The sequence below is a fragment of the Homo sapiens genome, chromosome 5 (assembly GCF_000001405.40).
Source record: "Homo sapiens chromosome 5, GRCh38.p14 Primary Assembly".
Classification (NCBI taxonomy): Eukaryota; Metazoa; Chordata; class Mammalia; order Primates; family Hominidae; genus Homo; species Homo sapiens.
Window position 1 is genome coordinate 150,844,764 of NC_000005.10, and position 144,179 is coordinate 150,988,942.

The window sequence follows — 144,179 nt, forward strand, 5'->3', positions numbered from 1 at the left end:
TCTGTGTGTGCATGAGTGTACGAACATGTGTCATGTGAGAGAGTGTGTGGGCACTGGGCACACGAAGCATGAGGGTAGGTGAGTGAACATGTGTCAGCCTACATGAGTGTATATATATGTGCACAGAGTGTGTGAGCATGTGTGCATCAAACATAAGTTTGTGTGAACGTGGCACCACGAGTGAATTTGTGTGTTTGTGTGTGGGGTAAGTGAACATGTTGCAGCCTGAGTGAGCAAGTGTAGTGTGTGCAACAGGGATGTATGTATTCATGTTTACACATGTCAGCTTAAGTATGTTAGGGTGTGTGAACGTGTGTCAGTGTGAGTATGTGTGGGCCTGTGCACAGAATGCAAGTAAGTGTATGTGTGCATGCCGAGGGTGAGTGAGAGTGTGTGTGTGGGGGGGTAAGTAAACATGGCTGGGCATGGGTGAGTGTGCACACCAGGTATGAGTGGCTGTGTGCAGTGTTGTGTGTGTTCACAATGAGTGTGTGAAACAGACCTGCCAGGCCATGCTAGTGAGAGGTGACAGCATGCTGGCAGCCCTCGCAGCCCTCGCTGGCTCTCGGAGCCTCCTCAGCCTTGGCGCCCACTCTAGTGGCACTTGAGGAGCCCTTCAGCCCGCCGCTGCACTGTGGGAGCCCCTTTCTGGGCTGGCCAAGGCCGGAGCTGGCTCCCTCAGCTTGTGGGGAGGTGTGGAGGGAGAGGCACGGGCAGCAACTGGGGCTGCGGGCGTCGCTTGCGGGCCAGCACGAGTTCCGGGTGGGCGTGGGCTCAGCGGGCCCGCGCTCAGAGCAGCCATCCGGCCCCGATGGCCCCTGGCAGTGAGGGGCTTAGCACCTGGGCCAGCAGCTGCTGTGCTGGATTTCTCCCCGGCCTTAGCTGCCTCCCCGCAGGGCAGGGCTTGGGACCTGCAGCCCGCCATGCCTGAGCCTCTCTCCCCTGCCCCACTCCGTGGGCTCCTGCACAGCCCGAGCCTCCCCTATGAGCGCCGCTCCCTGCTCCACGGCGCCCAGTCCCATCCACTGCCCAAGGGCTGAAGAGTGCAGGCGCATGGCCGGGGACTGCCAGGCAGCTTCACCTGCGGCCTGGTGCAGGATCCACTGGGTGAAGCCAGCTGGGCTCCTGAGTCTGGTGGGGACTTGGACAACATTTATGTCTAGCTAAGGGATTGTAAATACACCAATCAGCACTCTGTATCTAGCTCAAGGTTTGTAAACACACCAATCAGCACCCTGTGTCTAGCTCAGGGTTTGCGAACACACCAATCGACCCTCTGTATCTAGCTAATCTAGTGGGGACATGGAGAACTTTTGTGTCTAGCTCAGGAATTGTAAATGCACCAATCAGCACCCTGTGTCTAGCTCAGGGTTTGTGGATGCACCAATCAGCACTCTGAGCCTAGCTAATCTGGTGGGGACTTGGAGAATCTTTATGTCTAGCTAAGGGATTGTGAATGCACCAATTGGCACTCTATATCTAGCTCAAGGTTTGTAAACACACCAATCAGCACCCTGTGTCTAGCTCAAGGTTTGCAAATGCACCAATCTATACTCTGTATCTAGCTAATCTAGTGGGGAGGTGGAGAACTTTTGTGTCTAGCTCAGGGATTGTAAACACACCAATCAGCACCCTGTCAAAATGGACCAATCAGCTCTCTGTAAAACAGACCAATCGGCTCTCTGTAAAATGGACCAATCAGCAGGATGTGGGTGGGCCAGATAAGAGAATAAAAGCAGGCTGCCCGAACCAGCAGTGGTAACCTGCTCAGGTCCCCTTCCATGCTGTGGAAGCTTTGTTTTTTTGCACTTTGCAGTAAATCTTGCTGCTGCTCATTCTTTGGGTCCACACTGCCTTTATGAGCTGTAACACTCACCGTGAAGGTCTGCAGCATCACTCCTGAAACCTGTGAAACAACGAACCCCCCGGGGAGAAACGAACAACTCCAGACTCGCCGCCTGAAGAGCTGTAACTCTCACTTCGAAGGTCTGCAGCTTCGCTCCTGAGTCAGTGAAACCACGAACCCACCGGAAGGAAGAAACTCTGAACACATCCAAACATCAGAAGGAACAAACTCCGGACACGCAGCCTTTAAGAATTGTAACACTCACCGCGAGGGTCCGTGGCTTCATTCTTGAAGTCAGTGAGACGAAGAACCCACCAATTCCGGTAGGAGTAGGAAATCACATCACCTTCTTTTAATCAGTCTCAAATACCTGGCCCCTTGTGGAACCTGCAAGAGCCAGGTTTGGCGAATGCAATGATAAGCAATTGTCTAATCACTGCCTTGAAAAAGAGCAGAGCATTTGAGTATGCTGTCTCCTCCTCTCCCTCACTTCAGTTGGGCCCAACATGACAGTCTTAATGGAAGCTCGGGGGTCAAAGGCTGGTGGCTTACTTCACGTATATTGCAGCATTTCAGTACTGCTCTGCACGTGTGCTCCCCCGCCTGATGAGGTAAGTGTTAAACAGGGATGATCACAGCTTCAAGTAAGCAATGGGAATTGGATGTTTTATGTCCTCTGGCGCCATCTTCAGCAGAGAAATATATAGGTCACTTTTACTTGTCTGGTTTTGGTCTTGAAATATGTACTGAAACTTGTGAAGGAGCAGACCTATATTAGGATAGAGTAAAAGAGGGAAAGACAAAAACCTCTTGGGCTTTTCAGGAGACTTGGTTCATTCTCTGCTTTTCAAGCCATCTCATGGCCACATGCCTGCTTTGGAGGCTGACTCGGAGGCACAACCGGCCTCAGGGCGTTCCTCAGGGACCCTACCTTTCTTGCTCCCTGAAGAAATGTGCACATTGCTTGAATAAAAACAATCAAAGAACACTCAGTCAAGATCGTCTGCTGCAGTCTTCGTTGAGGGCTGGGGATGCTAAAAGTCAGATGATTCATGTGTACCCTGTCCATCCTAACTCACCTGCTCTTCTACTTCCGCAGCTTACTCCAGTGCCCACAGATACGACAGAGTGTCCCAAGTGCCCCTCACACTCTATTAGCTGCATCCTTAACCTCTTTTTGCCACACCATAAGCATTGGGTTTTGTTTGTTTTGAGATGGAGTCTTGCTCTGTTGCCAGGCTGGAGTGCAATGGCGTGATCTCAGCTCACTGCAATATCTGCGTCCAGGGTTCAAGCGATTCCCCTGCCTCAGCCTCCTGTATTAGCTGGGACTACAGGCGCACACCACCACGCGCAGCTAATTTTTTTGTATTTTAGTAGAGAAGGTTTCACGATGTTGGCCAGGATGGTCTCAATCTCCTGACCTCGTGATCTGCTCGCCTCGGCCTTCCAAAGTGCTGGGATTACAGGCATGAGCCACGGCGCCTGGCCAGCATTGGGGTATTTTATTGAAGATGGAAGCCATGAATGTTGAGAAAGCCTCAGCAGATGGGAACTTGCCAGAGGTGATCTCTAACATCAAGGAGACTCTGAAGATAGTGTCCAGGACACCAGTTAACATCACTATGGCAGGGGACTCTGGCAATGGGATGTCCACCTTCATCAGTGCCCTTCGAAACACAGGACATGAGGGTAAGGCCTCACCTCCTACTGAGCTGGTAAAAGCTACCCAAAGATGTGCCTCCTATTTCTCTTCCCACTTTTCAAATGTGGTGTTGTGGGACCTGCCTGGCACAGGGTCTGCCACCACAACCCTGGAGAACTACCTGATGGAAATGCAGTTCAACCGGTATGACTTCATCATGGTTGCATCTGCACAATTCAGCATGAATCATGTGATGCTTGCCAAAACCGCTGAGGACATGGGAAAGAAGTTCTACATTGTCTGGACCAAGCTAGACATGGACCTCAGCACAGGTGCCCTCCCAGAAGTGCAGCTACTGCAGATCAGAGAAAATGTCCTGGAAAATCTCCAGAAGGAGCGGGTATGTGAATACTAATTCCTGTCTTCATTAAACATTTTCCATCTCCTCCTATTGATTCCTTTTCTCCTTTATTTCACTGGACTCATTGAAACACACCTGGTGCAGAAGGGTATCTTACAATTTTCGGGGGCATGTAGAGAGTGTGGTTGTGTTGTTCTTTGAGATCTTTTGAGTGTTGGGGCCAAGATTCCCAGGCAAGGCTGCTTGCTTCGAAGGTCCTTTCCCTTCACGGAACTCTCCACCAGGTGCTAAAAATGATCAGTGTCTTAAAATGGATGCAAGATTATATCATCAGGGTCCTAGCACTCTCAAACTGAGTCATAATGAGGGTATTTTCAAAGGTGTGGACAGGGTGCAGGGAGACCACCAAGACAAAATGTTAACCCCACGGTATAACCTCAAGGCAAGTAATGGTCGGGAGGAGCCCTCTCCAGGTTCGAACAGGCAAGTAGAGAGGCAGGTTGCTTGAATCTCAAGATGGAGTTTATCAGTAATAATAAAGACTTCTGGGCTTAAAAACACACAACTGAGATCTACAACAAAACCTCTAAAACAGAAAAAATAGTAACCATGTTAAAGGGTTCTAAGTTCTTGTTTTATCCAGAGCATGAGTAAAAATGTTGATTAAGTTTAAACTATGGTTTGTAAGTAATGCCTAATATCTTATGGTTTATAAGGAATGCCTAATATCTTTAACTAACGAAGGAATATAAACTGTGCATATAACTTGCAAGTGACAAGAAAAACAATAGTGTAACAAAAATACACTCAATCCAAAGGAAGGCATCAGAAAAAATATAGCACAAAATAAAATGTTACATATAAACTGAAAATATCAATAATTATATTTAGTGTTATTGGACTAAATGTTTTAGTTAAAAGTAAAATGATCATCAGGCTGGATTTTAAAATTCTAACCATATATATGGGTGTAATTTTTCTTTTTCTCTCTTTTTTTTTTTTTTTTTTTTGAGATGGGTTCTTGCTCTGTCGCCAGGCTGGAGTACAGTGGTGCAACCTCAGCTCACTGCAACTTCCGCCTCCTGGGTTCAAGCGATTCTCTTGCCTCAGCCTCCCAAGTAGCTGAGACAACAGGTGCACACCACCACGCCCAGCTAATTTTTGTATTTTTAGTAGAGACCGGGTTTCACCATGTTGGCCAGGATGGTCTGAATTTCTTGACCTTGTGATCCGCCTGCCTTGGCCTTCCAAAGTGCTGGGATTACAGGCATGAGCCACCACACCTGGCCACCACATATATTTTATAAGTGACATGCTAGATAAGGATACAGAAACTATGCAAGAAAACCTACCCCTCAAGTCCCAAGTCAAATAAAGCAATTGTAAGCCAAATATATAGTAAATAATGTTTCAGAGAGATGCCTGTATAGATGGTAAAAGCATTCATTAAAAAACCAAAAATACACCCAGTAGCCAGGCTGGTTTTAAACTCTAGCTTTTGGAGGGGAACAAGAGAGTTTTCTGTGCTGCTGAAGGGTCCTATTTCTTTTCCTTTCTTTCATTCATTTTTTAAAAAATGTCTGCTTTATTGAGATGCTAGTCACATACGTAATTTAAAAAAATATGTATGGCAGTAAAAGATGTGTGCTTATAATTTAAACAGTACATAATTATGCACTATTATGTAAGTTCTATTTCCTAATAATAAGAAATTGTTAAAAATTTCTTCAAAGGAGGTCTTCATATACTGATATAGAACAATTACCAACATGTTAAAGAAAAAATAGGTTGTTAGACATTATTTAAGAAATGCTTCCATGTCTGTAACATAGAGAAATAGCTTGTGCATACTTGCTCATGTATATATACAATAGTTCTGCAAGGATATTATGGTCATTTCTAAGGGGTAAGGGGTGAATAAATATGGAGTGGGAAGACATATTATTATGTACCCCCCTTTTTTGAGACAGGGTCTTGCTATCTTGCCTAGGCTGGAGTGCAGTGGTGCCATTATTAGCTTACTTGAGCCTCGAACTCATGGTATCTTCCTGCCTCAGCCTCCTGAGTAGCTAGGACCACAAGCACATACTTATTATGCCTGGCTGATTTTTAAATTTTTTTGTAGAGACAAGGTCTCACTATGTTGCCAGACTGGTCTTGATTATTCTGGTTTCCACCCCCTGTAGTGAGAGCGAGCCATGAGTTTTCCCTGCCTGGCTGTGCCTGATGTCAGCTCCCAGGCCCAGGAGGACTGCGAGGCAAAGACGGATGAAGGATTCTTGTACAGAGATATCTGAGTATTACTCAGCTGGCACACATTAGCTTTCTATTTTAATGAGCATTTTCAAATTTGAAAAACAAAATTCATCTCTACTTTTAACTGAAATGTGTTTGGAAATGTTAGTTTTGGTTTCAGTGAAGCCATGCAGGTAAGAAAAACCATCTTACTTGGACTGGAAAAGAAGGATAGATCAAATTTCAGGGCAAGAATTGACATGATAGTTGGGCAGGAACAAAGAGATAAAGGGAAGCCTGTGCTTTTGGTTGTACTCCCTACATATGGCCCTGGAACAGCAACCTGGTGATCTGATTACCATAAGCAGCACCCTCCTACCGTTGGTCTTGAAGGGAAGATGGAGCAGGTGAAGAGTCAGATAATGGCAGAGAATGCTGTAGGGTGTTGCATGCACTCCATCTTCCTCCCCCTTATCTGTCGTAGACATGATTGGTATGGCTGGTAAAGAATCATAGACCCAAGTGCATCAAATGTTCGCAATTTAGCATAAATAAGAGCATCAGGGGGACCTCATCAGGACAGGGATTCTTTTGATCATCCATGGTCCCCTAATGCACGACGGCAGGCCAGGTGTGGGGCAAACATTCAACTTTATAATAGACAAAATTTTTGTATATGATTGAATTTTTTGTTTTGTTCCTTTGAGAAGATGATATATAAAACTCAAATTTGGAGATTTGAATATAAAGGGCCATTGAATCATTTGTATATTTCTGAATCTTGCTTGATTCAATCCCTTGCCACTCCCAGCACTGCACTTCATCCGTGTCTTCACAAAAGGGAAAGAACTAGCAACAGCTTCATTACTCTTCCCTCCTTGTAACCACTGATGGTATTTACAAGCAGGAAGATTACCCAAGAAGTTCTCATCTAACAATGTTTTTAGTAGGCTTTTTGCATTGCTTATTGTAGATGAATCTGGAATTTGTGAAGTACAGGGCACAACTTGGAGAGCTAAAGTTAGTCATGTAGGTTTCCTACCTGTGCAACTAATGGAATGTAAAAAGCTCTAAACTTAAATGGCCTCCTAGGGCTAACATGTATGGCATGTACATGATACATACAGTAACATTAATCTCCTACTCAGGCACAAAGTACATTCCAGTGCAAAAATATATGTTTTTGGAAGTACATCTGATCTTTTGGGCCTTTTCAAAGATGGATATTGCTGTTTCTCTGCTTGCTTTTTGCTCATGTTCTTCATCAATTAGTAAAATTTGGTATTAAGTAAGCTGTATAATTTTCATAAATCTGCTTTGACAGTTTGACCTCCGTGGTAGCGTAATGACTAAATCAGAACTGTGCCATTCAATCAGCTTTTGGTGTACTTCTGACATTACTATAAATTCTTAGACTCAGCTTCTCATTATTATCTTATATTCTTATGTTTTAAAAACCTTAGTTCTTAAAGATTTCTTATTCTTATCTTTTCCTGCTACATTTGATTCCTTAGAGCAATCATTTGTTCTGATTAAACTATTAACGGAATTATTTTTTCTACCTAAGTTGCACAGGGGATGGACATTATTTCCATCTGGCTCACCTTATTCAAAATACTAAAACTATAATCAAAGCCCATTTTAGATAATCATCTCTTAATTGAGCTGTTTGTCCACTTCTTATTTCATGAAATTAGGAAATTGTTCACACATTCTCATTAAGAGCAGTGATGCCAGTGATGCAGTGTGGTATAAGGATGAAAGCTGGTACCCAGAGCATGGGATAAGCTAGAGAGAACTCTAAGGACATAATTTAAAGCCATATTCTGCAGAGAATGGAAAAGGCCAATTCTCCATTGAGGCTTCAGTTCTGGAAACTAATCTCAACAAGAATGTACCCTTTTTCATTCTCAACTCTAGGAACAAGCAGAAGAATCAAACAACTATTTCTATTTCGGGTTAGTTTGTCTATAATAATATCTCATTTCCTGGAGAAGTGTTTTAAGAGTGCATATTGTTGAATTTCTAATAGAAGAGAAAATAATATTGAGTTTCTTTACTGTATTTTTAGGCAACATTCTCAAATGAATTATGGTAATCTTTGCTCATATCTTTTGTTATTTTATTTTTTCTGCTATCTTTGGGTTTAGATCATTATTCTTCTAGTGCCTTAAAACATAAAGTTGTATTGTTGAACTGAAATCTTTTATCCTTTTAAAATGTAAGTATTTAAAGCTATAATTTTCCCTCTTCATACTGCTTTTACAGCGTCCCATTAGTTTTTGCAAATTGTGTTTTCATTTGTCCTAAGGTTTTTTCTAATTTTTCTTATTTAACCCATTGGTTGTTTAAAAGTGTGTTGTTTAATGTCCACATATTTGTGAATTTTCCAGTTTTTCTTCTGATATTTTCAGTTTTATTGCATAGTAATTGGGAAAGACACTGCATAATTTCAATCTTTTAAAATTTATTAACACTTGTTTTGTGGCCTAATGTATGGTCTCTCCTGAAGAATGTTACATATTCACTTAAGAAAAAAACCATATATTCTAATGGAATCTTGTTGGGTGAAGTGTTCTGCATGTGTCCAATTGGTCTGCAGAATTGTTCAAGACTGGTGGTTCTATCCAGCATTGAGAGAGGGGTATTGATATTTCCTACTATTACTGTAGACCTGTCTATTTGTTCTCTCCAATTTTATCAATGCTTGGTTAATATATTTTGGAGATACGATGTTTGGTACATATGTTTATAATTATTATATCTTAGAACTGATTCTTTTACTTACATGTAGTATCTTGCTTTGTCTCTTGTAACAGTTTTTAATTTAAATTTAACCTAGAGTCTATTTTGTCTGATATTAGTATAGCCACCCCTGCTCTCTTTCAGTTCCTGTTTGCATGGAATATCTCTTTCCACCCTTCCACTTTCACTTTCAAACTATGGTATCCTGAGATCTATAGTGAATCCGTAAAGTATCTATAAAAACAACATATAATTGTATCACATCTCCCCAACCCCATTCTACCAATATCTGCTTTTTGATTGGACAGAAACATCCATTTACATTTAAAGCAATTACTGATAAAGTGGAACTTCTGCCATTTTGATGTTTTCTCTTTGTCTTATAGCTTTTTTTCTCTCATTTCCTCAATTACTACTTTCCTTTGTTTTTAGTTCATTTTTTATAGTGACACATTTTGATTACCTTTTTATTTCCTTTTGTGTACATTTTGTGGATATTTTCTTTGTGGTTACCATGGAGGTTACATGTGACAGTACAAAGTTATAACAATCTATTTTGAATTAATACCAACTTGACTTCAATTGCACCCAACACTTTGCTTTTTTACAACTTTCCCTTCCTGCTTTGTTATGTTATTTCTGTCAAAAATCAATCTTTATATATGTTGTGTACCTATTAACATGGATTTATAATTATTTTTGTGAATTTGCCTTTTAAATTCTTTAAAAAATAAAGTGTAGTTACAAGCCAAAATTATATAAAACTATTAGTTTTTATAATGTCCATGTATTTGCCTTTACCGGAGATCTTTATATTTTCCTATGTGTTCAAGTTACTGTCTATTGTCATTTTATTTCAACTTTGAAGGGCTGTCTTAACACTGATTATAGTGGAGGACTAGTAGTAATGTAGCCTCTTAGCTTGTTTACCTGGGGGTGCATTTATTTTTGCCTAATTTTAACAGGACAGTTTTGCTAAATACAGAATTCTCAGTTGACAAGTATTTTTCTTTTTCTTTTAGCACCTTAAATATATCATCTCTGTGCCTTCTGGCCTGCAACCTTTCTGCTGAGAAACTTACTGAAAATCTTATTGAGAATAGCTTGTATATGATGAGTCTGTTTTCGCTTGCTGCTTTTAAGATTCTATTAGTCTTTTAACAGTTTGATTACAATTTGTCCACTATGGGTCTTTTTGGCTTTATCTTGTGGTTCATACAGCTTCTTTGTATGTCTTTCCTCAAACTTGGGAAGCTTTTGGCTATTACTTTTTCAAAAAAATTATCTGCCCCTTTCTTCTCTTTCTCAAAGTCCCATAATGTTTTAAATGAGTAAAAACACAATAATTTTGAATATGACTTTTTCTTAATGGGAATTTACTTGGTTGCTCTTTTTTTCTGACTGTTTTTCAGAGTTTCTATAAAGTTATTTAAACCATCCATAGTATTTTTTTCTATGAATGAACAAAGGTTTGGAGGTTCTTAGCTTACCATTTTGCTGATATCCCTCAGTACTATGAACACAAGTAGGACCAAGACTCATAGCCTGGCTGCTAGCCAGCATTGCTTTGAGTTACACTTTTCAAAATTCTCCTACTTGGTGTAGCTCCTAGTATATCTTTGTTGATGAGGTAAATGAAATTCAACATGCAGAGTAATTTTTCTCAAACTTAGATTTATTTTCTAATTAAAAATAAATGTAATAATTGGCAGCTTAAAAATAAATGGAAGCACAGTGAAATTTTCTCATTTTTTTCTTTATCCTTAAGGAAGAGTTTGTTTTATTCATTATAATTTTGTGATGACTTAGTAAGTAGTTGAATTTTATTAAAATCAATGAAATGATTAATTTTTCTGTTGGCCACCAGAGAAGTGACTGAAACGGTTTCTCTTGCTGACTTAGATATTTAGTAGGCATATGGGAAGTGATCAGATTAGGAAGAATGTAAACTTATCAAAAAAGTGACAAGGAGGAATGGTAAGGTAGCCTTGAGGTCAGCGTACTAGGTCTGATTTTCCAACATGGTAGATTCTTTAAGGCACCTTCATCTTTTCACCACCTGTAGTTTGAGTTCACTTAGGAATGACATAGGGGCTCTTTCTTCAGGTTTTATTGACCTGAGTAACCTGGTTACCAGAGTGGAGCAGATAAAATGAGAAACAGTGAAATATAAACCACTAGTATGTTCACTGCAGCAAAAGAAAAATAAACTAGCCAAATGTGAAATAAGACTATTAGGAAGAAGGCAAAAACACAGAAACAATATGTTTTGTAAAAGGGGAAAATTTGATATCAATTAATTTAGACTTTCTGAAGCATTCTCTTAAAGAACAGTTTCTCCAGATGTTAATTAGGAGACACTCAATTTTTAAAAGTTAAAACATGTTTTAACTTCAAAACTCAAGAGATTTTAAAATTATAACAATAAATTATAAATCTCTAACAGCATTGACTATCATGGGGGAATATTTCAGAAAATAGTATTTTAAAAGTATGTATATATATGTCCAAATTTTATAAGTTAAATATGTGATTTAAAAAATAAAATGTATCAAGGCTGGGGGTGGCGGCTCATACCTGTAATCCCAGCACTTTGAGAGGCCAAGGCAGGTGGATCATGAGGTCAGAAGATCAAGACAATCCTAGCCAACATGGTGAAACTCTGTCTCTACTAAAAGTACAAAAATTAGCCAGGCATGGTGGTGTGCACCTGTGGTCCCAGCTATTCAGGAGGCTGAGGCAGGAGGATTGCTTGAACCTGGGAGGCAGAGGCTGCAGTGAGCTGAGATCGCACCACTGCACTCCAGCCTGGGCAACAGAGCGAGACGTTGTCTCAAAAATAAATAAATAAATAAAAATTATAAAATAAAATAAAATGTATCAAAATTCTACTCTCTCTAAGGGTGATTTTTAAACATTCTATTTATATTTGTGTATCCTCTATGTTAACTGTGATGTTGGTAATATTTTTTTCAATATCTACCAATTGGGGTAGTGTTCCTTCCATGACTTCCATGCACCAACCTTTAAAATACTGCTGCAGTTTTTTTATTTTTCAGAGACAGGGTATTGCTATGTTTCCCAGACTGGTCTCAAACTCTTGGGCTCAAGCAATCCACCTGCCTCGGCCTCCCAAAGTGCTAGGATTACAGGTGTGAGCCACTGCATGGGGCCTGCTGCATTTTCTTAATCCCTCTTCCTCATCCATATACATACACCTGCTGTGGATCCATCCATTTTCTTTTTTTATTTTATTTTATTGTTATTTATTAATTATTAATTAATATTATTAATTAAATATTATTAAATAAATAAATATTTATTATTTATTATTTATTATTTTATTTTATTATACTTTAAGGTTTAGCGTACATGTGCACAATGTGCAGGTTTGTTACATATGTATACATGTGCCATGTTGGTGTGCTGCACCCATTAACTCGTCATTTAGCATTAGGTATATCTCCTAATGCTATCCCTCCCTCCTCCCCCAACCCCACAACAGTCCCCAGTGTGTGATGTTCCCCTTCCTGTGTCCATGTGTTCTCATTGTTCATTTCCCACCTATGAGTGAGAACATGTGGTGTTTGGTTTTTTGTCCTTGCGATAGTTTGCTGAGAATGATGGTTTCCAGTTTCATCCATGTCCCTACAAAGGACATGAACTCATCATTTTTTATGGCTGCATAGTATTCCATGTTGTATATGTGCCACATTTTCTTAATCCAGTCTATCATTGTTGGACATTTGGGTTGGTTCCAAGTCTTTGCTATTGTGAATAGTGCCGCAATAAACATACGTGTGCATGTGTCTTTATAGCATGATTTATATTCCTTTGGGTATATACCCAGTAATGGGATGGCTGGGTCAAATGGTATTTCTAGTTCTAGATCCTTGAGGAATCGCCACACTGACTTCCACAATGGTTGAACTAGTTTACAGTCCCACCAACAGTGTAAAAGTGTTCCTATTTCTCCACATCCTCTCCAGCACCTGTTGTTTCCTGACTTTTTAATGATCGCCATTCTAACTGGTGTGAGATGGTATCTCATTGTGGTTTTGATTTGCATTTCTCTGATGGCCAGTGATGGTGAGCATTTTTTCATGTGTGTTTTGGCTGCATAAATGTCTTCTTTTGAGAAGTGCCTGTTCATGTCCTTCACCCACTTTTTGATGGGGTTGTTTGTTTTTTTCTTGTAAATTTGTTTGAGTTGTAGATTCTGGATCTTAGCCCTTTGTCAGATGAGTAGGTTGCGAAAATTTTCTCCCATTTTGTAGGTTGCCTGTTCACTCTGATGGTAGTTTCTTTTGCTGTGCAGAAGCTCTTTAGTTTAATTAGATCCCATTTGTCAATTTTGGCTTTTGTTGCCATTGCTTTTGGTGTTTTAAACATGAAGTCCTTGCCCATGCCTATGTCCTGAATGGTATTGCCTAGGTTTTCTTCTAGGGTTTTTATGGTTTTAGGTCTAATGTTTAAGTCTTTAGTCCATCTTGAATTAATTTTTGTATAAGGTGTAAGGAAGGGATCCAGTTTCAGCTTTCTACATATGGCTAGCCAGTTTTCCCAGCACCATTTATTAAATAGGGAATCCTTTCCCCATTGCTTGTTTTTGTCAGGTTTGTCAAAGATCAGATAGTTGTAGATATGCGGCATTATTTCTGAGGGCTCTGTTCTGTTCCATTGGTCTATATCTCTGTTTTGGTACCAGTACCATGCTGTTTTGGTTACTGTAGCCTTGTAGTATAGTTTGAAGTCAGGTAGTGCGATGCCTCCAGCTTTGTTCTTTTGGCTTAGGATTGACTTGGTGATGTGGGCTCTTTTTTGGTTCCATATGAACTTTAAAGTAGTTTTTTCCAATTCTGCGAAGAAAGTCATTGGTAGCTTGATGGGGATGGCATTGAATCTATCAATTACCTTGGGCAGTATGGCCATTTTCACGATATTGATTCTTCCTACCCATAAGCATGGAATGTTCTTCCATTTGTTTGTATCCTCTTTTATTTCCTTGAGCAGTGGTTTGTAGTTCTCCTTGAAGAGGTCCTTCACATCCCTTGTAAGTTGGATTCCTAGGTATTTTATTCTCTTTGAAGCAATTGTGAATGGGAGTTCACTCATGATTTGGCTCTCTGTTTGTCTGTTATTGGTGTATAAGAATGCTTGTAATTTTTGTACATTGATTTTGTATCCTGAGACTTTGCTGAAGTTGCTTATCAGCTTGAGGAGATTTTGGGCTGAGATGATGGGGTTTTCTAGATATACAATCATGCCATCTGCAAACAGGGATAATTTGACTTCCTCTTTTCCTAATTGGATACCCTTTATTTCCTTCTCCTGCCTGACTGCCCTGGCCAGAACTTCCAACACTATGTTGAATAGGAGTGGTGAGAGAGGGCATCCCTGTCTTGTGCCCATTTTCAATGGGAATGCTTCCAGTTTTTGCCCATTCAGTATGATATTGGTTGTGGATTTGTCATAGGTAGCTGTTATTATTTTGAGATACGTCCCATCAATACCTAATTTATTGAGAGTTTTTAGCATGAAGCGTTGTTGAATTTTGTCAAGGGCCTTTTCTGCATCTATTGAGATAATGATGTGGTTTTTGTCTTTGGTTCTGTTTATATGCTGGGTTACATTTATTGATTTGTGTATGTTGAACCAGCCTTGCATCCCAGGGATGAAGCCCACTTGATCATGGTGGATAAGCTTTTTGATGTGCTGCTGGATTCGGTGTGCCAGTATTTTATTGAGGATTTTTGCATCGATGTTCATCAAGGATATTGGTCTAAAATTCTCTTTTTTGGCTGTGTCTCTGCCAGGCTTTGGTATCAGGATGATGCTGGCCTCATAAAATGAGTTAGGGAGGATTCCCTCTTTTTCTATTGGTTGGAATAGTTTCAGAAGGAATGGTACCAGCTCCTCTTTGTACCTCTGGTAGAATTTGGCTGTGAATCCATCTGGTCCTGGACTTTTTTTGGTTGGTAAGCTATTGATTATTGCCTCAATTTCAGAGCCTGTTATTGGTCTATTCAGAGATTCAACTTCTTCCTGGTTTAGTCTTGGGAGGATGTATGTGTCCAGGAATTTATCCATTTCTTCTAGATTTTCTAGTTTATTTGCATAGAGGTGTTTATAGTATTCTCTGATGGTAGTTTGTATTTCTGTGGGATCGGTGGTGATATCCCCTTTATCATTTTTTATTGCATCTATTTGATTCTTCTCTCTTTTCTTCTTTATTAGTCTTGCTAGCGGTCTATCAATTTTGTTGATCTTTTCAAAAAAATGGATCCATCCATTTTCAACTACTGACTTGATTGTACAGGATGACAACTAAGAAATGGGTGAGGTCATCTTAACAGTCACCTAGGGGAGGATAGCTTGACCCTGGCACCTCTCACTGGGAGAAGCTTTATAGATTTCATTGCCCAATATGGCTAAATAATGCACTACTCCCTAAAATAGATTTCATTGCTCAATATAGCTAAATAATGCATGACTACCAAATATTTTGGAATACTAACAGGAGAAAATTGTGATGCAATGTCACAATTTAAACGTAAATTTATACAATGGCAATTTAACGTCTCCTATAACATTTTTGTACCTTATAAAGTTCATACAAGAAACACAAAGTGCCTTTATGATACAGTGTAAAACACCTGTTTATGCATTTCATTACTGGATCCTCCATTACAAGGAAAATTAATGCTCAAATTGTTTTATGAATAAGTGGTTTATCAAAAGCCTCATATAAAAATAGTCTGTTAAATTGGATAATCTTTGAGTTTCAGTTCTCTTTCTAAACCTGTGGGTGTTTTCTTGGCACTGATGCAACAGTGTTCAAAACTGGACATTCTGAACTTTTGGGGGAATCCTAAATCCTAATAACTCCAATATACTTGATTGCAATGCCCATGTGTACGCTGTTATTTTGTAATAGTTTACTAAGAAACTTTACTTCCTGAGCAACCACAGTCCCTGTCCTGGAGCTCATGCCAAAGAGTTAATAATTATGCAGGCACCACAGGAACAAGGTCCAAGATGGACAGACTGGCCAGCCTTCCACCCAGATCCCTGTGCTGCTCCCCAGGCTGTGGCCACTGTTTGCCACCACTATTGCTTCTGCTGCTGCCTTGGGACCTCCCAACTTAGTGCCTCTGCATCACACAGACACAGCTACTAGGCTGATTGCTCGGGGTCTGTGCTACCTGCCTTGCTCACTGGACTTTTTATGTTAACTTAGTTCTCCCTCTCTGTATCTCCTGTGAACTAATTGTGAGATCTAGGAAACTGATTTTTTTTTCAGAGTATATTACATGATGGTATTGTATAGTTTAAATTTTGTCTTATCATGTGCACTCTAATGTCTGTCAAGATTTTAAGATTGCTCAGTGGATGGTATCAGACACCCATAACTGAATGGCTTCAATCAGTAACAAGTATTTATTGCTGTTCATGAGTCTGTGATTTAGTTGGCCTCACCTAGGTAGTTCTCTATGTGGTGGGAGCTATAACCTCAGTCACCTGAAGGCTCCAGTGGTTTGAAATATCCAAGATGGCTCACTGGAGGTTCAACTGATTTGGAATGTGTACGATGGTGGCAGTTGGTCCTTGCTATAGGCTGGGATTTTACATGGGGCTGTCATTTAGAGCCCTTTTGTACTCCCTCATGTAGCCTCTCCAAGTGGCTCTCTCAGAGTTCCTTCAAAGTATCGTAGTTTCAGGACAATCATACCTCTTCTTTGGGGGCTGGATCCTAGGAGTGCAAAATTAGAAGCTATCAGGTCTTTTTAAGGCTTAGGACAGGAAGTAGCACAAAATTACTTCACAGCATTCTACATTCAAACAAGTCACAGGGCAGGGTCAGATTCAAGAGGAGGGGACTAAATGAGGGGAACACCAGAGGGAGTTGTTCATTAGTATCATCAATGTAAGAGATTACCACCAGCTTTCACTTTTTTTCTCTTTCCAAATGGGCATGTTTGTTCTTGTTATCCTGTCTCTGTTCATTGGATGTTGGGAGTGGAGGGAGATAACTTGCGATTTTTAGTCGCAGGTCTCTAGATTAAGTAATAGTCCATCTGAAACTTATGTACAAATAATGATGACATTCAGGACTTTGAGTCTTAGGCCAAGATGATGGAAATTTTGGATGCATCCTTTAAGGAGGGGGTGAGGATGTTTTGCATGCTAAAGGAAAGAAATGAATATTTGCAAATATCCAGAAAAGTGGACTGTGCAGATTGAATTATTTGAAAAAAATATTTCATATTATTTCCTACCAGAACCCTCAAATATGGATTATTAACTATTGCTGCATAAAACTACCACAAACTAGAGACTTAATAAAATACATGTTTATTATCTTACAGATTATGTGGATGAGAAGCCCAGGTACAATTGGGCTGAGTCTTTTGATTCAATGTCTCTCATGGGCTATGATGAAGTTCCCAGCCAGGGGTGTGGTCTCATCTGAATGTTCAAGTGGAAAAGGATCTGCTTCCAAGCTCACTCACATTATTGGCAGAATTCATTTTTTCAAGAGTTTTTTCCTTGTTGGTTGTGAGTTGAAGCCACCCTCAGTTCCTTGCCATGTGGCACTTATTTTCCATAGTGTAGCTCTCAACATAACAGAATATGTCATCAAAATTAGCAAGGAAGAGGAAGTCCTAGTAAGACACAGGATATAATCTTACGTAATGTAGTCACAGAGTGACACCCCATCACCTTTGCTATAGTCTGTTGGTTAGAAGCAGGCCACAGTTCCTGTCCACATTCAAGGAGATTGTACAAGGGGTGAATATCAAAGGAGGGAATAATTGGGAACTGTTTTAGAGTCTGTCTGCCACACCAGCCTCCTCATTGAGAGACAATTAAACTGTTTACATCATACATTTCAGACCTGACCATATGACTTATTTCAGCCAATGGATTGTGGGGGAAGTGATATGTGCTGCTTTTAAGAAGATTTAAGAATTGCCATCTGATCTGCCACCTTCTCTTTTATTCTCTCCCCAAGCAAGTTCTTAGATATTCATCAGCCTAAATTTTTGAGCTGACCTACTCTAGGTATGTAAAAGAGGTAATAAATTAAGTCTATTGACTGTCACTGAGATTATAGGAAGGTTTTTAACTGCAGTATAATTTATCTAAAGTTGACTGGCCCTGCTAAACTAAGAGATACAAGAAGCATCCTGGGGCTAGCAACATTGGAGAGCAATGACAGCCCTAGACCAGGAGGGACCTGGGAAGTTAGATCTTGCAAAGAGGGATGTAAGGAATGAACACACCAGCCTCACTTTCCGTCTGGCACTACTGCTGCCCATTGGCAGGGAGGAGAAGAAGGCTAAAAAAAAGACCTTAGAAAATGCTAACCTTTCAGGGGCAGAAGAAGAAAGAAAGAAGAATTTATGGGGGAGTTGAGAAGAAATAACAGGAAAAGAAAAACAAAACAGTAGAGACATGGAATGGAATGATAATAAAATGAAGAAGTGGCCACACTGAGAGATTCTTCTTAGGGTTGCACTAATTTAGGGTTTGTGTCTGTCAAATTTAGAAAACAGAATTTCATATGTGCTTTAGAAAGAGAGACATCTGTGAAACTGGCGCAGAACAGAGCACAGGAATATAATGGTATGACTAGTGAATATGAAGTAAAGCTGCAGAAAAAAGTTTTAGACCACTGTTTAAAGAAGCTTGCTTCTGAAGAAGAGTAAAAAGGAAATATCTAAAAGAAGGGAGCTCAAAAAGGTGCTTGTTTTAATGAATAACAGTGTTGAAATTTTTGCAAGTTCAGTGGAAATGTTCTATTCGAGGCTGATGATATTGGAGAAAAAATAGATTTGTATATAAAATAAGTCCATAACAATATGGGATAAAATATAATGATTACCTCTGGATAATTTTGGGACAGTAAATCCCAATTTCAAGGCTCCTGATAGATGTAAATATATGAGGTTATAATTTTTTAACATCTGTATAACTAAGAATTTTAAATGAACAATTATAATTCTTCATAATACATAAATGCATCAGTTTGGAATTTACAAAGACATTCTCATTCATATTTAATATTCCCAACAGGGTATGGGGTTAGTGTTCTGGTCCCCATTTTGCAATGCAAGAAATAAGATCCAGAAACTTCATAACTGCAGAAGCTACACCTGAACCGATAATTTCATTCCCAAGTATAGTGCTATATAGCCTAACCTTTTATCATTTTCTAAATGTTCTTGACATGTAATCAGTAAGCAGGCACTGCTTTGGGGAAGCTAGTTTTGAAAGGGTCTTCCTGTTTAAGAGAAATAGGATTTGAGGGAGAGATCTGGAGGCACTTACCAAGCAGCCTGTCAAAGGCCTCATGATCCTCAGGTTGTAACTTCACCATTATCTTGAGCCATAGGTAAAGCCATAGGTAACAGCCAGGACCTGGTTTTTCTTAGCCCCTGGCTGTACTTCCTGCACAAATACTACTATGCAATTTCTCTTGGAGCCCTAAATTTCAGGCACAGAGCTGGAATCTATCCAGGGTCCCAAGAAAACAAAAGGGCTACAGGACAAAATCTTACCTGGGAGGAACTAGTTGTTGATCACTCTAGCCCTGCCAAACCAGTCCCTTCTGCTCTGGCCAGCCAGACGCTTGACCTTCTTTTCCATCTTTTACCTTTGTTTATGCATTTTTTCACTATTTGCTTTGCTATTACTATATTTCTCATGATTCATTTCCTTATTAAAATTAATTTTTCCCATCGTAGAAAAAGGAATCCTTACTTCCCAAGTTTTTCTTCTATGTAGATTTCCTTCTCCCCAGCTCTTGTTCCTCTTGTTCCCAAAGCCCTGGATTTCACATTGCTCCTCTCTTCCACATTAAACATTACTTCCTAACAGCTGTATGTCTTCGTCATTACTAGTCAACCCTTTCAAATCTCTTTACAATTCAATCCTCTCACCTGCAGGTCCTGTGCTTTCTTCCTTCACTATCATGTCTGAGGCACACCCTGGAATGGTAGGCTGTGGGCTCTGCTTTACAGAATGGCAAATGGCAGACAATGAGCCATGATGTCCTGTCAGCCTATTTTTCTCCTATCACAAGGTTGGGTCTGCCCACAGATTTTCCCCCGTCTGTCCAAACTCCTATTCTGTACATTGGCTTTGACCAATCCTGGCAAGAATGTAAGCCACTATTGTAAATGCAATTTCAATGGGTGTTTGTTGGAGGCAGCACGTTAGTGCTGTGCAATGGCCATAAAGACCATGGGACAGGGAAACAGAGTCAGGGAGATAAAAATGTAGCTGGATGACTGATTATTGCTCTTGACGATGGGCGTGTCCTGATGCTTCATGAAAACCCCAGGACCAGAGTTATAAGGAGAAGGTGAAATAAAACTTCACAGACCATTTCCCATCTCTCCCATCTCTCTGTTTGTCTCTTTCTCTTCTTGCTGGTGAGAGGATGTGTGATGCATACCATCTACCACATACCCATGTAGAGTAACATTAGAACATAAATTAGAAAGGGAATAAATGGAGTTAAATTTTTCTAAATATTTACTTCTGACCAGTAAGCGTTAACATTATTGACATATATTAGAATACAAACACATATACAAGCACAAAAGGATTAGTGGAGGAGGAATGCATAACTCACAAGCTAAGAGAAAGGAAAAGGAAAAATAGAATATTAAAGAATATTCAGCCAATTCAAAAGTATATTAGAAAAAGAACTAAAACAGGCAGGAGAAATGGACAATAATTTGGAAGATGTTACATATAAACTCAAATATATCAAAATTTCATTAAATGTTAATAGACTAAATATTATGTAAAAGGCAAAGATTAGTAGAGTGAGTTTTTAAAAACTATATGCTTATAGCAGATATAGATTTTAAATATTAGGTTACAGAAATCTTGAAACAGAAAGGATGAAAATACATATACATTATTCAAACACTATTCAAAAGAAAGATGTTATTGCCCTACTTACACTGGCTAAAATAGACTTCATTGGGGAAAACTTACTAGCAATGAAGAGGAAAAATTCACCAGGACTGTATAATATCAGCAACCAACAAATATTAACAGGCTTGTTCTTTATGGGAAAACACGCCTCTCCACATTTCTAAACTAAGGGTGTATAAGAAGGAAAATATTCTTCATTATCAGAAAAGATGACTTTTTTTTTTGAGACGGAGTCTTACTCTGTTGCCCAGGCTGGAGTGCAGTGGCACAATCTTGGCTCACTGCAGACTCTGCCTCCTGGGTTCCAGCGATTCTCTTGCCTCAGCCTCCTGGGTAGCTGGGACCACAGGCACGCACCACCATGCCCGGCTAATTTTTGTATTTTTGGTAGAGATGGGGTTTCAGCATGTTGGCCAGGCTGGTCTTAAACTCCTGACCTCAAGTGATCCACCCGCCTTGGCCTCCCAAAGTGCTAGGATTAGAGGCGTTTGCCACTGCGCTCAGCCAAGGATGTCTTTTTAACTTCAAGAAATTACATTGTTAACTCCCTGTACAGTCTGCTCCCAGGTTCTATTGTTCCGTGATTCTGAGTTTCCACGGTTTTGTGAGCCATTGATTCCAATCTAAGGCAGCCCAGATTCTGATAAGTCATTTCCAGTATCCTGGCTAGGAATTCCTGTGGCAGGTATTTTGGCTGTACTGACATGAGCCATGGCAAAGGAAAGAATGATGCCTGCCAACGGCAAGTAGCTCACCTGAGGGTGTGGGAGTGACCACATTTAGGGAGAAGAGAAAGAAGAAAAACTGCTTCCTCCATGGCACTGGCATACTCTAATTCCAGATGGAATTAAAACAGCCTTTGGGACATTTTTTTGAGAAGGCTGGAAAGTTCACCCACTGCTTGACTTGGAAACCAATGCAGTGACAGATGCCATTATGGACAGATGAGATGATCTGAAATTTTGAAGATGGTACAACCCATTGTCTTTTTGGTAATGTTACATAAAGAAACTTCTGACAAAAATCAATAAAAAGGAGAGTATAAGTTTGAAGATGTGAAAATTCTGCAGGAGGAAAAAAAGTGAAAATATCCCATGTACAGATATTAAAACAAGATATTGTAACCCCACCAGCTCTTATTCCCAAATAATTCCATTGCTTTATAACTGTAACTGATAATATGAATAACCTTTAGCACATTCATTTACCGTTTTCCAAGAGATGAGTATCTTAGGGGGAACACTGAAATAGTCTTCAAAAATGTGAAGTAGATTGAACCTTTCATATTCTGATTACCCACTAAAATAATTTTCATTTCTGATGACAACATTTTTACTTTTTGATCTATTTGCAAGTGATTTTTTTTGCTTATTTGTTTTATTGACATAACACATAGTGAAGTGCAGAAACTTCAGTGTACTCATTTCAGTCACTAATATTTCACTTTGAAATAACACATCTTTTTCTCTCTTTTTTAAATTTCAGTAGGTTTTTGGGGAACAGGTGGTGTTTGGTTACATGGATAAATTCCTTAGTGGTGATTTCTGAAATTTTGTGCACTCATCACCCGCACAGTGTACACTGTACCCAATGTGTAGTCATCTTCCCCCTGAGTCACCAAGTCCATTTTATCATCTTTATGCCTTTGTGTCCTCATAGCTTCACTGCCACTTATAAGTGAGAACATACGATATTTGGTTTTCCATTCCTGAGTTACTTCACTTAGAATAATGGTCTCCAACTCCATCCAGGTTGTGGCAAATACTGTTATTTCATTCCTTTTTATGGCTGAGTAGTATTCCATGGTATATATATACACCACCCATTGATTGATGGGCATTTGGGCTGGTTCTATATTTTTGAGATTGTGAATTTTGCTGCTATAAACATGCATCTGCAAGTGTCTTTTTTGTATAATGACTCCTTTTCCACTGGGGACATATTCAGTAGTAGGTTTATTGGATCAAATGGTAGATCTACTTTTAGTTCTTTAAGAAATATCCATACTGTTTTCCATAGTGGTTGTACTAGTTTACATTCTTACCAGCAGTGTGAAAGTGTTCTGTTTTCACAACATCCATGCCAACATCTATTTTTTTTTTAATTTTTAAATTATAGTCATCCTTGCAGGAGTAAGATAGTATTGCATTGTGGTTTTGATTTGCATTTCCCGATAATTAGTGATGTTGAGCATTTTTTAATGTTTCTTGGCCATTTGTATATCTTCTTTTGAGAATTGTCTGTTCACGTCCTTAGCCCACGTATTGATGGGATTATTTGTTTTTTTTTTTTCTTGCTGATTTCTTTTAGTTCCTTGTAGATTCTGGACATTAGTCCTCTGTTGAATGCATAGTTTGCAAAAGATTTTCTTCCACTCTGTGGGTTGTCTGTATACTCTGCTGATTATTTCTTTTGCTGTGCAGAAAGTTTTTAGTTTAATTATTTATCTTGGCTTTTGTTGCATTTGCTTTTGGGTTCTTGGTCATGAAGTCTTTGCCTAAGCCAATGTTTAGAAAGGTTTTTCTAATATCTTCTAGAATTTTTATGTTTTCAGGTCTTAGACTTAAGTCTTTGATCCATCTTGAGTTGATTTTTATATAAGATGAGAGATAAGTATCCAGTTTCATTCTTCTACATGTGACTTGCCAATTATCCCAGCATCATTTGTTGAATACAGTGTCATTTCCCTATTTTATGTTTTTGTTTGCTTTGTTGAAGATCAGTTTGCTGTAAGTATTTGGGTTTATTTCTGGGTTCTCTATTCTATTTCATTGGTCTATGTGCCTATTTTTATACCAGTGCCATGCTGTTTTAATGACTGTAGCCTTATAGTATAATTAGAAGTCAGGTAATGTGATGCCTCCAAATTTGTTCTTTTTGCTTAGTATTGCTTTGGCTGTGCAGGCTCTTGTTTTGTTCCATGTAAATTTTAGGATTGTTTTTTCTAGTTCTGTGAAGAATGATGATGGTATTTTGATGGGAATTGCATTTAATTTGCAGATTGCTTTTGGCAGTAAGGTCATTTTCACAATATTGATTCCAGCCATTCATGAGTATGCAAAGTGTTTCCATTTGTTTGTGTCACCTATGATTTCTTTCACCAGTGTTTTGAAGTTTTTCTTGTAGAGGTATTTCACCTCCTTGGTTAGGTATATTCCTAAGTGGGTTTTGTTGTTGTTTTTGTTTTGCAGCTATTATAAAAGCAGTTACATTCTTGATTTGATTATCAGCTTGGTCACTGTTGGTGTGTAGCTGTGCTACTGATTTGTGTACATTAATTTTACATTAAATTCTGAAACTTCACTGAATTCATTTATCAGATCTAGGAGCTTTTTGGATAAGTCTTTATGGTTCTCTGGGTATACAATTCACCAGTAAACAGTGACAGTTTGACTTTCTCTTTACCGATTTGGATGCCCTTTGTTCCCTTCTCTTTTCTGATTGCTCTGGCCAGGACTTCCAGTACTATGTTTAATAGAAGTGGTGATAGTGGGCATTCTTGTCTTGTTCCAGTTCTCAGGGGGAATTCTTTCAACTTTTCCCCATTCAATATAATGTTGGCTGTGGGTTTCTCATAGATGGCTTTTATTACCTTAAGGTATGTCCTTTCTATGCTGATTTTGTTAAGGGTTTTATTCATAAAGGGATGCTGGATTTTGTCAAATGTTTTTTCTCTGTTGAGATGATCGTGTGAATTTGTTTTTAATTCTGTTTATGTGGTGTATCACATTTATTGACTTGCATATATTAAACTATCCCTGTGTCCCTGGTATGAAACCCATTTGATCATGGTGGATTATCTTTTTGATATGCTGTTGGATTCAGTTAGCTAGTATTTTGTTGAGGATTTTTGTATCTATGTTCATCGGGGATATTGATCTGTAGTTTTCCTTTTTGATATTGTCCTTTCCTGGCTTTGGTATTAGGGTGATACTAACTTCATAGAATGATTTAGAGAGGATTCTCTCTTTCCCTATCTTTTGGAATAGTTTCAATAGGACTGGCACCAATTCTTCTTTGAATATCTGAAAGAATTTAACTGTGAATCCATCTGGTCCTGGACTTTTTTGTTGGCAATTTTAAAATTACCATTTCAATCTTGCTGCTTGTTATGGGTTTGTTCAGGGTTTCTATTTCTTCCTGGTTTAATCTGTGAGGGTTGTATGTTAATAACTTCTCTTTTTATTTTTTACTCAGCTCATGAGGCACCCACTTATCAAGCTTTTTCACCTTTCCAATTTGCTTCAAATGCCAAACGACCACAGAAGGGTCAACATTGAGTTCTTTGGCAACTTTTCGTATAGTTGTAAGAGGATCAGCTTTGATTATTGCTCTCAATTTGTCTCATGTTGCTCTCAATATGGTGAAGATATTTGCAAATTCCCCCTGTGTATTATACTTCTTTAAGAGGGATTTAAAAAATAACAGGAATTACTAAAGATTCCAAAAGACCTCCAAAGCCTGTGGACATGGAGGATCCAAGCCTATATCTCCAAGGAGGAAAGAAAAATAATGCTAATATCTGGGGTACAGATGAGAATAAAGGGAAATTTGCAGTAAGATGTATACTTACATTGGTGCAAAAGTAATTGCAGTTTCAGACCGTGAATTTTAAATTATTATAACTAGGCTCAAACACATCTTTATTAATCAAAATAGGAACCATTACAGACAACACATAGGTGCACATCCCTAACCTCGGCAAAATAAACTTTCTAAATTAACTGAGACCTGTCTCAGATTTTGGGGGTTTACATTTTGGTAACTACAAAGGGATTCTGGGTGGAGATGCCCTTGATTTTTGACAAAGCTCATATCAGTGCTTGGTACCAGCTTGAGCTATCTTTATGGGTCAAACCAGTAAGACAATTTGCTGAGGCCTGGAAGCACACCCTCCAGAGAATCCTTAATCTCCCCAAATTTAATCAAGATCTAAATTTTATTTTGCTATACAACTCCTTTTTTTTTTTTTTTTTTGGAGTTTTACTTGCTTTCAGCACAAGGAAGGCAAGCTCTTCCTGCTTTCAAGATGATGGACAGCAGTTGACTCCTTTATGGAATTTCAGCTTGCTTCCAATAGGGAATATGAGATTTTTTTCCTGGTCCTAGGATGGTAGAGAGAAGTCTTCAGCCTGAGACCCATTCCTAGGTAGGTAACTAAGTTGGGGTTTGTCTTGGCTAAAGTTAAAATTAACAGCCATCTGGTCTTAATTTCTCCTTACCATTAGAGCACTCAGTAATCATATAAGTTACGCGATCATTTGTTTTGCTTAACTGTTTTTTTGTTGTTGTTATTGTTGTTTGTTTCTGTTTTTGTTGTTTTGATTTGTTTCCCATTGGGTTTGACCAACTCTATCCGTCTTGATCGAATCTGAAGGAAAGCTCCAAATTATGAGGAATGAGGTCTCTGAAATGGCTAAATTCCCACCAAAAAAAAAAAGTGGTATGGTGGGAGGAGAAAAACGGCCAGAAAAAGGAAAACAAAAAAGGAAAGATTTCTGATTTTGACTACTTAAGGGGCTTTATTTACATACAAGGCAACCCTTTTGCTAGCCAGGTGAAACTGAAAGCAATGGCTGTCACCCCATGCTACAGTTTGATAGCTAAGGTTCTGCCTTTTTTCCACCATGACAGCCTGGATTTTGGTTCCTAAATCAAGTTCTTTCTGGTTTGATACTTGGTACTTCTGAAATAGTGGCAATCTGCCCTAGCTGAAATATGGTAATGAGATTTAAAAAGATTTTGTTTTAAGAGCTCAATGGTTAAAGTCAGCTTAATTAAAAGCTAACCTCCAAGATGTGTCTGTGTCTATGTGTGTTTGTATTTAAAAGGCCTTTATATTTGTTTTTTGTTTCCTTTCCTAGGACGTTGTCCTTTTTATTGAGCAAAAGTTTTTGTCTTCTCAGCTGATCAAACTCTGTTTTGTTCATTTACTTCTGCTGTCTCTCCTTTCTCTTGCACCCTCTGCTGCATGAGGGACCTAAAATAGTTTATAACAGCCTGGGTGGGGTTCCTTAAAGAAAACAGAGAAGGCCCCAGACTCCCTTTGGGGGATAAACCTGTTTTTCCTTATGGAAGCCCAAGAGTGTGAACAGATAAGTTCATCTCAGCTTTAAACTGCTTGCTTTTGTATTATGTTACCTGATTTACTGACTAAAATAGTTATTGAAACAGGTTACTCTTGGGTTTTTAAAGAAGAGTGTAGTGTAGACACTTAGAAATGTCTGTTTCAAACAAATTGTTTAAAGTGTACTGTAAAAACATCACATTGTCTAACCTCATAATAATTCTCCCGGTTTGGAAACCCAGGATTAAGTGTGGGCTCTGCCCGGAGCTCATTGATCCAGTTAAAAGATAGGTAGTCCCTACCTAAATACGATTGGTTTTCTCATACAATCCCATGATAGATTTTTGTAATTTTATGTTTGATTTGACATTCATTTTTAATCTCCCTCTAGCACACCAGACTTTTCTCTGTACCTTATGATGTAAAATTTGCTATTTGATTTTCACCTGAGTTATTTCCTTTAATATGCATATTTAATGCTATTTAGCTTACAACTACCTAGGGTTGTGAAACAGCTTATCAAGAATTTGAAAGTCTGACAGGAATAAAAAGGTTTTTGTGAATCTATAATATAGTTATTTCTATCAGCATTCCTGATGAAGCTGGGGACACTGAATTTGTAAATTCCGATGAGCCTTTTTTTGCCAGAAGAAACAACTTCCCCATCCCCAGTGGGGGCAACATCCCTCCCTGACCCACGCTGCCATCAGCTTTTCCACCTTTGTCTGAGAAGATAAAGCCTGTGCTGCCTGAGGCAACAGTGATGGCCTCCCCTGAGGCAGTTGTGAGGCAAGACAATGTTTATTCTCCTCAGGAACCACTCCCAACCTATAACTAGAAGCAGGCCCCTAGAGGTGAGGTTCATAGTGTGACCCACAAGGAGGTGTGCTACATTCCAAAAGAACTACTTGAGTTTTCTAATTTATATAAGCAGAAATCTGGAGAACAGGCAGGGGAATGGCTATTAAAGGTGTGGGATAATGTTGGAAGAAACATAGAGGTTGATCAGGCTGAATTTATTGATTAGGGCCCACTACACAGGGATTATGCATTTAATGTTGCAGCTCAGGAAGTTAAAAAGGTTCTAATTGTTGGTTTGCTTGGTTAGCTGAAATATGGGTTAAAAGATCGCCCACTGTGGGTGAGCTGGAAATGCCTAATCTCCCTTGGTGTAATGTACAGGGAGGGATCAAAAGGCTTAGGAAGATTGGGATGCTGGAGTGGATTAGTCACTTTAGACCTACTCATCCAAGCTGGGAGGGTCCAGAAGACATACCCTTCACTAATACTTTGCAAAACAGATTCGTGAGGGCAGCATCTGCATCCTTGAAGAGCTCTGTGATTGCTCTTCTCTGTATGCCAGATCTAACAGTGGGAACCGCAGTCACTCAACTACAAAATTTAAATGCAATGGGAATAATTGGATCCCGAGGTGGCACGAGCCAAGTGGCGGCACTCAACCATCAAAGGCAAGGTGGGCATAGCTACCATAATGGACAGCAGAGGCAAAGCAGCCATCAGAATAGTCTGACTCATGTAGAGCTCTGGCATTGGCTAATTAATCACAGTGTTCCTAAAAGTGAAATTGATAGGAAGCCCACTGCATTCTTACTTAATTTATATAAGCAGAAAACTTCCAGGCTGAGTGGACAAAAGACTAATTTGAATTATATAAACAGAATCACAGCCCCTCAATCAATTTCCAGACTTGAACCAGTTTACAGACCTAGAACCCCTTCAATGAAGAGGAGGCCAGGTCCCCTTGAGGAATGACCCCACTACACTACCAACAATTTATGCTGTTAATCTTTCTCCCATCCTTCCCCAAGGAGACCTCTGGCCTTTTACCAGGATAACTATGCACTGGGGAAAGGGAAATGATCAGACATTTTGAGGACTACTGGACACTGGCTCTGAGCTGACACTGATTTCAGGGACCTAAAACATCATTGTGGCCTTCCAGTAAAAGTAGAGGCTTATGGAGATCAGGTAATTAATGGAGTTTTAGCTTTTGTCTGACTTACAGTGGGTCCAGTGGGTCCCTGGACTCATCCTGTGGTCATTTCCCCAGTGCTGGAATGCATAATTGGCATAGACATACTTTGCATCTGGCAGAACCCCCACAGTGGCTCCCTGACTGGTAGGGTGAGGGCTATTATGGTGGGAAAGACCAAATGGAAGCCATTAGAGCTGCCTCTACCTAGAAAAATAGTAAATCAAAAACAATATCACATCCCTGGAGGGATTGTAGAGATTAGTGCCACCATCAAAAACTTGAAAGATGCAGGGTTGGTGATTCCCACTACATCCCAGTTCAACTCTCTTATTTGGCCTGTGAAGAGGACAGATGGATCTTGGAGAATGACAGTGGATTATCATAAGCTTAACCAAGTGGTGACTCTGATTGCAGCTACTGTACCAGAAATGGTTTCATTGCTTGAGCAAATTAACACATCTCTTGGTACCTGGTATGCAGCCATTGATTTGGCAAATGCCTTTTTCTCCATTCCTGTCCATAAGGCCCACCAGAAGCAATTTGCCTTCAGCTAGCAAGGCCAGCAATATCCTATCTTTGGGGTATATCAACTCTCCAGCTTTGTGTCATAATCTTGTTTGGAGAGATCTTGATCACTTTTCCCTTCCCCAAGATATCAAACTGGTCTGTTACATTGATGACATTATGCTGATTGGACCCAGTGAGCAAGAAATAGCAAACACGCTGGATTTGTTGGTGGGACATTTGTATGCCAGAGGATGGGAAATGAATCTGACTAAAATTCAGGGACCTTCTACCTCAGTAAAAGTTCTAGGAGTTCAGTGGTTGGGGCCTGTCGAGATATTCCTTCTAAGGTGAAGGATAAGTTCTGCATTTGGCCCCTTCTACAACAAGGAAAGAGGCATAACACCTAATGGGCCTATTTAGATTTTGAAGACAACATATTCCTCATTTGGGTGTGTTATTCTGGCTCATTTATTGAATGACCCAAAAGGCTGCCACTTTTGAGTGAGGTCCAGAACAGGAGAAGGCTCTGCAACAGGTCCAGGCTGCTGTGCAAGCTTTTCTGCCATTTGGGCCATATGACCCAGCAGATCCAATGGTGCTTGAGGCACAGTGGCAGACAGGAATGTTGTTGGGAGCCTTTGGCAGGCCCTCATAAGTGAATCACAATGGAGGCCTCTAGGATTGTGGAGCAAGGCTCTGCTATCTTTTTCAGATAACTACTCTCCTTTTGAGAGACAGCTCTTGGCCTGTCACTGGGTTTTGGTGGAAACTGAACATTTGACTATGGGTCATCAAGTTACCATGCAACCTGAACTGTCTATCATGAACTGGGTGCTTTCTGACCCATGTAGCCATAAAGTGGGGCACGCACAGCAGCATTCCATCATCAAATGGAAGTGGTGTATACGTAATTGGGCTTGAGCAGGTCTTGAAAGCACACGTAAGTTACATGAGGAAGTGGCTCAAATGCTTATGTACTCCACTCCTGCAACCCTGCCTTCTCTCCCTCAGCCTGCACTGTTGGTCTCATGGGGAGTTCTTTATGATCAGTTGACAGAGAAAGAGAAGACTAGTGCCTGGTTCACAGATGGTTCTGCATGACATGCAGGCACCACCCAAAAGTGGACAGCTGCAGCAATACAACCTCTTTCTAGGACATCCCTGAATGACAGTGGTGAAGGAAAATCTTCCCAGTGGGCAGAACTTTGAGCAGTGCACCTGGCTGTGCACTTTGCGTGGAAGGAAAAATGGCCAGACGTGAAATTATATACTGTAGCCAATGGTTTGGCTGGATGGTTAGTGACTTGCAAGAAATATGACTGGAAAATTAGTGACAAAGAAATTTGGGAAATAGGTATGTGGATGGACCTCTCTGAGTGGTCAAAAACTGTGACATTTGTATCCCATGTGATTGTTCACCAACGGGCCACCTCAGCAGAGGAGGATTTTAATAATCAAGTGGATAGGATGACTCATTCTGTGGACACCACTCAGCCTCTATCCCCAGCCACCCCTGTAATTGCCCAATGGGCCCATGAACAAAGTGGCCATGGTGGCAGGGATGGAAGTTACACATGAGCTCAGCAACATAGACTTCCACTCACCGAGGCTGACCTGGCTACGGCCACTGCTGAGTGCCCAATTTGCCAGCAGCAGAGACCAACACGGAGCCCTTGATATGGCACCATTCCTTGGGGTGATCAGCCAGCTAGTTGGTGGCAGGTTCATTATATTGGGCCTCTTCCATCATGGAAAGGACAGCAATTTGTCCTCACTGGAATAGACACTTACTCTGGATATGGGTTTGCCTATCCTGTGTACAATGCTTCTGCCAAGACTTCCACTCATGGACTCACAGAATGCCTTATCCACCATCCACCATCATGGTGTTCCACACAGCATTGCCTCTGACCACGGCACTCACTTTACGGCTAAAGAAGTGTGGCACTGTGCTCATACTCATGGAATTCACTGGTCTTACCATGTTCCCCATCATCCTGAAGCAGGTGGAATGCCCTTTTGAAGTCACACTTACAACACCAACTATGTGACAATACTTTGCAGGGCTGGGGCAAAGTTATCCAGAGGGCTGTGTATGCTCTGAATCAGCATCCAATATATGGTACTGTTTCTCCCATAGCCAGGATTCACAGGTCCAGAAATCAAGGGGTGGAAGTGGAAGTGGCACCACTCTCCATCACCTCTAATGACACACTAGCAAAATTTTTGTTTCCTGTTCCCATGACATTATATTCTGCTGGCCTAGAGGTCTCAGTTCCAGAGGGAGGAATGCTGCCAACAGGGGAAACAATAACGATTCAATTTAACTGGAAGTTAAGATTGCCACCTGGACACTTTTCCTACCTAAGTCAACAGGCTAAGAAGGGAGTTACAGTGTTGGTTGGGGTGATTTTCCCAGACTATCAAGATGAAATCAGTCTACTACACCACAGTGAAGCTAAGGAAGAGTATGTGTGGAATACAGGAGTTAGGGCATCTCTTAGTTTTACCATGCCCTGTGATGAGGGTCATTGGGAAACTGCAACAGCCCTATTCAGGCAGAACTGCAAATGGGTTCCAGACCCCTCAGGAATGAAGGTTTGGGTCACTCCACCAGGTAAAAAACCACGACCTGCTGAGGTGCTTGCTGAAGTCAAAGGGAATACAGAATGGGTAGTAGAATAAGGCAGTCATCGATGCCAGCTACGACCATGTGACCAGTTGCAGAAATGAGGACGATAATTGTCATGAGTATTTCCTCCTTATTTTGTTAAGAACATGTTTGTGCATTTATACACTTGTACTAAGAAAATATTTTATTTCCTTTTTTCTTCATCATATAAGATTTATTGACTTTATATTAGCATTTAAGCGTTGTTAATTTTATGTAATAGCATTTGGGTTGGGGATTGGTGCATTTCCAGTTGTACGAAGAATAGTTGCATTATGTTAGGTGTAATTATGACCTTATTATTGTCTTTGTTTGAAGATTATGTATGGTTTCAGGAGATGTATATGGGTTCAAGTTGACAAGGGGAGGACTTGTGATGGTTAATATTGCCAACTTGATTGGAGTGAAGGATGCAGAGTATTGTTCCTGGGTGTGTCTGTGACGGTGTTGTCAAAGGAGATTAACATTTGAGTCAGTGGACTGGGAAAGGCAGACCCACACTCAATCTGGGTGAGCACATTCTAATCAGCTGCCAGTGAGGCCAGTATTAAAGCAGGCAGAAGAACGTGGGAAGACTAGACTGGTTTAGTCTTCCGGCCTACATCTTTCCCTCATGCTGAATGCTTCCTGCCATCGAATATCAGACTTCAAGTTCTTCAGCTTTGGTATTCAGACTGGCTTCCTTGCTCCTTAGCTTGCACACGGCCTACTGTGGCACCTCACCTTGTGATTATGTGAGTCAATACTCCTTAATGAACTCCCCTTTATATATACATCTATTAGTTCTGTCCCTCTAGAGAACCCTAATGTAGTAGGTGTTATTATTATTCCCCTTTTAAAGATGAAGAAATCAAAACACAGAGAGGGTAAGTAGCCTGCCCAGGATCACATAGGTTTTAAGACAGTGACACCTGAGGATAGGTTGGGTACCATGCTTGCTAACCCTATAGGGCAGTGACTTCACTCTGCAACCTTATGAAGCCCTCTGAATAATTACCTCATTTTTATTTTTTATTATTCAGAATTTCACGGGTGACCTAAATAACCACTAGGTGTTTTAGTTTCCTAGTTTGCATTTTTGCATAACTTAAAGATTTCAGGTCATTGAATTTCATTTGCTTATACTTTTTTGTTTGCATGTTTAAATCAATTTTGCTTCTTGTACAAAGCAAGCCTTGTTTTCCTCAGAGCTCTAGAAACCAACAAGTGTACCCAAACCACAGCCACGTACCTCTTGCTTGCTGAAAGGATCCTGAGAGAAAAGCAAGACAAAGAAATACAGATCAGCTCCGCAAGCCCTAGAAATAGCAAGGCCCAGCTCAGGTGAGAAAAAAAAATCTTCACTGATTTTAGTAAGTTTAAAGTTTGGAAATAGTAAACTTTTTTTTTTGTTGTTGTTGTTGTTAATGCTTCCTAACTTTGTGAGGCTAGAGAGTACAAATAGTGATCCCAACTTCCTGACTCAGCTTCCTGATCTGTAAAATGGGAGTAATAATACTCTCTACCTCATGAGATTGTGGTGAAAGATATGCAAATCAATAGATGTGACATACTTAGGACAGGGCTCCATGTGTTTGTTGCCATTGCTATGAATTTTTACCACCATTATTGTCTTCAGGAATAAATGACTACCCTTCTTCTCTCTTCCTTCCTCTACCTCTTCCTTCCTCTCTTCCTCTCTTCCAGCTCCTCCTCCTCTCTCCTCATCTTCCCACCTTTTTTTGCCATATTACTTTCCACTTAAAATAAAAACATAGAAAGGGTTTACTTTTTGAGCTCATCACTATGAAATTTATTTAGAATTTATCTTTATCCATTTAGATATAGGTAATTTGTAGAATTGTAGTAAAACTGAAGGGTATTCCCAATTCTGAATACATCTGATTTGTGCATCCAAATATGTATATTTATTACTGTTATAAGGTCTATATAATTATTATTATTGTGTAATTATTATTATTGGAAAAGATAAATGTATAATTATTGTTGTTATATTATTATTATTTAAAATTTGTTATGAGAATAATTATTATTGTCTCTTAGGATTCTTTCAGTAAGAAAGAAATAAGTGGCTGCAATGTGGGTATACCTGTTGGTTTCCAGGGCTCTAAGGAAAACAAAGTTTACTTTTTACAAGAGGTATAATTGATTTAATGAAGCAAATGAAAAAATACTAGCAAAATTCAATGACTTGGAATCTTTAAATTATGCAAAAATACACACTAGGGGTTAAAACACCTAGTAATTACTTAGGTCACTCTTGACTCTTGAAATTCTAAAAACAACTGCATAAAAATGTTCATATCAGTAAGAAAAATCCAAAATGCTGATGGTAGCTGAGATGGATGTCAGTGTTAGATGCATAAGAAAAGGTAATGAGTAAAAAGGGAAAGGTAAATGAAGCTTCCAAGGATGTGCAGGTTATCCAAAAATTTAATTGCATGCCAGTGTTTATTTTTGTTAAACTGGCTTACTTGCTTCCATCAGAAGTAAGAAATGTAGATGAGGTCTGTATTACATAAATGTGCATTGAAACACCAGTGTCAATCAGAAAAATTAGAAAAATCTTTGTTTTCAGATTCTCTTTGCATTTATTGGTAATTTAAGCACTAAAGAATTATTCATGTGTTAAGAATATGTCATCATTAACCTCTTTGAATGAAAGCAATGTATTCATTCATCCATTTAAAAAGTAATGCTTGCCAAGTACTTAGTCTGGCCAGGCACTGTGCTGGCTAGGCACTGGGGGTATAACTTCCACAAGGCTCACATTCCCTACCCACTCTCTTGCAGCTGGCCTGCCATGAGAAATACCTCAAGAGTACTCCAGAGAATTCCACAAGGCCCAGAAATATGTAAGTATTTAGAAACTTTCTACAGTGAAAATACACAATGAACACTAAGGATAGAAGCAACAGCTAAGATCACTTTTTATAAAACATAGTGTGGGTCACAGCTCATTGTGATGGGGTAGGCCAAGGCATGAGATTCCAGAGAAAGAGCCCAAGGTAAAATTCAAGGGTACACTTACTTCTTAGGGTGGCTTCTTCAGCTGAGTACCAGATAAAAAGATAGCTTGTGTTGAAGCAGTATATTGTAAGACTAAGGTGTGTCTTAAACTCAAGAATTACCCTCAGAATGAAAAGCTGCTCATAAACGTGAGCAGCAGGCAAGACCTAAGACTAGTTGAGGGATCAGCAGGCTCTAGTCTCCCACTTTCTTCCCTATATAAGATGTGTGCTTGCTAGTGGATGGGCAAACTGGAGTCATCTGAACCATTAAAATTCCTGTCTTTGGATTTATAATTGAATATACATTAATTAAATAGTTTTGTATGACTTCACTGTCATTATTTGTATAATTGTTTATTTAAGCTTAGAACATTCAGTCAATTGTGGGAGATATGAACAGCTTTTTATCCATTTGAAAATGCCACATTGTTTTCTACATATTCCTAAAGTGAGGGTCCTCGGCATGTGTAGCAAGTGTCCTGTTTGTTGTTCCTTGTTTCGTTCATTTAAGTGTCTGTGGGTATATCTGCAAAAACTCATAAGGCACCTGAAAAATTGTAGAAATTTATGCTTAAACCGAAATTAAGAACCTGGGTTTATTTTAGTAAATCTTTCTCTCCAGTTTTCTAGAAACATCCTAAAGATATATATCCTTTATACAGACACTAACCTTCTCAGGAACCACACACTCCCACTGAGTGTTGCCTGTGATAGTTTGCCCTATGCAGAGGTCCATCTGTAAGTCCAACTTGCAGCCTCCTGTCCTCCTAGGTCATGTATCTAGGTCACATCACTCACCCAGGCCAGGAAAGCCCTCCCAATGGGAACCCGCTTTTAAGTTGTCCAGAGTATACCTTCTTGCTATCATATTCAACTGTATCACTCAACATGTTAAATAACTTTCACTTTTCATGTGGGAAAATGTTTCATATTTTCATAAAGAGTACCTCATGGAAGTTAATCATCACTGAAACAAAACAACTGTGCCTTTGCTTTGTGTTGTCCTTGATTTCAAACGTCTTCAGTTATTAAAAAATGGTTGGGCTGGGCACAGTGGCTCATGCCTGTAATCCCAGCACTTCGGGAGGCTGAGGTGGGCAGAACACCTGAGGTCAGGAGTTTGAGACCAGCCTGTCCAATGTGGTAAAACCCCGTCTCTACTAAAAATACAAAAATTAGCCTGGCGTGGTGGCACATGCCTGTAATCCCAGCTACTCAGGAGGCTGACGCAGGAGAATCGCTTGAACCTGGGAGGTGGAGGTTGCAGTGAGCCAAGATCATGCCATTGCACTCCAGCCTGGGTGACAAAAGCGAAACTCCATATCAAAAAAAAAAAAAATAGCTTCGATTTTTAAATATCCAAGTATGGGAAGGCCAAAGGTCTCCCCAGATTCAATTCAAACAAGATGACACCAAGATATAATCAAACTGTCAAAAGTTAAAGAGAATTTTGAAAGCAAGAGAAAAGAAGCATATAACAGATAAGGAGTTCCAATTACAGGCCAGGAAAGAGTGGGATGATATATTTAAAGTGCTGAACGTGAAAATTTGCCAAACAAGAATACTGTACCTGGCAAACTGTGCTTCAGAAACAAAGAAGAGATAATGGCTTTCCCAGACAAACAAAAGCTGAGGGAGTTTATCATCACCAGACCTGTGTTACAAAAAAATGCTAAAGAGAGTTATTCAAGCTAAAGGAAAAGGACACTAGTAACATAAAAACATATGAAAGTATAAAAAAACTGGTGAAAGTGAGAACACAATAGAATTCAAAATGCCCTAATACTATCATGGTGGTGTGTGAATCACCTATATCTTTAGTATAAAAGTTAAAAGATAAAATTATTAAAAATAATAATAGCAATATCATCACTGCAATAATTTAAGGACTACACAATACAAAAAGATGTAAACAGCAATATCAACAACAACATGTGGGAGAGGGGCAGTAAAAGATTAGAGTTTTTTAATGTGATCAAAGATAAGTTGCTATCCAGTTAAAATAGCATAATCGGTGTAAGATATTTTATATAAGCCTTAGGAAAACCACAAAGCAAAAACCTATATTACTAACACAAAAGATAAAAAGTAAGGAATCAGCGAGGCACAGTGGCTCACCCTGTAATCCCAACACTTTGGGAGGCCGTGGTGGCCTGGATCCCTTGAGCCCAGGAGTTATTGACTGCCTGAGAAACATAATGAAGCACTGTCTCTGCAAAAAATACAAAAATTACACAGGTGTGGTGGCACCCACCTGTAGTCCCAGCTACTCAGGAGGCTGAGGTGGGAGACTCACCTGAGTCTGGGAAGTTGAGGCTGCTGTGAGCCATGATCTCAGTCTGGGAAGTCGAGGCTGCAGTGAGCCATGATCATGACACTGAACTCCAGCTTGGGGGACAGAATGAGGCCCTGTCTCAAAAAAAAGAAAAAAAAAAGAAAAAGAATCAATGTATGCTGTAAAGAAAATCACCTAACCACTAAAAAAGATAGCAAGAGAGGAAGAAAGGAACAAAGAATCTACAGAACAACCAGAAAATAATAATAAAATGATAGTACTAACTTCTTACTTATCAATAATTATCTTGAATGTAAATAGATTAAATTCTTCAATCAAAAGAGAGAGTGAATAAATGATTTTTTTAAGTGACCCAACTGTATGCTGCTAAGAGAGACTCACTTCAACTTTATAACTGAAAGTCATATGGAAAGAAAGTGAAAGGATGAAAAAAGATAAACCATGTAAATAAAAACCAAGAGAGCAGGAGTGCCTATACTTATATCAGATAAAATAAACTTTAAGTCAAAACTTCAAAAAGAGACAAAATTGCTATGTAACCATCAGGGAATCAATTCATCAAGAAGATATAACAATTGTGAATACATACGCAACCAACATCTGAGCACTTAGATGAATGGAGCAAATATGAATAGATCTGAAGGAAGATATAGATTGCAATACAAAAATAGTAAAGGACTTCTCTACCGCAGCTTCAACAATGGACAGATTATCCAGACAGAAAATCAATAAGGAAACATCAGACTTAAACTACACTTTAGACCAAAGGGACCTAACAGACATATACAGAAAATTTCATCCAAAAGCAGCATAATATACATTCTTTTCAAGTGCACATAGAATATTCTCCAATATAGATCGTGTGTTCACAAAACAAGAAATAACAAATACAAAAGGATTAAAATTATTTCAATTATCTTTTCCAGCCAAAATGGTATGAAACTAGAAATCAATAACAGAAGGAATTTTGGGAATTTCTACATATTTCATGGAAATTAAACAGCATGCTAACAACCAATGGATCAATGAATAAATTTAAAGGAAAACTAAAAAATATCTTCAGACAAATTAAAGTGGAAACAAAATATATCAAAATATAAGAAATGCAGGAAAAGCAGTTCTTTTTCTAAATAATACTCTATTGCGCACTAATGAAAAAGCAGTTCTAAAAGAAAAGTTTATAGCAATAAATGCCTACACCACAGATAAAGATCTCAAAAAAACAACGTAGTGTTATACCTCAAGGAACTAAAAAGATAAGAAAAACTAAGCCTAGAGTAGTAGAAAGAAGGAAATAATAAAGATCAGAGCTGAAATAAATAAAATAGAAACAAGACAAACAATAGAAAGATCAAATAAACTACATTTGTTTCTTGAAAAGATAAACAAATTGACAAACCCTTAGCTAGACTAAGAAAAAAAGCAAGAAGACAAAATCAGAAATGAGTTGGAATACCTGAAATACATTACATTACAATTGAAATACAAAGGATTATGAGACTACTATGAACAATTATAGGCCATCAAATTTAATAACCCACCAGAAGTGAATAAATTCCTAGACACATACAACCTACCAAGACTGAAACATGCAGAAATATAAAATCTGAAAAGACCAATAATAAGTAAGGTGATGAAAGTAGTAAGAAAAAGTCTCCCACCAAAGAAAAGCCCAGGACCTGATGGCTTCATTACTAAATTCTACAAAGTATGTAAAGAAATAGTACCAATTCTTCTCAAACTCTTCAAAAAAAATTAAAGAAGAAGGAACACTTCCAAACTGATTTTATAGGGTCAGCGTTACTCTGAAACCAAATCCAGATAAAGACACTACAAGAAAAGAAAACTGTAAGCTAATATCCCTGATGAACATAGATGCAAAAATCCTCAACAAAATACCATGAAATCAAATGTAACAGTATATTAAATGGATCGCTCACCACAATCAAGTGGAGTTTATTCCAGGAATACAAAGATGGTTCAATATTCACAAATCTATAAATCTATAATGTGATATATCACATTAACGGAATGAAGGACAAAAGCCATATTATCATATCAATAGATTCAGAAAAAGCATTTGATAAAATTAAATATTTTTCATAAGGAAAAATATACTTTATACTTTATATTTATACTTTATACTTATATTTATACTTTTCTATGGCGGCATAGTATTCCATGGTGTATATGTACCACATTTTCTTTATCCAATCTGTCATTGCTGAGCATTTAGGTTGATTCCATGTCTTTGCTATTGTGAGTAGAGTTGCAGTGAATATTTGAATGCATATGTCTTCACAGTAGAATGATTTATATTCCTCTGGGTATATACCCAGTAATGGGATTGCTGATTTGAATGGTAGTTTTGCTTTTAGCTCTTTGAAGAATCACCATACTGCTTTCCACAATAGTTGAACTAATTTACACTTTCACCAACCGTGTATAAATGTTCTTTCTTCTCCACAACCTTGCCAGCATTTGTAATTTTTTGGCTTTTTAGTAATAGCCATTTTAACTGGTATGAGATGTTATCTCATTGTGGTTTTGATTTACACTTCTCTAATGATCAGTGATATTTAGCTTTTTAAAATATGATTGTTGGCCACATGTATGTCTTATTTTGAAGTGTCCATTCATGTCATTTGTCCACTTTTTAAATGGGGTTGTTTTTCTCTTGTAAATTTGTTTAAGTTCCTTATAGATGTTGGATATTAGACCTTTGTCAGACTCATAGTTTGCAAATATTTTCTCCACCCTGTAGGTTATCTATTTACTCTGTTGATGGTTTCTTTTGCTGTGCAGAAACTCTGTAGTTTAATTAGATCCCATTTGTCAACTGTCACGTTTGTCATGATTGCTTTTGGTGTTTTTGTCATTAAATCTTTGCCCATTCCTATATCCAGGATGGTATTGCCTAGGTTGTCTTCCAGAATGTTTATAGTTTTGGGTTTAACATTTCAGTCTTTAATCCATCTTGGTTAATTTTTGTATATGGTGTAAGAAAGGGGTTCAGCTTCAATCTTCTTTATATGGATAGCCAGTTTATTAACCCAGCACCATTTATTGAATAGGGAGTCTTTTTCCCATTGCTTTTGTCAGCTTTGTTGAAGATCAGATGGTCCCAGGTGTGCAGCCTTATTTTGGAGCTCTCTATCCTGTTCCATTGGTCTATGTGCCTGTTTTTGTACTAGTACCAAGCCATTTTGGTTACTGCAGCACTGTAGTATAGTTTGAAGTTGGGTAACATAATGCCTCCAGCTTTGTTCTTTTTGTGTAGGATTGCCTTGGCTACTTGAGATCTTTTTGTCTTCCATATGAATTTTAAAATTGATTTTTAAAAATAGTTCTCTGAAGAATATCCTTGGTAATTAGGTAGGAATAGCATTGAATCGGTTATTTGGTTTGGGAAGTACGCCCATTTTAATGATATTATTTTTATCCATGAGCATGGGATGTTTTTCCATTTGCTTGCATCTTCTCTGATTTCTTTGAGCATTGTTTTGTAATTCTTATTGTAGAGATCATTCACCTCTCCGGTTAGCTGTATTCTTAGGTATTTTATTATTTTTATGGCAATTGTGAAAGGGATTGCCTTCCTGATTTGGCTCTTGGCTTGGCTGTTGTTGGTGTATAGGAATGCTGCTGATTTTTGTAAACTGATTTTGCATCCTGAAACTTGCTAAAGTTGTTCATTAGCTAAAGAAGCTTTTGAGCTGAGACTATGGGGTTTTTTAGATATAGAACCGTGCTATCTGCAAACAGAGATCGTTTTACTTCTTCCCTTCCTCTTTGGATGCTCTTTATTTCTTTTACCTGATTGCTCTGGCTAGGGCTTCCAATATTATGTTGAAGAGTGGTGAGAGAGGGTATCCTGTCTTGTGCCAGTTTTCAAGGAAGATGTCTCCAGCTTTTGCCCATGCAGTATGATGTTGGCTGTTTGTCACAGATGGCTCTTAGTATTTTGAGGTATGTTTCTTCAATATCTATTTTATGGAGAGCTTTTAAGATGAAAGCATGTTGAATTTTATTGAAAGCATTTTCTTCATCTATTGAGATAATCATGTGGCTTTTGTCTTTAGTTCCGTTTATGTGATGAATCACATTTATTTATTTTCTTATGTTGAAGCAAACTCACATCCCAGGAATGAAGCCTACTTGATCGTGGTGTATTGCTTTTTGATGTGCTGCTGGATTTGGTTTGCAAATATTTTGTTGAGGATTTTTGCATCAATGTGTATCAATATTGGCCTAAAGTTTTCTTTTTTTGTTGTGTCCTTGCCAAGTTTTGGTATCAGAATTATGCTGTTTTTATAGAATGAATTGGGGAGGAGTCCCTCATCCTCAATTTTTTGGAATAGTTTCAGTAGGAATGGTACCAGCTTTTCATTGTACATACAGTAGAATTCACCTGTGAATCCATGAAGTCCTAGGCTTTTTTTGGTTGGTAGGCTACTTGTTACTGATTCAATTTCAGAGCTCATTATTGGTCTGTTCAGGAAATCAATTTTTTCCTGGTTCAATCTTGGGAGCATGTATACGTCTAGGAATTTACCCATCTCTTCTAGGATATTTTAGTTTGTGTGCATAGAGATGTTCAAAGTAGTTTCTGATGGTTATTCTTATTCCTATGGGGTTAGGGGTAACATTCTCCTCATCATTTCTAATTGTGTTTATTTTGATGTTTCCTCTTTTTTTCTTTATTAGTCTAGCTAGTGACCTATCTTTCTTTTCAATTTTTTCAAGAAAACCAACTACTGGATTTATTGACCTTTTGAATGATTTTTTTTGTGTCTTGATTTCCTTCAGTTCAGCTCTGATTTTGGTTATTTCTTGTCTTTTGATAGCTTTGGAGTGGATTTGTTCTTGCTTCTCTAATTTTTTCCATTGTGATGTTAGGTTGTTAATTTGAGATCTTTCTAATGTTTTGATGTGGGCATTTAGTGCTATGAATTCCCCTCTTAACACTGCACAAGAGTTCTGAATTAGGTTGAGCTGGCTGAAATGACAGAAATGCAATTCAGAATATGGACAGAAACAAAGATCATGAAGATTCAGGAGAACAACAAAACCCAATCCAAGACAACTAAGAATCAAAATAAAACAATACAGGAGTGGAAGGATGAAATAGCTGGTATAAAACAACTTAATGGATCTGACAGAGCTGAATAACACAATACAAGAATTTCACAATGCAATCACAAGTAATAACAACAGAATAGACCAAGTAGAGGAAAAAATCTCAGAACTTGAAGACTGGCTCTCTGAAATGAGACAATCAGACAACAATAAATAGGAAAGAATTAAAAGGAATGAACAAAACCTCCAAGAAGTATGGAGTTATGTAAAGTGTCTAAATCTATGAATCATTGGCATTCTTCAAAGGGAGGAAGCAAACAACTTGGAAAATGTATTTCAGGCTATCATCCATGAAAACTTCCCCAACCTTGCTAGTGAGGCCAACAATTAAATTCAGGAACTACAGAGAACTCCTGCAAGATTCTACAGAAGAAGATCATCACCAAGACCCATAATTGTCAGGTTTTTCAAGGTCAAAATGAAAAAAAAAAAAAAAAGACTGTTAAAGGCAGCTAGAGAGAAATGACAGGTCACCTGCAAAGAAAACTTCATCAGGCTAACAGTGGACCTCTCAGCTGAAACCTTACAAGCCAGGAAAGATTTAAACCTGCCTCACATGAGGTCTTGAAAGGAGTGCTAACTATAGAAAGGAAAGACTCCTACCAGCTAATACCAAAGCACTCTTAAATACAGAGACCAGTAACACTATAAACCAACCACACCAACAAGCCAGCATAATAACCAGCTAAGAGCACAATGACACACATCAACAATAACCTTGAATGTAAATGGGCTAAGTGCCTCCACTTAAAAGGCACTGAGTGGCCCGCTGGATAAAAAAGCAAGACCCAATGGTATGGTGTCTTCAAGAGCATATCACACATAATGACACCCATAGTCTCAAAAAAAAGGGATGGAGGGAAATTTACCAAGCAAATGAAAACCAGAAAAAAGCAGGGATTGCAATTCTGATTTCAGACAAGAAAAAACAAACAAACAAACGAAAAACAGACTTTAAACCAGCAAAGATTTAGAAAGACAAAGAAGGGCATTACATAATGGTAAAGGGTTCAATTCAACAAGAAGGTCTAACTATCCTAAATATAAATGCAGCCAACACAAAAAAAGCAAGTTCTTAGAGACCTACAAAGAGACACAGACTCCCACATAATAAAAGTGGGAGACTCTAACACTCCACTGATATTGTTAGATAGATCATTGAGGCAGAAAATTAACAAAGATATTTAGGACCCAAACTCAACATTGGACCAAATGGATCTGATAGAATGGATCTATAGAACTCTCCACCCAAAAATAACAGAATATACATTCTTCTCATTGCCACATGGTGCACACTCTAAAATTGGCCACATAATTTGACATAAAACAATCCTTGGCAAATGCAAAAGAACGAAAATTATACCAAACACACTCTCAGACCACAGAATAATAAAAATAGGAGTCAAGACTGAGAAAATCACTCAAAACCATGAAAATTAACATGGTTCTGAATGACTATGGGGTAAATAATGAAATTATGGCAGAAACCAAGAAGTTCTTTGAAACTAATGAAAACGAAGATACAACATACCAGAATCTCTGAGACACAGCTAAGGCAGTTCATTGAATTTTACACAAAAAATATTGGCTGATATTTTGATAGAGATTGTGTTAAATCTATGGACGAATTTGGGGAGAATTAATATCTTAACAACATTGAGCCTTCCAACCAATAAACTAGATCTATTTCTCTATTTTGGTCCTTCTAAATTTCTTTCAGCAATGTTCTATAATTGTCACATATTTTATTATGTCTATTCATGTTTCATATTTAAATGCTATTGCAAGTAGTATTGTTTTCAAATTTCAATTTCTGATTGTTTATTGTGGAGTTTTGTCTATTGACCTTGTATCCTAAGATCTTACTAATCTCAAATATTAGTTGTTAGTATTTTTTTTCAAGATTTAAAATTTTTTACATACATGACCGTATTAGTTCGTTTTCATGCTGCTGACAAAGACATACCCAAGACTCTGCTGTTTACAAAAGGAAGAGATTTAATGGACTCACAGTTCCACATGGCTGGGGAGGCCTCACAATCATGGCAGAAGGTGAAAAGCACATCTCACATGGTGCCAGACAAGAGAAGAGAACTTGTGCAGGGAAACTCCCCCTTTATAAAACCATCAAAGCTCATGAGACTTATTTACTATCACAAGAATAGCACAGGAATGACCTGCTCCCATAATTCAATTACCTCTCACCAGGTCCCTCCCACAACATGTGGGAATTGTGGGAGCTACAATTCACGATGAGATTTGGGTGGGGACACAGCCAAACCATATCAACTAGCATATCATCTGCAAATAGAGTTTTACTTCTTTTTTTCCAAACTGAATGCCATTTTTTGGCTATTGTACTGCCTTGGACCTCCAGTATATTGATCACTAGAAATGACAGAGAAGACATCCTTGCTTTGTTCTTTATTTTAAAAAAACACTCAGTCTTTCACTATATGATATTAACTGTAGGGTTTTCACTTCCTTTTTATCTATGAAGAAGTTCCTTTTTAGATGATTTTTGTCAAATACTTTTTTTCATCTTTTGAGATAATATGGTTTCCCTTTTTGTTTGCTAATGTGGTGACTTACATTGATTGATTTTCAAATGTTAATCTAACCTTGCATTTCTGAGAGAAAACCTACTTGGGTCTTGATGTATTATCCTTTTTATATAATGTGATATTATTGTTTAGACTTTTGCATCAATAGTTATGAGGGATATTGGTCTGTAGTTTTATTTTCTTATAATATCTTCTGGTTTTGTATCATGGTGATGCTGACCTAATATAATGAATTGGGAACTATCCCTTCCTCTTCAATTTTGTGGAAAAGCTTGTATAGAATTTGAATTGTTGCCTCTTTAAATATTGTTTGGTTTGAGACAGTTCACCAGTGAAGGTCTATGATCCTGAATTTGATAAGGTTTTACACTACAAGTTGAATTTTAAAAATTGATATAGGACTATTTATGTTAATATCTATTTCTTCTCGAGTAAGGTGTGGTAGTTTGTATCTTTCAAAGGATTTGTCCACTTCATCTGTTATCAAGTTTATTGGTATTAAGATGTTCATAATCTTCCCTTATTATTTTTTTGTATGTCTGTAAAGTCTGTAGTAATGTCACTTCTCTCATTTCTGATTTGAATAATTGTGTCCTCTCTTTTTTCCTGAGTCTGACATATCTATCTTCTCAAACAGTCAGCTTTTGATGTATTTTCTTTTTTTCTATTTAATTTATGCTTTGAACCAATCATTCTGCTGTTTATAATGCATTTCATTTTTTCCTACTCCTATCTTCTTAAGGTAGAAACTGATTCATTGAGACTTTTCTTCTTTTCTAATGCATTCCTTTAGCACTTTAAATTTCTCTTTAAGAACTACTTTACGGACATTTCACAAATGTTGATATAGTTGTGTTTTTATTTTCATTAAGTTCAAAATGCTTCATTTCCTTTTTGATTCATTCTTTGACTAATGGGTTATTTAGAAATGTGTTATTACTTTCCATATATTTGGTATTTTCCACATATTTTCATGTTATTTATTTCTAATGTAATTGATTTCTAATGAATTAAATTAGAATCACATGAGAATGAGTCACCTTACCTTTTAAATTTATTGCTCTGTCTTGGTAAATGCTTCACATGGACTTAAAAATGTGTATTGTACCATTTTGGGGTGGGATGTTCTACAAATGTCAACTAGGTCAAATTGGTTGATTTTGCTGTTCAAGTCTACCTACTATAACCTTACTAATTATCTTCTCATTCTCTCAATTAGTGAGAATGTATTGAAATTTCTAACTGTAATTGTGGATTTGTCTATTTTTCCTTTGAAGTTTTATCAGTTATTGCTTCATGTATGGTGAAGCTCTGCTATTAAGTGCATAAGTGTTTAGGATTATGTTCTCATGATAAACTGATTCCTTTATCACTATGAACTGGTCTTTTAAAAATCTCTTAGTTAGTATTTATCCTGAAATATATTTTATCTGATATTAACATAGGCCTTCCAGATTTCTTTTGTGTTATCATAGTATATCTTTTTTCCATTCTTTTACTTTGAATCCATTTATGTCTTTACATTTAAAGTGTGTTTCTTGTAGGCAGCATATAGTCTCTGCGTTTTTATCTAATATGACAATCTCTTCCCCTAATTGGTGTCTTTAGATCATTTATGTTTAATCTGAGTATATCATTAGATTAAGACTATCATTTTGTTTTCTATTTGTTCTGTTTTTTGTTCTTTTTCTACCTTGTTTTGGATTATTTGTTATGATTACTTCTCTTCTTTTTGGATTTAAGCTATAACTCTGTTTTGTTATTTTAGTGGTTTAGCATTTGTACTACACATTTTTAGCTTTTCCCAATCTACTGCCAAGTTATATTGTGCCACTTCATGTATAGTAAAAGAGACAATATGAACATGACCATGTTTTGCCAGCAGATGACCATGTAGCCATTCCAATGACAGGCACTGATTTTGGCCTATCTCTGGCAGCTGTAATTGTGTATGATATGGCACTTTTCAGGCAGCCACATCCATGAACACGCTGAGATTTTCCGTAGATGTGGAATTTCAAAGCAGTGTTAGACATTAAATCAAGCTTCCTGTTGGTCTTCTCAACAACAAAATCCAGGGCCAGGATCTTTTAATTTTTTGGCAAACTAGCAAAAAAAGAGTATCATCAACCAGAACACAACTCCCAAGGGACTAAATTTCTATACTTTCCAATCCTACAGGGTCAAAGCTCAGGGCATTCACTGAATATTTAGCATCAATCACATCCCCAATGTTCTGCAGATAAGAATCATCTTAACTCATTTAAAGATCCAACATGATTATCATAGGTCTGTATTCCCAATAAACTATCTCACTGTCAGGATGTATAAGTCATTTTTGAACACTAAAACATAAGGATTAAGATTAAATTTTTTATTAAATGGTGACATTAAGTGTTTTTATGGAGTTTTTTTTTTTCAATATTGAAGTTTGGCTAAATAATAGGAGCATCTGCATGCAAGCATCATGTATCATGAACCAATTCAGAAAACGGTGTGGAAGATTAACTGTGTTAATTACAGAAGGGAAAGGGAGGCAGGAGAGGCAGCATAACATAATTGTTAAGTGTGTAGACTCTAGAATCAGAATATCTGAGTTTTAATTAATCTCTCCAAATTATTTAGATATTTTGCAAAACCTGTTTATTAGGTCTAGTAAATATTTTGTGCAGTTTTGAGATCTTCTACATAGAAGGATATGTTGTCTACAAATAACAACACTTTTATCTCTTCCTTTCCAGGTTGCAAGCCCACTCCCTACTTTGCTTTTCTTATTGCACTGGCTAAATTCACCAGTGTAATGTTAACTAGAAAGAGTCAAGTAAATATTCTTGCCTTTTTCCAGCCATTAAATATGATGTTTACTGTAGGTTTTTTATCTATGCCCTTTAACTATTTGAGGAGGCTGCCCTTTATTCCCAGTTTACTTAAAGGTTTATTATTTTTTCAATCTACAATACATTTTTTTGAGACAGGGTCTCATTCTGTCACCCAGGCTGGAGTGCAGTGGTGCAATCACTGCAGCCTTGAGCTCCTGGGGTCAAGGTGTCCTCCCACCTTGTCCTCTTAAAGTATGGGGATTACGGACATGAGCCACAATTTTCTTGTTTTGTTGTTCCTATTTTGTGTGTTTTCCTATTTCTTCATCTTCTTTTATTTTTATCATGTCCTTTTTATTTTTTTGGAGTTAGATCACAGCGTTTTTTTATTCTAACCTATTGAGACTGTTGCTTAGGTATTTTCAGGCTTTCTTTTTGCCTGATCTATACTTACTGCTATACATTGTCCTCTATTATAGGTTTAGGCAGAGTAAATTTTGTGAATGGTATGCAGTAAATTTGTTTTTTCTTTGTTTTACCCATTTGGATAACTGAGCCAGAGGCATTACTGAAAAGGTGAGTTTCCTCCCATTGTTCTAGAATGCCAACTTTGTCATAATTCAAGTGTCTACAGGTAATTATCAGTTTTCAGATTCTCTTTTACCATTGATCTACATGATTACTCGTGTAACACCACATTGCCTTAATTACCACTGTTTTATAAGAAGTCTAATAAGTTATCCAAATTTGTTCTTCAAAAGTGTCTTAGCTACTCTTGCCTTGGGGCATTTCTGTATATCATTTTAGAACCAAATTATAAGATTTTTATAAAAAAGGTTGTTGAGGTGTTGATATAAGGTTCATTGACTACTGTGAAAAACTGATGTAATTTTGTTGAGGAGTGAAGAATATGACTAATCACACGTATTAGATACACTGTCAGGGCAACCATAGGATGCACAGATTAAAAAATATATAAAGAACAGACCATCAGAGTAAGCCTGATAAAAGAATTATGCAAAACAAGACATCAGAGTAAGCTCAATGTAACTATTGATGAAAACTAGGTATCTGCCATTTACCAACAGAGGGGAAGCTTAGTTCCACACAACTGTAGCTTCAGTTCCATATAAATAGAGCTAAAAATCCACTAGTTTTATAGCCATGTGCTAGCTACCCAAATGCTACATAGTATTTTTATTTCTGTTATTCAACAATAAAATTAGCAGATCCATTTTATGAATGGGTTTGCTCTTTTGGATTTCTCTTTTCCCACCCCAACAATATATAAATCACCTGGGATGTGGGGGGAGTGATATCTTTAACATTGAGTTCCCACATCCCTGTCCAGTGAATGGCATCTTTAATTCTCAGTTCCCACATCCCTGTCCAGTGTGCCCTCTACTCTACAGTTGTTCTCAACTAGAGGAGCCCCATGTTTTCACAACAGACAGTTTAGCCAAGCAGGAAGGGGATCAAGTGGATAGGAAATCAAGCAGGAAATATGTGCAGATGCTGTGTTTATCACACAGGTATTCTCATCCTTGCCAAGTATGCTCTCCTGCAGGTCACTTCCAGCAAGGGTGCTCATCTAAAAATGCTTATGGGGGAATGGATGGAATGACAGATAGTAGGTGTTATCTTAGAGGCCTCCAGTTCTCAAGGCTATACAGGCATTACTTCTCACACCAAGAGTTTTCCCCTGTAAGTTTTCAGGGCAAACAGTTGGGGCTTCAGGGAAAGGATCACAAAGAAGTGAAGAGACATTAGGCAGGGTCTTTATGTGCAATCACCACGGTTTATGTAAGTATATGAAAATAAATCCAAGTATTAAAAAACACAACCTTAACATAGCAAAAATAAGGCCACCAGGATCAGAAGACAGTAAAATGAGCCACTTATAGGGATAGGCAATCAAAAGCAGAGTGTCCAGAGGGAAAAGCAAGCTCAGACGTGGTTTTTACACATTAGTCTTAACATCTAATGCTTCAAGATAGAGAGTAAAGATTTAAAAAGTACTAATATTAACTGAAAATGAGCTCTGCATTGTATTTGTACTTACTGATAAAAAATACTCAGCTAGGAGAAGTATGTTTGCCTAAAGTCACACAATCTGTGAGGCACTGAGCCAGGATTAAACCCAAGGCCATCTGGCCTCAGTGCCAATGTTTTTCAGCTCCAAGTTCCCAGTTGGGAAGAGTAAAAGGGAGACCTGCTCAAAATGCATCAATCTCAAGGTCCTTCCAGAGATGCAGGTCAACTTATATGCTTGAGATGGGAAAATGCATACAGATCAACTTTACTGAATCTGATCAACCTATCATTCCATTTTTTGTACAAGAACTTTACATGTAGCTTTAGGGGTCATGCTCAAGCCCCTTCTTAAAATAGTGTATAGGTTTTATTTTATTGTTTACTTAAGCTTTCTTCCACGTCTTTTATAGAAAAATTAGTTTATGGCCATAATTATGACAAGCTAATATTAGCAGTTTCACAATGGCTGATTATCATTTTGTAGTATAAGGAATATGCAACTTGACAATATTCTGTATGCTTAACTTGCTGTGCTGATCACTGAGTTCATAACTTTAAAAGCTTTACATGCCATATTAAAAATGTTCTTCATTTATATAACTATTTTCCATCATCTTTGCTGGAAAAGTTAGGCATCACCAAACTAGAAACAAATTCCCTTAAAAATTTTTATCTATTGGGATGTTGTCCCCAAGCTTATCAAATTAATTGGGTTTCTAGTAATTATTAAGGCTTGAGCTAATACTAAGGCTTTTCTGTGGCCAGTTCATTATGATTTTACCACTGTGTGAATTCTCTGGTGTACAGTTAGTTGTGACTTCTGGATGAAGGCCTTCCCACATATAGCACATTGATAGGGTCTTTCCCCAGTATGAATCCTCTGATGTAAAACAAGGTCTGACTTCTGAGAAAAGGCCTTTCCACATTCAGCACATATGTAAGGTTTCTCTCCTGTATGAATTCGCTGGTGTCCCGGAAGGTGGGACTTCTGAGAGAAGGCTTTCCCACATTCAGTACATATATAAGGTTTTTCTCCTGTGTGAATTCTCTGATGTCCAATGAGATGTGACTTCTGGCAGAAGGCTTTGCCACATTCACTACATTTATAGGGTTTTTCTCCAGTATGTGTTCTCTGATGTATGATGAGCTGTGACTTGCGGGAGAATGTCTTTCCACATTCAGTACATTCATAAGGTTTTTCCCCAGTATGAACTAACTGATGTGTAATGAGTTCTGTCTTCCTGCTGAAGGCTTCCTCACATTGAGCACATTTGTAGGGTTTCTCACCAGTGTGAATTCTTTTATGTATAATGAGGTGGGACTTCTCACAGAAGGCTTTCCCACATTCGGTACACTCATACGGCTTCTCTCCAGTATGAGCTCTGTGGTGTATAATCAGCTGTGACTTCTGGGAAAAGGCCTTCCCACACTCTCTACATTCATAGGGTTTTTCCCCAGTATGTATTCTCTGATGTATAATGAGGGGTGATTTCTGGGAGAAGGCTTTCCCGCATTCACTACATTCATAGGGTTTTTCCCCAGTGTGAACTCTCTGATGTATAATAAGGGACGATTTCTGAGAGAAGGCTTTTCCACATTCAGAACAATCATAAGGTTTCTCCCCAGTATGAGTTCTCTGATGTACAACAAGATGAAACTTCTCACTGAAGGCTTTTCCGCATGCACCACAATCATATGGTTTCTTTCCAGTATGAATTCTTTGATGTACAATGAGTTGTGACTTCTTAGCAAAGGCTTTTCCACATGTAACACATACACAGCTTTTCTCTTTAGTTTCCACATTCTGATATTGAATAAGGGATTGTGTATTTCTAAAAACGTTTCCACACTGATTATCATCAAAAGGTATTACTCCATTGTGAATCTTCTCAAGATTAGAATTGGGCTCACTCTGGCTAGATGATTTTCCACCTCCAAAACTCTGATCAGGTTTTTTTCTTGAATTGCTCTTATAACAACTCGGTAGGTCAATATTTGGTTTTAAGTTCTTTTTAAAAGCATCATATTTATGGAATCTCTGTATTGATATATCTGTTTCTATGCACTCTTGAAATATTTTCCCCAGTGGATTATATTTATGCCCTGATGCCTCAGTCACTGTTTTGCTGTTAACAAATGTGACCTGCCTGAAGAGTTTGTCTTGATTCTCTAGAAATCTCTGCAGCTGACCATCACCTTGACAGACTTTTAAAATGGAGCACAATGAACCATCCCTTGTGACTCCTTTCAGTATCTTATGATGGAAGGAAACTGTCCCCAAAATACATGACTGGGAGTTGTGAAGGTTACTCTTCCTGTCTAAAAGAAGAAAAGATACAATTTAAGAGTCATCACAAGAGTCAATTAAGAGGGTAAAGAAGTAGAACAAATGGATGATCCAACATAGTAGATGAACTCACAAAAAAAGGATGGAAACAGGTCATCTCAGAAGACAGTACAGCATATAGTGTTATCAGGTGAATAGACAGACAAGAATGTTAAACAGAAATATTCATGTAAAAACTAAACTTAAAAGAGATGAAAAAGTGGGGTCTCATCACTAATTTTTGATTATTCTTCTAGAATATTTCACTTCTGCTTTCTGAATAGAAACCCCTTTTCACCTTTTAATTTCATTTATATTATAAATCATGTGCTACACATTCTTATTATCCTACCATCACTCTAAAAAACAAGGTATCTTCTGTATGCAAAATACTTTAACTCTCCTCCATCTATTTTCCTAACAACTAACAAATAATAGAAAAATCCAATATCCTGCTACAGATTCAGTATCAGAGTCAAACTGAGAATACAGACGTAAATTCCACTACTCCCAATAAACTACTTTCTATACATGTCAAGTAAAACTAGTAAAGTTCTCCCAGAAAAGCTGTATCTTCCTGACCCTAAGGTTTTGTTCATATACTCTCTCTCCAACACTGCTTGCCTTCACCCTCCTCCTTCAGCCTCATCAGCATTTATGTCATTCAGAGCAGTTACAGTTGCATGCTCTGAAAAATGTTTCTCAAATACGCTCACATCTCTTTAGACTCTTAATTTTCTCTGAACTTCTAAAACAGTAACTGTATTTGACATTTAATTTAATACAGTCATTTATCTGGGAATATTGCCTTTTAAAGCACAGCTTGTGTTCTTGAAAGGAATTTGCCTTCTATTGCCTTTAAAACCCTTTCAGGAAAGACAACAAATATAAACATATATATATACACACAAGAGACAGGATCAACAACAAATAGAACTCCTCTGAAAGGCTTCACAATTACTTGTTGAGTGACTACTAAATTCTCAGCATAGAAGCAAAGAATAGGAGATTTTGATAAGGATAGAAACATAAACCTCAGGCACCAATCAATTAAAAAAACATAAATTGATATTTCACTTCCCTTGTCTCCCATCTGCCTGATATTCATCTGGATAGATCCAATTTGATATGTCTCCCTTTATGATCCATGGCTCTTCTCCTTGTTCCAACTTGGAGATGACATCTGGTTTGGAAACTGGATACCCTATTAAACAGAAATCACAGAGAATTGAGATTGACTGCACTGAAGGAAAAAGAGAAGGTGCAGTTTCAGATGGTCTACAATAAAGCTGTCCAGTTAGCCCTCAACAAAGGCATAACCTCCATTTGCAAAGGTATGAAGGTCATAAAAGTCATGACATATGTCAGGAACAATCTAATCACAGCAACTAGTAAGGAAAGGCACTTGATTGGACAACTCTGAGTTATTCAGGGAAGCCATCCTTACCCATTGAGACCAGGTGGCTGTAGTTCTCCAGCATCACATCCCTGTACAGGGTCCTCTGAGAAGGGTCAAGTTGCTGCCACTCCTCCTGGGTGAAATCCACAGCCACATCCTTGAATGATACTAACCCCTGTAATAGTAAATTCCTGTTCAATCTGAAATGATCATTCTCATAATTTCTGCTATAATGTGCACAACTACATCCACACCTAGTTTTGTATAATAGTTTTTGGGAAAAACAAAATAAAATCCTGTTTTTAGCAAGCAGAGCCAGGCATATGAGGAGAAAAAAAGAGGTAAACCATAAAATGCCTACCTAATACATATAGTAATTTCATACATTTTAAAGGCAGCATCCAAATAACTGGGAGGAAGATGGATTATTGGATGAATCGTTTTGAAACAATGAATAGTAAAGAGGAAAAGAATAATGCTGAAGAAATATTATGGGTTGAGTTGTATCTCCTGAATATTTATATGTTGAAGTCCTAACCCCCAGTACCTCAAAATGTGATATGACTTGGAAACAGGGTCATTGCAGATATACCTAGCCATATGAGGTATTTAGGGTGAAACTGAATCCAATATGATCTGTGTCCTCATCCAAAGGGGGAAATTTGAACACAAAGACATGCATAGAGGGAAGATAATGCAAAGAGAAAAAAGAAGATAGTTATAAAGAAGCCAAGGAGAGAGGCATGAAACAAATACATCCCTCACAGTCCTGAAGAACAACCTTGATTTTGGACTTCTAGCCTCCAGAACTATGAGACTAAATTTCTATTGTTTAAGCCACCCAGTTTGTGGTACTTTGTCACAGCAATCCTAGCAAACCAATACACTATATAATACCTGGGAAAAAGAATAGATTCTGATGGAATAAAAATTTAAACTCTAAAAAGTACTAAAGGCCATAAAAGTAACAAAATAAGACACAGGAGAATTTTAATTAATGATTATAGAGCAGAAATGCCCTTTGTAAGTACATTTTTTTTTAAAAAAAGAAAAGCTACATTTAGAGAATCATAGAATGTCAGAGCTCTAGAAGATCATTAATCTAATCTCTTTATTTCATAGGAAAATGATCTTAGCTTCCCCCAAATGTAATAGCTTTCTTATATACATACAATAGTTAGTAATAGAATGAATATACCAATTACAGTAGCAACAAAAAATAAGGAATCCCAAATGATAAACTCAACAAAAATGTACAGAAAACATTAATGAAGAAACCACAACAAATTAGTGACATAACATCAAAAATGAATTTGGGTAAGAGTAGAGTTATAAAATGTTTCTGGAGGGAACATTGACTATTTTAATTATGTCACCATTATCCTCACAATAGTTGTTAACTAATAGCAGAAACTAATCTAATAGTGATCTGTATTATTTTAAATAAATTGTTCAGACTTTTTCCCCAAATATTCCATAATTACCAAACACCACTTTCAGAATGAAAATGATTATTTCAAATGTCAACATTGCCTGCTTAAAAGCCTCCTTTGTTTTCTTCTTTGCTAACACAGTCTCATCTCAGTCATCTCAAATCTCAAGCTTTCTCTCATCCCACACCAATTCCATATTCACTCTGTCAAGCTGCCAAACAGTTAGTTGTCCATAACAATCCTGTTAATTTTCCTATTGTACATATAAGAAAACTGAGGATTACAGTGGTTAAGTAAATACTTGCCAAAGATGATTACATACTAAATATATGATTGATGAACTCTCTTATCTGCAAGATTTATTCTCAATAGTCTAGGTTCTTGACTACTGCAGTCCAAACTGCCTCCCTGATACTGTAAACATCATGATCTTTTATATTTTATCACTTCAATACCAACCTTAGTCGACCTTTCCATGAAGCACTCTCCATTTTAGTTTCAAAATTCTCAGCCTTCCTAAAATCACTCTGCCCTTTCTACTTTTACAAATGCTGCTTCCTGTCCTCAGCCTACTTCCCTCATGAGCCAAAGTTCAATAATCATTTAAGCCTATTACCTACTTCCTTAGAAATCTGGTTGTTCCCCCCTCTCTGCTATAACAGTACCTGCTCCCATGTCTGCTACAGAACTTTTATGTGTTAATGTTAGTTTCTACATCTCTTTACATCTCTGCCGATGTGTTAATGTTGGTTTCTACATCTCTTTTTTCTCTGCAGTCCTTCCAGAAGAAAACTATACGTAAATCTGCTCAGGATATTCAACAGCTAGCCAGTGCATATGACATATACTGGGTACTTAAGAAACGTTTGTTAAATGAATCATGATTATAAAGAAAAAATAAATTAAAACTTATGTTTAGTTAAACACTGTTTTGTGTATTAGTCTAATTTGTTTTATCTGAAGAAAAGTAACATAAGAAAGATAATAAATGTGGAATACAGAGGAAATCCATTCTGAGAGGTAAATTCATAGATGTTATCATTCTAACATTCTGATTTTGCTTTATTAATGATACCCAAATGCTTCAAAATAATAAGTAGGTATAAATTTCTTAATTTTGAGGAAAATATAGTACATAATCAGTGAAAAATTATACTTTTGTCAACTACAAACAATTTTTACAGCTCAGGTCCCTGGGGAAATGGAAGTGCTATTAAGTGATGGAAGAAATGAAAGGGAAGTAGGTGTTAAAGGCTGAAAAGGAGGATATGTGTAAAAACGACTTCACTTCTGGATGGTAGGGAACTAATATACAGCCCTCTTCCTGAAGGAAGAAGCATTTAATCAACTAATTAGCCACAGCAGTTGGATTTACTGGGCTAAGTAAAAAATCCATTCTCCCTCAAAGCAGTGCTGTGTAACAGAAATATAAAGCTAACCAGATAGGTAAGTTTACATTTTCTAGGAACCACATTCAAAAAATTATTTTCAATAATATACATTTATTCCCATATATTACTCAAGATATCGTTTCAACATGGAATCCTTAAAAACTACTAGTGAGTTTTTTGGAAATATAACTTTGAAATCTGGTATGTACTTAACATATCTCAATTCAGACTAGCCAATTTCAAGTGTTCAGTAACCACATTTGGCTGATGGCTACTATATTAGACAGCACGGCTCTAAAACAAAGCTACTGAAATCCAAAAACAAAAACAACAATGAAAAAATCTTTTTGCAATAGAACTCTAAACTCTACTGTAAAATATACACAAGGACTCCTAATGTAAAAGCTGATTTCAAGATTTCACAACGATAATCATAATGATGATGTAATAACAGCTGACACTTAAATATATCAGTACAAACCATGCCCCAGTTATGGTTTTAAGCATGGTTTTTACTCAATTCTCACAACAACCCTATGGGGATTATAATCTCTATCTGTAAGATGAAGAAACAATCCCAGGCAACCAGGCCACAAGGAAATATTATGCATCTGATAAAATAGTAAAGGAGAATTCTATGTACTGATATGGAAAAAGATATTCTAAGTGTATACAAAAGACCTTTATATTGGACAGTAAGTTAAAAATCAGGTTGCAGAACAAAATATTTACTATAACCTTCTTTTTCCAAAAGAAAAGCGCAAGAAAATAAGAGACATTCTCACACATTTGTACTTCTACATATAAACTGTTAATCAATCACAGTTATATTCATATCAAAAAAGGTTTGGAAGGTTAGAAGCAATGGTTAACACTGATTATCCTGGGAGAAGGTGAGTTTAAGTTAAAAGGTCTCTCTGTTTTAAATTTTTATCTTTTATATAATTTTAAATGTTTATATGCCAATGCTGGCAGAAAGAAAAAATAATACAAACTTTTAAAAATGGGAGAGCAAAGAAGGAACAGCCTTGAACTTGACACTAATCCTACAAATTCTGAAAGCACAGCAAAAGATATGGAGCATCAGGGACCTTTGCCCTCCAAAGATTTGCCAGATAAATATAATTTAAGAATGGCTTTTTTGAGAGAAATACATAGTTTAGAAAAACATTCAAAATGTGCCTATCTTACGTTAATGAATTTACCTGTGGATAAAGCTGGACAATAGGAAGCATCTGTAATCAATTTGTTCCTTGAAAGCAGGGGTCAACAAACTTTTTCAGTAAAGTTTACATTTTTGGCATTGCAGGCCATACGGTTTCTGTTGTAACTACTCAACTCTGCCATTGTAGCTAGAAAAAAGCTATAGACAACATGTAAACAAACAGCATGGCTGTGCTCCATAAAACTTTCTTTATAAAAACAGTTGGAGAATGGGATTTGGCCCATGGCAATAATTTGCCAACCCTCACTCAAGAATAAGGTTCAAGGAGTTTGGCTAGACATTATGATACATCCCCTCTAAAAAAGATCGTTTTAAGACACCACTACAAGAAACCTACTGTGGCATTTAGCAAAGGAGTGTTGGTGAGAACACTGTGCACTCCACCTCCTAGAGTAAAAGCCAAAAAGGAATTTATTTTTAGTCTTATATGGCTAGAAACATTTTCTTAACATGGGAAATTTATCTTTCTCTTTAGGGAAATGCAAATCGTGTAACTCATGATGTCTGCAAGTAAGATCAGAACAATTAGTACATTAATTTATAAAAATGGTTGCCAGCCAGGTTTTTTACATATTACCTAGAAACTCTTTCGAGGTCTTGATCTTTGTTGTTACCACCTTTTCCTTCATCCAGATTTTAGCTAACTTTACTTTCCATTTGATTGTATGAAAAACCAAAGAAGAATTTTTTTTTTTTTTAAAAAGCAACTCACCTGGGACTTCATCATTTTTTGCTCTTCCAAAAGGCCAGATGACTGAAAAAGCAAAACTGGTGATCAGAATGTTTTTCATAGTCCAAACCCAGACTGCAGCTTTCACATTCACCAATCTTGCAACAACTAACATCAGAAGTCAAGTAACTAATGGGCTACCCTGTGGGATAAGGTTGTTTGAGCCTTACAGAAGTCTCAGCAGGCACCATGTGGAGGAGGGATCATTCTTTACTCCTCTTGTACCTATAATATGATCACATAGAAGTTGACCAAGGTTTTATAATTGGATAGATGTGAAGATATGTTTCCAGTTGATTTACTAACAACTTACTGTTCCCCTTGGGAATCAGCAATTCTATTTATAGAAGATTTTCATGAGGCAATAATCATGGATAGCTATATAAGGATATAAGTGAAGATGGAGCTCCTTGGCAGTAAGAATGGGAATGACCAAATGGAAAACTGAGGCATGTGTTCCCTATTCCTAAAAAGAACCAGCAGCTGAATTCCAACAATTTTCCAAGAACTCTCTTATATTTTCCCCCAACTTAGAAAACTCTTGCTAAATCAATGTGCATGAACTCAAAGGTTAATTTTAAGATGTTTTCTGTTTAAATTTTTATTGCTCTTTTTCAACAGCTCTATTGTCTGTATACAAAAATGGTGATAGGTTGGAACCACTGGAAAAAAAAAGAGTATACCACAATGCAGGAAGGTAAATACCTGGTAAATTTTCCTCAGTCCCAGGACAAGTCATGCAGACAGAGCTGAACTATTTCAGAGGACGTGGGGGCTCCCATGACAGACAGATTATTTTATATGGGGGTATCAAAACATCTGGAAGGAAACAAAAGAAACAATCATACTCATCTCTGGATATCCCGCAGATGCTCAATAAATGTCTCTTGAATAAAATATAAAATGATTTAAATAAACTTAGAAAGTGGAGAACTGAAATCAAACTTTTAATTATGATTTTATCAGTTTTGATTTGTTTGGTCTTGTTTTAAAATGACCATTTGATGGGGGTACCATCAGAAATGCTTAGTGGGCAATGGTAGACTAAGAAAAGATGTGAAAAGGGGTTGACCTTTAAGAACTCAAACAGTTGCCTATGACCTGTGGAAATTTAACGTTAAGTAAAGGCCTTCCCCAGTAAAATGTGGCTGACCACCATGACACCGTGGCCCCATTACTGTCCCCATCTAAATCTCGGAATTCTCAGGCCTAGTAATCATATACCCTACTGAACTCCCCCATGTCCATCACATCACTGAACACATGGACGCCCCCATCATTTAGTCCATAGCCTCCCATCACTGATTCCTCAGAGTCCCCTAAATCACTGAACCCAGTTAAACCCACCAGTCAGTCCACCTGCAAGCCATTCCTGACCTAATAGACACCCCCTCACCTCTCACTTCCCTGTTACTAATCACATCTCGGACTCCCACATAAATCCAACATTAATCCCACCTACTTCCCCCACCAGTGATTTCATAAACCTCCTACCACTGACCCTCACGGGCTCCTCTCCTCCCATTACCAATCCCACAGACTCACCCTTCACCGCACACATCCCGCCTCTGACTCCCAGCTCGATTATCAGGTCCCAAAACCACCATCACCGCTTAATGGGAACCGCTGTCACATCCCTATTGGCAAACTCTCCTGCTTCCTGTCCGCGAGCACCACACCGGGCTCCCGAGGCTGCGCCGTTCCGTACTGGGCGGTTTTGCCCGTTCCGCATCTTCAGAGGCTTTGTTCAGGAAGCAACATGGCTGCTCCCTGGAGCTGTTTCCGCATGGGGCCGCCATCTTGAGAGCCCGGTCGTCTTCGTACTAGCGGAGGATTCGCCCAGTGCTGAGCCCGAGAATGGGCTGTACCACAGCGGCAGCGAAGGGAGGGGAAGGCGACGGAAAGGAGGCCTGCGAAAGGAGCATTAAGGAGCACACTTTTGCAGAAAGATTTTACAAGGGGGATTGAAGAGGAAGTTGGAGTGAACCTTCCTCTATTGGAAGCATGCTTCTGACGAAAGGGGAGGAATTTTAGATGGTACCATGGACGTGTTTGTGAATGGTACAGCCCCATGCCGGGAGATTCGACTGCTCAGAGGGGAAGCGTGGAATGGTGCGGTCCTCTCCAGGGAGATTTCACTGTGGGAGAGAGGGACAAAATCTGGGGGCTGAACAATCATTGTGTACTGTAATTATGCCAATAACAACGGTAAGGAATCCTTATAAGGGAATTTGATATTGCAGTAATAAGTAATAAGAGGTCGACTGAAGGAAAAAGGGAAATTAAGAGCAGGGAAGAGGAGACTGAGGCACAAAGAGAGGGAAGTGAGAAGCAGAGAATCAGAGAGAAAATGGGGGAAATGGGGACAAAGGAGCCAGCCTAGAAAGGAGGAGAGACGGGAGACTGAAGAGAAAAAAATAGACATAGGAATAGAAGTGGGGATCTAAGGGGTAGAGCGTGGTAGACAGACAGATTGAGACAGAAAAGAGACTTGAAAATTGGAACAGACATAAGGGAGAGACTGAGAAGGTTAGATTTCAGAAACAACAACAACAACATGATTTTTTAAAAATGAACCAGCCAAAGAGAATACTAAAATTGTTATCTTAACCCTTAGACCTTACATCAAGCTTTAAAAAAGCAAAATGCATGTTCACAGACCAATGTTTCATTTGTATAAATGAATACAATTTTGAATCATAATTTTCACACGAGTCATGCTTTTTGATATGTTATGAAATAGGCAGCAATTTTACATTTAGCAATTTATTTCTCATGTCAAAACAAATGCACTTAGATAAGAAGACAATGTATTCAGAAAGAACACTGTTGCATTAGGAAGAATGCTCCAATCTCAAATCTGCAAGAATCACAATATCAACAAAATGACTTTTTTTTTTTTTATAGGGAAGAGTAAGAAGGGTTAGCAGGAACTTTGTAGGGAGAAGGATATGAGATAGGGGTGTGCAGGTGGCAAAACCAGGGCATTTCTACAGAAATTGTTTCTGTTGTCATGGAATTCTGAGAATAAGCGGTTAAGGGGAGATGTTTTGAATCATAGTGCATTAGTGCAGTGTTTCAACTCAGGGGAAGCCAAAATGAAGGGGCCTGCGGGAAGGAGAGAAGTCTGACTAAAGGTTGGTCAAGACAAAGAGGATAAGAAATAGTTGGTTGTGAACACTTAACCTCTTCATCTCTATTTAGACTTCCACAGTTATATCAATATTTATTTCTTGACTTGAGCTTAAGACAGTGTAGACACTGAGTTTAGTGGTAAAGGTATATAGTAATGATTAATTCAGATACCTCACCCTCAAGGAGTGATGCCAGTGGAAGTTGTAGAGTCAGGAAAAGGCCAGACTCTACTACTATTCCTATGCGGAGAGCCTTGTAGGAATTGTAAAAACTTTAGTTCTTCATCTTAAGAATTACGGAAAGCTGTCCTTATGTAGTACCTAATTTAAAAAGAAGATGTTGAAGGAACAGGAAGCCTCCCTCATAATGAAAGGAAGAAAATTAAAGCCATAGTACAATACCATTTCCCATCTATTTGCTTATAAAATATTTTCTAAGTTTGGCAACACTGTTAGGCCATGGGAAATATCATGTGTTACTGGTGGGACAGCAAACTTACAGCCCTCTTTAGAGGGTTTGGCAATATCTAGCAAAACTACATGTATTAGTTATCTATTGCTGTGTAACAAATTACCCAAAACTTAGCAACTTGAAATTATAAATATTTATTGTCGCATAGTTTCTGTGAGTCAAGAATGGGAACAGCTGGGCTGGGTGGTTCAGGTTTAGTCTCTCGTGATGTTGCAATCAAGCCATAGGCCAGGGCTGCAATTATTTCAAGGCTCAATTGTAGGAGGATATGCTTCCAAACTCAATCAAATAGCTGTGGGCAAGCCTCAGAATATCAGTTTCCAAGCTTGCTCACATGGCTGCTTACGGGCCTCAGTTCCTCACTATGTGGGCCCTTCCTTAGGCTACCTTATTGTTTTCATGATATGGCAGGTGTCTTCCCTCTCTCTAAGGCTGCCTCATGATATGATAGCTGACTTCTGTACAGTCCAAGTGAGTCAAGGGGGAGAGAACACACACAAAACAGAAGCCACAGGCTTCTTATAACCTAAATTGGAAGTGGCATCTGATTATTTTTTCTGTATTCTGTTGGCTAGAAGTGAGGCACTCAGGCCAGCCGATAATCAAATGAATGGGAATTGAGCTCCACCTCTTAAGGAGGATTATCAAAGAATGTATGGACATATCTCTAAAACCACGGCACTACATAATTTTTACCCTATGATTCAGAAACCCCACTTGAAGAATATATCCCAAAGATACATTCTTCACAATAAAAAATAGCCAAAAGATTATTGCAAAACTGTTTTTAATACCAAAAGACAGCAGATAACACAAACATTTAAAACAGTACTATTTAGCCGTGAGAGGGGTTGGAGGAGAGAGAGGGAGGGAGAAATATCTTTCTGTACTAACATGAAGTGAATTTCAGGATATAATATTATGTATCCTGAAATTATATTAAGGATATAATATGTTAAAAACATAAAGTGGAAAAATGAAAATATTTGCTATTACCATTTTTAACGTAAAAGTGAATGAATATGTATGTATTTATTATATATGTGCATAACATATATATAAAAAGTTGCAGTGAGAAACGAATGAAGTAACCCCTTTCCCCAGTCCTTTTTATTTACAAAAGTTATGTTCTATAAAGTCATCATAAACCCTGGATTAGCAAGTACTGAACCATTGCTTCCAGGGGAAAAATAAAATTATATATATATATAAAATATTATTTTGTAAAATGAAATCCCAGCTATTATATATATATACATATACACACACACATATGTATAAACACACACATATATAGATACATATCTATCTATCTATATATATAAATCCTAAAAACAACTTATCCTGGGTATATTTTATTTTACAAAAGAGAAAATGAGGTTTAGAAGTGTTATGAACCATTGCTTCCAGGGGAAAAATAAAATTATATATATATAAAATATTATTTTGTAAAATGAAATCTCAGCTATTTTATATATATATACACACACACATATATATAAACACATATATATATAGATACATATATATATATAAAATAATCCTAAAAACAGCTTATCCTGGGTAGATTTTATTTTATTTTACAAAAGAGAAAATGAGCTTTAGAAGTGTTAATTAAGCCTAATGTCACTCCATTAACAGCTGCAGCTTCTTGTACATTACTGTGCTGCCCCTTCTGTCTCCATCCTCTGGTCTTCTCTGTATGAGAGGTGAAACAAGAAGCCAGAGTATTGCCTTGTTCTAACTCAACTGAGAATGTGCACATGAGGTGACACATTTTTGCTACTCTGTGTGTGTCTGCAAATAATTGCAAAAGTGCTGTCAGTATTGATTTTGGGGTTATAAATGGATTTTAGCAAGTAGGTGAATTTGCAGATGCAGAATTTGTGAATAATGAAGATCAACTAAATATATACTTACCTTAAAAATTAAAAATGAATAATGGAAAAATAAATCATCAAATAAAACATTATCTATAAAGGGTGTTATTATCAATGAAAATGTAGCAAATAACCCCAAAATGTAGTGGCATAAAAATGCACATTTGTTGTCTCACAGTTTCTGTGGGTCAGGAAGATGACATAAATTATCTAGGTTCTCTGTTTAAGGTCTCTCACAAATCTATAATCAAGTTATCATCCAAGGATAGGGTTTCATCTGAAGGCTCAGTTGGAGAAAGATCCACTTCCAAGCTCAATTGTATGATTTTGGGAGGATTCAGTGCCTCAAGAATTATTGAACTGAGAGTATTCACTTCTTTGATAGCTGCTGGCTAGAAGCCACTCACAGTGCCTTGCCATGCAGAACTCTCTAACATGGAAACTTGCTGATTTAAGGAGGCAAGAGAAAGAGTCTATAAGGGAGATGGTAGTCACAATCTTTTATAATCTAATCATGAGATGATATCCCCTCAATGTTGCCATATTCTATTGGTTAGAAGCTACTTACTTATATGGAAGTGATTACACAAGGTCATGAATACCAGGAGGTGGGGATCATTGGTGGTCATCTTAGACACTTCCTGAGAAGGAAATAAGACAGAGGGGATATAAATATTACCCACTGTCCTTTGAATGTACCATGTCCTGTTTATTTTACTTGAGAACCACAAAAAATTTACATAATTGTAAAACAAAATAAATTTTAGAAAATAATTCCAAACTTCTGCTTCTGGCAAAGATAAAATAACAGGGAATGAATGCAGACGTGTATTGGTCCATTTTCACACTGCTGATAAAGACATACCCGAGACTTGGTAATTTATAAAGAAATTACCAAAAGTAAAGTTTAATAAAGAAAAAGAGGTTTAATTGACTCACAGTTCCACGTGGCTGAGGAGGCCTCACAATCATGGTGGTAGGTGAAAGGCACATCTTACATGGTGGCAGACAAGAGAGAAGTGAGAGCCAAGCGAAAGGGGTTTCCCCTTATAAAACCATCAGATCTCATGAGACTTATTCACTACCACAAGAACAGTATGGGGGAAACCGCCCCCATGATTCAATTTTCTCCCACTGGGTCCTTCCCACAACACATGGGAATTATGGGAGCTACAATTCAAGATGAGATTTGGGTGGAGACACAGCCGAACCATATCAACACTTATAACTGAAATGACTTTAAAAACAGACAACTATATGAAACAATAGTTTTAAGATATTAGACATCAGGCAGTAAAGGATGGCAATCCTTGAGAGATGAGAAACAAATGAAGTGACCCAGTTTACTTCCTTGAGAAAATTTCCAGGACAAACACAAGAAAAGGAGCCCAGGCAGACAACAGCAGACTCTCAGAGTTAAGCAGAAATAACTAAGAATCTGTGGAGACCAGGGCAAAGGACAAAAAAAATTGAAAGATGCTCAGAGAGAGAACTCCAGATATTTGCAGAGTATTCAGCAGAGTATTGATTAGTGCATGTATGTAAAGAAACTACCAGAACCTGGGAAAAGAAATACCTGAAAGAATAAGAGAAAACAATTGGAGTTTATTTTTAAAGCCAAGATTCATGCCTGTTCCTGCCAGACAGAGTGGAAAACTTTACAATTCTTGAAGTACTGGGAAGAGTGTGCAGAATGATGTTGCCTCAGTAGTGGGGAATTATTAGCTCTAGATTAAAATCTTGCTCTCGTGCCACCTAATAAATCAGACCTGAAAGGATCAAAGCATTCCCAAGTAACTTAACAAAACTGCAGAACAATGGTTCAAAAATATATATTAGAACACAAAATTATCTAGCATTCAACAAAGTAAAATTTACTATATCTGGCATCAAATCAAGAATTATCAGGCATGTGTAGACTTAATGTTTTCCCCGTTAGGTCAGGAACAAGGCAAGAGTATTCACTCTCATCACACATTTGACATAGTACTGGGAATTCTGCCCGATAAAATAACACAAGAAAACAAAATTACAAGCATAAACATACAGATCAGAACGGGAAGAAATAAAAGTGTCTATATATGTGCATGATATGAATGATTTGCTATGTAGAAATGCAAAGGATTTTATAAGAAATGCCTAGAACTGGAGTGATGTCAAAATATGGCAGAATAGGACACTCCTGACTATCCCTCCTCCCCAGATGCCCAAATAGACACCTACACATGGATCAATTACCTTCCAAAGAAAGCCAGAACTAGTTGAAAGACCCCCGTGCACTGAAGAATTAAGAAAATATCCACATTGAAGTGAGTAGGAAAAGCAGAGAAAGACTCATGCACAAACTCCACCCTGAGCACACCACTTTAGGATTCCCATCTCCTAGGTTTTTCCTGAGGAGTGAAGGGTTCCTACAACACATATGGTACCCCAGCTTTTATGATCCCTGCCAGCAGGTTTGGCTCTTAAATCACCTTGCATGGAGAGCAGCAGGGATTTGGCATTGGATAATTTCTTTGAAGCACAAAGATCACAGAAGTGGTTTTGAATCATGCAAACACTCTCAGCAGCTGTAGCTCCTGGGTTCAGTCCAGCTTCTGGCTTCTTTCTGGAAGGAGTTTGCACACTTCCCAAGCACCACCCTGAGGTCTGGTTTCTGACTAGCCTGCACATGGGAGCTTATGTGGCAAATAAAGAATAAACCTCCTCCAGCCTCAATGGGAAGGACAGCACTCCTGTGCCTTCCACCTCAGCTTACAACAGCAATAAATCCAGGTCTGCAGACTCTCCCTGAAGGGAGGTTGTGAGACTTTTGCAAGCTTGAACAAGAGAGTGAGTAATCCTCCACATTTTCTCTACTGGCATGCTACAGCAAAAAATCCAGGTCTGAAGACTTTCCCTAGAAAGAATTTCTGCATGCATCAAGTGCCCCAAAGCGCAGTCTGAATGAGAGTGCAAGCATCCGTCACAGAACCTCTTGGTTTAAATCAGAATGAATGAGAGCGAAAATGTGGCTCTCAGTTTCTCCCTGAGGAAAGAAGTAACTGTAACACATATCTGACACCCCAGTTCTCCAAGCTGCATTTTGAGAAACTGGCTTTTATTTCACCTTTCTCAGGGCACTAGCATGACTTGGACCACTCTAATTTCCTGGAAGCTATTGAGAACAAAATCAGTGAGTTGGATAAGCTCAAAGGGTTGAGAGGCACTTAGAATCTCTGGCTGGGCTGATTGGTGAGGACCATCTCCTGCATGAGTCTAGTATAACAAGATTGGGAGAGGTAGTTGTTGTATCTAATATACAGAAACCATCATAGAGAGTCAAAGAAAATGAAAAAACAAGAATTTTTTTTCCAAATAAAAGAACAATATAAATCCCCAGAAGCCAACCCTAATGAAATGGACATATGTGATTTATCTGACAGGGAATCAATAAACAGTCATAAATATGCTTATTGAGATCAAGACAGCAATGCATGAACAAACTTAGAATTTTAACAAAGAGAAATAATTTTAAAGTTACAAAACAGAAATTATAGAGCTGAAGAACACAGTAACTGGACTAAAAAATTCAATAGAAGGGTTCAATAACAGACTATATCAAGTGAAAGAAATTACTTATGAGCTGGAAGACAGGTCATTGGAAATCATCTCATCTAAAAAGAAAGAATAAATGAATGAAAAAAGTCAAGACAGTTTAACGAACTTTTGGAAAACCAGCAAGCAGAAAAATATACACAATCCAAGTACCTGAAGTAGGAGAGACAGAAAAAGACAGAAAACATTAAAAGAAATAAAGGAAGAAAAATTTCAAAGCCTGGAAAGGGGAAGAGAAATCCATAACCAAGAAGATCAGATGGGTAGAATACCAGATAAGATGAATCCAAAAAGTTCCATGCCAAGACACATTATGTCAAATTCTCAAAAGCTAAAAACAGAAATTTGATAGCAGCAAGGAAAAAGTGACTTGTTACATACAAGGAACTGCAATAAGACTACTAGAATATTTTTCAGCGGAAACTTTCCAGATGAGAAAAGAGCAGGATGATATATTCAAAACACTAAAAAGAACCTCACAAAATATGATAGCCAGCAATCCTGTCATTCAAAAATGAAAGTGAGATAAAAACTTTCTCTGACAAAGCTGAGGTTTTACAGATATCTAAGGGAAAATACAAAAATATAGTAATCAACTAAGTGCTAATACATTAGATAACTTAGATGAACAAATTTATGGAAAGACACAGACTACCAAAATTCACTTAATAAGAAGTAGATAAACTGAAGACCCATGTATCAGTTTTTAAAAACTGATTTGTAGTTTTGTAGTTAAACATGTTCCCACAAAGAAAACTCAGGCCAACACAGATTCACTGGTGAATGATACCAAACATGTAAGGAAGAAATAATGCAAATTCTTCATGAATTCTTTCAGAACATTAAAGAGGAGGAGATATTTCTCAAGTCATTCTATGAGGCAAGCATTACCTATACCAAAAGCTGATAAAGACATTTGAAGAGAGAACTACAGACCATTATCCTTCATGAACAAAGACACAAAAATTTTAAACTAAATTTCAACAAAACAAATGTAGCAATATATAAAAATAAAAAGACATCATAACCAAGTGCAGTTTATAGCAGAAATGCAACAATCCTTTAACACTAGAAAATCCTTCAGTATATTTCACTGTATTAAACTATAAAATACAATCTTTGTGATTATCTCACTAGATATAGGAAGAGCATTTGGCAATATCCAACAACACTTCCTGATTTGAGAATAAAAGGAAATTTTATAAATTGAAACTAAAAGGGAGTTTCCTAAACTTAATAAAGGTAATTTTTAAAAACCTATGAGAAACATCATATGTAATATTAAAAGACTGAGAGCTTTTCACCTAAAATTGGAGCAAGGTGAGGAAGTCCACTCCATGACTTCTTCTACATTGTACTGGAAGTTCTAGTCAGTGCAATAGGCCAAAAAATAAAAAAAGTGTGTACAGTTTGGAAAGGAAATAGTAAAACCATCTTTATTTGCAGATAATGTGATCTATGTAGAAAATCTGATGTATTCTACAAAAAAAGATACTAGACTTAATCAGTGAGTTTAGCAAGGTTGAAGTACACTAAATCAAAAAATATCAGATTTATTTCCATATACTATCAATAAACAAAAAGATATTAAAGTCTTTAAAACATGCATAATAGAATTTTTAAACATATGAAATGCTTGGGGGCAAATATATCAGAAGATGTAAAACACCTGTACACTGAAAACTACAAAACATTGCTGATAGAAATGGAAGGAGAATTGTGACATGTTCATGTAAACAAGACTCATTATTGTTACAATGTCAGTCTCCTCAGATTGATTTATAGGTTCAGTGCATCTATTCAAAATTGCACAAGCTTTTGAGTAGAAATTGACAAGCTGATTTTTCAAATTTATATACAAATGAAAATGATCTAGAATAGCCAAAATAACATGACCAAAAGAAAATATTTGACGCCTAACACTACTTGATCACAAGACATACACACAGCTATGGTAATCAAGACAGTGTGGTATTATTGTAAGGATGGACATACGAATCAATAAAGCAGAATAGATAGTGCGGGGTCCAACCTGCAGACTCTGACCCAGTGACAGATGAAAGATGTACACTGACAAAGATATTTTGCCTATCAGTGTGGCTAAGGGTCTCTGCTACCTGAATCTGCAGCCTCGCCCTGATAAGCTGGCGAAGTTTGCATTTATTTAGTACAGATTAACTGACAAAGGTCTGGAGTAAACACCACTAGAGGGTAATTAACATTGCCAACCCCCTGAGCAGAGAGCACATGCGGATGACCAAAGGTTGGTCTTAGGACCATATGAGTAAACAAGCTATTTAGATAAACTTCCCCACATTCCGTTGTTATTTGCTCTTTTGCTATCAACTCATGGTAAAAAGGATTAGGCTGCCTTTAGCCAAATCTTACTGAAGCTATGCAACCCCTCCAGCCTTCCAAGAAGGTTTGTGTCTGTTTCCTATAACTATCTTTACAATTTTTCTAGCCACTTTGACTGATCTCCTACATCTCCCCCTTTTCTGTTTTCTGTATCAGGCTTTATTGATTGAAGAGGGCAGATGTGTGCAGCAACAGGTCTGTGAGGTGTGGCAGTCACTGCTCTTATTCTGGCTTTGCATCCTAGAATTAGTAAATAACAAGACAAACATAAGTATAATCAGCAACATTCTTTTCCAATCAAGGAGAGACCCCCAGGAGTGGGGGTCTATCCAAGAGAGATGATCTCACACACCCTTCCATATGGCTGTTTGTTGGGTGTGTAGATCTAAGGTGTGAAGGGATTCTAAAATTTTAGTTTTAAGTTGCCTTACATCTGCTGTTAAATTGTCATGAAAGGTCAAGTTCCCAGGAGCACTCACCGGCTCCAGGTCCATGAGTTTCCTTGCTGCTTTCCCTTCTGCCTACCACCTGCTTGGCTGCATGGCTCCGGCTTCTAATGTTTTTTCTTATCTTTATATAAGCGTTAAAAGAAGTGGGTTTATATATCTGATTGCCTTGTCAATCTTGCATTACCAGGCAGACTAAGAGCTCCCCTTCTAATGCTGCTTGCCTAAGACATGGTCCCATAGCTGTAGCATATCCCTTGTCTTTTCTCCTATCTATTGGACGAGGGGTCTCACACAAAACCTCTGTTTCCTCTTTGTTATTTTGGCCTGGTGATCGTGGGACTGAAGGACAAGGAGGCGGTAAAGTAGGTGACAGTTCTTCCTCCTTCCCTTTTTTAGGCTCTTCTGTGTATAATGGGATGAAAGTCACCCTTACTAGAGCCCATAGCCTTAGAGATGATACTGTGACCCATTGCCCTTGCTCATGATATTGGTTAAGATTTCTCCCCACTTGTTCCCAGAGCTCTATGCCTATTGTTGTGCCTTCTTCTGGGAACCACGGGTTATGGAATACAACAGTTTGCATTAGGTCCCTTAATTGAGCCTGTGAAACCGAGGCTCCACTAGCTTTAAGTAGCTGTTTCAATACTTTTATATACTGTATCTGTTGAGCTGATAACTGTAGTCCCATGATGAAACCCTGGCCTGAACAATCCCCCCCGAACTTGGAAATCCTGAGTGGGCACCAATGACTTACTGACTCACTGACTGCGCAGTCCTTTTCACCTTCATTTTCAAGGGATCCATTGTGATCCTTTTGCAGTGTTCCTCTCAGGGGGCACCACCTGCCAGGATCTGACCCACAGACCCTGACCCGACGGATGAAAGATGTACACTGACACATATTTTGCCTGTCAGTGCGGCTAAGGGGCTCTGCTGCCTGAATCTGCAGTCTCAGCCACGATAAGCCAGCAAAGTTTGCATTTATTTAGTACAGATTAAATGACAAGTCTCAAGTAAACACCACTAGAAGGTAATTAACATTGCTGACCCCCGAATAGAGAGCAATCATGCACCTGCGGATGATCAAAGGTTGGTCTTAGGACCACATAAGTAAACAAACTATTTAGATAAACTCCCCCACATTCCCTTGTTATTTGCTCTTTTGCTATCAACTCATGGTAAAGAGGATTAGGCTGCCTTCAGCCAAATCTTTCTGAAGCTATGCAATGCCTCCGGCCTTCCAAGAAGGTTTGTGTCTATTTCCTGTAACTATCTTTATGATTTTTCTAACCACTTTGACCGATTCCCTACAAGATAGTTCAGAAATGGATCCAACTGATAAAATGACAACAAGTTTTCAACAAAAGCATGACTAAGATTGTAAATTTATGTTATGCGTATTTTACCACAATTAATTTCTTAAGTGCCTGCTAAAACATATCATTAGATAAAAGTCCAAAGTATGATGAAATAAATTTTAAGATTGCACATACACTTACTATTTGATAAATCTCAGTGAGCCAAACTTCTGCTTATGAAACATCCATTTTTATTATATTATTATTATTATTGTTGTTTTGAGATGGAATCTCACTATGTCACCCAGGCTGGAGTGCAGTGGCACAATCTTGCCCCACTGCAACCTCCACCTCCTGGGTTCAAGTGATTCTCCCACCTCAGACTCCCAAGTAGCTGGGACTACAAACATGTGCCACCATGCCCATGTAATTTTTTTATTTTTAGTACAGACAAAGTTTCACCATGTTGGCCAGGCTGGTCTCGAACTCCTGGTCTCAAGTGATCTGCCTGCCTCAGCCTTGCAAAGTGCTGCGACTACAGGTTTGAGCCACTGTACCTGGCCTAGTAAGTGTATTTATTAAGGTATAAGACTAGAATACAGGCCAATAAAAATATGAACTATATTTCTATATATTGCAATGAATAATTGAAAACTAAAATTATCTTAAAAACTACCATATGATCAGTGAAAGAGGAATAAAATTAACATGTACAAAAATCTACAATAAAAGCTATTGTATTCATTACTGAAATTTATTAAGCATTAAAATTAAAAAATTAAATGGAAAGATATATCAATTTCTTTCTTTTTTGAGATAAGGTCTTGATCTGTTGCCTAGGTTGGAGTGCAGTGGCAAGATCAAAGCTCACTGCAGCCTTTAACTCCTGGGCTCAGGCAATGCTCCCACCTCAGTCTCCCGAATAGCTGGGACTGTAGGCACATGCCCTCATGTCTGGCTGGCTAATTTTTGTATTTTTTTTGTAGAGAAATAGCTCCAGAAATCTGCACATGACCAAATCCTAAGCTGTGCATGTTTACTGTGAAAATCCACAAAGCCAGGAAATAGAACATCTGTCAGCAGAAGAACAACTACCAGCTACATGGTCCAGCTAATTTTTGTATTTTTTTGTAAAGATGAGGTCTTTCTTTGTTGTCCAAGCTGCTCACAAACTCCTGGGCTCAAGCAATCCTCTCACCTCAGCCTCCCACAGTGCCTGGATTACAGGTGTAAACCACCATGCCTGGCTTTCAGTTTCATTGATTAGAAAACTTATTGTTAAGTTATTGATTCTCCTCAATTGTTCTATAGATTCAACAAAACCCATTAACATTCCAACAGGACTTTTTTTTTTTTTTTTTAGAAACTGGCAAGTTCATTCTAAAATGTATATGAAAATGCAACAAGCCTTAGCAGAAGCAATCAGGAAGAACAAAGTTGTGAGATGTACCTTACCTGATTTCAAGACTTACCATAAAGCTACATTTATTAGCCTGGTATAGGCATATATATTTTTCCATTCATATGAAGTTCTAGAACATGCATAATTAACTTATGATGAAAGAAATCAGAACAAACAACAGTGATTGCTTCAAGAGTGAGGACACACTAGATTAGGAAATTTCTGGTGTAATGGAAGTAGTCTATATTTTGATAAGAATGTGGGTTACACTAGTTTATGCATGTTTTAAAACTTATCAAACTGTAAACTTAAGACATGTAGTATTTCATTTTGTGTTGTTTGCCACAACAAAGACAAAAAAATGAGGTGACAAATCAAAGTGATTATGTGAAACAACAGAGATTTAAAGTCTTGTAAGAAAATTAAATGTAAATGATGTAACTTACATAACATCCTTTAATTATACTCAATGTGTTCCTTCTATATTCTGGTCTTTGAGAAAAGGATTAAGTAACATAGTCCCTTGTATTATCAATTAGGGTTTTAGAGTTTTAAAGCAATTGGATTATTTGTAAAAGTTGCTTTAATATCTATATTTGTTGGATATTTTTATCTTTCTCTGTGGAGTCTGTCTTCAGATTTATAGTCTACATTCCATTGGTTTGTACCAGAGATTTCGTTTCTTGTCCAGGTGTCTTGAATCATATACATTACAAAAAGACACAATGGCTTTTACTGTCTTTTTAATGTTCAGATATCTAATCCATCCAATGATGGATTTACAATGTCACTGCAAAGGAAATCGGGTCAAGCAGCAGGTAACCCTTCCAGCCTTCTCCAAACAGCTTCCAAAGTCTGTTTTAATTTCATTTTAAATCAGTTATGGCAGTGCTTTGAGTACACCAATATATGCTTGTTTGATCTTTCCTCTCCTTCCTTTAGGAAATCTCTTTTTGGTCACACTGGTACCCTTTACATGTGCTGTTGCTCTTGCCTTTGCTGTGACTCATACTAGAAATAGCCAATTTTTTTACTCAGGGTTTGAGAGGACGGTGAAAATGACATCAACTTCCTCAGCAACTTAATTATCTTACATTGGAATCAGAGACTCATATCACCATGGAAACTCAGAATCACAGAACCATAGAATCTTTGCTGCTAAGAGCACCCACAGAGTACAATTTCTCTTCGTAACTTGAAGTTGTAAAGGATCCTTGCCTGAAAATGGAGACTGTTAACTCATTTTATCTCTTGATTAGAAATACAGAGGAATTTGTTGTCACACAAAGGATAAGCATGCTGAAATTTGTTGATCACTGGTATTTAAAGTGAAATAATTGTTATATGTTGCTGATTAATTTTTCCTTTTATCACTAGTAATTTTTTGCCATAAAGTCTATTTCATATGTATAATTATAGTAAAACTAGTTTTCTTTTGATCAGTGTCAGAATAATATGTGTTGTTATATTTGGCATGTATTTGGTGTAAACATTATTTTAAAAATTCATTCTAAAAATCTTTGCCTTTTTCCACATTCGCTTAGTGAAATTCTAATATATTTGGTTTGAAATCTACATTTTTAATGTTTGTTCTTTATTTCTTGGTCCTGTTGTGTGTTCCTTTTCCACCTTATTTGAATTGACTGGATTTTAAAAAATTAATTCCATTGTTCTCTATTGGCTTTTTAATTTTACATTCTACTGATTTTTAGTTATTTCTCTAGAAACTGTAATATCCATACTTAATCTACACAACTCTAATAAAAATTAGTACTTTTATTATTGCTATTTTATACAAACAATACTCATTTAGCTTCATCTACAGCTTTACTCTTTGATTTTTATTTTTTCCTATATCTCAAAGTTTCTTTCTCAGATCATTTTCCTTCTGCTTCAAGAGTTTTTTTTAAATATTAACTGACTTAGAATAAAAAACATATAATTAAATTGTACAGTTTAATGAGTTTTGAAACATGTATATACTTGTGACATAATCACCACAATCAAGATAATAAACATATCCATAACCTCCCTTTATAATCCTTCTTTTCACTCTATCCCAAATGTATTCCCAGGAAGTCATTGATGTACTTTCTGTCACTATCAGTGTTTTGCATTTTCTGGAATTTCCATAAATGGAACTGTACAGTACGTATTTTTGGCTTGTTTCTTTCACTTAGCATAATCATTTTTAGCTTCTTTGTTGTGTATCTATTTTGTTTATTTACCTGTTGATAAATATTCGGATTGTTTCCAATTTGGAGCTATTACAAATAAAGCTGCTGTGAAAACTGATATATGAGTCTTTTTATAAGCATATGCGTTTTTTTCCTCTCAGGTAAACACCTAGGAGTGAAATGGTTAGGTGATATAGTAGAAAGATGCTTAACTTCTTTCTAAAATGCCAAACTGTTTAAAAAGTGATCATACTTCTCCTTTCCAACCACAATGTATGAGAGTTCCCTCTATCCTATAACAACAAAGAAGTGTGAGTGAGCTCTCTAAGCTCCCTGCTCCCCACTACCTACTGGCAGCAGGGTCCAGCAAAATAGAGGGAGAAAAATATTTTACCCCAACTCAGTGGCAACAAGACAAATGCAAACCAGTTTCTTACATTCTCCAGGAAGATATCAGTGAGACCAAGGCACAATATGAACTTCCACCTCATTCATCTGCAAAGAAGCAGTGTCAGTCAGTGCCCACTTTGCAAAAATGGTGTCATAAGGGCTCATAAGAAAACTGAAGATACATACACACTCAATCCTCACATTGCATCTCATCAGAGAGAATACTTGTGAAAGAAAAACTGAATAGGACCCAGACTCTCATAAATATCTCCAAAATGTCCTGAATATTACAGTAAGTCACTCATACCAAGAACCAGAAAAATAACATGAATGAGAAAAGACAAGAAACAGAGACCAATACTGAGATAAACATAATGTTGGAATATTTATTTTTAACATAATTGTTTTTAAATCTAAGGATTTTTATGTAGCCATCATAAAAGTGTTTCAAGAAGCAATTATGAATTCTCTTAAAACAAATGCAAAAATAGAAACAGCAAGGAAGTAAAATTCTTTTCTAAAGAAACAAATGGACATTATAGAACTGAAAAATAATTATGACCAAAATGAAAAATTAACTACATGGATTCAGTACTAGACTGGAGATGACAGAGGATAGAAACAGTGAACTTGGGGACAGATCAATAGAATTTACCCAATATGAACAAAACAGATAAAAAATAGACTTAAAGGAACTAACAAAGACAGGCATCCGGGAAAATACTAAAATAATTAGTATCATTAAAGTACCAGGAAAGGAGAAAGATACTGGATTAAAAAACCATTCAAAGAAATACAGCTAGAAATTTCCCAAATTTGGTGAAAGACATAAACCTAAATATTCAAAATGTTGAGTGAACCCCAAGTAGGATAAACCTAAAGAAATCCATGCCAAGAAACATCATAATTAAACTTCTGAAAACTGCAAGAAAAATATCTTGAAAGTAGCCAGAGACAAATGACACATTACTTATAGGAGAGCACCAATTCTAATGACAGCAGATTCCTCATATGAAATCATGATGGTCAGAGGAAGAGGCCCATTTTCAGGTGTGAAAGAAAACTTTCTGCCTTAAATTTATTATCCGGCAAAAATATCATTTAGGAATGAAGAAAAATAAAGATACTCTCTGATAACGGAAAACTAAGAGAATTTGTTGTTAGCAAACCTACCCTTCAAGAATGGCTAAAGAAAATTACCTAAATAGAAAGGAAATTATTTTTTTAAATTTGGAACTTTAGAAAAGAACACTAGGATGGATAAAATAAGGTTAAATATAATAGGCTATAATACAGCTTATGAGTTTCTTAAATCATATTTGAAGGTTGAGGCAAAGACATAATCTTACATGGTACAGAATACATGTAGACAAAATAAATAATTACATTTTTAAGGGGGAGGGTAAACAACTAAAAAGAAATAAGATTATATAATTCACTCTAGTAAAATGTCAATAGCAGATTGTGAGAAGTTATGTATGTATATTATAATACCTAGAACAACCACTGAGAAAACTATACAAAACTATATACTTAAAAACACTATAAACAAATCAAGTTAGAATCCTAAAAATTTAATATATACAGAAGAATGAAGGAAAGCAGAAACAGGAACAAGAAACAAACAAAAAATAATAAAATGCAAAATTAGGCTTACCAAATCAATAATTACCTTAAATGAAAATAATCTAAATACACCAATTAAATGAGAGAGATTGACAGAGTGGGAAAAAATATGACCCCAAAATATACTGTCTACAGGAAACTCAATTCAAATAAAATATCATAGGTAGGTTAAAAGTAACAGGACAAAAATTCCATGAAAACATTAGTCAAAGGGCAGAAAGGGGTGGCTATATTAATGAAGTAGACTTCAAGAAAGGAAAAAAAATCTAGAGACAAAGAAATGAATTACATAACATAAAAGAATAAATTCATTGGGAATATATAACAATATTAAATGTGTATGCACCAAACAACATTCTTAAAACACATGAGGTAAAAGCTGATAGAAGTGAAAGAAGAAATATAAACAGGATACAACTGACAAATGTAGAGCACTACACATAATAGCAGAATACACTTTTTTTCAAGAATTCATAGGACATTCACTCAAACATCCATGAAACACTCACCAAGAAAGCCCATATCCTGGATGCTAAAACAAACCACAGCACATTTAAACAACTGAAATCCTGCAGAGTTTGTCTTCTAACAATAATAGGACCAAAGTAGAAATTAATAACAGACAAAAGAAAGATCTCAAAATATTTTGATACTAAACAACAAGTTTCTAAATAATTCATTGTCAAAAATAAATCTCAAAGACAATTAATAAAATACATAAAAATGAAAACACTCCATATCAAAATCTGTGGCATGCAGCTAAAGTAGTGCAGAGATGGAGGTTTTATACACTAAAAACTTGCTTTAGAAAAAAGGAAAAGTCTCAGTAGAATACTCTAAACACCTACCTCAAGAAACTAGAAAAAAATAGAAAAATAACTCAAAGTATGAAAAAGAAAGTAAATGAGGTGAAGAGGGCCAGGCATGGTGGTTCACACCTATAATCCCAGCATGTTGGGAGGCTAAGGTGGGTGAATCATCTGAGGTTAGGAGTTTGAGACCAGCCTGACCAACATGGCAAAACACCGTCTCTACTAAAAATACAAAAATTAGCCAGGTGTGATGGCACGGGTCTGTAATCCCAGCTACTCAGGGGGCTGAGGCAGGAGAATCACTTCAACCCAGGAGGAGGTGGAGGTTGCAAATGAGCCAAGATCATGCCACTGCACTCCAGCCTGGGTGACAGGGTGAGACTCAATCTCACACACACACAGAGAGGTGAAGAGGAAAAAACTAAAGAAAATTAATAAAACAAAAGATGAGTTCTCTAAAAATGTCAACAAACCTGATAAACATATAATTAGACAAAGATAAAAAGGGAGAAGACGCAAATAACCATTATCAGTACTAAAAGTGTGAATATCACCATAAATCCCAGTCATTAAAAGAGTGATAAAAGTATACAACAAAAAACGTCATGATCATAAATTTGATAACTTAGAAAAAATGAGCAAATTCTGCAAAATTGTTAATAATATTATCTCTTCTAGTATGTGAACATGGGAAATCTTTTATATGACTTTTCTTCTATTTCTTTCATCATTGTTTTATAGTTTTCAGTATACAGGTCTTCCAGCTTCTTGGTTAAATTTACCATTGGTATTTATTTGTTTTGTTGCTATTAATGAATGGAGTAGTTTATTAATTACCTTTTTGGACAGTTCATTGCAAGTGTACAGAAAGGCTACTGATTTTTGTGTATTGATTTTATATACTGAAATTTTACTGAATTTGTTTATCAGTTCTAACAGCTTTTTGGAGGCATCTTTTGCATATTCTGTATATAAGATTATGTCAATACACAGGGATAGTTTAACTTCTTTCTTTTCCATTTGAATGCCTTTTATTTATTTCTCTTGCCTAACTGCTGTGGCTAGGACTTGCAGTAATATGTTCAATAGTGGTAAAGGTAGGTATCCTTGTCTTGTCTCTGGTCTCAGAGGAAAAGCTTTCAACTCTTCACCATTGAATATAATGCTAGCTATGGGTTTCTGTATATTGCCTTTTTTGTTTTGAAGTATATTGCCTCTATACCTAATCTGTTGGGAGTTTTTTAAATCATTAAACGGTGTTGAACTTGTCAAATGTGTTCTCTGCCTCTATGGAGGTGATCCTAGGGTTTTTTTATCTTTCACTTTGCTGATACAGTATATCACCTTTATAGATAGGTGTATATTGAATCATACTTGCATTCCAAAGATAAATTTTACTTCATCATGGTGAATAACTTTTTTGGTGTGTTGTTGAATTTGATTTACTAGTATTTTATTGAGGATTTTTGCATCTATATTCATTTGGGGATATTGCCCTGTAGTTTTCTTATACTGTTCTTATCTGGCTTTGGTATCAAGGTAATGCTAATCTCATAGAATAAATTTAGAAGTATTCCTTCCACTTTAATTTTTGGAAGAGTTTGAGAAGGATTGATATTGTTTCTTTTTTTAAAAAAAAATGTCTTGTAGAATTCATCAGAGATGCCATCATGTACTAGACTGATATGGTTTGGCTGTGTCCCTACCCAAATCTCATCTTGAATTATAGTTCCCATAATCCCCACGTGTCATGGGAGGGACCCAATGAGAGGTAATTGAATCAAGGGGGCAGTAACTCCCATGCTGTTCTTATGATAGTGAGTTCTCACAAGATCTGATGGTTTTATAAGGGGCTTTCCTACTTTTGCTTGGCCCTTCTCTATCATGCCATCATGTGAAGAAGGACATGTTTGCTTCCCCTTCCACCATGACTGTAAGTTTCCTGAGACCTCCCCAGCCATACAGAACTGTCATTCAATTAAAACTCTTTCTTTTATAAATTACCCAGTGTCAGATATTTCTTCATAGCACATTAGAATGGACTAATACATAGACTTTTCATTGATGGAAGACTTTTTTACTGATTCAGTCTCCTTATTTGTTATTGGTCTGTTCAGGCTTTCTATTTCTTAATGAGTCTGTCTTCGTAGTTGTTATGTGTCTAGGAAGTTATCCATTTCATCCAGATTATTCAATTTGTTGAAACATAGTTGTCCATAGTAATTTCGTATGATCTTCTGTATTTCTGTCCTCTCTGTTGTAATGTCTCCTCTTTTGCTTCTGATTTTATTTGAGCCTTCTTTTTTCTTAGTGAGTCTAGGTAAGGGTTTGTCTATTTTATTTTTTTAAAAAAATTTCTTAGTTTTATTAATTTTTTCTGTTTTCCTAATCTCTTTATTTCTGTGCTGATCTTTAGTGTTTCCTTCCTTCTGATCACTTTAATTTGTTCTTCTTTTTTTAGTTCCTGGAGGTGTATTGTCAAGTGATTTATTTGAGATCTATCATCTTTTTTGATATAAGCATTTATTGGTATAAGTTTCCCTCTTAGGACTGCTTCTGCCATATCCAATAAGTTTTAGGTTATCTCAAGATTTTTTTTCACATCCATTTTCATTTCATCTGTGACCCATTGGTTGTTAGAAGCATGTTGTTTAATTTCTACATATTTGAGAATTTTCCCAGATTTCTTCTGTTTAGTATTAGGGTAATGCTAGCCTCATAGAATAAGTTTGAAGTACTGTTATTGATTTCTAGTAGTATGCCATTGTGATTGAAGAAGATACTTGTTATGACTTCAATCTTCTTAAATTTGTTAAGACCTGTTTTGTGCCTAATGTATGATCTATTCTAGAAAATGTTCTGTGTACACTTAAGAAAAATGTGTATTTTATTGTTGGATGGATTGTTCTGTATATGTCTGTTAGGTTCATTTGGTCTAAAGTACAGTTTAAGTCCGATGTTTCCTTATTGATTTTCTGTCTAGATGACCTGTCTGTTGTTAAAAGTGCAGTATTGATGTCTTCTATTATTATTATATTGCAGTCTGTCTCTCTCTTCAAATCAATAGTTCCTTTTTGTATTTAAGTGCTCTGATGTTTGGTGCCTATAAATTCACAATTGTTGTAGCCTCTTGATGAATTGACCCAATCATTATCATATAAAGACTTTGTCTTTTCTTTATAATTTTAACTTAAAGTCTATCTTTTTCTGACAAGGGAATAGCTACTTCTTCTCTCTTTTGATTCCGATTTGTGTGGAATATCTTTTTCTATTCCTTCACTTTTAATATGTGCCCTTACTAGTAAAATGAGTATCTCGTAGGCAGCATATAGTTTGGTTATGTTTGTTACATCTATTCAGTCTCTCTATGTCTTTTGATTGGATAATTTAATTCATTTGCATAAGAGGTAATTATTGATAGGTAAGGACCTTCTCTTGCCATTTTATAATTTATTTTCTGGTTGCTTAGTAGATTGTTTCTTTCTTCCTCTCACTGTTTTCCATTGTGGTTTGATGGTTACCTTTGGTGGTATGCTTTTCGTACTTTCTTACTATGTTTTGTGCAACTACTATAGGTTTTTGGCTTTGGGGCTACTGTGAGGCTTTTAAAAATCTTATTCTTATAATAGTTATTTTAAGCTGATAACAACTTAACTTTAATTGTATACAAAAATCTCTAGATTAATTTCCAAAACATCTTTTATGATATTGATGTCAAATTTTACATCTTTTTGTAATTTGTATTTCTTAACAACGTATTGTAGCTACAGTTTTTAAAATAGTTTTATCCTGTAACCCTCATAGCAGAGATAAAATTGCTTTACTCACCACCCTTACAGTATTAGCGTATTCTGAATATTGATTATATTACTTATACCATTGAGGTCTTTTTACTTTTCTATGTTTTGTGTTATTCATTTGCAGTCTTTTATTTCAGCTTAATGAAAAAAAATCCCTTTAGCAGTTTCTTTAAGGCAAGCCTAGTGGTGATGAAATACTTTAGCTTCTGTTTGTTTGAGAAAGTTATTTCTCCCCCATTTCTGAGCAACAGCTTTGTTAGGTAAAGTATCTTGATTAGTAGTTTTTTCACCCTTCAGCACATTATATATAGTCTGACTCTCTTCCCTGGCCTCCAGGCTTTCTGCTCAAAGATCTGCTGATAGCCATATTGAGACTCACTTGAGTCTACGGCCATGCCACCCTGAACGCGCCCAATCTCATCTGATCTCAGGAGACTCACTTGAATATGATGTAATTCTTATCTCTTGTTACCTTCAGAATACTTTGTCTTTGATTTTTGAAAATTTGAATATGATGTGTCCTGGTGAAATATTCTTTTGGTTGAATTTAATTGGAGGCCACTGTTGGTGTCTTATACCTGGATGCTGTTATTATTCTCCAAATTTTGAAAAATTTCAGCCATTATTTCCTTTTTTCTACATTCTCCTTCTGAAAATTATATTGTGTGAATATTCATTCTCTTGATGGTGTCTCATAATTCCCATAAGTCTTCATGATTGTTTGAAATTCTTTTCTTTTTGTTCCTCTGACTAAATAATTTCAAATGTCTTGTCTTTAAGCTCACTGATTCTTTCTTCTGCTTGATCATGTCTTCTGTTGAAGCTTTCTACTGAATTTCTCAGTTCAGTTATTATAGTTATTATCTCCAGGATTTATATTTTTCAGCTGTTTTTATTTCTTTGTTAAATTTCTTATTTTGTTCATGAATTGTTTTCCAAATTCCATTAATATTTAGTTTGCTATCTGCATTTTCTTGTAGTTCTCTGAGCTTCTTTAAGAGGGTTATTCTAAATTTTTTATCAGTCATTTCATAGACCTCCATTTTTCAGGGTCTATTATTGAAGATGTATTAGTTTTAGTAGTGTAATATTTCCCTAATTTTTAAATAATCCTTGTGTACTTCTAAGAGTGCCTGCATTTTTGAGGAAATAACCACCTCTTACAACCTTTGCAGTTGTTCTTTGGCAGTGATAAACTTTTAGAATTTAAGCCAGCCTGGGATTCTGGATGGCCCAGCTAACAGCAAACCTGGACAGGCAGACCTTGCCACCAAGTTCTCTAAGTGTGCTGGGCTGCTGTGTGTGCTGTGAGGTGAAGTGGAACTGCTCGATGTGCTCCATCGTCTGATGGGACCACTGGCCAGACTCCAGTCAGGCAGAGCTGCTGTATGGTCTTTGCAGGTTGATTGAATAGAGTTTCAGGCTGTCTTTCCTGACTGGGTTGTAGTGCTGTTTAGAATCTGGAAGTGGGCAGGCCTACGAGCTGGGCTATAAGGTTGGGTGAGGTCTCTGGAATCACCACTTGACTGCTGGGGATTGGTGGAGCCATGCACTCCATCCGCAGATACAGTTCTGCACTTGCCTCCTGGCCTTGGGAGTGCTTAAGCGAGCTCTGGGGTTTAGTGGAGCCCCCAATAGGATGCTGGGTTTGGTTGGGGTCAGCTACTCCCTTCCACAAATATTTGTGAACCTGCACTTGCCTCCCAGCATCAGAAATGCTCAAGCAGAGCCCCAGGTCCTGGTGGAGAAGCTGGCTAAGGACTGATGCCTGGAAAAGCTGTAGGACTGTGCATCCTTGTAGAGTAATGCTGTTGGCAAGTTTCTGTGATGAAGCATCTCCATTGTCCAGAATGCAGAGCCAGTGTCAAGACACTGGTCACTGTGAACCCCATCCCCACCTTTTGTTTCTAACTGACCCCAGGTGTTCTATCCCTGCTGATATCCTCAATGTTCTGTTTGGGGCAAGATAAGGTCTGGCATCCTGTAATGGGTCCCAGAATGGTGGGGAAGCAAAATATTCATCTTCAACTTTTTTTCCCACTGTAGAAACCATAGGTCCTGGGGAATCCTCTTTGTGTGGTGCTGTGCCAAAGTGAGGGAGGGGTGACACCACTAAAGTGAAACCATTCTTCTATTTTTTTCTGAGACAAAGTTTCACTCTTGTTGTCCAGGCTGGAATGCAATGGTGCAATCTCGGCTCACCGCAACCTCTGCCTTCTGGGTTCAAGCGGTTCTCCTGCCTCAGCCTCCCGAGTAGCTGGGATTACAGGCACCTGCCATCACACCCAGCTAATTTTGTATTTTTAGTAGAGACGGGGTTTCTCCATGTTGGCCAGGCTGGTCTCAAACTCCCGACCTCAGGTGATCTGCCCGCCTCAGCCTCCCAGTGTTGAGATTACAGGTGTGAGCCACCATGCCCAGCTGAAACCATTCTTTTTAACCTTCAGATTTTTTTCAGTTCTGCAATCCAAGGGGCACCTCAAACTTACTCCTTTTCTCTGGGATATTTACAAAGATATGTCTGTCTATGGATAGTTGCTACTTGATTTCTGTGAGGGAGATTAGAGCCAGAGAATTTCTTTTTTTTTTTTTTTTTTGAGACGGAGTCTCGCTCTGTCGCCCAGGCGGGACTGCGGACTGCAGTGGCGCAATCTCGGCTCACTGCAAGCTCCGCTTCCCGGGTTCACGCCATTCTCCTGCCTCAGCCTCCCGAGTAGCTGGGACTACAGGCGCCCGCCACCGCGCCCGGCTAATTTTTTTTGTATTTTTAGTAGAGACGGGGTTTCACCTTGTTAGCCAGGATGGTCTCGATCTCCTGACCTCATGATCCACCCGCCTCGGCCTCCCAAAGTGCTGGGATTACAGGCGTGAGCCACCGCGCCCGGCCCAGAGAATTTCTATTCTGTCATCTTGCTGACATCACTCCAGGAGAAAATTACCAATACATACAACAAATTGGATGAATCTCCAGGGAATAATGCTGAGTAAGAAAAGCTGTACTCAAAGATCACATACCATATGATTCCATTTATAGTACATTCTTTAAATGACACAATTGTAGAAATGAAGATTAGTGGTCACTAGGGATCAGGTGCTGCGGGACAGATAGAGGTGAGTGTGGCTATGAAAGGGCTATATGAGGGATCCTTGTGGTGATGGAACCGATCTGTAACTTGGCTAGCAATATCAGGATCCTACTTTTGTTTTTGCAAACTGCTACCATGGTGGGAAATTGTTTATGGCGGGAGAGCTAATCACATCCCAATTCATTTTGGTATTGGATCTTTGAGTTTTCCATTTGCTTGTTGCTAATATATAACCATATAATTGTTTTTTATAACAAACTTTGGATCCTGTAATATTATGAAACTATCTTACTAGTTCTAGAACTTTCTTGTAGATTCTTTAGAATTTCTGGTTATACTGTCAGTCTCTCCATCATTGCCTTTCACCTCAAATAAGGGCCTGATTGATGTCATTTGTATTTCTCAGAACAGGTTCTTTTCAGGGGTAGACCAGAACAGTGAGACATCCACTCCTGAAAGACTTTCTCTTGAAAGATAACTAGAATACTTAGCCCATCCTCCCTCCCCCTTGTTTGTCTAAATTCTACATAGATAGGAACCTTGTGATAGGTTTTCCTCCTCATGTCTGTTGAAGTTTCACCAACTGGAAATTACTTATGTGCCATCCTTACCTGGCATGGAATATTTATAAATGAGTGTCTCTTTCTACAAGAAAAATTTTACATATACCTTTAGGAGTGCATGGCAAGTCCCTTCCCTCAAATACAATTTCTAGATATTGGCATTTTCAAATGCAGACTTTCTTGATGTCCTCTATAGTGAAGAACTGCATAACCAAAATTATACTAGGCTAACATTAACAATCTTACACATATCTGATTGTTATGTAGTATAATCAGGAGCACATAACTTCAAAAGAGATGTACATGCAATTCGTTCTGTTATGCTAATCATTCATTTCTCAATTTAAAAACTTTTATATGCCATAGTGAAAATGTCCATCATTTACGTATTGACTTCTCTATTATCTTTGATAAAGAATGAAATACATTAGGAACATGACTTCACTTGTAAAATTTTATCAACAAAGATGTAGTCCCCAAAATCATCAAATCCATTGGTTGTTGCACTATCTATTAAGGCTTGAACTGACCCTGAAGGCTTTTCTGTGTTCAGACCATTCTTATGATTTCATTAGTGTATGAATTCTCTGATGTACAGTGAGTTGGGACTTCTGGATGAAGGCCTTCCCACATACAGTACATCGATCAGGTTTCTCTCCAGTATGAATTATCTGATGTACAACAAGGTCTGACTTCTGAGAAAAGGCCTTTCCACATTCAGCACATATGTAAGGTTTCTCTCCTGTATGAATTCACCAATGCCCTGGGAGGTGAGACTTCTGAGAGAAGGCTTTCCCACATTCAGAACATACATAAGGTTGTTCTCCCGTGTGAATTCTCTGATGTCCAATGAGATGTGACTGCTGACAGAAGGATTTTCCACATTTGGTACATTTATAGGGTTTCTCTCCAGTGTGGGTTCTCTGATGTATGATGAGTTGTGACTTGCGAGAGAATGTTTTCCCACATTCTGTACATTCATACGGTTTCTCCCCAGTATGAATTATCTGATGTATAATGAGTTCTGACTTCCTGCTGAAGGCTTCCTCACATTGAGCACATTTGTAGGGTTTCTCACCAGTGTGAACTCTTTAATGTATAAAACAGAATGCTTTCCCACATTCAGTACACTTACATGGCTTCTCTCCAGTATGAGCTCTGTGATGTATAATCAGCTGTGACTCTGGGAAAAGGCTTTCCCACACTCTACATTCATAGGGCTTTTCCCCAGTATGTATTCTCTGATGTATAATGAGGGGTGATTTCTGGGAGAAGGCTTTCTCACATTCACTACATTCATATGGTTTTTCCCCAGTGTGAACTCTCTGATGTATAATGAGGGATGATTTCTGAGAAAAGCCTTTTCCACATTCAGAACAATCATAAGGTTTCTCCCCAGTATGAGTTCTCTGATGTGCAATAAGGTGTGACTTCTCACTGAAGGCTTTTCCACATGCACCACAATCATAAGGTTTCTCTCCAGTATGAATTCTTTGATGTATAATAATCTGTGACTTCTTGAGAAAGGATTTTCCACATTCAACACATACATAGGTCTTCTCCCCAGTTTCAACATTCACATAATGAATAAGAGATTGTTTATTGCTAAGAATCTTTCCACAATGAGTAGCTTCACAGTGTATCATTCCACTATGATTTTTTTCATGCTTAGAATAGCAAGAACTGTAGCTAGGTGTTTTCCCACATCTAAAATTCTCATCAATGTTTTTTCTTGCAAAATTCCTATTATAACTCACTAGGTTAATATTTGGTTTCAAGGTCTTTTCAAATGAATCACACTTACACAGTCTTTGTTTTGAAGTATCTAGGTCTGTGCAGTCATGAAATATTTTTCCAAATATATTATATGGATGACCTGACTCTTCAGATATTCTTTTGTTGTTGATGACTACAACTTGCCTGACAAATTTGTCTCAGTTTTCCTGATCTCTCTCCAGCTGGTCATCACCTTGCCAGACTTTTAAAATGGAGTACAATGAATGACCCCTTGTAATACTTTCCAGTGTCTCCTTATGGAAGAAAACATCTCTAAATATATCCAGTTGAGGGGTGTCAAGTCTACTCTCTCTGTCTGAAAAAAAATAAAATAAAACAGATATAATAAAGATTTAGTCCTCTACTCAGAAAACAAATATAATATGAAATAAAATGATTTTTAAAACACCAAATCAGAGCAATGAGAAATTAGAAAGACAGGCCACAAATTGTAAAATGTTTATTAATCAAAAACTGTTATTTCATTGGGTAAGAAAGTAAAGTTATGGCATTCTTTCCTAGGTTTTCTGCAACTATCACCCGCAGTTCATGTGGCATTAAAAACAGAGGTGAGAAACCCAGTTTGACACTATAGTAGAGTGGCTAAATATTTAACAAGGAGAAACTGGAAGCAACAGAGTCATTAAAAAACTGAAATAATAGGCTGGACACATGACCTGAAATTCCAGCATGTTGGGAGGTAGAGGCAGGAGGATCATTTGAGCTACAAGTTTGGGACCAGCCTGGGCAACATAGTGAGACCTGTCTCTTTGTAAACAAAAAAACAAACAAACAAAAAACAAATCTGAAATAACAAACTCTTCATATATCCCCACCAGGTTGCTAAAACGTTTCTGCAAGAAGACCCTAGAGAGTCAAGCAATGATTGAAAATCTAGAAAGACTTGCAAACTTGCTATACCTTTGAATCCATGCCTAAATTGTTCTAATCCACGCACAATTTAGGTGTCAATGTGTGGAAGCTTTACTGGCTTTTGATGTCTAATATAACCTCTGTCCAAATCACTAGTTCATCTCTATTTTATGCAGGGGCAGGGGAGTCCACTGGGGGCCAGGATTTTAAAAATAAAATAAATATATAAAAAAATAAGCAGAGAACCCGGGAGGCGGAGCTTGCAGTGAGTCGAGATCCCGCCACTGCACTCCAGCCTGGGCGACAGAGCGAGACTCCGTCTCAAAAAAAAAAAAAAAAAAAAAAAATAAGCAGAGACATCAGCAATAGCACACCATCGGGAAAAGAGATGTCATAGTTTGATTCTGAATAAATTATCTGTAAAATAAAACCTCCACTGTCAGAAGAACAAGAAGAGTCCAGAATACTACAACAAATTATCTCCAATGTACAGTTTTCAACCTAAAGTTACTAGACATGTAAAGAAGCAGAAAACTGTAACCCATACTCAGGAAGAAAATCAATAGAAATGCTCCAAGTGGGCACAGATGTTCGATTTAGCAAAGACTTAAAAGAAGCTACTGTAAATATATTAAAATAACTAAAGAAAACCATACTAAAGGATTAGTAAAGACCTAGATACTTTCAAAGAAGAAAAAAGTATATAACAATAAAGAGTGGTAGTAAACAAAATTTTAAGAGCAATGGAACTGGTCTATATTATGATTGTGATGGTAGCTAAATGAATCTATGCCATTGTCACAATGTAAAGAAAGAGTACACTTCATTTTATGTAAACTTAAAAATAAATTTAAAGAGAAAAGAACCAAATGGAAATTCTAAGGTTAAAATGAAAATTCCACCAGATGAGCTCCTTGGTAGATTTGAAAAAGTAGATGAGAAAATCAGAATCAGTAAACTTGAAGACCACTAGAAATTATCCAATCCAAAGGGCAAAATGAAAAAAAAAATTTAAGAAAATTAAGCATAACATCAGAGTTCTGGGAAACAATATTAAGCATTTCAGCACATGTGTAGGAAAGAGGTGGAAAACATATTTGAAAAAATGTCTGAGATATTACCAAATTGGCTAGAAAACAGTAACTTACAGATCCAAGAAACTGAATAAACCACAGGTAGGATACCTAGACGCATAACAATTAAGCTACTGAAAAATAAAGACAAAGAAAATCTTGAAAGCAGCAAGAGGAAAATAACACCTCATACATAGGAGAATAATAGAATTGTCAGTTGACTTTTCTTTTTTTTGTTTTTTTTTTTTTTTTGAGATGGAGTCTTGCTGTGTTGCCCAGGCTAGAATGCAGTGGCATGATCTTGCCTCACTGGAACCTGCGCCTCCTGGTTTCAAGTGATTCTCCTGCCTCAGCCTCTTGAGTAGCTGGGATTACACATGCCTGCCACTGCGCCTGGCTAATGTTTGTATTTTCAGTAGAGATGGGGTTTCACCATCTTGGCCAGGCTGGTCTCGAACTCCTGACCTTGTGATCCACCCGCCTTGGCCTCCCAAAGTGCTGGGATTAAAGGCATGAGCCACCATGCCTGGCCTCAGTTGATTTTTCAAGAACAAAAAATGGAGGCCAGAAAACACTGGAATAACATATTAAAAGTGTCGAAGGAAAACAACTTGTCAACCAAGAATACTATATTCAATGAAAATCTCCCTTAAAAATGATGGCAAAATGAAGGCATTTCAGATAAACAAAAATATGTTGCCAGGAGAACAGATCTACCATCTAGCTGAATATCAATGGCATCTCAAATACACAGGATTTTACATTTTTTAAAATATGCAGGTGCTACAGTTTGAATGCCCCTCACAGTTCATGTGTTGGAAACTTAATTCCCAATGCAACAGTGTTGAGAGTTGGGACCTTCAAGAGGTGATTATGTCATGAGAGCTCTGCCCTCATGAATGCTTTAATGTTGTCACAGGAGTGGGTTAGTTTTCGTGAGAGGCGGTTCATGATAACAGTATGAGTTCAGCTCCCTTCCTTTTACTCTGATACGTTCTGTTGCTATTCTGCCTTCTGCCATGCAGCATGAAGGCTCTCACCCAGATGTCAGAGCCATGCTTCTGGAATTCCCAGGCTCCAGAATCATGAGCCAAATACATTTCTGTTCATTGTAAATTTCCCAGTCTGTTATAACAGCAGAAAATGGACTAACACAGTAGGTAAATTGAATGTAAACACTTTTTTCTCTTTTCTTCTAATTTTGTTAAAAGACTTTCAAAAGCAAATATAACACTGTATTGTTGAATTTATGACAAATATATGTGACCACAAAGGACAAAGGAGTACAGGAGGGTCGAGAGGGGTAGGGAATGGAGCTATGCTAGTGCAAAATTTCTATATTTTTTCCAAGAAAAAAAAAGCAACATTAACTTGAAGTAGGTTGTAAGAGGCCAAATATCATATTGTAATCCCTAGAAAAACATTCTCCTCACACACAAAAAACAAAAGACATTTCCAGATAAACACAGAACTACAGCTAAAAATTTAACAGAGGAATTAATATACTAAAAAGTATTTCTTTCAAAGAAAACAATAAAAGAAAAAGAGGCCAAAAATCAAATTAAACCAGTAGTAAAATGGAAAGGACAAATCAAATCAATAATGAAATTAACTGGGAATGCAATAATACTCCAATCAAAAGACAGAAATTGTAAACTGGATAAAACAGTAAGAACCAACTATATGTTGTCTAAAAGACATTCACTTTAAAAGCTTGAAAATGCTCATGCCTGTAATCCCAGCACTTTGGGAGGCCGAGGCGGGTGGATCATGAGGTCAGGAGATCGAGACCATCCTGGCTAACAAGGTGAAACCCCGTCTCTACTAAAAATACAAAAAATTAGCCGGGCGCGGTGGCGGGCGCCTGTAGTCCCAGCTACTCGGGAGGCTGAGGCAGGAGAATGGCGTGAACCCGGGAAGCGGAGCTTGCAGTGAGCCGAGATTGTGCCACTGCAGTCCGCAGTCCAGCCTGGGCGACAGAGCGAGACTCCGTCTCAAAAAAAAAAAAAAAAAAGCTTGAAAATGAAAGGATAGGAAAAGTTACCACACAAATTGTGTTTTAGAGTTGGAGTAGCTGTGTTAGTATCACAAAATATACACTTTAAGACAACAAATATTATTAGAATGAAAGGTACATTTCAAATGATGCTGCCAAAGGATTACTACAGCAAAAAGATGTAACAATGATAAATGTATATCACCTACAGAAAGAGCCCCACAATACATAAAACTAAAACTGAGAAAAATAAAAGAAAAAATGAGACAAATTAACAATTACAGCTAGTGATTTTAATACTCCTCTTAACAATTATTTATTTTAAAAATAGACAAAACACCAATAAGTATCAACCAATCTGATCTAATCAACATCTATAAACACCCATCTAATAACAAAATACACTTTCACTTCAAGGACACATGGATATTCATCAGAATAGACTGTATTCTTGACCTGAAAACACATTGCAATGATTTTATAAGAATGGAAATCATTCAGAGTATATTAACCAACCATAATGGAATTAATTAGAAATAAATAATAAAAAGACATCTCAGAAGTCCCCCCAAATATTAGAAAATTAAACACACTTATAAAATAACCTATGTGTCAATGAGAAAGTCAAAAGAGGAATTAGAAAGTAACTTGAATTTAATTAATATGAGAACACAAAATGTCAAAATTTGTGAGATAAAACTAAAGCAGTGCTTAGAGAAAAAAATATATAGATACAGGTAGTCCTTACTTTGCAGAATTCTGACATGCAGGAATTTCAATTACCACAGGTTAGCTAAATAATGCCAGTCTGCCAGCAACACAGTTCAAACTTCAATATAGTATCTGTGAATAATGGCATGGAGTACAAACTATACTGCTAGCTCTTCAGTCTACAAATCATTATGTATGTAACAGATATACATCATGATCAGTGACCAGTCATTTCACTTATTTCAAAGTCTGTCAATGATTATTAGTTGCACATCTGTCATCCAGTATGCTCACAGAGAGCAAAGTGTGTAGTTTATGTTCCTTGCTTGTCTCCCAGTGATAAGCCCACATGAAATTTTATAAAAACTGATAATTAGAAGAGTGAATTGGACAACAAAGATAAAAATTCAGAAAGGAAACAACATTAACAATATTGTTTTTGAGTAGAAGATGGCTGACTGGAAATGTCGACACTGCTGCCATTCAAGAGACTTTAGATACAAAGTAGAGGAATTGAGTAAAAGCAAACTTATTAACTTACTATAAATATAAAAACTGGTTGTGATGACAAGGACAAAGGTAGTGCAAAGAAAGTAATGTCATAAAAAAAAATCTTCACATAAACTCCTGGACATATTTCACAATATTGTAAGCACAAAGGATAAAATGTTGGAATGGATCCAAACTTAGAAAGGATTATGACAATTCACCTAGGTATAGAAAACATGCTCATTCCATATCATAAGTTATACAAGAAGATGGCAAACACTGTTAAAACTACTCTTCACAAGTTTTTTGGGGAAAAAAAAACACATTCAAAATGCTGCCAATGTTTTAAATTTCAGGGTAATAAATAAATATTAGTTTTACTGTGTTTTCATTTCCTATATATTTATAACAAACAGTAAAACAGCTTTTAAAGTTTTGGAAAAAATTCTTAATGGTCACAAAACCATTGTAATTTTTCCCACTGATTATGAAGATTACTTTGCAAAGTTTCAGCTTCAATAGTCATTTTTATGGTTCCCCATTACCACACAAAACGAGGACTACCTCTATTTAAATGCTTATATTAGCCAACAAAAAGGTTTCAAATCATTGATTAAGCTTTGAACTTAAAAAGCTAGGGGAAAAAAAAGAGCAAATTAAACCCAAAGTAAGTAGAAAGGAAAAAACATCAAGGTCAGAATGGAAATCAATGAAATAAAAAACAGACAAATAGATAAAAATTAGTGAAATCAAAACCTAATTATTTTTAAAAATTAATGAAATTGATATATTTTAGCTACTGGTGAAGAAAAAGAGAGAAGACATAAAGTAGCAATATCAGGGATTAAAGACATATAAAGATGCTACAAACATAAATGACCAATAAAAGAATATTATGAAAAAGTTTATGTCAATGACTTTGACAATTTAGATGAAATTTTAAAATTCCTTGAAAGACACAAATTACCAAAGCTGACTCAAGAACAAGTAGATAATCTGAATAGATTTATATCAAGGAAAGAAACTTAGCAAATAAAAATCTTCCCACGAACAAAAGTCCAGACTTAGACTAGTAAACTCTATCACTGTAATAAGGCATACCATGAGTATAACAGCTTTTCTGGGTTCTATGAGTCCTCCTAGCAAATCATCAAACCAATGGTGGTCTTGCAGACCCCCTACATAACTAGCAAAGAAATCCAGCAACATATAAAAATAATTATACACCATGACCAAGTGAGATTTGTCTAGGAATATAAAGTTAGTTTACTATCCCCCAATTGATTACAAATCAATAAAACACTATATAAATAGAGCATCTTAATAAAAGCAGAAAATGCATTTGTCAAAATCCAACACATTTTCATGATAAAAGCACTCAACAAACTAGGAGTAGAAGAAAACTTCCTCAAACTGATAAAGGGCATCTAGGAAGAACCTACAGCTAGTATCATACTTAACGATGAAACACTAGTTGTCTCCCCATATGATTAAGAACAAGGCAAGCATGTCCATTTTCACTATTCTATTTAACATTGTACTGGAGGTTCTAACCAAGAAAAAAAATTAAAAAGCATCCAATATGGACAGAAATATTTAAAACTGTCTTTATCTGTAGATGACAAAATCTTTATCCAGAAAATCCTAAGGAATCAACTAAGAAACAATTAGAACTAATAAGTGAGTTTAGTAAGGGTCAAGATACCAGACCAATATACAAAAATCAACTGTATTTCCATATTCTTGCCATGAGCAATCTGAAAATGAAATTAAGGAAACAATTCCATTTACAATAACATCAAATAGAATAACACAACTTATACTCTGAAAACTATAAAACATTATTGGAGGAACTAAAGTTCTAAATAAATGGCAAAACATCTTGCATTCATGGGTCAAAAGACTTAATATTAAGATGGTAAAACTCCTCAAACAGATCCGTAAGTGCAATGCAATCCCTATGAGAACCCAAAGGAGTTTATTTGTAGAACTGATACACTGATTCTAAAATTCATATGGAATTGCAAGGAGCCCTAGTCAAAATAATCTTGAAAAAGAACACAGTTGGAGAAATGACACTTCTCAGTTTGAAAACTTACTATGAACACAATAATCAAGAGAGTATGGTACTGGCATAAGGATAGATAAACAGATGAATAGAATATTATTAGGAATCCAAAAATAAAACCTTAAATTTATGGTCAATTGACTTTTGACAAGGGTACCAAGACTCCTAAATGGGAAAGGAATAGTCTTCAATAAATGGTGCTGAAGTAACTGGATAGCTTCATGCAAAATAAGGAAGTTGGAACTTTACACCATATGCAAAAATTAAAATGGATCAAAGACTAAATGTAAGAGCTGAAATTATAAAACTCTTAGGAAAAAAAACCCACAGGGGTAAATCTTCATGACCTTGGATTTGGAAATGGATTCTTAGATTTGACACCAAAAGCATGAACAACAAAAGAAAAGAACAGTCTTCAATCAGTGGTGCTGAAATAACTGGATAGCTACATGCAAAAAAAGGAAGTTGGAACTTTATATGCAAAAAATAACTCAAAATGGACTCTACACTAATGGGTGTGAAGTGCCATCTCATTGTTGTCTGGATTTGCAGTTCTCTGATGATGAGCATCTTTTCATGTGCTTATTAGTCATTTGTACACCTTTGGAGAAATGTCTATTCAGATCCTTTACTCATTTTTGAATTGGATTCTTTGCCTTTTATTATTGAGTAATGGAAGTTCATTATATTCTTTTAGGTTGGTGCAAAAGTAATTGTGGTTTTTGCAATAGGTATAAGTCCCTTATCAGATGTGTGATTTGCAAATAGTTTCTCCCATTCTGTGGCTTGTCTTTTCACTTTCTTAATAATGTCCTTTGAAGCACAAGAGTTTATAATTTTGATGAAGTCCAGTTTTTAAATTTTTTCTTTTGTTGTTCATGCTTTTGGTGTCAAATCCAGGAATCCATTTCCAAATCCAAGGTCATGAAGATTTACCCCTGTAGGTTTTTTTTTTTTCCTAAGAGCTTTATAACTTTAGCTCTTACATTTAGTCTTTGATCCATTTTAAGTTAATTTTTACCTATGGTGTAAGTTCCAACTAACTTCTTTTGCATGTAGCTATCCAGTTATTTCAGCACCATTTATTGAAGACTATTCTTTTCTTTTGTTGCTCATACTTTTGGTGTGAAAATCAGAGAGATAGCGATAAGATCGCACTTCACACCCATTACTGTAGTTAGAATCAAAAATGGGCAAAGGATCTGAATAGACATTTCTCCAAAGAAGGTATACAAATGACTAATAAGCACATGAAAAAATGCTCATCATCAGAGGACTGCAAATCAAGACAACAATGAGACAGCACTTCACACCCATTACTGTAGTTAGAGTCCAAAAGGAGAAACTGGTAACCTCAGACCCTGCTGGAGGAAAATATAAAATAGAGCAGCCACTTTTTGGAAAACATCTGGCAATTCCTCAAATGGTTAACTACAAAATTACTGTATAACTTAGGAATTCCACTCCTAGGTACATACCAAAGAAAAAATAAAACATATGTCCACATCAAAACTTGTAGTTAGTTGACCGTTTACAGCAGCATCATTCATAACAGCTAAATGCTGGAAATAACCCAAATGTCCATCAACTGATGAATGGATACACAAAATGTCATATATCCATACAATGAGATATTATTCAGCCAAAAAAAGGAATGAAGTACTGATACTTGTGGATGAACTTTGCAAATATCATGTTTAGAAAAGGAACCCAGTCAAAAAAGACCACATATTATATGGCTCATTTTATATAAAATGTCCAGAATAGGCAAATCTATTGAAACAGAGAGATTAGTGGTTGCTTGAGGCTATGGAGAAATTGAATAGAGGGGTGATAGCTAAAGGGTACAGGGTTTCTTTTTGAGGTGATGAAAGTGTCCTAAAATTGACTATGGTGATGGTTGCACATATCTATGAATATACTAAAAATCACTCAGTTGTTTACTTTTAATGGGTGAATTGTATGTCATGTGAGTTATGCCTCGGCTGTATATAACAACAAAAAATGTCAGGGTAATATAGCTGGAATCTCTGTCTCTTCCAAATCTGATGTTGAAATCTGATCATCAATATTAGAGGTGGGACTTAGTGGGAGGTATTTGGGTCATTTGGGGATCCCTCATGAAGGGCCTAATGCTGTCCTTGCAGTAATGAGTTCTTGCTTTATTAATTCCCTTAAGAACTGATTGTTAACAAGAGCCTGGGACCTCCCTCACTAGCCCCTCAACCCACCATATAATGCCTGCTCCCCTTCACCTTCTGCCATGAGTGGAAGTTTTGTATGGCTTGTGGAACCATGAGACAAATAAACCTCTTTTTTTTATACATTCCCCAGCCTCAGGCACTCCTTTATAGCAATACAAATGGCTTAAGATAGTATGGCTAATAAAACATTAACTATGTGTATCATCCATACTGTGTATCCAAGCTTATATTCCACTACCCCCTAATAAATATCTCTGACTGAAGTCAAGTAAGCCTAGCGAATTTCCATCAGAAAAGTTATGTTAATTCCTAACTAAAGATTTATAGAAGTCCTTCTTCCTACAGGCTCTTGCCCTCCTTCTGCCTAAGCCACACTGAGGATATGATTCAGAGCAGCTGCTACATGCTCTGAAAAATACCTTCTTAAATTTTGCCACATCTCTTCAAACTATAATTTTCACAAACTCCTAAAACATAACTATATTTGACATGTAATTTTATGCAGCCATGAATCATGATGACTTACCTTTTCTTGTACAACCTATGTCCCTGAAAGGCATTTGTTTCTATTGCCTTTGAATTTCTTTTAGGAAGACACTAAAGTTATGATTGTTGAGTGAACAAAAAATAAATACCTCTTTTTGTACATGGCTCACTATTAATGAGTTAGTTGTTGAATGCCTACTACATGCTCTCCACAGGAGCAAGAAGAAATAGGAGATGGCAATCTGGGTGGAGATCTAAGCCTCAGCCATAAGCCAGTTAAAAATAAAATAAAGCAACTGAGCATTTATTTTTCTTGTCTCCCATCTGCCACATTTTCACCTGGATAGATCCAATTTGGTATGTGTCTCTTTATGATCCATGGCTCTTCTCCTTGTTCCAACTTGGAGATGACATCTGGTTTGGAAACTGGATATCCTATTATAGAGAAATCATAAAGGAATTGGGTTGACTACACTGTAGAAAGAAGAGAAAGTGCAGTTGCAGGAGCCCACAATAAGCTGTCCAAGTGACCCTCTGCAAAGTAAAGAACTTTCACTAGAGAAAGGAAAAAGCACAAAGTCATTATAGGTCAGGAACCCACCTAACCCAATCAGATAAGGGAGAGGCACTGGATTGGACAACTCTGAGTTATTCAGGGGAGCCATCCTTACCCATTGAGACCAGGTGGCTATAGATCTCCAGCATCACATCCCTGTACAGGGTCCTCTGAGCATAGTCCAGTTGCTGCCACTCCTCCTGGGTGAAATCCACAGCCACATCCTCAAATGACACTGGACCCTATAACAGTACATTCTTGCTCAATCAGAAGCGATCATTCTCATTATTTCCACTATAGTTTGCAAAACCATGTGCCTAATTCTATATCATGCCTTCTGAGAAAAATTATGTAAAATTTTGTCTTTAGCAAAAAACAGTCAGACACATCAGGAGAATAGAAAAGCAAGAAGAAACCTAATCACAAATGGGAATTTAATAAATAATAAAGGAAGCATTTCTAATAAGTAAGTTATTCAACAAATGGTATTGGGAAAACTAGATAGCTATCAGAAAAAGTTGAGAATTTTCATTTTTAAAACAATAGAATCAGTAATTTCCACTGCACACCCAGCACAAATTATTAATATGGATATCCCAAGAGGAAGGAAGAAGTGAAAGGCCATTTCATTTTTAAATTTTTTACCTTTATTATATTGTTTTAAATGTTTACACCAATTATACATAACTTGAGCCAGGAAAAAAATAGTAAAATGACTTTATACATTTAAGAGCAGAGAAAGAAATGACTTTAAGTTGGGGAACTTAAATAAGGGTTCCCCACAACTTTAAGGGAACAGCCCCACAAACCCTGAAACTATAGCAAAAGCTATGGAGAATCTGAGACTTCTGCACTCGAAGCCTTTGCCAGTGAATCATAACTAAATCTAAAATAAATATATTAAGACACAACTACAAAAACATCTATTGATACATTTATATAGGAGTTTAGGTAAGGATAGCACCTATAGGAGGACTCCCAAAAAATAAATTTATTTTACTCCTAAAGGCAGGAAATATTTTCTTCTCATTGAAAATTCAGCTAATTTCCCTTTGTGGAGAATGAAAATCTTGTTTATCATGTCCTCTATCTTTCCACTGGGACTGCTATAAAGATCAGACACATTTATACCTTATATACTTTGGTAAAATACAGTGATATGAACATACTATATATATATATGTGTGTATATATATATATATAATTTGTACTCTAATAGTGGTTTTATAAGGTTTAAACCACATAATTGGCATATTACGTAGAAGCTGTTTCCAAATCTTTATCATTTGTTCTCTCTACATCTTCTTAATCCTAATTTTTAGCTTTCTGTATTTTTCCATTTGATTGCATGGTAACCAAGTACAAAATAAGCAGCTCACCTGAGACCTGATCATTTTCTGCTTCCCTTCCGATAGGGCAGAGGTCTGAGGAATCAGGTCTGGAAGAAAGAATGGAGTTTTTATGGGCCAGAACTAACATTCACCAGTCTCTAAACAACCACCACCAGAAGTCAGGTAGCTGATAGGCCATCCTGTGGGAGAAGGTCGTGATGGGAGAAGGTCGTTTGACCCTTATAGCAAACACCATGTGAAGGAGGTATCCACCTTTAGTCCTTTTGTGACTATGATATGATCATACAGAACTAGGTGTATAATTTGATCACATAGGGCAAGGTGTATTTTTAATTAGATAAATGCAGATATGTTTCCTGTGGATTTACAAACACCTAATTGTTCCCCTTTGAACCAGCAATTCTATTTGAATTTCTATTTGTAGAACTATCTTAAGACAATAATCATGGATATCATGGAGAAATATATATTTAACTGCAGATGTTCCCTGGAGACAAGAATGGGAGTGACCAAGAGGAAAATTAAGGAGTGTATTCCCTTATTTCCTAAACCAAAGCAGCCTACAAAATTCTAAGAGCTCTGTTATGGACTGAATGTTTGTCCCTCCAAAATTCAAATGTTGCAATTCTAATGTGATTGTATTGGGAAGTGGGGTCTTTGGGAGGTAATTAGGTCATGAAATGAGAGCCCTAATAAATGGGATTAATGCCCTTACAACAGGAAATATCAGAGAGATGATTTGTCTCTTGGCCTTGTGAGGATACAATGAGAAGTTTACAAAACAGGAAGAGTGCTATCAGCAAACACTAGACCTGCTGGCACCTTGATCTTGAACTTCTCTGCCTCCAGAAATGTGAGAAATAAATGTTTGCTGTTTAAGGTCCTCCATCTGTGGCATTCTGTTACAGCAGCCCAAACTGAGTAAGACAAGCTCTTTTATATTTTACTCCAAACCAGCAAATTCTCTTGATAAATCAATATTTGTGGATTAAAATTGCTGATTTTAAGATTTCTTTGGTTTAAATTTTTATTGCTGATTTTAAGATTTCTTTGGTTTAAATTTTTATTGCTGATTTTCAACAAGGCAGTTGCCTGTATAAAAAATTACTGACAGGTTGGAACAATAAACGGGAATATACTACATTGCAGGAAAGTACTTAGCTGGTAAACTCTTTTCAGTCTGGGATAGATCATGCAGACAGAGCTGAACTCATTCAGAGCAACGGGGGAATATCATGATAGAGAGATTGTTTCATTTGTGCCATCCCAGGGTTTGTCAAAATAAATCAGGAAGGAAACAATCAAATAGTCATGTTAATGTCTGAACACCCAGCCCTCCATAGAGTAAATAGCAGATGTCCAATAAATATTTGTTAAATAGAACATAAACTATTTCAGTAAACTTACGAATAAGCAAGACTGAAACTACACCTTTCATAATAAGAAAGAGAATATGCCTTAGAATGCTCTGATATCTAAGAACCTGTCTGGCACTCACAACTCTCTTACTTAATATAAACAATTACACGAACATAAACATCACATAAGGCCGCTATGTGACCAGGATAGATCAAGACAAAAACAAGATTACTCTGACATCATGTAATGACGAAACACCAATATTGTTCAATCCACAAAATACCAATCATCCCTCTCTCCCCTCCCGTCTGCTACTTCTTTAGCTATTACTTTTACTTATTAGCTTCAGTCTAGTCTTTCCTCCTTCTAAATAAAATTTATTGAAATTCCCAGATTTTTTAAAAAATAAAAGTCACTGAATTACTCTGTTTCCTAATAGCATTCAATCCAGAGTAAGACCCACTTCCTTAACCACTCCCTAAAATCACCTAACACAAAGCCAAATCCTGCAAATACTTTCTAACACATTCTTACTGATGATACATACCCCAACAGTTCCCTGTGGTGACAGGGCTGAACTGATTCATCCTAACTCAGCTTCCTAACTTATTCAACCACAGGGTATTCCTGGTTTATTTGGGCTAGAAAGAATTGACAATAATGATCCCATTCCTTTAATATTTGTTTTGATATTTATTTGAAGGATGTTTTCTTCTGTGAAGGCACGAGTTATGGAGGGGACAAGTGGTTTGAGAAAACTTCTGAAGGTTTTCAACTTGAGAGTAGTCTGTGACCTGCAGAGATTGCAAAGTGAGGCCTGTTCTAATAAGTTGGAACTAACTTTAACAGCCCTTGGTCCTTAAAATCACTGAATCGCCAGGTCCAGAAATCACAAACCCCACAGAACACATCCATCCCCACCACCATCATAGCACCAGTCATACAGGTCCATAAGTCACTGGCCACACGTACACCCCATCACTTGGCGCAGACACTCCATCCCTGACCCACAGATCACACAGGCCTCCCTGCTAATGACCCCCACATGTTCCCAACACTCATCACTAACCATCACTGAACTCATAGACCTCGTCACTGAACCCCAAGGAACCCTGCCCCAATACCAATCCCAGACTCAACCCATAAACCCCCCTGCTGACCCCTAGCTTGATTATCAGGTCCCAAAAATCCTATCACCGCTTAATGGGAACCGCTGTCACATCCATATTGGCGAACTCTCCCGCTTCGTGTTCGCGAGCCAGGTAACGGGCTCCCGAGGCTGCGCTGTTCCGTATGGGGCGATTTTGCCCATTCTTCATCTTCAGCGGCTTTGTTCAGGAGGCAACATGACTGCTCCCAGACGCTGTTTCCGCACGGGGCCGCCATTTTGAGATCCCAGGCGTCTCAGTACAAGCGGAGGACTCGCCAGGCGCTGAGCCGGAATGTGGACTGTACCACAGTGACTGCGAAGGGAGGGGAAGACGACGGCAAGGAGGCCTACTACACGAGCAGTAAGGTCCACACTTTTGCAGACAGATTTCACAGGATTGGAGAAGAAGTTGGAGTGCTACTGTCCTCCATTTAAGGATGCTTATGTTGAAAGGCGAAGAATTTAGAATGGTACAATATTTTCGTTGGCGATTCCAATTAAACGTGTTTGTAAATGGTACGTTCTTCTCCGGGGCGTTTCCTCTGTGGGAGACTGGGGCCACCATGGTGGGAACGGTCACTTCGGGAGGGGATAACAGTAATACTGAACTTTTATTAAGAGTAATGATAAGAAACACTCCGAGGGAGATATTACAATACTGCGCGGTAATAAGTTGCAGGGGCAAACTTTAAAAAAAGGAGGAAAATTGAGACAGGGAAGAGGAGATGGACGTACAAAATAAAGGAGAAAGTGCGGAAATGAGAAAGACTAAGGGACAAAAAGACGCAAGACCTAAGAACAGAGAATGGGAAACTAAGGGACCAAGAGTGAGAGACTGGGGACAGAGGCAAGGGGACGACGAAGGAGAGGGGAGAAAGAGGGAAGTGGGGAGCCTGGGAAAAGGAGGACGCTGATGGAATGTAGAGGGAGACTGCGTAAGGTGACCAACGGTCCCTCTTTGCCTGAAACTATTATAGGATTAGCAGCAAAAGTCCGCTGTGTCCCGGGAAGTCCCTCCCTGAGGCTTCAGAAGTCCCAGTTTCCCTGGATGAGTGGGAAAAATTTGACGAAAGATACAAAACCCACTAGGTGGCCCAAAAAGTAGGGTTGAAAGGGATGGTTATTATTGTCAAGTCAATATGGCATAGATTCTGTGCCTTTTCCTAGGCGCTATTGCTATTTTACCCCCATCCCTGAGGTTGGCGACCATAATTTGCAATTTACAATAATGGATTACCCATTGTTGGGTCACTTTGGAATGTTGGGATTTAAGTGTATGACTTAAGTGCATTGCCATCATAAGCATTCAGGAGTGTTTAAGTTGGATTAACTATGCTGCTTTCTACCAATTATTGTGCTAGTTTAATTTTTAACATTGTAAATATTATGACAATGTTTTCTAAGAGTTCAGACAATAAAAATAAGTATGATTATAGTACCAACACCAGCATGATCCAGACATCCAGGAAAAGACATTTTAATGACGGCTATAAACATACATACAACTGATTAGGGAGGTAAATAATTAAAACAGCATACTACACAGTATGCAAAAAAGAATTTAGGATTGGGCATAATAGAGAAGGGGATGTGAAAGCACTTACGGAGACTGAATTGTACAAGTGCAGGATGAGACAAACAAGTACTTCCAGTAAACAAAACATTTTTCCTTTCCCTTACAGTATATAGCAAATCCAGCTTTCAGCAGTATATCAAGTTTTCTTATAGTGTCTTTGGCTTTGGTAACAGAGTAATGCTATACCTCATAGAATGAGTTAGGAAGTGTTTCCTCCTCTTAAACTTTTTGGAAAAGTTTGAGAAGGCTTGGTGTTCTTTAAATGTTTGGCAGAATTCACCAATGAAGTGTGGTTTGTAGCACCACAAAGCAATCGCAATAGTAACATCAAAGATCACTGATCACAGATTATCATAACAGATACAATAATAATAAAAAAGTGTACAATATTGTGAGAATTACCAAAACATGGCACAGAGACTTAAGTGAGCACATGCTATTGGAAAAATGGTGCCAATAAACTTCAATGCAGGGTTGCCTCAGGCCTTCAATTTGCAAAAATTGCAACCTCTGCCAAGCAAAATAAAGTGAGGCACAGTAAAAGGAGTTATGCCTGTATTTCATCGCTTCAAAAGAGGCAAAAAAGGAAGAATAAAAAATAAATGTTGGAACAAACAAAAAAATGGCAAGATTATGGTTCAATGCAACTATATTAGTGTCTACATTATATGTAAAGTGATTAAAATCCTATTAAGACAAAGATTGTCATACTTGATGATTAATACAAAATCTATATCATTTTTTATGAGACACACTTTAAATGAAAGTGTGTCAGTTAGCTACCGTGTCAAGAAAACTCAGTGACCTAAAATAGAATGCTTGTGATCATCATCATCATCATCATCATTTATGTGGCTATGGGTTGGCTATGAGTCAGCTGACTTCAGCTGACTCATGTCAGCAGGTTGGTTGACAGCTCCACTCAAGTCTGGCCTTGATGGAGAAGGTTAGCAGGGCCAGCTATAGGATGTGTCGCTCATTCTCCACATGGAACCAGTGGGCTAGTGTGAACATATTTTCATGGTGATGCTAAAAATACAAAAATATAAGCACACAAATCTTATGGCGGCTTAGTCTCTGAAATTTGCAACACTTCTACTTCAGTCCCTTGGACAATGTAAGTAAAAAGGCTGATCCCAGAGTCAGAGTTGAAGGGTACTGCAGTTACATGGTAAAAGAACTGAAGCAGAAAATGTATAAAATAAGCCTATTACATCTTACAGGAGAAAGCAAAAACTATAAAAACCTATTAAGATTCTTCAAAAGCCAATCTGAAAAGGCTATCACTGACCAAAGATGAGACCACTTAAGCATCAAAATTAGTAACTGAATAGATTGAAGCTCACTGAATATTTAAATACATGAATTTATAAATTCACCAGAAAAAGAATTAGTTAGCATTGGAAGACCCTAGGAAACCTATTCTTTATGCTAAAAACCGTTGTGTTTTGTTTTTTTTTTTTAAGAAAAGAAGGATTTCCTTGCCTTTTCTATTTTAATGATACCTTGGAAAACTAAAGAGTAGATAAGGAGAAACACCTCTTTATAGGAAGGGTGAATGATTAAATTAGAATGCCATTATTTTTAGCTGGCTAGCCATATATAGAAGAATAAAACTGGACCCCAACCGTTCATGACAAAAAATTCACTCAAGGTGAACTAAAGATTTAAAGATAACACCTCAAACTGTAAGAATCTTAGAAGAAAACCTAGGAAACACCATTCTGGACATTAGCCTTGGGAAAGATAAAATAGCGTGGTTAGGTGTAAAATTTCTTGGTAAGTATTATTCTATATTCTGTTTCTATATACATTGATGTTACACTCGTATAGACCACCCCAGCCATGTAGTTCCCTCATATAGTGCACTCAGAAATGAAATCCTTATATAAGTTTGGGACCGTCTTTATATTTGATTTGTAATTCTGGAATCTCACCTACTTAAATTATTGTCATTTAAAAATATGTATGAATTCTAATTTATAATTTTCTGAAGTATTTTTAATGAAATGTTTTATATAGGGTCTGGAAAATGACTTCCCTTGTGACACTATATCTTGGCAACATAATTTTCCAAATTCATTAAATTAGCCTGATTTATCCTCAGTACAAATCATATGGTTAATAAGCCTGGAGATCATGTTGAAGGTTTCTCACATTCAGAACTTTTATAGATTTTCTTCAGTATGAAATTTCTGATGTAGAGAGAATTGCAAATTGTAGATCAAGTCAGTCATAAGTCATTTTGCCTGTGTGTGTTTTCTTATTTCTAATAAGGGCTGAAGTATAGCCGAAAGTTTTTGCACATTTATTCAATGCAAAGGGCTTCTCAACAGTATAAATTATCTAATGTACAATGAGATATGACTTCTTGGTAAAAGATTTGCCACATTTAGTACATTTATAGGGCTTATGCCCAGTATGAAACCTCTGATAAACCGTAAGTTACGATTTCCAGATACAGGTTTTCCCACATTCAGTAAGGCTTCTCTCCTGTACAAGTCCTCTCATTTCTTTTTATTTCTTTCATTTTTTTCTGAAACAATGTCTCACTCTGTTGCCCAGGCTGGAGTGCTGTTGTGTGATCTCAGCTCACTGCAACCTCTGCCTCCCAGGTTCAAGCGACTCTCCTGCCTCAGCCTCCTGAGTAGCTGGGACTACAGGCATGCACCACCACGCCTGGCTAATTTTTGTATTTTAGTAGAGATTGGTTTTCACCATGTTGCTCAGGCTGGTCTCAAATGTCTGGCCTCAAGCAATCCACCCGCCTCAGCCTCCTAAAGTGTTGGGATTACAGGTGTGAACCCCATGTCCAGCCATCCTCACGTTTCTAAAGTTCTGAGTTGTGCCTGAAAATTTTCCCACATTCCATGCATTCAAATGTCTCTTTCCAGTATGAATTCTCATATGTACAATGAGTGCTGACATCTGGGTTCAAACTTTTCTACATTCATTACATTCATAGAGTATTTTGCCTGTGTGAATTTCTTTTGTCATGTTAAGATGTAACTATGCCTGAAAACTTTTTACATAGGTTACAATTATAGGGGTTTTTCCTAGTATGAATTCTCTAATATATAATGAGGCAGATCTTCTTCCTGAACGTTTTCCTGCAATGAGAACATTCATAGGAATTTTCTCCTGTATGAGTTTTTTGGTGCATAATGAGGTATGAGTTCCTACTAAATGCCTGGACACGCATAGTACATATGTATGCTTTCTCTCCTATATGAGGTCTCTGATGTACAATAAAAAGTGACTTTTAGACAAAGACTTTTCCACACTCATTGCATTCATAGGGCATCTTGTCTTCATGATTAATCACATATTTATAAATGGATGATCCATGAGTCAGCATTTGGTCACATTTATTATAGTCAATGAGACTCCAAGTATTCTCATTCTTGGTATGGAATAAACTATAGCTAAATAATTTTTTTCTTTTTTTCTTCACAAGAGTATGGATGTCACTAAATAATTTATGATATTCATTATGCTGTTCATGTTTCTTTTAAACTCCTGTTATGACTAAGTAAACCTAAATTATGTATCCAATTATTCCCCCAATACTCCATATTTGTGAGGTCTTTGTCTTTTCAGAAGAAGGCTCGTACTCAGAGGGAAAAATTTTCCAAATGCATTTTATGCAAAACCTCCCTTTTCCAACACTGTTGTATTTTTGGTGAATGCAAACTGCCTTATCAGCCTGCCTCGGTTTTCCTGGAACCCATCTATTTGATCATCAGCTTGACAAACTTCTTCATTAAAGGAGTATAATGAGCCACTTATTTTCATTATCTCATTATTTTAATTATTTTATTATCTCACTATTTTCATTATCTCAATTTTTTCATTATCTCATTAGACAATGAAACATCTTCAGCTATGATAGCTTCTGGTTCTTCTGGCATATTATTTCAATCTGAAAAAAAGAGATGATGAAAAAGACTAAAAATAAGGAAAAAGTGAGACTGAGGTAGAAGAGGTAAAGTAAGTATGGCTAAAACAGGTATGAATGGGACAGGTTTATTTTTGCCATCATCTCTCAAATGCCTTATTCTAACTTACTCATTAATAGTCCAAACCTTGAGGTTCTCCCCCCAGTGTCCATGGTTCTTCTCCATGCTTCAGTATGACAGTCGTGTTTGCTTTGGTAGATACTGTTTGTACAAAATAACACAAAACTTGGGTATCAGTACTAGAATAGAAGAATTATCCCAGAACTCGGCCTCAGTACCTTGGCTTGAGACTCCAGAATAATGGGGAAAATTAAGCTACCCATTTTTACCTTGACAAAGTCAATATCATTTATAGGTAAATGAGTCAATTATGCTATTATTTAGGCAAGAGAGATGCACAATCCTTCAAGGGCAAAAGCAATAAATATTTCTGAGGCCACAAAACCAAAGTGAAAGTGCTCAGTATTGGAAACATTCTAATTCAGGGACTCTATCCTCATGCACTAAAATTAGGGTAATGACTATAATTCTCTAACATCACATCATATATAGGACTCTCTGAGCAAGGTCCAGTTGCTGCCACTCCTCCTGTTTGAAGTCCACAGCCACATCCTCAAATGACAATAAATGCTATACATAGGTAAATCCCACTTCATCTGAAATAATCAGAATTGTTTGATGTGGACAAGATGGGAAAATATTCTGTTTAATTTCATGGGTGAATTTTATCAAATTGCCAAGCAATAGATAATTGCAAAGCTGCTTTAAGTTTTCTAGATCACACAGAGAAAAGCTCCCAAGTTTGTTTTTTTTTCCATTCAGCCAGTATGATTTTGTTACAAAAACCACATATAACACCTACATGAACAATATAAATCAGAGGTAAGTCATTAATATTCTACAAAAATTCCTATGTAAAATATTCGTAAGAAGAACCTGCTATACATAAAGTAAGAATCTACTAGTCCAAAGTAAACTGAGATGTTCTTTTCAGGAACAGCATGATAACTCAGATTTAGGAAATCTACTGGTATAATTTATCAAATATGTGATGAATCAAAACTGTAGTTATGGTTTGTGGAACAGGAGAGTCAGCTGGTCAGTGTCTGGCCATTGTTGAGCTGCAACTGTTTTGCTTATCTTGATGCCAGTGTTTGTTTAGCTGCTAGAGAAAAAGAAAAAAACCTTGTGGCAGTTAGAACATAGTTTATTCTTTAACTATAGGGGTACATGATTTAACCCTCATCTGGCATGGCCTTAGGTCTTTTTTATAATTTAGTATCTTATTGACACAAAGAGTCTATCCTATTAGTCTCATGATCTCTATTTTAACATCTTGATTCATTGCAGTGTGTAGGGTGGCCATGTGCCTTAAAGATGGCCACCCCATGGTGCCTGGCTGGAGGCCAGTGTGCACTGGAATATGCCAATGCTGTGCAGTAGGGCAACAGTCCCCCAGTTGACCTGAAGGGCCAAACTATCTGGTCAGAAGTAGGGAGGGCAATGAAAGCTAACTCCTGGAAAGCTTCCTGGGGGAGAAGGTAGGGTCCCTGGAGCCAAACTATCTGGTCAGAAGTAGGGAGGGCAATGAAAGCTAATTCCTGGAAAGCTTCCTGGGGGAGAAGGTAGGGTCCCTGGAAAATGTTTCCAGGTTCTAGAAGCCTAACTGGTGCAGAGTGGGTGACATGTAGTGGGGAGGGAGCATAGGTGGGGGAAGAGGGGTGTATCAATGAGTAAATAAAAGCAAGGTGAATTTTAATACTCTGAATCTGGTGGTTGGGCTGCAGGAGCTCAGGGAACTGAAAGGCCATTGGGAGGGGCAAGTCTAAAAAAAAAAACAGGAAAAAACTGACATTTCTATGCAGGTAGCATCACTCTCCCTCACCTCAAACCAACAAACCTATCTCCTTCCCCCAGACTAACTCTCCTGTGCACTACAAGATGAAGCTCAGAGCTTGGGACATTTGCTGGAGATTTTCTTTCAGCTGTAGAAAAAAAAAACACCCTCTATCAATTTATTCCTGAATCTATAGCCCAGAAACTTTCCTTCCAGTAATATGAAGTATCTTTCTTTTTATTCACGTCTTATTTTATGTCCTTTGGTAGAATTTTGACCTTTTCTCTATCCCAGTTTTGGACATTTCTGGTAAGGTTTATTCCTACGTCTTTTGTGGTTTATGTTAACTGCTGTGAAATACGTAATTTTAATTATTAATATTTTCTAATAAGTTACTGGTGGCATGAAGCAAAGGTATTGATTTTTAAATATGTTTTAAAACTTCTGACCTGTACAAAAAGGTATGCAATCAGAAATAAAAATAGTCCAGGCATGGTGGCTTATGCCTATAATCCCAGTGCCTTGGGAGGCTGAGGCTAGAGGATTGCTTGAGCCCAGGAGTTTGAGACCAGCCTGGGCAGCATTAAAAGGTCCCATCTCTAAAAAATTTTTTAAAAATTAGCCAGGCATGTTGGCACATGCCTGTAGTCCAAGATACTCGGGAGACTGAGGCAGGAGAGTCACTTGGGCCTAGGAATTTGAGGTCACAGTGAGCCTTGATGGCACCACTGCAATCCAGCCTGGGTGACAGAGTGAGATCCTGTTTCAAAAAATTAAGTAAATAAAAATAAACACCTTCTGATCAGTGGTGAAATTTTTTTAAGAAGTAAAAATTAAAAAGCATTTCTCTATCTTCACCCTCAATCCCAAGATTCTCCTCAAATTAACATTGTTTCCACATTTTTCTATATAATTTTCCAGAAAACATATCCCTTATAGAATGGACCATTCTATAATTCTGTTCTGTAGCTTACTATTTCATGTATCTCAAAGAGCATTGCATGGCACCATTTATGGATTCACGTCATTTTTAATGCCTCATAGCATCCTATTATATACATGTATCTAACAAGTCTCCTAACAATTAATTTTGAGATTTTTTTCTTTTTTTAAATAAACTGCTGTGAAAAAAACATATTATTTTGGGGTATTTTAGAAAGTATATTCATAGAAAAAATTTCTAACAGTGAAATTATTTGATCAAAGAGTTTCTACTTTTCACTGTAACAGGAAAAAAATGAAAATAATTTCCCTACTACTGTACTAAAACTACTAAACTCCCACTGTACTAAAACCTGTATTAAGTTTTGGTCCTTTCTACTTAAATGAATTTTTCTCACATTTTTGGCGTAAATGTGAGAATGAACAAATGGCTTTCTTTCTCATTCTTTCCAATAATTTTACCTATTATTTCATTTTCTGTTTTTTTTTTTCCCTTTGGTTATAATTTCAGCACATGCTGAATTGTAGCAGTGACAATGACAATATTTGTCTTGTTCATGGCTTTAAAGGACCAATGAACATGGTTCTAATAATTCTTCGTTTAGTCTAACATTTACTGTAGATTTCTGGCCAACCTGGTGCTGGGCAGACCTGGAACCTGAGTCTGCAGGGGGCAGCCTAGAGCCTGGGGCTGCAGGGCCTGTCTTGGTTCTGGGGTGAGCTTCAAGCCTGGGGCCAGGGGAGCCCGCCTAGCGTCTGGGGCCAAAGGCCTAGACTGGAGCCTAGAGCTGGCCTGGCAGCAGGATTCACTGGGACTGGCCTGGTGCTGGGGTCCATGGCAAAGTTGGGTGCTCACTTCTCTCTCCTTCCCCCACAAAGAGGGTATCTCTCTCCTCACTGCCTTGCCTTGTGGGAGGGGTGACTTGAGTAATGTAAACCTCTCCTTCCTACACTCTTCAAGGCATCTTTTCTTATTCTGTGCTACACCCAGGTGCTGTCATCCTTAGCTCTTATGAAGACATTTTCATGAATAAAAAGTTGTTCAAATTGATGTTTCTGCAAGGGGACAAGCACTGGAAAATCCTACACCACCATCTTGCTAACATCACACCTGGCATGACAGTTCTTTTCTTTCGGCACTTGAAAAATACTGTGCTACTTCCTGTTGGCCTCCATGGTTTCTGAGGAGATATCAACTCTCATTCGAATTCTATTTCTCCTATACGGAATGCATTGTTTCTCTCTGGCAGTTTTCATTATTTTTACTTTCTCTTTGGTTTTTAGAAATGTGACTACAATGTTTCCTGGCATGGATTTCTTTTCATTTTATCTTGTTTGGGATTCACTCAGCTTCTTGAATTTCTAAATTTGGGGCGGGGGTTGGCCAAATTTGGGAAATTTTCAGTCATTATTATTTTGAATAATTCTTTAGCCTCATCCTCATTCTTCTCTCCTTCATGAATGCCAAAGACATGAATGTAAGATCTTTCGATATAGTTCCACATTTCCATGAGGCACTGTTCTATTTTCTTTTCTTCTATTTTCTCTCTATTGTTCAGATTGCATAATTTCCACTGTTCTTTCACTTAGTAATACTATTCTCTGTCCCCTCTCCTGCCATTCTGCTATTGAGTCCATTCACAGAGTTTTAAAATTTTAGTTATTGTATGTTCCCATTCTAAAATTTCCATTTTGTTTTTCTTTATATCTTCTGTTTATTTGCTGAGATGTTCTGTTTTTCATTTGTAATTGTTCATTGAGGCATTTTTACAAAGGCTGCTTAACAATCTTTGTCAGATAATTTTAATATCTCTGTCATCTTGATTGGCAGCTAATGATTGTCTTTTTTCCTTCAGTGTAATATCTTCCTGGCTTTTTATGAATGTTTTTTAAATTGAAACCTGGACATTTTGTGTATTATATTATGAGACCTAGATCTTAATTAATCCTTCTGTGGTAGCTGGCTTCCTGTGACAGCACTCCAGCAGAGGAAGTGAGGGTGACACCACATTGTTACTTTCAGGTATAGGTAGGAGTCCAGTTTACCACTCAGCCTCCATTGATGCCCAAGGTGAGGAAGGCTCCGCACTTCTTGGGGAATGGGAGTTTCAGCTCCCCACAAGTTCTCCACCGGCTGGGAGGGGGAGGAGTACTGTGTTACTGCCTCCACTCCATGTGGCCTGTGCTGGTGTTGTCAGGGGAGGAGCCTCATTACTGGTAGGAAGTGGTGAAAGTCCTGACTCTCCATTACCCCAGTATTCTCTGACACTACCCCAGTGGGAAAGGAGTGGGGCATTACTACAGGATGGTTGAGAAAGTCTAAGGTCTTCACTTGGTCTTCAGTGACATCATGGATGAAGAAGGGTTCTTTACCACCCAATAGGGATGAAACTCCTGGCTCCATACTCAGCCTTCTCCATTACAACTTGGCAAGAGTGGGAGGCTAGGCTCCCCAGTCTTTTTTTTTTTTTTTTTTTTTTTTTTTTGTAGAGATGGAGTCTTGGTCTGTCGCCCAGGCTGGAGTGCAGTGGCACAATCTTGGCTCATTGCAACCTCCGCCTCCCGGGTTCAAGGGTCCAAGCAATTCTCCTGCCTCAGCCTCCCGAGCAGCTGGGACTATAGGCGCACGCTACCACGACTAACTAATTTCTTTTGTATTTTAATAGAGACGGGGTTTCACCGTGTTACCCAGGCTGGTCTCAACCTCCTGAACTCAGGCAGTGCGTCCACCTCAGCCTCCCAAAGTGTTAGGATTACAGGTGTGAGCCACTGCACCCGGCCCCCACTCAGTCTTTTAGACATGGGTGAGTGTTTTTGTCTGCTCAGGCTACCATAACAAAATACGACAGACTGGGCAGCTTAAACAACAGAAATTAATTTTCTCTCAGTACTGCAGACAGGCAGTTCAAGATCAATGATGTGCCAGCAGTGTTGGTTTCTTTGCGTCCTCACATGACAGAGAGAGTGAGCTCACTGGTTTCTCTTATTACCTCATTTATTGTCAATTATCTCCTAAAGGCCCTGTCTCCAAATACAGTCACATTGCAGGTGTGAAAGGGAAATAAATCTTGGGGCCCCAAAATCACCAAGCTAAAGGGAAAAGTCATGCTAGACACTGCTTAGGGCAAACCTGCCTCCCATTCTATTCAAAGTCATCCCTCTGATCACTGAGATAAATGGCTATCTGACTGCATTTATCTCTGATAATGCATAATCCCTGATCTCCCAAAATTTCATCAAGATCTAAAGTTTATTTTGCTGTACAACTTCTTTTTTTGAAGTTTTACTTGCTACCAACACAAGGAAGGCAAGTTTTCCCACTTCCATGATTTTGGAAGGCAGGTAACTCCTTATGGAGTTTAAGCTGACTTCTAACAGGGAAGACAAGTTTCGTTTTTTTTCTGCTCCTAGGATGGTAGAGAGCAGTCTTCCATCTGAGACCCATCCCTAGGTAAGTAAATGAACTGGGGTTTGTCTTGGCTGAAGTTAAGATTAACAACCAGCTGGTCTTAATTTCTTCTTACCGTTAGAGCACTCAATAATCATATTAAGTTGTGTGATTGTTTTGCTTAGCTTTTTTTTGTTGTTTGTTTCTGTTTTTGTTGTTGTTTCAGTCTTTTTCCCATTGAGTTTGACCAACTGTATCTGACATGATCAAATCCAAAGGAAAGTTCCAAATTATGGGGTACAAAGCCTCTAAAGTGGCTAAATTCCCACAAAAAAGGGCTTTATTTACATAACAAGGCCACTTTTTTGCTAGCCGGGAGAAACCAAAAAAGCAATGGCTGTCTCCCAGGCTACAGTTCCATAGCTAAGATTATGCCGTGTTTTTTCACCAGCCTGGGTTTGGTTCCTAAGTCAAGCTCTGGTTTGATACCTGGTACTTCTGAAGTAGCATCAATTTGTCCTAGCTGAAATATGGTAATGAGATTTAAGAATATTTTTTAAAGGAGCTCAGTGGTTAAAAGTCAGCTTAATTAAAAGCTAACATCCAAGATGTGTGTGTATGTGTGAGTGTGTGTGTGTGCGTCTTCGTATTTAAAAGGCCTTCATATTTTTGTTTTTGTTTTTCCTCTCCTAGGACCTTGTCTTTGTTGAGCAAAAGTTTTTTCTTCTCATTTGACTGAATTATGTTTTCTTTATTTACTTCTGCTGTCTCTCCTTTCTCTTGCACCCTCTGCTGCATGAGGAACCTAAAATAGTTTATAATAGCCTGGGATTCCTTAAAGCAAATGGAGAAGGTACCAGACTTCCTTTTGGGGAGAAATATTTGTTTTTCCTTATGGAACCCCAAGAGTGTAAACAGACAAGTTCATCTCAGCCTTTTTGTTTGTTTGTTTTTTTGTTTTTGTTTAGAGGAAGGCTCACTCTTGTCACCCAGGCTGGAGTGCAATGGCATGATCTTGGCTCACTGCAAACTCTGCCTCCCAGATTCAAGTGATTCTCCTGCCTCAGCCTCCTGAGTAGCTGGGATTACAGGCGCCTGCCACCAAGCCTGGCTAATTTTTGTATTTTTAGTAGAGACAGGGTTTTACCATGTTGACCAGGCTGGTCTGGAACTCCTGACATCAGGTGATCCACGCCCCCCTTGGCCTCCCAAAGTGCTGGGATTACAGGCATGAGCCACCACATCCGGCCTGTCTCAGCTCTTAAACTGGTTGCTTTTGTATTGTGTTACCTAATTTTTTGACTAAAATAGTTATTGCAACAGAGGCTACTCGGGTTTTTAAGGAAGAGTGTAGTTTAGACACTTAGAAATGTTTTTGTTTAAAAAAAAATTTAAGTGCACTGTAAAAGCATCACGTGGTCTAGCTTCATAATAATTCTCCCTTTTTGAAAACCCAGGATTCAGTGTGGGCTCTGCCCAGAGATTAGAGATCCCAGTTAAAAGATAGGTAGTCCCCATCTAAATAAAATTGGTCTCCTTATAGAATCCTATGATTGATTTCTATAACTTAATGTTTGATTTGGCATACATCTTTAATCTCCCTCTAGTACCACCAGACTTTTTCTCTCTGTACCTTGAGATGTAGATTTTGCTATCTGATTTTTCACCTAAAGGTAGTTTCTTTCAATATGCAGATTTAGGGTTATTTATCTGACAACTTCCAGAGTAATGAAACAGGTTATCAAGAGTTTGCAAGTCTACGGGTAAAAAAAAGGAGGACTGATGAATCTATAAGTTGTACTTCTATCAGTATGCCTAATACGTCTATGTATTTATGTGTTGTGTACATAGTTTTACTATTAAAAATACATAAAAGAGCTCCAATTAGCTTAAAGAAAAATAAAAATGCTTAAATCAAATACTTTATCAGAAGAAGGAAAGACTAGTCAAATGCTTTTTCAAGTTTATGTAACTTAAGGAAAATATTTAATAAATAAGCTAGCTTTAAAATTATTGGTAAAGTAATATGAGAAATGTCTTAAGAATTGCCTGTATAGATTTTTTTGTTTGCATTCATTGATCAAGCAATTTCATACTTATCCCTGCCAAATACTACAAAGTGTCAAAATTTGGCATAGGGGTTACAAAACTATACACCTAGCTCAAAACAGAATGATATTTGCTTGGGTAATTTTTAATAAATAAGACATTGATATTGGTTTAATGAATATAGCTAAATCTTAAATTATTTAGTAAAATAACCACAACTTCTAAGCTTGAGGCTTTAGGCAGTCTAGTCCCCAGGCAGGAAGGGGGTTTATTTTGGGAAAGGACTGTTATCATCTTTGTTTCAAAGCTAAACTGTAAACTAAGTTCCTCTCAAAGTTGGTTTGGCATACACCCAGGAATGAACAAGGACAGCTTGGAGGTTAGAAGCAAGATGGAGTCAGTTAGGTCAGATCTTTTTCACTGTCTCAGTTATGATTTTGCAATGGTGGTTTCAAAATGATGATGACTTAAATGATGACTATAGCAGTTTTCATAAATAATCAAGGTAAACAATTAAAATAATTAGGTAAATGTAATGGGATAAATACTTGTAGACAAACTTGTCATAATTTAGAATCTAAAGTTTTATTAAATTAATAGATATTTCATTATTTGAGTATTTTCAATAAAAATATATTGTAGGGAAACATTATTTTTTTAAAATATGTGTCATTTTAAAAAAGATGAATAATTTTTATCTAATTCAAAGTTTATTTAAAGGTTATATGTAAAACAAGGCAAAAAGAACCAGGAGATAAGAGAGATGTGAAGAAAGTTGTAGAAATAAAAAAGTATTTTTTGGTAAGAAAGTTTAAAGAAAAATAATTTTATATGAGAAAGAATCTTGTATAGGAAATTCTGTCCTAGAATAAAATGACTGGTTGTTCAAGAAAGAGGGATGTTCAGGGCAAACCAGAAAGTCCAAGCATGTAATAAATGGTTTGTGTAAGTCATAATAAGAGGATTTATTTTTAAAAACTTTTATATGATCAAGTTGTCTGTAATTAAACGGACATTATAATGGTCTTTCTAGAAATTGAGTTTTAATTAGAAAAACACATACACTAAAGAATGGGTTCAAACTATGAAATTTTCTTAAGGTATTGCTTTACTCTTAATAAGTTACAAGACATTATAATTAATTTTATGCAAAGTTCAAGTTTTACTGCATCTCACTGTTTTCAGCTTTCTCTCCCCTCTTAAAAGGCCTGAAATAATAACTCTATCCTTCAACTCATTTTCAGATCCTGTAAGTTTTTTTCTTCAGGTTCTAACTTGGGCCTGACACTTAAAAAAAAAAGTTTTATATTAAAGGTCTAAAGGAAATGTTTCCTTCTAACATAATATTCCCCATAGGAAACAGCAGTCACACTGCAGTAGTTCTTTTCTCTTGCCTTGAGTGACTGGCCTAATAAACAGATCTTAGTCTTTATCTAAATAATTTCTGTATCATTACTACTAAGTTGGGTTTGCTTAGAAAAAAACTGAGATTAAAAAAATTTAAATTAAAGTTATTATATTCCTGGAACTTTCTATATGTCCATTAAAGTCCTATGCCATTAAGTTAAAGGGCTTTGACACCTGGGTCTAAAAGGTCACCAAGTCCTGCTAAATCTTAATACTGACAGCAGTTAAAGCCTCATCTTCAGACCCCATAGAAGATGCCAATCAAAGTACACTGTGTTCATGAGACACACAGCCAGAAATTAAAGCTATTCAACTCCTCAAGGCCCAGAGACTGTCACGGAAGAGGTGGGCAGGTGAGATTGTAAGGGCTGATTTTGAGAGATAAAATAACTTCAGTTTCTATATAAATTAACCATTAATATCAAAGGCACACTGATGCAAGACTGGAATATTTGCCCCTGTGTCTGATGAACAAGGTTTTCTTGACGCATTAACCAATTCCTTAATAAAGGTTATAAAGGTTTAAAAGGCTTATGGAAATTATATCTTATGGCCGAGATGATTAAAATTCTATAGATCATTTATAAAATTTTGAAAAAAATTTAATTGGCTCCATGCTGTCTTAATTAGGGCTTTTTTTTTTGGAAAATTATGTCTCCTCTCTCGAACAATGAAGGCTTTTTGCCTTTTTTGAAATCCTTGAGTTATCACTTTGGTTAAATAAATGACTTATTTTACAATGACCTGTGATCCTATTTTGTGATATCAAGTGTTTTAAACATTTGATATTTGACAAACTTCCCAAATCAAATTATAAATCATGTGTTTTTCTGATACAATTAATCCTTTAAGATATTAGGTTCTGTAAAGTCCAAAAATTACATATTTGGCTTATTTAGTATCAAAATCATACAGGAAGCATTGTCACATATGAAATGGTATTTGGCTTTCTTTCGGCTGTATTTGTATACATACATTATATATTTATAAAATTTCTATACAATTATAGGAAACTCTTATAATTCTGATATGACTTTTAGTGTATGTTATCAGATATAATTATAATTGTCATGTTAAATTACTTTTTGCCACAGAGGTAACAGATTTCCTTGTCAATTGTTTCTTTGACTATGGCTGCCTAAAACTTTTTGTCATCCATGAACAATTGTTGTCTTGTTTTGGTCCTCTTTAGAAGATGGTTTTATAATCAGCTATAAAACTCTAACAGGTGTTCTTGAATGCAGGGTTCTGATAACTTTGGAGATTGTGACATGAGAATAGAGGAAAACCTTTCAGGACTCATGGAGAGCTGAAATGTTCATGAATATCAAGCAGAACAGGAATTAACTCTATAGACTGAACTAATAGAAGACTGAAGTAATCTTTTTTACTTTTTGCCTAAAATGTTGCTGATCCTTTGTTTTGTTTTTTCAGAGTCAAGGAAACTTTTTTTAAGCTATTGACAGCTTTTAACAACTTAGTATACTCCTAAGAACAAAATGTGGAGCATATTTCTCTTTACATGATTTCTCCAGAATTTGGAAACTATTTGTGAGTATTGTTAACTTACAGCAATTTAGTTATTTGCATAAGCACAATAAGAATGCTGTCTTTTGCAACAGGACACCATTGGAGAAACTGTTTATTTTACCAAGGCTTTGACTGGAATGGTGTGCTTTCATTTAAGGACTCAAACTTGATTTATAGAGCCAATAAAAGCCCCTTGAGAAAACTAGCCTCATACTTGTCTACACAGTCCCTCTACAGGGTTCCTGATCTGTGGTAAGTAAAGAATGTCACTTTCTGACAGGCTCAGGAGCCCCAAGTTATCATGAGACCTAAAAAGGAGAGGAATTTACCCAACTCATAGGTATTTGATGGTACAAATCCATGGCTGGGCTCAGCTTTAAAAAAGTGTTATCTGAGATTCCTTCTATGGAACAAAGTTCCATCAAAGGTAATTTTAAAAGCCTATGTGAAAAATAATTATTCTTGCTACACTTTATACAAATATTCTGGCCAAGTATAATAAGGCAAATTCGTCCTACCATGATTTGTCTTTAGAAAAAATGGGAAACTAGAGATAGAAAAATTATGTTTCAAGAGTTATAGTGCACCAGTTGTTAGATTCTGGTCTTGCCTAATGTTTTTCGATTTTTATTATTTTCTACAATGTAGACTGAATTCTAATTTTTCCTGGCAATAAGTCTCCAAAATAATGTTTTCAATTATTTCTCCTTCTTTGTTTTCTTCTTACATTTTTTCTAATTTAAAATCACTGAAAACTAAGCCATGTTTTCTTAAAGCCCTGTGAACTGAAACTAGACAACTTATATGTCAGAAGAAAATAACAGCAACCTATTTACATACATAAGACACTTTTATACCTGCCTACAATATTACTTGAGTAATATTGCCTATATTGATTTTCCAGAAGTGTTCTTTTTCTGTTGTTATTTTTCTCCCTTCCTCCACCTATTTTATCTTCATAGGGCATGAGACTTCACAAAGTGCTAAAATTGAGCTTTCCTAATAATGTGGGACCTACTCATCTAGGAATAAACCATCCTAGCCATGAGAGATGAGACAAAACCTGAAACCAGAGACTCATTTTCTTCTAAAATGCTTTCTCCAAAAGATTTTCAAAAGAAAAGTGGGAAGGTGAAAAGAAAATAAATTGGCGGTTCCAAAATGGCCAAATAGGAACAGCGCCAGTCTACAGCTCCCAGCTTGAGCGACGCAGAAGACGGGTGATTTCTGCATTTCAAACTGAGGTATTGGGTTCATCTCACTGGGGATTGTCAGACAGTGGGTGCAGGACAGTGGGTGCAGCACACTGAGCATGAGCCGAAGCAGGGCGAGGCATCACCTCACCCGGGAAGTGCAAGGGGTCAGGGAATTCCCTTTCCTAGCCAAGGGAAGGGAGGACAAACAGCAACTGGAAAATCGGGTCACTCCCACCCTAATACTGTGCTTTTCCGACAGTCTTAGCAAATGGCACACCAGGAGATTATATCCTGCGCATGGCTTGGAGGGTCCTACGCACATGGAGCCTCGCTCATTGCTAGCACAGCAGTCTGAGATCGAACTGCAATGCAGCAGTGAGCCTGGGGGAGGGGTGCCCGCCATTGCTGAGGCTTGAGTAGGTAAACAAAGTGGCCAGGAAGCTCGAACTGGGAGGTGCCCACCGCAGCTCAAAGAGGCCTGCCTGCCTCTGTAGACTCCACCTCTGGGGGCAGGGCACAGTCGAACAAAAGGCAGCAGAAACCTCTGCAGACTTAAGTGTCCCTGGCTGACAGCTTGGAAGAGAGTAGTGGTTCTCCCAGCATGGAGCTTGAGATCTGAGAACAGACAGACTGCCTCAAGTGGGTCCCTGACCCCCAAGTAGCCTAACTGGGAGGCACCCCCCAGTAGGGGCAGACTGACACCTCACACGGCCGGGTACCTCTCTGAGACAAAACTTCCAGAGGAACGATCAGGCAGCAGCATTTGCTTTTCACCAGTATCTGCTGTTCTGCAGCCTCCACTGCTGATACCCAGGCAAACAGGATTTGGAGTGGACCTCCAGCAAACTCCAACAGACCTGCAGCTGAGGGTCCTGACTGTTAGAAGGAAAACTAACAAACAGAAAGGACATCCACACCAAAACCCCATCTGTACATCACCATCATCAAAGACCAAAGGTAGGTAAAACCACAAAGATGGGGAAAAAACAGAGCAGAAAAACTGAATATTCTAAAAATCAGAGTGCCTCTCCTCCTCCAAAGGAACACAGCTCCTCACCCGCAATGGAACAAAGCTGGATGGAGAATGACTTTGACAAGTTGAGAGAAGAAGTCTACAGATGGTCAAACTTCTCCAAGCTAAAGGAGGAAGTTCAAACCCAATGCAAAGAAGTTAAAACCCTTGAAAAAAGATTAGATGAATGGCTAACTAGAATAACCAATGCAGAGAAGTCCTTAAAGGACCTGATGGAGCTGAAAACCATGGCACAAGAACTATGTGATGAATGCACAAGCTTGAGTAGCTGATTTGATCAACTGGAAGAAAGGGTATCAGTGATGGAAGATCAAATGAATGAAATGAAGTAAGAAGAGAAGTTTAAAGAAAAAATAATACAAAGAAATGAACAAAGCCTCCAAGAAATATAGGACTATGTGAAAATACCAAATCTACATCTGATTGGTGTACCTGAAAGTGATGGAGAGAATGGAACCAAGTTGGAAAACTCTCTGCAGGATATTATCCAGGAGAACATCCCCAACCTAGCAAGGCAGGCCAACATTCAAATTCAGGAAATACAGAGAATGCCACAAAGATACTCCTTGAGAAGAGTAACTCCAAGACACATAACTGTCAGATTCATCAAAGTTGAAATGAAAGAAAAAATGTTAAGGGCAGCCAGAGAGAAAGGTCGGGTTACCCACAAAGGGAAGCCCATCAGACTAACAGCTGATCTCTTGGCAGAAACTCTACAAGCCAGAAGAGAGTGGGGGCCAATTTTCAACATTCTTAAAGAAAAGATTTTTCAACCCAGAATTTCATATGCAGCCAAACTAAGCTTCATAAGTGAAGGAGAAATAAAATACTTTACAGACAAGCAAATGATGAGAGATTTTGTCACCACCAGGCCTGCCCTACAAGAGCTCCTGAAGGAAGCATTAAACATGGAAAGGAACAACCGGTACCAGCCACTGCAAAAACATGCCAAATTGTAAAGACCATTGAGGCTAGGAAGAAACTGCATCAACTAACGAGCAAAATAACCAGCTAACATCATAATGACAGGAACAAATTCACACATAACACTATTAACCTTAAATGTAAGTGGGCTAAATGCTCCAATTAAAAGACACGGACTGGCAAATTGGATAAAGAGTCAAGACCCATCAGTGTGCTGTATTCAGGAAACCCATCTCACGTGCAGAGACACACATAGGCTCAAAATAAAGGGATGGAGGAAGATCTACCAAGCAAATGGAAAATAAAAAGAGGTAAGGGTTGCAGTCCTAGTCTCTGATAAAACAGACTTTAAACCAACAAAGATCAAAAGAGACAAAGAAGGCCATTACATAATGGTAAAGGGATCAATTCAACAAGAAGAGCTAACTATCTTAAATATATATGCACCCAATACAGGAGCACCCAGATTCATAAAGGAAGTCCTTAGAGACCTACAAAGAGACTTAGACTCCCACACAAGAATAATGGGAGACTTTAACACCCCACTGTCAACATTAGACAGATCAAGGAGACAGAAAGTTAACAAGGATATCCAGGAATTGAACTCAGCTCTGCACCAAGCAGACCTAATAGACTTCTACAGAACTCTCCACCCCAAATCAACAGAATATGCATTCTTCTCAGCACCACACCACACTTACTCCAAAATTGACCAAAATAGTTGGAAGTAAAGCACTCCTCAGCAAATGTAAAAGAACAGAAATTATAACAAACTGTCTCTCAGACCACAGTGCAATCAAACTAGAACTCAGGATTAAGAAACTCACTCAAAACCTCTCAACTACATGGAAACTGAACAACCTGCTCCTGAATGACTACTGGGTACATAATGAAATGAAGGCAGAAATAAACATGTTCTTTGAAACCAACGAGAACAAAGACACAACATACCAGAATTTCTGGGACACATTCAAAGCAGTGTGTAGAGGGAAATTTATAGCACTAAATGCCCACAAGAGAAAGCAGGAAAGATCTAAAATTGACACCTTAACATCACAATTAAAAGAACTAGAGAAGAAAGAGCAAACACATTCAAAAGCTAGCAGAAGGCAAGAAATAACTAAGATCAGAGCAGAACTGAAGGAGATAGAGACACAAAAAACCCTTCAAAAAATCAATGAATCCAGGAGCTGGGTTTTTGAAAAGATCCAAAAAATTGATAGACTGCTAGCAAGACTAATAAAGAAGAAAAGAGAGAAGAATCAAATAGATGCAATAAAAAATGACAAAGGGGATATCACCACCGATCTCACAGAAATACATACTACCATCAGAGAATACTATAAACACCTCTACACAAATAAACTAGAAAATCTAGAAGAAATGGATAAATTCCTCGACACATACACTCTCCCAAGACTAAACCAGGAAGAAGTTGAATCTCTGAATAGACCAATAACAGGCTCTGAAATTGAGGCAATAATTAATAGCTTACCAATCAAAAAAAGTCCAGGACCAGATGGAATTATAGCCGAATTCTACCAAAGGTACAAGGAGGAGCTGGTACCATTCCTTCTGAAACTATTCCAATCAACAGAAAAAGAGGGAATCCTCCCTAACTCATTTTATGAGGCCAGCATCATCCTGATACCAAAGCCGGGCAGAGACACAACAAAAAAAGATAATTTCAGAACAATACCCCTGATGAACATTGATGCAAAAATCCTCAATAAAATACTGGCAAACCAAATCCAGCAGCACATCAAAAAGCTTATCCACCATGATCAAGTGGGCTTCATCCCTGGGATGCAAGGCTGGTTCAACATATGCAAATCAATAAATGTAATCCAGCATATAAACAGAACCAGCGACAAAAACCACATGATTGTCTCAATAGATGCAGAAAAGGCCTTTGACAAAATTCAACAGTCCTTCATGCTAAAAACTCTCAATAAATTTGGTATCGATGGGACGTATCTCAAAATAATGAGAGCTATTTATTACAAACCCACAGCCAATATCATACTGAATGGGCAAAAACTGGAAGCATTCCCTTTGAAAACTGGCACAAGACAGGGATGCCCTCTCTCACCACTCCTATTCAACATAGTGTTGGAAGTTCTGGCCAGGGCAATCAGGCAGGAGAAGGAAATAAAGGGTATTCAATTAGGAAAAGAGGAAGTCAAATTGTCCCTGTTTGCAGATGACATGATTGTATATCTAGAAAACCCCATCGTCTCAGCCCAAAATCTCCTTAAGCTGATAAGCAACTTCAGCAAAGTCTCAGGATACAAAATCAATGTGCAAAAATCACAAGCATTCTTATACACCAATAACAGACAAACAGAGAGCCAAATCATGAGTGAACTCCCATTCACAATTGCTCCAAAGAGAATAAAATACCTAGGAATCCAACTTACAAGGGATGTGAAGGACCTCTTCAAGGAGAACTACAAACCACTGCTCAATGAAATAAAAGAGGATATAAACAAATGGAAGAACATTCCATGCTCATGGATAGCAAGAATCAATATCGTGAAAATGGCCATACTGCCCAAGGTAATTGATAGATTCAGTGCCATCCCCATAAAGCTACCAATGACTTTCTTCACAGAATTGGAAAAAACTACTTTAAAGTTCATATGGAACCAAAAAAGAGCCCGCATTGCCAAGTCAATCCTAAGCCAGAAGAACAAAGCTGGAGGCATCACACTACCTGACTTCAAGCTATACTACAAGGCTACAGTAACCAAAACAGCATGGTACTGGTACCAAAACAGAGATATAGACCAATGGAACAGAACAGAGCCCTCAGAAATAACACCACACATCTACAATTATCTGATCTTTGACAAACTTGAAAAAAACAAGCAATGGGGAAAGGATTCCCTATTTAATAAATGGTGCTGGGAAAACTGGCTAGCCATATGTAGAAAACTGAAACAGGATCCCTTCCTTACACCTTATACAAAAATTAATTCAAGATGGATTAAAGACTTAAACGTTAGACCTAAAACCATAAAAACCCTAGAAGAAAACCTAGGCAATACCATTCAGGCCATAGGCATGGGCAAGAACTTCATGTCTAAAACACCAAAAGCAATGGCAACAAAAGCCAAAATTGACAAATGGGATCTAATTAAACTAAAGAGCTTCTGCACAGCAAAAGAAACTACCATCAGAGTGAACAGGCACCCTACAGAATGGGAGAAAATTTTTTCAATCTACTCATCTGACAAAGGGCTAATATCCAGAATGTACAAAGAACTCAGACAAATGTACAAGAAAAAAACAACCCCATCAACAAGTGGGTGAAGGTTATAAACAGACACTTCTCAAAAGAAGACATTTATGCAGCCAAAAAACACATGAAAAAATGCTCACCATCACTGGCCATCAGAGAAATGCAAATCAAAACCACAATGAGATACCATCTCACACCAGTTAGAATGGCGATCATTAAAAAGTCAGAAAACAACAGGTGCTGGAGAGGATGTGGAGAAATAGGAACAGTTTTACACTGTTGGTGGGACTGTAAAGTGGTTCAACCATTGTGGAAGACAGTGTGGTGATTCCTCAGGGATCTAGAACTAGAAATACCATTTGACCCAGCCATCCCATTACTGGGTATATACCCAAAGGATTATAAATCATGCTGCTATAAAGACACATGCACACATGTGTTTATTGCAGCACTATTCACAATAGCAAAGACCTGGAACCAACCCAAATGTCCAACAATGATAGACTGGATTAAGAAAATGTGGCACATATACACCATGGAATACTATGCAGCCACAAAAAGGGATGAGTTCATGTCCTTTGTAGGGACATGGATGAAGCTGGAAACCATCATTCTCAGCAAACTATCGCAAGGACAAAAAACCAAACATCACATGTTCTCACTCGTAGGTGGGAATTGAACAATGAGAACACTTGGACACAGGAAGGGGGACATCACACACTGGGGCCTGTTGTGGGGTGGGAGGAGGGGGGAGGGATAGCATTAGGAGATATACCTAATGTAAGTGACGAGTTAATGGGTGCAGCACACCAACGTGGCACATGTATACATATGTAACAAACCTGCACGTTGTGCACATGTACCCTAGAACTTAAAGTATAATAATAACAATAAATAAATAAATAAGTAATAATAATAAATAGATGAACTGAGAGTGGGGAAAAAAAAGGAAAATAAATTTTGGGGCCCCCAAATCTCTATGCTAAAGGGAAAAGTCAAGCTGGGAACTGCTTAGGGCAAACCTGCCTCCCATTCTATTCAAAGTCATCCCTTTGCTCACTGAGATAAATGCATATCTGATTGCCTCCTTTGGAGAGGCTAATCAGAAATTCAGAAGAATGCAACCATTTGTCTCTTACCTTCCTATGACCTGGAAACCCCCTCCCCACTTTGAGTTGTCCTGCGTTTGCTTCAAATTGTCCTGCCTCTGCAGACCAAGACAGTGTTCATCTTACATATATTGATTGATGTTTCATATCTCCCTAAAATGTATAAATTCAAGCTGTGCTTGGACAACCTTGGGCACATGTCATCAGGACCTCCTGAGGCTGTGTTATGGGCACGTATCTTTAACTTTGGCAAAATGAGCTTTCTAAATTGACTGAGATCTGTCTCAGATATTTGTGGTTCACAGGGTTAAGCCTTTAATATATGAATTTTGTGGGGGAGGGTACAATTTAATTCATAGAAGTCAGGATGAAGTTACAGATTTTTCCATGGTGTTTCACTGCAGTACAGCAGTTACTTTTTATGAATTTTTATAAGTTTTCTCTAGCTAAAGCAACCAGGCTTTTGAGGGGTGAGTTGGGGGTAGGACTCTTTAGTCTGTGTCAATTGATGTTTCTGTGTTACCATATTCTTCAATTCCAGGCCTGGGATATATAAGCCAAAAAGAAAACCCAGCAAACTCAGTGCATTGAATCCCAAAGTCCCTAACTAGTGTGCCTTCTCTTCACTTTTTGGAGTCTTCTTTTGTTTGTTTCATCTGTGAAACACAGGGGACATGGTGGTTAAAGGAGCTCCACAGACCTTCTCTCTCCAAAAAATTACCATAAATGATAAGTTGAAAAAAATATAAAAAACAAACAACAACTAAAAAAACATTTCAAAGCTCTGGAAATTGTCCTAAGGATCACTGGAAGTGAAAAAACATTTATTTAAGAAAATCCAATAAATCTTGGTAAGAACTTTGAGATTCTGTGGCATTTAAGCCACAATCTTGTCTTCCCCTACCCATAGCTCAGCATGATGAAAGCTTCATTCCAAGGAGATGTGGCCAAGAAACAGAGCTTCTTCTTTCTCATTTTCCAGTCTAGAACTGTGGCGTCTCCCCATGAGGGGCAGGCCTCCAACTTTTCTCATTCTCTTAGCTCTGTGTTACAGAAGCTTTATTGTAGGCAACAATAGGGCTCTCGCAAAGCATGTCTTACACCTATAATCCCAGCTCTTTGGAAGGCCAAGGTGAAGGATTGCTTGAGTACAGGAATTCAAGACCAGCCCTGGCAACATAGCCAGACTTTATCTCGACAAAAATAAAAAAAAAATTATCCAGGTATGGGGGTGTACACCTATAGTCCCAGCTACTTGTGAGGCTGAGGAGGGAGGACTGCTTGAGCCCAGGAGGTCAAGGCTGCAGTGAGTTGAGATGATGCCACTACACTCCAGCTTGGGCAACAGAGTGAGACCCTGTCTCAAAAATCAAAAAAGAATGGGGCAGTTTCTCCTCCCAGCCTCCACTCCTAGAGCAGAGGCTCTACCCCATGTGTTACAAGCCGAGAATACTGGGGACCTACTTGCCTTAGCTCATTGTTAGGGCAGAGTTTTCATGCCAGGAGAAGCAAGTCAAGAAGACCAGAGGCTATTGCCCCCACCCAGTGCTCTGCTAGTAAAGCAGAGGTGTCATGCCAAGGGAAGGGGGCCACTGTCCCTGACTCCATCTCCACATAATTGGCATGTAGGTTTGCCCAGAGAGAGAGAGGAAGATTGTAAGAACAAAGAGGAACTTTGAAGCTTTCCCCAAGTAACTGATTGTATTTGGAACAGTTGAGTGGGGAAGTTCAAGCATAAGGGTACTTTCAAATATAATTGGTATTTTAATAGTAAGCAATTAAGAGGAAGCTGGTAGTGTTATGAGAGCAAGCTAAAGCCCAGATAGAAGTTTACCAGACAAGATTGAGGGGGTGAGGGAAACATCTGAGCCCTCCCAGAGTCAGAACAAACCTCAAGGACTGGCCTCAAAGACCACTCTTGTAAGAATCTGAATTTAATTATATCAGACTGTGGAACACTTTATGCCTTAGGGCACTGCCAAAAACAGTGAGGCAATGATCAAACAATTAGTGGAAGTCAAAGGCTAGGTGTGATACCAAGAGATGCAGATAGCTTAACAGGGACATCAGGGAAAGAGATAGTCATAGAGAGCCCTATTAAAAGTTACTGTCATCCCAGGATAACTCTGTCCATGCCCAAGGCTGCACTATCGGAAAAGTAACATTAGTATAAAAGATGGTATATACTACAGGGAAATACACATTATTAAAATAGTCCAGCCAAGCCACTAAACACATATACAAGTAAGAAAGACAACAGCTCCTGGGGGAGAGAATCAGTATCTGGACTGCTACAACACATTATCTAAAATGTCTGGTTTTCAACAAAAATAAATATGAAATATGTGAAGAGACAGAAAAATGTGACTCCTATGCAAGAGAAAAAGGAGACAACAGAAAGTGCTTTTGAAAGAGTCTATGTTTTGGACATAGCAGACAAACACTTCAAAGCAGCTATTATATGCAGGAGCAGTAGCATTCACCTTTAGTTCCAGCTACTTGGAAGGGTAAGGTGGGATGATTGCTTGAGCCCAGGAGTTTGAGTCCAGCCTGGACAACATAGTAAGACCTCATCTCTACTGATTAATAACAATAATAATAATAATAATGCAGCTAGTATAAATGTATTCAGATAATTCAATAAAATCACGATTAAACAAGTGAAGGAACCAACCAAAAAAAGTCTGATGACAATGTAACATTAAATAGAGAATATCAACAAAGAAATAGAAATTATTTTTAAAAATGGGCTGGGCACAGTGACTCACCCCTGTAATCCCAGTACTTTGGGAGGCCGAGGTAGGTGGATCACAAGGTCAGGAGATTGAGACCATCCTGGCTAACACGGTGAAACCCCATCTCTACTAAAAACATAGGCTCAAAATAAAGGGATGGAGGAATATTTACCAAGCAAATGGAAAGCAAAAAAAAGCAGGGGTTGCAATCCTAGTCTCTGATAAAACAGGCTTTAAACCAACAAAGATCAAAAGACACAAAAAAGGCCATTACATAATGGTAAAGGGATCAATGCAACAAGAAGAGCTAACTATCCTAAATATATATGCACCCAATACAGGAGCACCCAGATTCATAAAGCAAGTTCTTAAAGACCTACAAAGAGACTTAGACTCCCACACAATAATAATGGGAGACTTTAACACCCCACTGTCAATATTAGACAGATCAACAAGACAGAAAATTAACAAGGATATTCAGGACTTGAACTCAGCTCTGGACCAAGCAGACCTAATAGACATCTACAGGTTTTGTGAGAACTCACTATCGTGATGACAGGACCAAGTGTGGTGGTGTTAAACTATGAGAAACTGCCCCGATGATCCAATCACTTCCCACCAGGCCCCACCTCCAACATTGAGGATTACAATTGAACATGACATTTGGCTGGAGACATAGATCCAAACCATATCAGCATCTTTGAGAAATATTCTACAGGACTCTTTTAAAGGCCTTGGACCTTTAGGAATAATTGTCAATATTTGACATAACTCCTTATCTACTTGAGCACCATTGCCCTGAATCAGCTTCCCAATCTTCCTTGCATGGCTTTTAGAGAGTGAAACTGGCCTCTTCAGGTGTATTCTCTCCATGATTCCTATCAATTTCATTTAGGACATTGAGAGAAGTCATCAAGGCCATGCTCCCCCTGAAAGCTCTAAGAAAGAATCCTCTTCCTCTTTCAGCTTCTGGTGGCCCCAGGCATTTCTTAACTTGTAGCTGCATAATTTCAATCTCTGCTTCAGTCTATATATGGCCATTTTCTCTTTGCCTGTGCATCCTCTCCCCCTTTTTATAAGGATACAAGTAATTGTTTTTAGGTCCCACCCTAAACCCAGGATGATTTCATCTCAAGATCCTTAACTGATAACATCTGTAAAGACCCTATTTTCAAACAAGGTCACATTCTGAGGTTTTGAATAAACGTGATTATTTGGGGGAGGCTATTCAATCCACTACAAACATAGCCAATTTCAAACACATATCTAGCCTACAAAGGAGTATGGTAAACCTCTGTGTGCCCATCACTCTGCTTCAACAACTATCAACCTAAGGCCAATGTTTCATCTGTTCTCCATTCACGTACTCTCCATTCTTCTCACATCATCTTGAAGCAAATTCCTGAGATCTTATTCCATCAATAAATATTAGTATAAATCTCTAATAGGTAATGGTATCTTTAAAAAAGAGTCCTTATCACCCCAAAAACAATTTAACATCATTATTTAATATCCTCAAGTATTTGGTAAATATATCTCCAGCTCTTAGACCCTATATTTATTGAGCCATCATTTTATTCTAATTTATTATCTTCTATTTTATTTCTTATAAAGTGCTTCAGATAATTAATTTCTACTCACAATCACACTTCCCATTCTCTCCTTAATTCCTGAAGACAGTATTCTACCTTGCCCTCTGTTCCTACTGATATTGACCAAAACCAAGCCTGCACTCATACTTCTAAGTAATTACCTACATCCTGATGTACTTTTTGGTAACTATACTAGTGTATTACATAGTGGTTAAGAGCACAGACTCAAATCAGACTGCCTCGTTTAAATATCAGCTCCAGCACTATTCACACAATAGAGGTGTAAATTTTGGTAGGTTACTAACTTTTATACCTCAGTTCCTCATCTATAAAACAAGAATAAAAGTAGTATCTAACTCATAAGGTTGCAAAGAGATTTAAAATAATTTATATTTAAAACATTTATGTGCCTAGCACATAATTAACACCATAAAAAGATTAGCAATAATTATTATATTATTGTCATCTGTCCTAAAATTTGCCCCTACTTGCACTTGGGCAACCCCACACACACATGGTCTCATTTCCATTTCCTCGTCACTTTTTAATTTCACTGGATTGTCTCATTTTCCTTTGAGTGTATTCTGCTTTCTAATTTTCTCTGTATTGGGTAACTCAGCAGGTTCATCACGCTTCTTACCATGGAGGTCTCAATAATACACTCCAGATATGATCACCATTCTATTTCCTCTGCAGATTCCACCTATTCTAAGCCATCATCAGCTCTTGAATGAATGAGTGCAACAGATTCCTAACTAGTCTCCCTGCTTTTCAAACATGTTCTCCAAAAGCCCATTTCCCACATAACATCTAGAGGAATCCTGTTGATTTTCAAGTTAGCTTATGTCATTTCCCTAACAAAATATTCCAGTAGCTTATTTCTCCCTAGTTTGTTTTTCCTTAACATTTGAAAAATGTTCTCATATTTCTTCTTTTTCTCCATTCCCACTGACGTTAGCAAAAATGAGGCCAACATTCTCTCTTCTTCTATTGTTCCAGTTGGATTTATTGATTTGATTCTTTAGATCTTTTTAAATGTTTCTGCCAGATATTTTTACCTAAAGCATTTTATTTATCCTATCAAGAGCTTGATAAAATAAATCTGCAATTGTTCTCCATTATCTAACATATGGTTTTTTGTTTCTTTTTTTTTTTTTTTTTTTTGAGATGGAGTTTTGCTCTTTCTGCCCAGGCTGGAGTGCAATGGCGTGATCTCGGCTCACCACAACCTCCGCCTCCCAAGTTCAAGTGATTCTCCCACCTCAGCCTCCTGAGTAGCAGGGATTACAGGCATGCACCACCAAGCCCATTAATTTTGTATTTTTAGTAGAGACAGGGTTTCTCCATGTTGGTCAGGCTGGTCTTGAACTCCCGACCTCAGGTGATCCGCCTGCCTCAGCCTCCCAAAGTGCTGGGATTACAGGGGTGAGCCACTGCGTCCGGCCTATCTAACATAGGGTTTTTAAATTCTTAAGTCCTTCAACTAACTAGCCTCTTTAATGTTACTTCTCCATCTCCCCCAAACTTAGCCTTACTCCTTTTGAAAATACAATTAATGGCCTAAAAGGGACAAAAGTTGTGTTGAGGCCTCTGTGGAACCAACACTGGATACAGAGTGTAAATCTATTCATATAAGCTAATGACTTAATGTTGGGAACTGGACCAGGAAGCTCAGTAGAATTGTAGAATTCTGAGCCAAGGAGTGACTTCATTGCTCTGGATGTAGATAGCACAAGTGTAATAGTAGTCAGGTACAGGCAGAAGTTTATAAAATAGGTGAAAATGAAGGTTGATAAGAATTTAGATCCACACTGAGAAATCTGCTACTTAAGGGTCCACATTGATGATATCCAGAAGTTGGGAAATCATGGTATAAAGCAGAATTAAGAAAGTGAGAAGGGCTGGCCACAATGGCTTATGTCTACAATCCCAGCACTTTGGGAGGCCGAAGCAGGCAGATCACTTGAGGTCAGGAGTTTGAGACCAGCCTAGCCAACATGGTGAAACCCTGTCTCTACAAAAAAATACAAAATTAGCCAGGCGTGGTGGCACACAAGAGGCTTAGGTGGAAGAATCGCTTGAACCCAGGAGGCAGAGGTTTCAGTGAGCCAAGATTACCCCACTGCACTCCAGCCTGGGTGATAGAGTGAGGCCCTGTCTCAAAAAAAGAGGAAGAAAGGAAGGGAGGGAAGGAGGGAGGGAGGAAGGAGCACATACTTGTCTGAGGATCAGTAATAATACATATAATAATAACATCTGACTTTCATTGAAAACATATTATGTGCCAGGTAGTATTCTGAGTGCTTAAATCTATTGATTCATTCTGTCCTCACAACTACAAGGTAGTCACTGTTACTATTCTTTTTTATAGAACAGAAAATTGAGGCCCAAAGAGATCAAATAACTTACCCTGTCCCTAATTAGTAATGGAGCTAGGACTCAGACCATGGTAAGCTGGATTCAGAGCCTTTGTACTTAATTGCAATGCCTCTTGCATATGCGCTAGGTAGGGAACAAGGTGATAGCAGAATTTAATAGTCAGGATTGATGCAGTATTCCTGAACTAGTATAGAATGAGCTAGATTAAAAACTCAGCAATTAGAATTCAGTAGCGAATCAAATCCTGAGATAAGTAGGATTTGGCTTATCCTGTGGCCAATTTTCCTCGTATTAAACATATAAATTCATGGGCCTTCACACCCATAAAAGAATAAATTAGTATTATAATTTTTAAAATATGATTAAAATTAGTGCTTTCTGAAGTACTGGTTAGGTGTTTCTGTTTGCAAAGAGAATTTATGGTTTTGTAAGATTAGTTTAATGTTGATGGTGGAATAGACAAGAGCCAAAAGACACTAGAAGCAAAGAGAAAAATGAAAATTAAACTATAGCAATCCAGCAGTTAGTTAATAAGGCTGCAGCTCAGATATTCCTGTTCCTCATCCAGTCCTTACTTTTTTTCTCCAATCACCGTTGTTACCCTGGTCAGTTTTAATTCTGCTAAATAAGCTCTCCCCACTGACCCTGTTGCAACTGTCCTTCTTTGTTCCTTTTTACTATTCCTCAAGATTATTTAGTGTTTCTGCCCAGTTTGCAAAATCCTATTTGTATATAGCCATATATACTTTGTTCATTGTCATATTCTGTTTCTGTTTCTACTACTGCAATTTTTAAAAAATGTGGTTTTCTTTCTTGAAATGCTCAGGGGGATAGACTCCATTTAGCCTTGATATTTCTTGTAGGCCATATGTATATTATGCATGAAAGTAAAGATTCAATCTCATAATATGACAAAAAGTTATGAGTCATAATACATTAGCAGATATATTTACCAGTATATAGTTAATTGTGCTTCTTTCTAGAAGTCTGGCAAGACTTCCAACCACATGCAGAGGCACCAGGAGAACCAATAAACACTTTTGAGGCATGTTTCATTAATAGACCAGGGAACTGAGACAGAGGAAAGGGGTGACAACTGTAATGCTCTTGAAAATATATTTCATCTGAGCCCAGACTTTATTTCAAAAATTCCAAAAATGTGGCTGTTATGGTAGGAATTTGAACTATTTGGATTTATTTAGTGGCAATAGAAGATATGCCACAAAAAAAAAGAGCATAGTGAATGTGAAAAAGCCTCCTTCCAGAAGTCAGACCTCATTATGCAAAAGAGAACCATAAGAGAGAAAAGCCCTTAATATGTACTAAGTGTGGGAGAACCTTCAGCAGGGAATCAAATCTCATTATACACCTGAGAATCCATACTCAAGAGAAAACCTACGAGTGTGTTGAATGTAGAAAAGCTTTCTCCCACAAGTCACATCTGTTGAACGTTAGAGAATTCACACCAGGGAGAAACCCTATGAGTGTGGCGAGTGTGGGAAAGCCTTTTTCCAAAACTTACACCTCAGCATTTACAGGAGAACTCATACTAGAGGAAAACCCTATGTGTGTGATGAATATGGGAGAGCCTTCAGCCTGAAGTCACACCTCTTTGTACATCAGAGAATACACACAGGAGAGAAATCTTCTGTGTGAACTAAGTGTGAGAGAGCTTTCAGTGAAGTGTCATGCCTTATTAGACATCAGAAAATTTACACTAGAGAGAAACCTTATACATGTAATGAGTGTTAAAAAGTTTTTTCTCAAAAGCCTGACCTCATACATTACAGAATTCACACAGGGAAAAAAACTCATGTAAATGCAGTCAATGTGTAAAAAAAAGCCTTCAGACATAGATCAGCCCTCTGTCGACATAAGAGGACTCATAAAGAAAAACATCCCTGAACAAGAAATAAATATGGGAATATCTTTAACTAGAACTTGTAGTGATAGAAAGCCTTCAGTCAAAAGCAAACCTTATTATTTATCAAGAAATCTTACTGAGGATAAGCCTGTTTAATATATTTATAAAAGCGCGCAGTTATGTTTCTATAGAAAACATATTCCAGATGTGATTCCTAAATATTTCTTGAGGATATTACAGAAAATACATTTTTATTAGAGAATAAATGTTCACTGTGGACCACAAAGGCTTTTAAAATATTAATAAGTGAACTAGTCAGAACAAACTTAGAAAACGATATGTGGACAACCCACAAGATATGAATGTTACTATATGTGCCACTACTTATTGCTGTAAGTCCTGGCTGCACTACATTTTGCTATGCATCATATAAAATAAGTTATATGTGTTGGAATTGCATATGTGAATCTAAAAATTTGTAAATATAAAATAATTACTATATATAGAATGCCATTTACTAAGACTTTCTACATTAAATATTACCATTTTTCCCCTAAAGAAAATACAAGTTATAACCAAAAATACAGTGTTCAGTAAGAGTTCTAAAGTGTAAAATAAACTTTTTTCTGTTGCTTTCTGGTATGTATGACTTCTGCTGCTTCTTAATGAGAAGTACATAAAGGTGTTAATTACATAAAATATATAAATATAAACTAGATATCATATAAGTCTCAGTAGCAAAAGAAAATAGTCATGGCCTCTTACAAGACTCACTGCAATTTAAAAAGGAATTCTTGGTGGGTACAATTACCCTTTTTACATACTGTTATGGACTGAATTGTACCTTCCCACCAAATTCATATGTTGAAGCCCTAATCACCAATACCTCAGAATATGACTGTATTTGGACATACTGCCTCTAAAGAGTAATTAAAATAAAACCATTAGGATGTGTCCTAATCTAATCTGACTGGTGTTCTTACAAGACCTAGAGAGTAGGACACACGAGGAGACATCAGGGGCAGGTGTACACAGAGAAATGACCATGTGAAGTGGCAGCAAGAGGGCTGCTATCTGCTAGCCAAGAAGAGAGGCCTCCAAGGAAACCAACCCTTTTGCACATTGATCTCAGACTTCCAGCCTCCAGAATTGTGAGAAAATAAATTTCTGTCATTTAAGCCACTCACTCTAATATTTTGTAAGGCAGCCCTAGGAAACAAATACAAACACTACTGCTCTTTTTCCCTGGAGTACTTTGTAAGCTTGAGTATACAAAGTATAAGTACTACGTAAGCCAATAATATGATAGAGTGCTTGCTATACTGCACGGCATCTCTATTTGGCATTTTCTAATTCACCTTGTGACAGATTAGTAAGAGAGATATTTTCATAAGGATTTTACAATTCACAAATATTATAAAGACTTTTTGCAGAGAGAATTGTTCATTTTTAAAATTCCATCTAACAGTAGGGGTAGGTATTCTGTAAATTTCCATGTGAGTATCCATGCCATTAAAAATCAACTTGTTCCTTATTTATAAATTAAAAGTGGGGCCTCATTCTTCTAAAGCAAATTTTGACAGGGAGTTAAGATTACAAGGCAGAAACCTACAAGAGGTGTTAAGAGCTCTTATTCTGGATTTAGACAGATGTAGATTCTGAATCTGCTCTGAGCCTCAATAGCACCTAGTTTGTTGGATCATTGCAAGGATTATACAATATCATGTATGTATGGTGCTCATAAGATGTTAGCTATTTTATATTATTTAAGGATATAATTCCCATTCTAGTTATGAAGACAGACAAGGAAACAACTCTAATTAGGATTATATTAGAGAGAACTGTAGGGAGTCATGTGTATCATTCTGTTTCATTCTCACAACCATGTCAGTCTTTCAGACTCAGGTGTGGGCCTGGAACCACTGCCCTGAATTGCCCCTCTACATCTATTCTATAATTGCTTGTTCAGAAGCAATACCATTGCTGATACCCCAAACTCCTTATCTTTATCTCATCTACTGATGAGACCCATTGCTTGGAGGGTAGTTACATGGAAAGCCATTCACAAAACACCTTATTAACTTTGTGGGTGAAAAAAAAGTGTATCTTAATTGTATTAAGCCACTGAGATTTAGGGATTGATTATTAATAGCAAATAGCAATCATTTTCTAGTAGAAAGAAATTGGTCCTGGAAGTGTCCTGCTAATGTAATAAAAACCTAAAATATGGCATAGGCCTAGTAGTTGAGCAGTGAGAAAACTGATGTCAGAAGTGGAAAGATGTTTATCTATGTTTTGTACTAGCCAAACATTTGGTTTGGGCCAGGCGTGGTGGCTCACACCTGTAATTTCAGCACTTTGGGAGGTCAAGGTAGGCAAATTGCTTGAGCCCAGGAGTTCAAGACCAGCCTAGACAATGTGATGAAACCCTGTCTCTATAAAAAATACAAAAATTAGCCAGATGTGGTCGTGTATACCTATAGTCCCAGTTACTCAAGAGCCTGAGGCAGGAGGATTTCTTGAGCCCAGGAGGTTGAGGCTACAGTGAGCTGTGATTTTGTCGCTGTACTCCAGCCTGGGTGACAGAGCAAGACCCTGTCTCAAACAAAACAAAACAAAACAAAACAAAACATTTGGTTTGATTGTCTCCTCTACACATGCTTACTTTGTTGACAGCTCCAGAAGATAATTAGAAAACAGAGTATTAGTAATATTTGCTGTTTTACTGGCTGTATTTGGAAGCTATTGTAAGAAAAAGATAAACTCAGAGAAAATTAGTGGATTATAAGCAAAAATGAAAGAAAATAGAGTCCTGAAATTTGAGACCTCATGGAGTTTAAAAAATTTGATTTCTAGACTTCAAATGTTAGGAGAATAATTTAAATGGTTTTGAGTGTATCAAAGACCTAATAAACATTTGCTAGTGAAATAAAGTGACTCAGAAGAAAGATTATATTAAGAAACTGAAACCTTCTCGTTCAAGCTTGATAACCTTACAGTAGTCTGTTATTCACCTACCCTAGCTCCATGATGGAGAAGCTCAATTTTAGGCAGCTACAGCCAAGAAGACTGGGGCTCCCATACCCAACCTAGCTCCCACTTGTAGAGCAGAGGCTCTTGCCAAGGTAAGAGAGGCTAAGAGTATTGGGACCTCAATTGCCCTCCTCCTCAGCTTTTCTCTATAGAGTAGATGTTTCATGCCAGGAAAGGCAAGCCAAAAAAAAGATCATTCTCCCAGCTCCCACTAATAGGATAGAGGCTCCAGACTGGCAGGAGTACATTAAAAAGATCTCAGGCCTTCATCTTCCTACCAAGATCTCACTTGCAGGAAGGAGTATCCCTGCTAAGAAGCTTCCCCGGATTCCACTGGTAGGGCAGAGGTGTCACTTCAGGAAAATCCGGCGTTCCCCTTTGTCCCCCGCTTCTGTGCAAGAGTGTAGATGTTATATCCAGGGAAAGAAGCAAGATGGGAGGGCCAGAAGCTCCTCAGCTCAGCTGGGGGGCTGACTGTATTTAATCATAACATGAAGGGTTGCATGAATTAAGGCATTGTTGAAAATAGAGATCTTAGTGGCAAGCACTTAAGAGAATTCTAATAGTTTCATAAAACAAGTAGCAACAAATGAAACAGCAAGTCACCCGGTTTAACAGAGTGAACAAGAGAAAGAGCTAAAACTGGAAGTCTGTGCATATGTCTATGTTTCACACATTCAGGACCAACCATAACAGGTACTAGCTGAACTTGAGTGGAATTGAAAGAATTTCCCAAGCCACACGCTGATACATTAGCAAAGAGTGGAAGTCTTACTAGCTCAAGGAGTGTAAGCACAACCCCTGACCAAACACTGGCTAAATGTTAAGATATTTTGACCCAACGGTGACTTCTAGGAAGCCAGGCTTGGGGTAAAAGCTACACACTGTGGGGTGGGGGGCGGCGGGGGGAAATAGAGTTTACAAAGTTGGTGCAAGCAAGCCACTAAACAAACTAACAAAACAGAGCCACATCAATAATCCCTAAAGGGGATGTGTCAGAATCCAGAGTTGCTACAATATATTATTTCAAAAACTATTAGAGATGCAAAAGAACAAAATAGTATAACCCTTGTAAAGGAAAAACAGCATCAATAAAAACTGCTTTTGAGGAGGTCTAGATGTTGGACCTGTAAGGCAAAGATGCCAAAGAAGCTATTACAAATATGTTCAAAAAACTAAAGAAAACCATGTTCAAAGAATGAAAGGAATGTATGGTGACAATGACTCATCAAATGGAGAATGTTAGTAGAATAAAAAGTGTTTAAAGACTCAAATAAAAATTCTGGAGTTGAACAGTAGAATACCTGAAATGAAGATTCACTTTAGGTACTCAAAAGTAGATTTGAGCTGGCAGAAGAATCAGTAAGCTTGGGGCTCGATCATTCGATATTATACAGTCTTAGAACAGAAAGAAAAAATAATGAAGAAAACCTGAGCAGACTTCTGGTTTCTAGTCTGACATGTAAAGAGCTTGGAAGTTGTCAATCCTATCATCACAACCAGAAAAAAGTCTGAAAAACTGGAAATTAACAATTCTTAGATCCTTCAAAGAATCAAGGTCACAGGACAAACCACTGCCCCAGAAACTAGAGAGACAGGTAGATGCTGAGAATCACAGGTTCACTGACAGCGGAAGTCCACCACTAAAGTCAATATATTTTAGGAACACTTAAACTACAATTGATGAATTGCTAGAGACTAGCAATAAAAGTGCCAGCATTCTAGTTGATGAAAATGTTGTGACCAGAGGCTTACATGAACCTAATCCTGTATTCCTCTTGGAGCAATTATTCAGTATTTACTAATACAGTGTTTGTGGTGGATTTATTTAACATAAGTACTGTGAATAATAAAATCAACTGTATATGAAATCTTGACTATCCATTTACATGTAGGAGAATCAACAAATGGTATTCTCCACAAATGGAATCAACCCCTAGAAGTTCCTGAGAAATCCCTGTTGAGTGGGAAAGGACCTAGAGCCAAGGAGACAAGGTTGGAGGTGACTGGTCCTCTTCCTTTGTTCTTCCACTGAAATTACTTGAGAAGCATCATGACACATCCTTATACACAGGGTATGGTGGAAAAATAATTGGCAGTCAAAAAGACTTAAGTGTATGAAGACTTAAGCATGATACACATGGAGAAGGTGATGGTGTAAAGAATGACAATGGCGTCTGAGTAACATTCTGAAGGAGGAGGGAAGTTCAAAAGGTGGGATGGTGTGCCTGGATGAGACACATGAGGGAGAAGGATTTTCTATGGTGCTTCTGTTAGTTTAGCAGGTAGAATGCCCCTGTGAAGGGTACAGGAAGCATGTGGCAGAGTGGGTGCCTAAGTCTGGGTTTAGGGAGACTTTAGAAACAATTTGAAACCCAGGGTCTTACCCTCTGTTCACCTCATAGAACAGTAAAATCCCTTGGATCAGGCAAACTCTGATGAAAAACCCAGACTGCCATCTCTCTCCCAGATGGCCAATTTTCCTTCTGGTGCTGGCGAATGATGAAGTTGTCTTCAGGAAGGCAGAATTCTGCTGCGTGCTCTCCTCTTCTGAGGAGTTATACCACCACACAGCCTTTGCTCCCAGAAAGAGTCACCATCTTGTGTTCTAACATGGATCCCTTGTAAGCCCATACAAACCACTCCATCCATACTTAACTGCTTTCTCCACAAAGGCAACTGAGTCTAGGAGCCAATGGACTATCTCACTTTATTTTTTAAAATTTACCCAGGGCACTTTTTCATGTTCTTTCTTCTCCCTGGAACTTACTAGCATTATGGAACACAAGGATGTGTTTGTGGTCATCTTCTCTTTACAAGATAGGTCACATAGACCCATAAGTAGGCTGTGTATACTTTTCTTACAAAGGAGGTGTCACTTACCTTGGGAATACCAGCCAGCCACATATGAAATCCCAGACACAGGAGACCCCTAAGAAAAAGGCGAGGCTGTCTGTAACTGCCTTAGCAACTAAGCCACCAGTGGATTCAACTCTTAAAATTACAGCACCATGGAAACACAAAATCACAGAATTTTGGATTTGGGTAACACTAGAGAGCTCACATAATTAAATACCTTAATAGAAAATTCTCATTTACTAATTAGAAGTTTTTAACCATGTAGTGTAACCATGTATACACTATTCTCAAAGAGAATGGGAATATCTTCTTCAGTTACTTAATGAAAACATACAAGGAATCTGAAACCCTAACATACCAGAATCCATGGGACAAAAGGAAAATTATTTGATCATGGGATTCAGAAGCATTTACTGGATCAAGGTTTAGAGATGCTGAAAGTAGAGAATCAGTGTTAGGTTTTGGAGGGAAGGCAAGGGTTAAAGGAAGACAGAGAGAGAAACAGAGCAACTCAACAGCAAACACAGGTATATTGCAGACACCTGTGGAAGCGGGAGACCCGCTTAATGCCAAAACCCACCACCACTTACAAGCAGCAGTACTTACAGGTATGGCTGGGAGAAGTCTGGATAGTGTGGCTTGCTGCCCGGCAGGATATCAATAAGATGTACCCATGATAGGGTGGTTTGACCCTTTTTCTGGTGGGATGTCATCATGGTGTTCCTTGGGCCTTTGCCCAGTAAGACAGGATAGGGAGGTTTCTTTAGTTGGGCCTTTGCCTGGTAGGGTATAATAAGAATGTTTTTTTTATTGGGCCTTTGTCTTCCTTGTGGTCAGGTGGCCAGGTAGGATGTTTCTCATGGCCCAAACCCCCGTGGAATGTTTCACTTTGACCAAGGTCTGCAAAATAGCAGGGGACTTACAAAATGGTGCCGTTTGCACTAACACAAAGGTGAATGGCATGGGGAATGGTAGGTCAAGAAAGCTGCTTCCTTAATTTATCCCTTCTCTTGAAATGTCTTCATTATTAAGACTTTCATTTTAACTGCCTTTGGAGTTAAAATATAAAATATGAATTTTAACACAGAAGTGTGAATGCTGGTATTTTTGAAATCAAGTTCTTATAATCCCAGGCTAGTGACAGCTTGCCTGGGCAACTAAGTAACTTAAGTTCATAAGTAAACACTAACTCTGCTGAAACTAAATAACTCATTTTAGCTTCTGAACATTTTAAGCATTTCTCATTCTGGATAAGAAAGAGAAATGCTGAAGCAGAATTTATTTCATCTGCTTTAGATGAATTTAGGAATCCCTTGCAAGGCATAAAACTAATTTTGTGATCCTTTGAGTAATATGGATTTCTGAGGAAATTCTAGATTCAGAGAAGTGCTGGGCCAGATTTTGGTTAAGGCAATGACATGGAAAAATTTTTCAAAGAAGAGGTAAAAATATGTAGTGGAGTTTTTTTGTTTTTTTTTTTTCATAATCAGGAGTTTGAGAGGGTATAATGGAAGTTGTTAGGTTTTGACGGGAAGGCGAGGGTTAAAGAAAGACAGGGAGAGAGAGTTAGCAGCTCTACAGCAAACACAAGTTTTATGTCTAGCACAAGACCTGCGGAGGTTGGGGACCAGCTTAATGCCAAAGCCCACTGCCGCTTACAGGCTGGGGTACTTATAGGTGTGGGTGGGAGGGGTCTGGGCAGTATGGCTTGCTGCCTGGCAGGATGTTGATAAGATGTTCCCATGATGAGATGGTTTGGTCTTTGTCCTGGCAAAATGTGATAGTGATGTTCCTTGGGCTTTTTCCCAGCAGAATATGGTAAGAAATTCAGGTGGTTGAGCAAAATGTTTCTCATGGCCTGAATCCCCATGGAATGTTTCACTTTGACCAATGTCTGCGAAATGATGGGGGGCTTACAAAGTGGTACAGTTTGGATTAACATTCTTGCCTTCTACTTCAGTCTAAAAGGAAGAGGGGCATTGTTGATTATCTAGCTGCTTCCTGCTGAATAGGGGCACTGTAATCAGGGCTTGGGTTTTGAAGCAGTGGGTGTCCAACTTCAGAGTTGTTTTCCTGGAGATGTTGATACCAGACTTGGTGGGGAAAGATGGTATCAATGTGTTTCTGGGTGGCTGCCTAGACAAGGTAGTTCTGCCTTTGGGAGATAAAGTGGGATATGAAGGTAAGTATACATGGGCCAATTGTGAGTATTAGGAGGAAGATTAGGGGCCCTAAGAAAGGGGTAACCAGATATCCCTGTGCCAAGTGTAGCTGAGATGCTTAGTCCTGCTAACAGGGGAATGAAGTGTATAGCCCACTTGGTGTGTGTGGAGGAGGAGGAAATAGGGATTACTAAAGAACCTGAATGGTTTGATTGTTAGGCAAAATGTTAATGTTTGGAGATTGAAACACCAGGGTACATGTTCCTGACCAACTTGCCAGTAGGCAAAGAAGAGAGTTTGTTCCACACAGAAAGAAAAGACTGGGGGTTGACAGGCAAAGTTGTAAGTGAAGGCAGTGAGCCATGAGAAGCCGGGGGTTAAATCCTGAACAAACTTTTGTCCCAACTTTTTTGTTTTTCCAGGTTGAATAACTGTTAACAAGGATAGTCCCTGTTAGGGCCTGATAGGGATATTGGTGGTGAAGGCTGTCTGGTTTTAGACAGAGAGAGAGAAATGGGTTTTTGTTAACAGCCATTGCGGTCCTGACAGGGAAGAAGAATAAAGGTTGCAGTTGAGGGAATTGTCTGTGCATTTTTTTAGGGAGTTCCCTTAAGTTGGATGCATGGAGAACAGTGCTGGCAGAGAAGGGAGGGGTTGGGAAGGGATGTTTTATGGAATTCAGTTTGTAACATGTTTAGTTTACAGGCCATGAGACGAAAGAGGGTGCCAGCCCTGCGTGCGATGGTGCAGGTAGGTTTGATGGATTGCAGGGAAAGGTGTTTAGCCAAGCAAGATTATAAACAGGTTTTGGGAAGGGACTGGTTGAGTAGGTGAGATGCAGGTTTACTTTGGATCAAGTTTCTGTGGTTAGGTTAACAGGAAGGGCTGTGAACTGCTGGATTTGTGTGGACAAACAAATTTAACAATTGGAAGAAAGAGGAGAGTGTGACTGATTTAAGAGGTAATGTGTGAGGTTGACAAAGGAAGCCCAACTGCCAGAGGTTATGGGATTTAGAGTATCCCACAGCAAAGACAAAAGGGGAAAAAGAAGATTTGAGTACGAGGGAAATTTTGGAAGGTACCCTGCAGCCATAGCTCCTGGGTTAATGTGAGGAATTGGAGTGGACTATCCAGGGATGTGGGGAGGGAATATCAGGAAAGATCTGAAACAAGGTGTGAGATAACAGATTTGAACTTGGAGGCAGAGAGTGTAATGGACCAGGGCCTTCTGGACTGGCAACTTCTGGAATTCTTGTTAAGCATAGTGAGGTTGGTCCTATGAAGGAGGAAGAATATTTTGGGGGTGAGAAAACTTGTGGATGTAAGTCTGGTGCTGTTTTTAGTTTGGAATGGTGGATTTAGTGTGGAAAGGATGTTAGTTTTGTTGCCACAGGAGTAGTCAGGATTACCTGGTGAGGACCCGTCCACTTAGGTTGGAGAGGGGAGAAGGAATTGGTGATTTAGACCCAGTTCCCTGGTTGTAGGGGCAGGGAGGAGTGTTTGGAGGATGGACTTTTAGGCTGGGGCAAGTAAGCATTTGCGTACCGTCTTATTAGATGTTGAGTGAGGTATAATGCCAGCCAAGTATCCTGTATCAAGGAGGTGGAGGGGCGGGCTGGGGGCAGATACAGGGAGATTTTGGAGGATAAAAGGGCATTGGTACATGAATTCAAATGGGCTTAGGCTGAGGGGCGTGTGAGCAATGGCTTGTAAATTCATGAGTGCCATTGGAAGAAGTGAAGTTCAGGCCATTTTAACCTCTAGGAAGTTTGGTTATTTGTTGTTTTAAAAAGGCATTGACCTATTTACTTTTATCTGAAGATTGGGGG

General features: G+C 37.8%; 2 protein-coding genes, 5 long non-coding RNA genes and 2 pseudogenes across 13 annotated transcripts in view, besides 1 other annotated feature; 4 read left to right on the forward strand and 5 right to left on the reverse strand.

The window, feature by feature from the left end:
* Positions 1,758 to 57,639, forward strand: IRGM (immunity related GTPase M). Of its 3 annotated transcripts, NR_170598.1 has the most exons (5): positions 1,758 to 2,457; positions 2,946 to 3,891; positions 33,217 to 33,351; positions 34,822 to 34,883; positions 55,826 to 55,973. NR_170598.1 is itself a non-coding variant. In NM_001346557.2 (4 exons), the coding sequence occupies exons 2-4, from the start codon at positions 3,361 to 3,363 to the stop codon at positions 55,875 to 55,877; spliced, it is 645 nt and encodes a 214-aa protein (NP_001333486.1). In that variant the 5' UTR covers positions 1,758 to 2,457; positions 2,946 to 3,360; the 3' UTR covers positions 55,878 to 57,639. The 3 variants fall into 3 exon arrangements, 2 of the variants coding, with proteins under 2 accessions (NP_001333486.1, NP_001139277.1); NM_001346557.2 differs by lacking the exon at positions 33,217 to 33,351 and having other exon boundaries at positions 55,826 to 57,639; NM_001145805.2 differs by lacking the exons at positions 33,217 to 33,351; positions 34,822 to 34,883; positions 55,826 to 55,973 and having other exon boundaries at positions 2,946 to 3,939.
* Positions 2,344 to 2,638: a silencer, noted in NCBI's record as "tiled region #7532; HepG2 Repressive DNase unmatched - State 12:CtcfO". NCBI's record gives its function as "represses a minimal TATA promoter and a strong SV40 promoter by Sharpr-MPRA in HepG2 cells {active_cell/tissue: HepG2}" and the evidence as "EXISTENCE:reporter gene assay evidence [ECO:0000049][PMID:27701403]".
* Positions 16,250 to 22,076, reverse strand: LOC124901113 (uncharacterized). The gene is made up of 2 exons (XR_007059000.1): positions 20,848 to 22,076; positions 16,250 to 16,585 (listed from the first exon to the last, which is right to left on the reverse strand). It is a non-coding gene; the product is annotated as an uncharacterized LOC124901113 (long non-coding RNA).
* LOC124901111 (uncharacterized) lies at positions 35,378 to 37,310 on the reverse strand. Its single transcript, XR_007058998.1, has 3 exons — positions 37,158 to 37,310; positions 36,610 to 36,693; positions 35,378 to 35,586 (listed from the first exon to the last, which is right to left on the reverse strand). It is a non-coding gene; the product is annotated as an uncharacterized LOC124901111 (long non-coding RNA).
* ZNF300 (zinc finger protein 300) lies at positions 49,636 to 60,217 on the reverse strand. 4 transcript variants are annotated; one of them, NM_001172831.3, is made up of 7 exons: positions 59,941 to 60,217; positions 59,101 to 59,214; positions 58,566 to 58,620; positions 58,378 to 58,419; positions 53,665 to 53,791; positions 53,299 to 53,421; positions 49,636 to 52,210 (listed from the first exon to the last, which is right to left on the reverse strand). In NM_001172831.3, exons 3-7 carry the CDS (start codon positions 58,584 to 58,586, stop codon positions 50,661 to 50,663), a joined length of 1,863 nt encoding a protein of 620 aa, NP_001166302.1. In that variant the 5' UTR covers positions 58,587 to 58,620; positions 59,101 to 59,214; positions 59,941 to 60,217; the 3' UTR covers positions 49,636 to 50,660. The 4 variants fall into 4 exon arrangements, with proteins under 4 accessions (NP_001166302.1, NP_443092.1, NP_001166303.1 ...); NM_052860.4 differs by lacking the exon at positions 58,566 to 58,620; NM_001172832.3 differs by lacking the exons at positions 58,378 to 58,419; positions 58,566 to 58,620.
* LOC124901112 (uncharacterized) lies at positions 60,472 to 75,280 on the forward strand. The gene is made up of 2 exons (XR_007058999.1): positions 60,472 to 60,603; positions 74,024 to 75,280. It is a non-coding gene; the product is annotated as an uncharacterized LOC124901112 (long non-coding RNA).
* A 10,392-nt stretch (positions 75,281 to 85,672) lies between these two features.
* On the reverse strand, positions 85,673 to 101,821 carry ZNF300P1 (zinc finger protein 300 pseudogene 1; annotated as a pseudogene). The gene is made up of 5 exons (NR_026867.1): positions 101,543 to 101,821; positions 99,051 to 99,109; positions 97,787 to 97,913; positions 97,455 to 97,550; positions 85,673 to 87,531 (listed from the first exon to the last, which is right to left on the reverse strand). The product of NR_026867.1 is annotated as a zinc finger protein 300 pseudogene 1 (transcript).
* Positions 101,822 to 118,124: 16,303 nt separating this feature from the next.
* LOC124901114 (uncharacterized) lies at positions 118,125 to 126,941 on the forward strand. The gene is made up of 3 exons (XR_007059001.1): positions 118,125 to 118,241; positions 119,183 to 119,464; positions 126,268 to 126,941. It is a non-coding gene; the product is annotated as an uncharacterized LOC124901114 (long non-coding RNA).
* On the forward strand, positions 133,656 to 134,412 carry LOC100419553 (zinc finger protein 35 pseudogene; annotated as a pseudogene).
* LOC105378228 (uncharacterized) overlaps positions 140,801 to 144,179 on the reverse strand; it is a 10,626-nt gene continuing 7,247 nt past the window's right edge. The window contains exon 3 of the long non-coding RNA XR_007059002.1: positions 140,801 to 140,967. This is a non-coding gene — a long non-coding RNA (uncharacterized LOC105378228). The remainder of the gene's footprint in view (positions 140,968 to 144,179) is intronic.

Coding starts and splice junctions, on each gene's coding strand:
- IRGM (NM_001346557.2), top strand. CDS start 3,361: ATGGAAGCCATGAATGTTGAGAAAGCCTCAGCAGATGGGAACTTGCCA. Junction 3,892..34,821: donor AAAATCTCCAGAAGGAGCGG/GTATGTGAATAC, acceptor ACTCTCTTGCAG/CTGGCCTGCCATGAGAAATA. Junction 34,884..55,825: donor TCCACAAGGCCCAGAAATAT/GTAAGTATTTAG, acceptor TTTTCTCTGCAG/TCCTTCCAGAAGAAAACTAT.
- ZNF300 (NM_001172831.3), bottom strand. CDS start 58,586: ATGGTGCCTGCTGAGACTTCT. Junction 58,420..58,565: donor TGGTGCCTGCTGAGACTTCT/GTAAGGCTCAAA, acceptor TTGCTTTTTCAG/TCATCTGGCCTTTTGGAAGA. Junction 53,792..58,377: donor AAAAAATGATGAAGTCCCAG/GTGAGTTGCTTT, acceptor TTACTATTACAG/GGGTTAGTATCATTCAAGGA.